The following is a 144,179-nucleotide window of genomic DNA, read 5'->3' as shown; positions in this document are numbered from 1 at the left end:
GTCCTGTCAGCCAGAAGCAGAGCCATGAAACTCTGAGGAAGTTGGTTCTGCTTCTGCCCCCTCAGTCCCACGAAGCAGGGAGTCTGATGCCAGCAGATCTCCCTGAAAATAAAAAACCTAACATAAGTCTTTTCAGAGAAACTCAGTAGAGCTCCTCAGAGTGCATCCAGTCGACCTGGGCACATTTCTAAAACTGAGGTCTGGAGGAGGGGCATAGAGGGAGGAGCCAGTTCACACCCAATGAAAAGTCTTTAGAGTGCCCATGTCTCCTGCGGATCCCGTCTATACCCCATGGTCTTGATGTCGTCCCCAGCATCCTCTAGGACGTATGAGAAATATAGCTTATTCTGGCACCACTAAACTGCTAACAGCTTACTCTGCAAACATTACACTGGAGAACTACGTACAAGTGAAAATGCTTTAGCCCAGAACATCTATGAGGGGGCGACGCACTGAACTTTTTGAGACCGCTGATCACCGCACACAGCTGCAGAGCAGCAGCAAAGATGGCCACCGTGATGATCCTCCCTGGTGTCTCCTTTTATAGATTCATACACACAGGAGGTCTGGGTTTTCTCGGCGGGAGAGGCGACCCCAGTCCTCCTGTCTCCCCAGATCATCAGCAGACCAGCCTATAGTCTGCATACAGAGGAGGGGAAGATAGCTGTCAGTCACCGTGTAGCGCATCTGAAAGCAACAGACGGGGAGTGTCAGTGCAGCTGTCTGCAAAGGCAGTGTGCCTGAGACACAGCGGGCTACGGGGCTGAGTGTCAGCGCAACGCGGCGATAAGTTACAAACAAGCATGGCGCATGTAGCCCGGTAAATAAATAAAGGTTCAGCAGGAAATACCAGATGGTAAATGTTATCTGAGGAATACATTAAATATATATATATGTACCAATCCATACGTGGAAATTTAATGCCTGTGTAAATATATAAAATCTGTGTAAAATCTGTGTAAATATATAATCTATAACCTCGCTGTCTAATGTAATATTTGTATCATATATAGAGTTACTGATGGGAAATGGGTATAGTAAATATTAACTTTGGTTCTGGGTAATGGGGCCCATTGTATGATCTGGGCTAGACAGACTTTTCTAGAAGCCCTCGTGCTGACTAGGGTTTGCCGGGATGGATAGCTCGTGGGGGGGAGCGCGTGGCAGAAGCGGGAGAACTGGAGAGGACTGAGGAGGAGACAATCTGAGAGGAACGAGGCTGAGGCAGTGAATTTGACATGGAGGGACGGACGCACCTGAATTGCTCCTGAGTTGGAGTGAAGGACTCCGGTGTGTCTAGCGATTGCTCCGGTGGAGTGTGGAGCGAGGTCTGAGGGGCCATCACCGTGGTGAGAAGCAGCGGGACTTGGAGCGGCGGTTCCCGCTTGACTGATCGAAGGAGGCGGCTAGTGACGGAAGGAGACGCGGACGGCGTCATCGCTGAGGTGTCAGGAGTATACTCCCTCCCGGCTGGGCGGATCAAAGGCTGCCCTTTACAATATACCATCCCCAAAGCGGGAGGTATGAATGGGTGAGTGACAGTGGAGGACAGAACCAGAGCCCCAGCTCTAATACTCATGATCATGCAGCAGCTGTTAGCCTGTAGTGTTATCTTCAGCAATTCAGCTTAGACTCAGCTCTGTCAGTGACTATAAATCTAAGGCTTATACCTACCTCAGCATTGTCAAGGACAATTAGTACCGTACTCAGTTGTGTCTCAGCCCTCCTCATCATTATCAGTGATAAGCCGTATATTACACATATAATGCCCTCAGTTTATTCAACGCAGTGTTGAGGTCAGAGACTTTTAAAGCCCCTGGTACTGCGGAAATCAACTGTGTGTCTGCCCACTTTTCTCAGCCATAACCTTACCTAGGGTTATAACTGTGGGGTTATAACCTAGGGTTATAACCCCACACTGCACTAGTTTGGTCAGAACTAGTCGGATTAGTCACTCAGTCTGTCATTAGTTTCGCCAGTGTAATAGCACCATTGTAATTCCTTCGCAAGCAGATCATTCTATGGAAATTATTGCTTGATTCGCATCTTAATTAATAATTTACTACAGGGACGCAGATATATGTATAATTAGCATCAACTACTAAAACCCGGATTATATGAGTTCCAGTGCCAAGTACCCTGAAATTCTACACTACCCTAGTTATTTTATTGCATGTTGGGAACTGACGACTAACGGAATATCTCTTTCCAAGACTGTCTCTAACTAAAGTAATTGGGGGAGAACGATCCTAGAGTTGTTCTGTATCACCCCCTATGGATATAGATATATATTGAGACACTCCTCGGCACAAGTTGTGTTGGCCAGTGTGGAAAAAGGATTAGAAGATTTCTGATTAATCACCCTGACTATTATAATAAAGGTGGTAACACCAACATAGCCACATTGCACGGTGATAACGAGGATTATTATAGTAGTACCTAGGTATATACCTATAGAAATGCATGTGACTGTACTATCAACCTGCTAATACCTAATCTTTGGGCTCTCAATAGGCACTTGATACTTCCCGAACTGTATCCTTGTATAACACTGACAAGGACTATCCTGGAAACGTTAAAAAAGTGGGTCATGTATATGGAAATCTCGTATGAAGGTACAATAATCAAAAGTTCAGTTATTGTTTAGTGAAGAATACCTCAGGAGTACAAAAGGCAAAACTGGACCCCAACAGTGCACCAACGATAACCAACTGGTATACCCAACACTTAAGATTGATACTGCAGTGGGACTAATAATATTCGAGTAAGTGTAGTGATAATCTATCTCATAACCCTAGTTAAATTAATTTGTTGTATGGTATAACAGGTAATCTTTCATATATATTAATATATGTTGTTAAATTATATTTTTGTTTGTGAGTAATGATTCCACTTGCACATAAACATGAGTAAGGTAACCGGAACTTAAAGATATGAAGTGTTTATTCTGTGAAGGAAAGAAAATAAGAAAGTATTAAAGTTCTACTAATAAATACTTACCGTTTAAGGGGACTGTTTGTCTCAGTCATCTGAAGATCAGAACCTGAAACACCCAAGAAGATACAAAAGGTAAATAAAACATCTTAACCACCCCACCCGAGACCGTACATATATCACTACTTGTCTCAGCTTTCCCAAGCAAGCCTGGGTTGAGACTATCACTGCTTGGGTGGAGGCACTCTGTCATATGTATTAAGTACCCCCTCGAGGTGAAAAAGGGGTTACATTTGGAGGCACTGCTGAGATCCCAAGATTCAGTGGTTGATACCGAAAATATACATTATGGAAGAAATTACCAACGCCGATATCTATAGGTGGTGTAAAGAAAAGGGCGTGGAACCCTTATGCAGCTTTGGGCTAGTTGGAAAACTTTCATTAGCTAGTGATGATGCAGTCATTCGGGCTGTTGTGCAACTATATGGGATTAGTCAACCATGTACTGTTGATCGATGGAAAGGACAAGAGGGAGAAACTTTCGCCATTTTACTAAGTAATAGACTTCCTTTGGATAACACATTACTACCCCGTATGGTGGTGGTTGAAGATGTCCCTGGGCGAAAAGTTCAACTAGTATGGCCTGAAAGTATGGAAGAAGCAGCCACCCCAGGAGACGAGATGGGAAATGATACCACGGCTGCAGGAGACTGTTTTCATATCAATAGTGGGGAGGATTTGACAGAGAATGTGGACGAATCTACTGGGAAAGGAGTGGAAACAATGATGAATAAAATGGTTAGTCAGATGGAGAGATTACATTATGAAGGGGGATATAGAAGACTCAGGATTTTCTCGGGTATTTCCCCTGTGCCGGCGGGTGAAGAAACTTACGATACTTGGAGAGAGGCAGCCATTCAACACTCTGAAGAGTGGCAATGTCCCGAGCATATCAAAAGACAACGTATAGTGGAAAGTCTCCGGGGACCTGCTATGAGGGTGATTCAAGCCACAAGGAGGAGTAAATCTACAGCTACTCTTAAGGATTATCTAGAGGCTTTGGATTTTTCCTATGGCACCATGGAGGATGTAGGGGATTTGATGTCAAGATTACATCGCACCTATCAGGAACCGGGGGAGACTCTAACTCAATATATTTATAGAGTGGATAGATTGATTTATCAAATTGTAGAGAAAGGGGGGATAGATAAGGAGGCGGTAGATGAAAACAGAATGCGACAGGTTCTGAAAGGAGCTCTCACTCTTAATCCAGTTGCACAAAGACTACGGTGTACCCGGCGGTCAGGATCAGCACCAAGTCTAACCGAACTTGTGAAGGAGGTCAAGTTAGAAGAAGTACAAATCGAGAATTGAGACAAGACTATTAAGAGAGTCAAAGCTATTATACCTGCTATCCCTGCCCCCACCTCCACTGTTATGGAAGATCGATTGATTAAGTTGTTGGAAGATCAAAATAAAAAAATTGACCAATTGATTGCGTTACAGAGTACCGCGTCATCAAGGCCATACTGGTCATCGGACTCAAACAGAGGAAGGACAAGGGGAAGTGGTAGTCGTGGGAATATAATTTGTTATAATTGTGGACAACCAGGGCATAGATCATTTGAATGCCCAGTGAGTGGTATGGAGAGGAATGGAAGAATGCCATTTTACCACCGGTCCAGAGATGAGCAGATGGAAAACACCAACGGGAGTACTGTGAACCCCTCACAGGCTCCCCAACAATAAATGTTCATGCTATGGGGAGTGCCCAGTGGTCAGATGATATTCCAGACAGTCTCATGGGACATGCACCATTAATGAAAGCCTTGATAAATGGACAGGAATGTATGGTGTTGTTGGACAGTGGGTCACAAGTGTCCATTGTATTTGAAACATGGTACCGGGAGAATCTGTCAACTGTTCCCATTCATACTCTCAGCGGTCTTACAGTATGGGGCCTCAGTGAACAGAAGTACCCGTATTTGGGGTACATAGTTACACAAATTACTTTGGAACCTGGATTAATTACCCCTAATGAGTCTATTCCATTGGTTGCCCTGATTTGCCCTGATTCCCCTGGGGATAATGGCCACTTGTCTGCTATAGTGGGTACTAATACCAATATGTTTAGAAATTTAAAGCAATGGTGTGATAAACAAGACCGAGGAAATAATGAAGGGATGAGACCATCGATAGAACCAGAAACAGTTCACTGTAACTTCTTGGAAAGTAATACTAATCGAATGGTTACCCCTTTGTCTATTGTGTCTCCGGGAAATTACAACCAATTGAATCTGGAAGAGTGTTTTCATGGGAGTGATATTGATCAGACCCGAAAAAAACTGCTAATGGAACAACTCCTGTTAAGGGAAGATGTTTTTTCAAAAAGTGATTGGGACCTAGGGACTGCCTCGGGTGTTGAACATCATATCAGATTGACAAATAATACTCCATTCCGAGAGAGATCCAGGAGATTGGCTCCGGCTGATTTCGAAGACGTCAGGAGTCACCTCAGGAATTTGTTGGAAAATAATGTCATCGCCGATTCCGAGAGTCAGTATGCTTCACCTATTGTGGTTGCTCGGAAAAAGACCGGAGAAATTCGTCTATGTATAGACTATCGTACTCTTAACAATAGAACAGTGACTGATCAGTACACTGTACCTAAAGTAGACGAGGCATTGGATTGCCTTCAAGGGAGCCAGTGGTTCTCCGTTCTTGATCTACGATGCGGGTACTATCAAATCCCCATGAGTAAGGAGGATAGGGCCAAAACCGCCTTCATCTGCCCTATTGGGTTCTATGAGTTCTTAAAGATGCCCCAAGGAATCAAGGGAGCACCGGCTACTTTCCAACGAACCATGGAACAAACTGTAGGTGACATGTGTTATCGGGAAGTATTAGTGTACCTAGACGATATCATTGTGTTTGGGAAAGATCTAGATGAACACAATGCCAGGTTACTGAAAGTATTAGATCGTCTACAAGCCCGAGGGTTAAAGTTGTCAGCTGAAAAATGTAAACTGTGTAGATCTTCAGTTAAATATCTGGGACATGTGGTGAGTCGGAACGGGATAGCCACAGACCCTGAGAAAGTGGCCACGGTGAAGAAATGGCCCCGACCCACCAACCTTAAAGAATTGAGGTCTTTTCTGGGTTTCTGTGGATACTACAGGAAATTTGTAGAGCACTATTCTAAAATTTCTAAACCATTGACAGATTTAACAAGAGGATATCCGCCAGTTAATAAAGACCGACGGAAGTCATCTGATGTAGGCTTGTCTTACCATAAGCCCAGAGAAGTGTTTGGAAGCAGGTGGACTGAACAGTGTGAGGAAGCTTTTGTTACTCTGAAAGATCGCCTCACAAACTCGCCTGTGTTGGCATATGCTATACCTGATCTGCCTTACGAAGTACATATAGACGCCTCATTAGATGGGCTGGGAGGGGTGTTGTACCAAAAACAAGCACAACTGTTGAGACCCATTGCCTATGTTAGTAGAGGAATTTCCAGTAGTGAAAGAAATTATCCAGTCCACAAGTTGGAATTTCTCGCGTTAAAATGGGTGGTTAGCGAAAAACTGCACGACTATCTTTATGGAGCTCAATTCATTGTACAGACCGATAACAATCCACTTACTTATGTACAGACCTCCGCTAAACTTGATGCCACTGGACACCGATGGCTTGCAGCCCTTACCAACTATGACTTCACTATCAAATATAAGCCAGGTATTAATAACCAGGATGCAGATGCTCTATCTAGGATGCCTCACCAAGAATCTCCAGGAGGTGACTCTGATTGGATTGAAGTACCTGCAGGGGTTGTGAAAGGACTGTGCCAACATATAAGTATCACCAGAAATCAAGAAGTGGCTGCTGTATATGATATCGGAGCTTCTGAAATAGCTATTCCACCTGCTTATTGTAGGTTAGGACGGGTTGAACTGCAGGGGTTAGGAATAATAAATTCCGACCAACTGGGTCAAGAACAACGAAATGACCCCAATATTCTTCCTATTGTTCGGATTATTGAAGATCCTAATTATCAGTTGCAACGCTCTCACTTACCAAGGAAGGCGGAAGTATTGATGCGACAGTACAGGAAGTTAACTATTCTGAATGGGGTATTATTTCGGAAAGTAATTAAGAAGGACGGAGGTACTAAAATGCAGATAGTATTACCAACCAAGTATAAACAGATGGTGCTAGAAGCATTGCATGATCAACATGGTCACCTTGGATATGAGAAAACACAGGGGTTGGTGTCCGATCGTTTTTTCTGGGCTTATATGAATCAGGATATAGAACGATTCTGTAGAACATGCGGGAATTGTATTCTCCGAAAAACGTTACCTATATCTACCGTTCCTTTAGTTAATATCACCAGCACGGGACCCATGGAGTTAGTATGCATCGATTTTCTCACATTAGATGGCCCTGGCAGATCAGACTGTCATATTCTTGTAGTAACTGATCATTTCACCAGGTATGCTCAAGCCTATTTAACTGTGAACCAGACTGCGATAACTGTTGCAAGAACTTTGTGGGAGAAATTCTTCATACATTATGGATTACCGGCAAGGATTCATTCCGATCAAGGTCGGGAATTTGAGAGTAAAGTAATTCACGAACTGTGTCATTGCTGCGGGATAACTAAATCACGCACTACCCCTTATCACCCTCAAGGAGACTCTCAGCCTGAGCGATTTAACAGGACTTTATTAAACATGTTGGGTACATTGGACTCTAAAAGAAAATCCAATTGGCGGAAGTATATTGCTCCTTTAGTACATGCCTATAATTGCACACGAAACGATGCTACGGGATACACACCGTATTACCTTATGTTCGGTCGAGAGGCAAGATTACCCATAGATATTTGTTTAGGAACCAACCCTAATTCTGGTTCAAAAATATCCCACAGCCAATATGTTAAGCAACTTCGTCAACAATTGCGAGAAGCCTATCAACTAGCTGAGGATGCTGCCAGGAGAATGGGTGACAGAAACAAAGAGTACGTCGATAGGCACATTAAAGAACACCTCTTAGAGCCTGGAGATCGAGTGCTGATTAAAGCTCTGGGGGTACCTCGAAAGCAAAAGATACAGTATAAATGGAAGCCCGCTCCCTACATAGTATTGAGACAGCTACCTAACATTCCGGTATACCAACTTGTACCGGCCAATGGAAAGGGAAGGATGGTAACATACCATAGACAACATTTACTCCCTATTGCACAGGACATTAGGTGGGAGAATACTGTATCTTGTCCTATGGAAAATAATCAACCTAAAAACTCTGGTACACCTGAAAATAAATTTAAAAGCCAAAGAACGGAAGCTGACGAGATTGCGGATGACTCTAATGCGGGATATTATTATTGGGATAGCGAGCCAGCCAGGAGATCAGAAATAAAAGCATTGGAGTCATATTCTGGAAGACAAGATAAACTACCCTCTTAATACAATGGGGAAGAACAGGAGAATGTTAGAAGCCCTGATGGTAATGGAAATGATGTTAACAGTGAAATCACCGATGTTCCTGAACAAGTCTCTATGTGTGATATGGGAGAGTGAGTTATTTTAGAACAAACCCCTTTGTCACCTAGGCCCCAAAGAGTTAGGAGGGCCCCTAGGATACTCACCTACGACCAGTTAGGAACCCCTAAAGAAATTCCTTTGGTAGTGCACCCTAGCATGGTGATGTCATGGCCATATTTTGGATGGAATGAACCCTATAATACTTCAATGGAACCATGGAAAGTACCTGTAGGTGGTGAGATACAATTAACAACCAAATTGTGCAAATGTGCTCACCAGGGGGAGAATGTAGCCCGGTAAATAAATAAAGGTTCAGCAGGAAATACCAGATGGTAAATGTTATCTGAGGAATACATTAAATATATATATATATGTACCAATCCATACGTGGAAATTTAATGCCTGTGTAAATATATAAAATCTGTGTAAAATCTGTGTAAATATATAATCTATAACCTCGCTGTCTAATGTAATATTTGTATCATATATAGAGTTACTGATGGGAAATGGGTATAGTAAATATTAACTTTGGTTCTGGGTAATGGGGCCCATTGTATGATCTGGGCTAGACAGACTTTTCTAGAAGCCCTCGTGCTGACTAGGGTTTGCCGGGATGGATAGCTCGTGGGGGGGAGCGCGTGGCAGAAGCGGGAGAACTGGAGAGGACTGAGGAGGAGACAATCTGAGAGGAACGAGGCTGAGGCAGTGAATTTGACATGGAGGGACGGACGCACCTGAATTGCTCCTGAGTTGGAGTGAAGGACTCCGGTGTGTCTAGCGATTGCTCCGGTGGAGTGTGGAGCGAGGTCTGAGGGGCCATCACCGTGGTGAGAAGCAGCGGGACTTGGAGCGGCGGTTCCCGCTTGACTGATCGAAGGAGGCGGCTAGTGACGGAAGTAGACGCGGACGGCGTCATCGCTGAGGTGTCAGGAGTATACTCCCTCCCGGCTGGGCGGATCAAAGGCTGCCCTTTACAATATACCATCCCCAAAGCGGGAGGTATGAATGGGTGAGTGACAGTGGAGGACAGAACCAGAGCCCCAGCTCTAATACTCATGATCATGCAGCAGCTGTTAGCCTGTAGTGTTATCTTCAGCAATTCAGCTTAGACTCAGCTCTGTCAGTGACTATAAATCTAAGGCTTATACCTACCTCAGCATTGTCAAGGACAATTAGTACCGTACTCAGTTGTGTCTCAGCCCTCCTCATCATTATCAGTGATAAGCCGTATATTACACATATAATGCCCTCAGTTTATTCAACGCAGTGTTGAGGTCAGAGACTTTTAAAGCCCCTGGTACTGCGGAAATCAACTGTGTGTCTGCCCACTTTTCTCAGCCATAACCTTACCTAGGGTTATAAAGGGTTACCCCACACTGCACTAGTTTGGTCAGAACTAGTCGGATTAGTCACTCAGTCTGTCATTAGTTTCGCCAGTGTAATAGCACCATTGTAATTCCTTCGCAAGCAGATCATTCTATGGAAATTATTGCTTGATTCGCATCTTAATTAATAATTTACTACAGGGACGCAGATATATGTATAATTAGCATCAACTACTAAAACCCGGATTATATGAGTTCCAGTGCCAAGTACCCTGAAATTCTACACTACCCTAGTTATTTTATTGCATGTTGGGAACTGACGACTAACGGAATATCTCTTTCCAAGACTGTCTCTAACTAAAGTAATTGGGGGAGAACGATCCTAGAGTTGTTCTGTATCACCCCCTATGGATATAGATATATATTGAGACACTCCTCAGCACAAGTTGTGTTGGCCAGTGTGGAAAAAGGATTAGAAGATTTCCGATTAATCACCCTGACTATTATAATAAAGGTGGTAACACCAACATAGCCACATTGCACGGTGATAACGAGGATTATTATAGTAGTACCTAGGTATATACCTATAGAAACGCATGTGACTGTACTATCAACCTGCTAATACCTAATCTTTGGGCTCTCAATAGGCACTTGATACTTCCCGAACTGTATCCTTGTATAACACTGACAAGGACTATCCTGGAAACGTTAAAAAAGTGGGTCATGTATATGGAAATCTCGTATGAAGGTACAATAATCAAAAGTTCAGTTATTGTTTAGTGAAGAATACCTCAGGAGTACAAAAGGCAAAACTGGGCCCCAACAGTGCACCAACGATAACCAACTGGTATACCCAACACTTAAGATTGATACTGCAGTGGGACTAATAATATTCGAGTAAGTGTAGTGATAATCTATCTCATAACCCTAGTTAAATTAATTTGTTGTATGGTATAACAGGTAATCTTTCATATATATTAATATATGTTGTTAAATTATATTTTTGTTTGTGAGTAATGATTCCACTTGCACATAAACATGAGTAAGGTAACCGGAACTTAAAGATATGAAGTGTTTATTCTGTGAAGGAAAGAAAATAAGAAAGCATTAAAGTTCTACTAATAAATACTTACCGTTTAAGGGGACTGTTTGTCTCAGTCATCTGAAGATCAGAACCTGAAACACCCAAGAAGATACAAAAGGTAAATAAAACATCTTAACCACCCCACCCGAGACCGTACATATATCACTACTTGTCTCAGCTTTCCCAAGCAAGCCTGGGTTGGAACTATCACTGCTTGGGTGGAGGCACTCTGTCATATGTATTAAGTACCCCCTCGAGGTGAAAAAGGGGTTACACGCACACAAACGGGCAGGGCGGAATTCGGATCTTTAAAAAGGGCAGGGCGCAGCGCCCTGTAAAAGACGCCTAGCTTCCTGCTGCACAAAGGCTGCGGGCCGGTGGAAATGTGAGCATGGGCCGGACTTTGGACATGCCTGCTCTAGGGGCAAGGAACGCTAGGATAAATGTGATTCAAATAATCATGCACTTTTTAATGTTCCAAACTGTTATCTTCCTCTTTACACAAACTGGGTAATAGAGATGATAATAATCCGGGTGTGGTATGTCTTGCCAACGGTCATCAGGTCGAGATGGGAATACTCAGCATGTCAACAGTGACTATGTTGACATTCGTCATGTCTACACAGATATGTCAACATGATGAACTGTCGCCAAACTGTCCCTGGTGGTCTGGTGGCCTCTCGCCTATTACCAGAGGGAGCGGTGGCTCCAGCATCTTCTTGTGGGTCCTGGCGGTGCTGCAACTAGGATTTCCTCTGCAGTCCTCTGACGCTGCAGCTTTGCAGTGTGTATATATCCCCTATCTCTAACCCTGCCCCTAGTGAATAACACTAACTCACTCTGTCGCCCTACCCCCCAATCTAACCATCAGCATCCACAGGTTGTCTACATTTCACATGGCGACATTGTGGTGTCATCCTTATGAACGTCGACATGGTTACCGCCGACCACTCAACCAGATACATATTCTTCGCCAGTGCCTATGTTACTGTCACTAAGGGTAGTGGTTTGCAATCATTTAGTACCCTTAAAAAAATACCAGTTACTTTGCAACCGGAAGTTTGACAACATGGGGTTGAATCAAAACTGTGTAGAGCCTAATTTAGACACCTACACTGGAGTATGGATATACCTTATTACCTGCACTATTAGGGGAAGGGGAGGCTCACAAGGATTAGATTTGTGGTACACTGCATCAGGGATGGTTCACAAAGGCAATTTTGTTACTGTGGCAGACAATTTCCAAGGCTGCAGAAAGAGATGTTTTGCATGTTTTGCAAGGCTGATTATGTTGCAATTAAGGGTGATCAAACACACTATGTGACTGCTGTGATTTTACATTACTAAGCAATAAATTGCATGAAGTAAGAAACACACGTGAATAGCAGTTAGTGTTGTGCACAGCCTAGGTAGCCTGAGCCTGCATAATAGCGAAGGTAGTGATCCCCTGTTCAGGAGTGCTTCACAAGGCTCTTGCAGAAACAAAGGGCCGATACACAGTTGAACATACTGTAGATGCTTTGAGGTACACAAAAAAGCCCATCTTATATGTAATTTCCCCATAGACAACAGCCACAAAATTGCAATAAATACACATATTAGGTGAAGCAGTTCTATTTCTTTATACTGGATATTTAAGTTAACCAGTCACTAACAGAATTTTACTGTGAATCAATGTCTTCCAAACTTTCTTGAATCACAGTGACAAAGTATAAGAATTTTTCATGACACCCCTAGGGCAAAAGTTACTTACTGAGAAATAGCAGAGGTTTTTCCTCAATTTTATTTGCTGCTTTATATGAAGGCAGACAATGAGTCAGAGTGGGGTATAGAGCTGGGTGCTGGCTGGCGAATTAGTTATTTTCTGGGGGATGGGACCACTGATACCTGTACAAGAACTCCTGAATGAAAGGAGACCAATGCACACACCATCACCCCCACCTTTTTTTAATATGTACTGCAGTACTAGCCACTTTCGGCTTCTCCCAGATCCACTTAACGCTGACAGTGTCACACGGTCCTTTCCTTGATGATCACGATACTTAGCGGTGCAGTCTATCAGTGAACAGTCCTTTCAGGGACAGAGAGCAGGGCTTTCCAATAATGGTGCCAACCATAAATCTCCATGGCAGGCCAGTCTGACACTCCCGTTACTGCACTAGAAGAAAGATAAAGGAATCATGTAAAGTTAGATATCTTTCAAAATAATAACCATAAAAATAGGATTTTGGTACTTACAAGATAAATCCTTTTCTTTGAATCCACAGGGGGCACTGGAGTACTCTTGGGATATGGACGGGGTGTTAGCAGGGATAGGCACATTTAAATATTTATATTAGTAACTCTCCACCCCCTCCATACTCCCAAAGGTACCTCAGTGTTTTTACTGAGCCGAACAGGAGCGACAGAGAGGAAAAACATAAAACGTTATAGAGAATTACATATAACATTATAACATAACGGACAACAATAAAGTTGACACATAACGTAACTGACAACAAAACAGTTGGCACAATAATAGATATCACCTTAACAAGTTGGTGAGAATGTGTTACCATAAGATCCACTGAACTTACCACAAGACAGGTAGAAACTGCTTTGGGTGGGCGTCCAGTGCCTCCTGTGGATTCAAAGAAAAGGATTTATCTGGAAAGTACCAAAATCCTATTTTCTATTTCATCCACTAGGCGTCACTGTAGTACTCCTGGGACGTACCAAAGTTTCCCCCTTGGGCGGGAGAGTTGTTTGGCACCTGTAACACTAGACGGCCAAAGCTAGATGCTGATGCCGCAAACGTATCAAACTTGTAAAAGCGCACAAACGTGTGCACTGATGACCATGTAGCCGCACGGCAAAGTTGCGTCGTAGAAGCTCCACGATCTGCTCGCCATGACGTTCCCACAGATCGTGTGGAATGAGCTGAAACTGATGTAGGCAGTTGTAGCCTAGCATGAAGGTAAGCCTGACGTATAGTCAGCTTAATCCAGCTGGATAAAGTCTGCTTGGAAGCTGGCCAACCCATTTTGACTTCATCATAGAGAACAAACAATGTATCTGTTTTACATACAGTTGATGTTCGGGCCACATAAACGCGAAGTGCGCGTACCACATCCAAAGTAGCTGGCATTCCTGAACCTTCTGATAACACAGGAACTACGATTGGTTGATTGACGTGAAAAGATGATACTACCTTTGGTAGGAAAGCGGGATTCGTCCGAAGTTCCACTCTATCATCATGAAACACCAAATACGGTGGCTTGCATGACAAAGCACCAGAGCCGGCCCTAACCAATATGATGCCCTAGGCAAGATTTTGGCTGGTGCCCCCTAGCACCACCACTGGTTCGGCCTCTGCCCTTGCACCTCTTTCCCAGCACCATCACCCCTCACCCATAGCAGTCCTTATTTTGGTGTTTGTACCCCCTATATTTTAAATAGGAACAGTTCGCACATTTGGCGCTCAGTCCAAAAAAGGGTGTGTTTTTGCTGGCAAGGGGCATGGCCACACAATAGTAACCACAATTCCAATTACGCCACACAGTACTGCAACTTTATTCACATTTGATCATGCGATAGTGTCCATAATTCATATTACATCCCACAGTAGTATCACTTTACCTTATAAACATTACTCCTCACAGTAGTGCCCCTTATTCACATTACATCTCACTTAATTGCACCTTATTCACATTACACCATACCCTATTGCTCTTTATTCACATTAGACGACACAGTAGTGCCCTTTCTATACGCAATGCCACATAGTAGAGCACCTTATACACATAATGCCACAGAGTAATGCCCCTTACACATATGAGACACATTATTAATGTCCTTATAAACATAATGTGCCTTACACATTATGACAACCTTTATTAATGCCCTTTTACACATAATGTCCCTTACACATATGCCGCACATTATTAATGCCCTTATACACATAATGACACACATAGTGCCCCTTACACATATGTTGCACATTATTAATGCATTTTTACATGACACACATACAGTAATACTCCTTGCACATATTCCAAACACTACTGCACAACCAACCAACTCACATGCACACAGCACTCACACTGCCACTAACACTGTGACCTCTGCCTCTGCTTGGATACAGATGTGTCCTCATAAATCTTGCCTCAATGCTAACGTCGGGCACCTTTTTTTTAATGAAAATGCATCTTATTTGCATTGCTATGTAGCTAGGATGTACAAGCAGCTTCTGCTGATTAAAATGATATGCAGCATGCCTATATACTGTGTGAGACTATGGCTGTATCTGCATATGAAATGCTACACACAGAATATAGGCATGCCGCATATCGTTTTAATCAGCAGAAGCTGCTGATGCCCCTAGGCATATCAAATGCCATAGGCAATTGCATAATTTGCATATGCCTATGGCCGGCTCTGCAAAGCACCCAATTCTGAAACCTGCCTTGCTGAAGCTAAGGCTTTTAGAAAAACTGTTTTCCAAGTGAGAAACTTAACATCCACTTGTTGTAAGGGTTCAAAAAGTGAAGACTGCAAAAAAATCTAAAACCAGATTCAAGTCCCATGGAGCTGTAAGTGGTACAAATGGAGGTTGTACTCTGAGGATACCTTGTAGGAAAGTGTGAACTGTTGGCAAAAGGGGCAAAATGCCTTTGAAAGTAAATTGACAAGACAGAGACCTGCACCTTTAGTGTAGATAAACGTAGTCCTCCATTTAACCCAGTCTGTAAAAATAGCAAAAGACGGGATAACTTGAAAGATGATGTCGGAAACTTCCGAGCTTCACACCACCCTCTATAGGCACGCCAAATCCTGTGATAATGAGCTGCCACATCTGGCTTTCCAGCACGTAACATGGTTGGTATAACCGATTCTGGAATGCCCTCTCGTCTTAAGAGGGCAGTTTCAACAGCCACCCCGTCAAACACAGCCACACTAAATCGGGGTAAAGGAACAGACCCTGTTGCAGCAGGTCCGGACGTAGCGGAAGCGGCCAAGGATCGCCTGCGAGTAGCCCACGGAGATCAAAGAACCACGCTCTCTGAGGCCAATGAGGTGCCACAAGTATGACTGTCGTGGACTCTCTTTTGATCCGCTTTAGCACGAGGAAGCAGTGGAAAAGGTGGAAACAGATACACAAGGCTGTATGGCCACGCGATTGTGAAAGCAACCACTGCCACTGCCTTTGGATCTCTTGTTCTGGACACATACTGGGGTGTTTGATGATTTTGGCGAGATGTCATTAGATCCACCTGTGGGTAACCCCCACCGGTGGACCAACATCTGGAACACTTCTGGATTTAATGCCCATTCTCCTGGATGAAAGTCCTGACGGCTTAGATAATCCGCCTCCCAGTTGTCCACTCCTGGAATGAAGACTGCCGACAATATCACTTGGTGATGCTCGGCCCAATTTAGCATTCAAGCAACTTCCCGCATGGCTATGCAACTTCGAGTTCCTCCTTGTTTGTTGATGTATGCGACTGCCGTTGCATTGTCTGATTGGACCTGGACAGTCTGAGACTGGAGCATGTGCACTGCCTGTCGCAGCACGTTGTAAATCGCCCTGAGTTCCAGGACATTTATTGACAGTAATCTTTCTCGGTCTGACAGAGACCCTGAAGCTGACTACTGCTCCCTAACCTCTGAGACTTCATCAGAATCATCAAATTCCAGACTCCGAACCTTTTTCCTGCGGTGAGATTTTGTACTTGGAGCCACCAGAGTAGTGATACTCTGGCCCTTGGAGACAACCGCACCATCTGATGAATTTGTAGATGAGAGCCTGACCACTGTGCAAGAACATCCAGTTGAAAAGGACGAGAGTGAAATCTTCCGAACTGGAGTGCTTCAAAAGACGCCACCATCTTTCCTAACAGTTGAACGCACAAATGCACCGAGACTGTCCGTGGTTTGAGCACTAACTGTACCAGTTAACGGATACTTTGTGATTTCTGTTCTGGCAGGTAAATTCGTTGATCCATCGTATCGAGAATCATTCCTAAGAATTAGAATTCTTTGAGATGGAATCAGGCTTGATTTTTTGAAGTTGACAATGCAGCCGTGCTGAACGAGTACATTGGGGGTCATTCAGAGCTGTTCGCTCGTTGCCAATTTTCGCAACGGAGCGATTAAGGCAAAAATCCGCATGCGCATGGTACGCAGTGCGCATACGCTAAGTATTTTAGCACAAAACTTGGTAGATTTACTCACGTCTGAACGAAAAATTTTCATCGTTGAAGTGATCGGAGTGTGATTGACAGGAAGTGGGTGTTTCTGGGCTGAAACTGACAGTTTTCAGGGAGTGTGCGGAAAAACGCAGGCGTGTCAGGGAAAAACGCGGGAGTGTCTGGAGAAACGGGGGAGTGGCTGATCGAACCCTGGGCGTGTGTGTGACGTCAAACCAGGAACGAAACAGCCTGAGCTAATCGCAATCTGTGAGTAGGTCTGGAGCTACTCAGAAACTGCTAAGAATTTGCTATTCGCAATTCTGCTAATCTTTCGTTCGCTATTCTGCTAAGCGAAGATACACTCCCAGAGGGTGGCGGCTTAGCGTGTGCAATGCTGCTAAAATCTGCTAGCGAGCGAACAACTCGGAATGACCCCCATTGTACGTTAGTAAGGCATGTTGAAGGAGGGTCTGTTGAGAAGGAGCTTTGATGAGCAGATCGTCTAAGTACGGAACTATTATCACTCCTAGGGATCTGAGATGAGCTGTCATCACAGACATCACTTTTGTGAATACTCGAGGCGCTGACGAGAGGCCAAACGGTAGCGCCTGAAATTGATAATGGTTTTGATGTACTGCAAACCTTAAGTACGCCTGATGTGGTGGCCAAATTGGAATGTGTATGTACGCATCCTTCAGATCCAGCGAAATCATGAATTCCTGTGGCTCTAAACCTGCAATCACTGACTGCATGAATTCCATCTTGAATCTGTAGTATGTGACGTACTGATTGAGCCCCTTTCGGTCTGACAGAGCCATCTGGCTTTGGTACTACAAAAAGACTGGAATAATAACCGTGGCCTTGTTGAACTGGTACCAGAAAACGAGAGACTGAATCGTGGTCTGCAGAACCGACTTTTCTCTTACGTCCTATAGGATGTTGGGGTCCACATTAGTACCATGGGGTATAGACGGGTCCATCAGGAGCCATTGGCACTTTAAGAGTTTGAGAGTGTGGGATGGCTCCTCCCTCTATGCCCCTCCCACCAGACTCCGTTTAGAACATGTGCCCGGAGGAGCCGCTCACAGCTAGGGGAGCTCTTCAGAGTTTTTCTAGTTAAAGTTCTTTTTAGAATTTATTTTTTTACAGGAGGCTGTTGGCAACAGCCTGCCTGCAACGAGGGACTAAGGAGGGGAGCAGTGTCTGCCCTGCGGGGTCTGAGCCACTGTCTCCGCTGACTGGACACTGAGCTCCAGAGGGGTCTGATCGATCTCCGCCACAGGGGACGGTTCGCCCCAGCAGCCTAGCAAGCGGGGGGCCGGTGTGAAGATGGCGGCAACGGGGAGGGACAGCAGTATTAACTGCGCTCCTGTGAAGGTTCAGAGGCACATGGTTCTGCGTTGTGAGGGGCGCCCTGAGCCAGCGCTTACCCCCACACTGGTCCACAAGTCTGTCGGGGTCCGCGGATCTCAGCCAGCAAGTTTTACCTCAGGCCAGTATAATCTATGAAGAGCGGGAAGACAGCACCATTAAGGGGGCGGAGCTTCTCTGCAAAGCGGACTCAGCAGGGTTCCAGCACCATTTTCCTGCCTGCACAGCGCTGGATGGAAGAACAGGTCCCTCCACAGCAGCTCCAACTATCAGTACACGGTACCAGGGGGCTGTAGAAGGGGGAGGGAAGGCTGTAAACTGACTGTGTCTCCTATTAAGGGACACAGCCTGCGCTGACAAGGGGTCTCCGTTTGCTGAAAGCACTGTGTGTGGGTTGGCTCCGATCTCTGTGTCTCTCTTGCCGTTCTTGGGGGGGAAACTCTGTCTGCCCCCGTGTGTGTGTGTGTGTGTGTGTGTGTGTGTGTGTGTGTGTGTGTGTAGTGTTTGATGGTCTCCTTTAGCTATGTCCAGGGACACTGTCGGGTGTGGTTTATCAAATAGACAGTGTCTAGGTCGACAATGTTTAGGTCGACAGTCACTAGGTCGACATGGATGGAAGGTCGACAGGGTTTCTAGGTCGACATGTGCTAGGTCGACAGGTCTAAAGGTCGACATGAGGATTTTTTTTTTTTTTGTCGTTTTCTTCGTAGAGTGACCGGGATCCCAAATTAGTGCACCGCGTCCCCTCGCATGGTGCCTTCGCTCCGCTACCGCTTCGCTCGGCACACTTTACCGTTCCAATCGTAGTCCACGTGGATCGTTAAGTATGAAAAAATTCAAAAAAAGAAAAAAATTGTGAAAAACTCATGTCGACCTTTAGACCTGTCGACCTAGCACATGTCGACCTAAACATTGTCGACCTAGACACTGTCGATCTTCAGACCAGATCCCCACTGTGTCATATGCTGCAGAGGATTTATCCTCCCAGGATGATCCCATTCCATGTAATCAGGATAGCACTGGTTTAGCACAGATACCAGCAAGGGAACCAGAGTGGTTTCAAATCTTGGAATTCTCAGATTTCTGACAGGGTTGCAAGTAATGAATCTGCAACCCAGGTATTTCAGAGCTCTATGGCAGTATGGCCTGGATCTGGTACCTCAGGACGCCCCGTTATATACCCCCACAAACATGCACTTGTGCATATCACACAAGACGACACGGATACCGATTCTGACACTACAGATGGTGATGGGGATGTGTTGCGGGGGTCCGCATCTCTTGCAAAGGGGGTGCAATTGTTGATAGAGGCTATCAGAGATGTGTTAAATGTAGTGATGAGCGGGTTCGGTTCCTCGGAAACCGAACCCCCCCGAACTTCACACATTTTAAACGGGTCCGAGGCATACTCGGATTCTCCTGTATGGATCGGTTAATCCGAGCGCGCCCGAACGTCATCATCCCGCTGTCGGATTCTCGCGAGATTCGGATTCTATATAAGCAGCCGCGCGTCGCCGCCATTTTCACTCGTGCATTGGAAATGTTAGGGAGAGGACGTGGCTGGGGTCCTCTCCGTTTATTAATAATATTTGTGCTGCTTATTGCTTAATTGTGGGGACTGGGGAGCAGCTGTATTATATAGGAGTACAGTGCAGAGTTTTGCTGACAGTGACCACCAGTATACGTTGTCTGCCTGAAAAACACTCCATATCTGTGCTCAGTGTGCTGCATATATCTGTGCTCACACTGCTTTATTGTGGGGACTGGGGTCCACCAGTATATTATATAGGAGGAGTACAGTGCAGAGTTTTGCTGACCAGTGACCACCAGTATACGTTGTCTGCATAAAAAACACTCCATATCTGTGCTCAGTGTGCTGCATATATCTGTGCTCACACTGCTTTATTGTGGGGACTGGGGACCACCAGTATATTATATAGGAGGAGTACAGTGCAGAGTTTTGCTGACCAGTGACCACCAGTATATATAGCAGTACGGTACGGAAGGCCACTGCTCTACCTACCTCTGTGTCGTCAACTATACTATCCATCTAGATTCTATACCTGTGGTGCATTTTAGTTTTGCAGTTTGCTGACAGTGACCACCAGTATATATAGCAGTACGGTACGGAAGGCCACTGCTCTACCTACCTCTGTGTCGTCAAGTATACTATCCATCCATACCTGTGGTGCATTTCAGTTGTGCGCAGTATATATAGTAGTAGGCCATTGCTATTGATACTGGCATATAATTCCACATATTAAAAAATGGAGAACAAAAATGTGGAGGGTAAAATAGGGAAAGATCAAGATCCACTTCCACCTCGTGCTGAAGCTGCTGCCACAAGTCATGGCCGAGACGATGAAACGCCATCAACGTCGTCTGCCAAGGCCGATGCCCAATGTCAAAGTAGAGAGCATGTAAAATCCAAAAAACAAAAGTTCAGTAAAATGACCCAAAAATCAAAATTAAAAGCGTCTGAGGAGAAGCGTAAACTTGCCAATATGCCATTTACGACACGGAGTGGCAAGGAACGGCTGAGGCCCTGGCCTATGTTCATGGCTAGTGGTTCAGCTTCACATGAGGATGGAAGCACTCATCCTCTCGCTAGAAAACTGCAGTGCCACTCCTAGATGGGCCAGGTGTTTGTGTCGGCCACTTGTGTCGCTTAGCTTAGTCACACAGCAACCTTGGTGCGCCTCTTTTTTTCTTTGCATCATGTGCTGTTTGGGGACTATTTTTTTGAAGTGCCATACTGTCTGACACTGCAGTGCCACTCCTAGATGGGCCAGGTGTTTGTGTCGGCCACTTGTGTCGCTTAGCTTAGTCACACAGCGACCTTGGTGCGCCTCTTTTTTTCTTTGCATCATGTGCTGTTTGGGGACTATTTTTTTGAAGTGCCATTCTGCCTGACACTGCAGTGCCACTCCTAGATGGGCCAGGTGTTTGTGTCGGCCACTTGGGTCGCTTAGCTTAGTCACACAGCTACCTCATTGCGCCTCTTTTTTTCTTTGCATCATGTGCTGTTTGGGGACTTTTTTTTTGAAGTGCCATCCTGTCTGACACTGCAGTGCCACTCCTAGATGGGCCAGGTGTTTGTGTCGGCCACTTGGGTCTTTGTGTCTGCCACTTGGGTCGCTTAGCTTAGTCACACAGCTACCTCATTGCGCCTCTTTTTTTCTTTGCATCGTGTGCTGTTTGGGGACTATTTTTTTGAAGTGCCATCCTGTCTGACACTGCAGTGCCACTCCTAGATGGGCCAGGTGTTTGTGTCGGCCACTTGGGTCGCTTAGCTTAGTCATCCAGCGACCTCGGTGCAAATTTTAGGACTAAAAATAATATTGTGAGGTGTTCAGAATAGACTGGAAATGAGTGGAAATTATGGTTATTGAGGTTAATAATACTATGGGATCAAAATGACCCCCAAATTCTATGATTTAAGCTGTTTTTGAGGGGTTATTGTAAAAGAAAACCGAATCCAAAACACACCCGAATCCGACAAAAAATTTTCAGGGAGGTTTTGCCAAAACGCGTCCGAATCCAAAACACGTCCGCGGAACCGAGTCCAAAACCAAAACCCGAAAAATTTCCGGTGCACATCACTAGTTAAATGTTAATGATACCACACCTGAGCAGGTTGAGGAGGCTTTTTTCACTGAAAAAAAGCCTCGCTAACCTTCCCTGCGTCAAAGGAATTGAATGCAATATTTGAAAAAGCATGGGGAAACACTGAGAAAAAATTCCAGATCCTTAAAAGGGTCCAGGTGGCATTTTCTTTCCCTGAGGATAGGAAAAAATGGGAAAACCCGCCGATTGTTGACGCCTCTGTGTCCAGACTCTCAAAGAAGGGTTTTTTGCCTGTTCTAGGATCTACTGCCTTAAAGGAGACAGCTGATATGAAAATTGATAAGCTTAAATCAATGTATACTGCTTCAGGGACCATATTACGTCCCACTCTTGCTACTGCATGGATTGCAAAGGCAATAGTAAAGTGGTCGGCTACCTTACTTGAGGATTTGGATACGATGGATAGGGATGACGTTGCATTGTATTTACGCAACATACATGATTCTGCAGGTTTTACGGTAGAATCCATGAAAGTCCTGGGTTCCATGAATGCGGGAATATCTTCCATGTCTGTTTCAGCTCGTCGGGGACTGTGGCTGCGCCAGTGGTCGGCCGACGCGGAATCCAGGAAAAGTGTGGAGTCCCTACCCTATACAGGTCAGGCTCTCTTTGGGGAAGCTCTAGATGCGTGGATATCCTCCGTTTCATCCCTCAGCAGCACCTGCTCCGAAGAAATCTGTCTCTTCATCTGCAACGCAGTCCTTTAGGCCTAACAAGCCTAGAAAGGCCAGAACTTCCAATACCTTCTTTAGGGGAGGTCAGGTTAAGTCCAAGAAACCTGCCGTTGCAGGTTCCCAGGAACAAAAGCCTGCTTCGGGTACGCCAAAGTCCTCCGCATGACGGTGGACTGCAAGCCCCGGTGGTGGGGCCAGTGGGAGCGAGACTCAGATACTTCAGTCATGTCTGGGTATCGTCCGGCCTGGATCCCTGGGTGGTAGATGTTGTATCTCAGGGATACAGGCTGGAATTTCAAAGTCTCCCTCCTCATCGCTTTTTCAAGTCAGGCTTGCCAACTCTGTTGGAGGACAGCACTGTACTACAAGACGCTGTCCAAAAGCTGGTAGAGGCACAGGTCATTGTGCCAGTACCACCTCACATGCTGAACAATGGTTACTATTCGAACCTTTTTTCGTGGTACCAAAACCGGATGGTTCGGTCAGGCCCATTCTGAACCTAAAATCATTGAACCCCTTTCTAAAGGAGTTCAAATTCAAGATGGAGTCTCTCAGGGCGGTGATATCAGTTCTGGAAGAAGGGGAATTCCTGGTATCCCTGGATATCAAGGACGCGTACCTCCACATTCCGATCTGGCTGCCGCATCAGGCTTATCTCCTCTTTGCATTGCTGTACTGTCATTTCCAGTTCCAGGCATGCCATTCGGCCTCTCCACAGCACCAAGGGTGTTTACCAAGATGATGGCGGAAATGATGATTCTCCTCCGCAAGCAGAGTGTGAACATCATTCCATATCTGGACGACCTGCTGATAAAGGCATCGTCCAAGGAGAGGCTGCGGCAGTCTATTGTTCTCACCGCGCGACTGCTCCAGAGTCATAGTTGGATTCTGAACCTTCCAAAGTCACATTTAGAACCAACCCAGAGGTTGTCATTTCTGGGAATGATCCTGGATATGGAAGTGCAGAGGGTGTTTCTTGCGCAGGAAAAGGCGTTGGTGATACAAGCCATGGTCCGCTATGTCCTGAAGCCACCCCGGGTGTCGGTTCATCAATGCATTCACCTATTGGGAAAGATGGTGGCCTCTTACGAGGCTCTCCAGTACGGGAGGTTCCATGCTCGGACCTTCCAACTGGATCTCCTGGACAAGTGGTCGGGATCTCACCTCCACATGCACCAGATAATTCGTCTGTCGCCAAAGGCCAGGACTTTACTCCTCTGGTGGCTCCAATTGCCTCACCTTCTGGAGGAACGCAGGTTTGGGATTCAGGGCTGGGTCCTTCTAACCACGGATGCGAGCCTTCGGGGCTGGGGAGCAGTCACTCAAGGGGAAACCTTCCAAGGAAGGTGGTCAAGTCTGGAAGCCGGCCTGCCGATAAACATTCTGGAACTAAGAGCCGTCTACAACGGTCTTCTCCAAGCGGCCAATCTTCTGAGAAATCGGGCCATTCAAGTGCAGTCGGACAATGTGACAACAGAGGTGACAAGAATACTCCTCTGGACAGAAAAGCACGCGTTAGCGCTGTCAGCTATCTTCATTCCGGGAAGAGACAACTGGGAAGCAGACTTTCTCAACAGACACAATCTCCATCCAGGAGAGTGGGGACTCCATCCGGAGGTGTTCAAGGAAATAACAGATTTTTGGGGCTTGCCCCAAATAGACATGATGGCCTCTAATCTCAACAAGAAGCTTCAACGTTATTGTTCCAGGTCGAGGGACCCATAGGCAGTGGCAGTGGACGCCCTGGAGTCTGCGTGAGTGTTCCAGTCAGTGTACGTGTTTCCACCACTCCCACTCATCCCAAGAATCCTAAAGCTCATAAGGAGAACAAGGGTTCAAGCGATCCGCATTACCCCAGACTGGACAAGAAGGGCTTGGTACGCAGACTTTCTGAATCCACTGCAAGAAGAGCCGAGGCCTCTTCCTCTTTGGGAGGACCTGCTGCAGCAGGGGCCGTTCGCCTATCAAGACTTACCGCGGCTACGTTTGACGGCATGGAAGTTGAGCGCCTGATTCTTGCTTGGAAGGGCATTCTGAAGAAGGTTATTCCTACCCTCATATAGGCTAGGAAAGGGGTAACATCTAAACATTACCATCGTATTTGGAAGAAATATGTCTCTTGGTGTGAGTCCAAGAAGTTTCCTACGGTGGAGTTTCAACTGGGATGTTTCCTCCTCTTCCTGCAAGCAGGAGTGGATATGGGCTTGAGTTTGGGTTCTGTGAAGGTCCAGATTTCAGCCCTATCCATTTTCTTTCAGAAACAATTGGCTGCCCTCCCTGAGGTTCAGACCTTTTTGAAGGGAGTTCTGCATATCCAACCTCCCTTTGTACTGCCTACGGCACCTTGGGACCTTAACGTGGTGTTGCAGTTCCTCCAGTCGGATTGGTTTGAACCTCTACAGGAGGTAGAGGTCAAATTTCTTACATGGAGGGCGGTCACTTTGTTGGCCTTGGCTGCTGCTAGACGTGTGTCCGAGCTGGGGGCTTTATCCTGTAAAAGCCCTTACTTGATCTTCCACGAAGATAGAGCTGAGCTCCGGACTCGTCAGCAGTTTCTTCCGAAGGTTGTGTCTGCAATTCATATCAACCAACCTATTGTGGTGCCAGTGGCTACTGACTCCTCAATTACATCAAAGTCCTTGGATGTCGTAATGGCTCTGAAGATATATGTGAAGAGAACTTCTCGTCACAGAAAGTCGGACTCTGTTTGTCCTGTATGATCCCAATAAAATTGGGTGTCCTGCTTTTAAGCAGACTATTTCTCGCTGGATTAGGTTCACTATCTAGCACGCTTATTCTACGGCAGGGCTGCCGTGTCCAAAATCTGTTAAGGCCCACTCTACTCGTAAGGTGGGGTCTCCCTGGGCGGCTGCCCGGGGTGTCTCGGCATTACAACTTTGCCGAGCTGCAACTTGGTCTGGGTCGAACACATTTGCAAAGTTTTACAAGTTCGATACTTTGGCCTCTGCAGGAGCCTCAGCGTTCTCCCTCCCGTTCTGGGAGCTTTGGTACATCCCCATGGTACTAATGTGGACCCCAGCATCCTTTAGGACGTAAGAGAAAATAGGATTTTGGTTACCTACCGGTAAATCCTTTTCTCGTAGTCCGTAGAGGATGTTGGGCGCCCGCCCAGCGTTTTGTTCTCCTGCAAATGTTATTTGGTTCAGTACAACTTCGTTTTAGTTGAGTACTGCATTGTTACTTGGTAAGTAATGTTTCAGCTGTTGCTGAGTAGTTCAAGCTAGTTGACTTGACGTGCCTTGTATGTGTGAGCTGGTATGAATCTCACCACTATCTGTGTCTGGTGGGAGGGGCATAGAGGGAGGAGCCAGCCCACACTCTCAAACTCTTAAAGTGCCAATGGCTCCTGGTGGACCGCCTATACCCCATGGTACTAATGTGGACCCCAGCATCCTTTACTGACTACGAGAAAAGGATTTACCGGTAGGTAACCAAAATTCTATTTTTATCATCCGACACCGGCAGACCTGTCTTGAAAAATCGCATTGGTGGAAGACAATCGAACTCTATTTTGTATCTGTTGAACACTAACTTGCGGATCCACCCATCTGTGGATGTCTGAAACCACGCCAAGTGAAACGTCTGAAGGCGTGCTCCCACAACTGAAGATCCTAGATGGGCTGGAAGCCCCTCATGCCACTGGCTTGTCGACGGTCTTAGCGTCCTGACGACGGTCAGTGGTTTGTTGAAAACCACGTCCTCTACCACGTCTACCGTTTGTGGTTGTTCCTCTAGTACGGCCTCGAAAGGACTGAGGTCTAAAGGATTTGAATGCTGGTCCAGAGTATTTACGTTTAGGAACCTGTGTAGGCAATGGTAGGAAAACAGACTTTCCCCTAGTGGCCTGAGAAATCCATTTGTCCAATTCAGGACCAAACAACATCTCGCCAGCGTAAGGCAACGCTTCTATTCCTCATTTGGACTCTGCCTCCACCTGCCAAGAACGCAGCCAAAGTGCACGTCGTGCCGCAACTAGTGAAGCTGAAAGATGAGAACTAACCAGGCCGACAACCATAGAAGCCATACATAGATACTCAGCAGATTCACAGATGTGATCAGCGAGAAGTATAAGATGGTCTTCTTGTAGGGCCGACTTAAGCTGTGTTACCCATGCAATTACAGCCTTATTCACCCAAACTCCCACCAAAGCAGGTCTAAGCAGCACCCCTACTGCTGTATACATTGACTTTAGCATAGCTTCTGGCTTACGCTCTGACGGGTCCTTAAGCGTCGTAGCAGCTGGTACTGGAATGGTTAACTTTTTAGAAAGTTTTGACACCGAAGAATCCACAGCCGGTGGATTTTCCCATTTAGACGTCATAGACTCTGGGAACGGGTAGCTAGACAGAAACCGCCGAGGTATAGAAACTGTTTATCTGGATTCGTCCATGTTTCTGTTAACTGCTTATTAAGAGATTCTAAATAAGGAAAACACACCGGAGTTCTCTGTCGTTTAGCAAATAATATCTCATCATTTCGCAGAGGTTCTTCAGTCTCCATAAACTTTAGAACCTGACGTACTGCGCTGATGAGATTATTCAATGACCGGGCTAACAGTAACCTCACTATCTGACTCCTGGCCCAATTCCCCCTCCTCATGTTCCTCTTGCGATATGAGGTCTGGCATTGAATCGTCAGAATGCAACATAGCTGAAACTGGCAAGTTATAAGATAAATTATAACTATTTTTCGGAATTGAGCTAGACTTGGACCTTCCTTCTGGCACCTCAGGAGGTATTGCACTAGCCTCAGATCTAGCCGCCTCCCGCTCCTTTCGTGCAGCGGCCAATTCCGATTGTAAACTCGTCATTACATCCGCCAGCATTGCCCAAGGAGCATCAGGATAAGAGTTCATATTTGCAAGACATACTGTGCATGTGGTAGTTCCATCAGGTAACACACTCTCACAGACATTGCAGCTAAGCTGCTTTTTTGAGTTTGCATTTGCCTTACTCATTATGTACAGACAGACAAGTAGACAGACAAGTCCCACGACTCAGTAAAAACGTAAGTAAAGTGTGTATAAGTCCGAAGTGCAGTGCACGTGGGACAAACTACAATAGTGAAACCTGTGCTGTACAAAAAAAAACAGATCCTACTAACACCCCTGCTCCACCGGTGGTTGAGTGTTGTAGGACAGCAGCAAATTTCCTGCAAAAAGAACCAGCAAGTAACCTTAAAATGGCATCCAGCCATGTGCTTGTCTATTGCCAGATACTTTACAATATTAGCTTTATATATATATATATATATATATATATATATATATATATATATATATAAATAAAGGGAACACTTAAACAACACAATGTAACTCCAAGTCAATCACACTTCTGTGAAATCAAACTGTCCACTTAGGAAGCAACACTGATTTTACAATCAATTTCACATGCTGTTGTGCAAATGGAATAGACAACAGGTGGAAATTATAGGCAATTAGCAAGACAACCCCAATAAAGGAGTTGTTCTGCAGGTGGTGACCACAGACCACTTCTCAGCTCCTATGCTTTCTGGCTGATGTTTTGGACACTTTTGAAAGTTGGCGGCGCTTTCACTCTAGTGGTAGCATGAGACGGAGTCTACAACCCACACAAGTGGCTCAGGTAGTGCAGCTCAGGATGGCACATCAATACGAGCTGTGGCAAGAAGGTTTGCTGTGTCTGTCAACATAGTGTCCAGAGCATGGAGGCGCTACCAGGAGACAGGCCAGTACATCAGGAGACATGGAGGAGGCCAACAACCCAGCAACAGGACCGCTACCTCCGCCTTTGCGCAAGGAGGAACAGGAGGAGCACTGCCAGAGTCCTGCAAAATGACCTCCAGCAAGCCACAAATGTGCATGTGTCTACTCAAACGATCAAAAAAAGACTCCATGAGGGTGGTATGAGGGCCCGACGTCCACAGGTGGGGGTTGTGCTTACAGCCCAACACCATGCAGGACGTTTGGCATTTGCCAGAGATCACCAAGATTGGCAAATTCGCCACTGGCGCCCTGTGCTCTTCACAGATGAAAGCAGGTTCTCACTGAGCACATGTGACAGACGTGACAGAGTCTGGAGACGCCAAGGTGAATGTTCTGCTGACTGCAACATCCTCCAGCATGACCGGTTTGGCAGTGGGTCAGTAATGGTGTGGGGTGGCATTTCTTTGGGGGGCCGCACAGCCCTCCATGTGGTCGCCAGAGGTACCCTGGCTGCCATTAGGTACTGAGATGAGATCCTCAGACTCCTTGTGAGACCATATGCTGGTGCGGTTGGCCCTGGGTTCCTCCTAATGCAAGACAATGCAAGACCTCATGTGGCTGGAGTGTGTCAGCAGTTCCTGCAAGATGAAGGCATTGGTGCTATGGACTGGCTCGCCCATTCCCCAGACCTGAATCCAATTGAGCACATCTGGGACATCATGTCTCACTTCATCCACCAACGCCACGTTGCACCACAGACTGTCCAGGAGTTGGTGGATGCTTTAGTCCAGGTCTGGGAGGAGATCCCTCAGGAGACCATCCGCCACCTCATCAGGAGCATGCCTAGGCATTGTAGGGAGGTCATACAGGCACGTGGAGGCCACACACACTACTGAGCCTCATTTTGACTTGTTTTAAGGACATTACATCAAAGTTGGATCAGCCTGTAGTGTGTTTTTCCACTTTAATTTTGAGTGTGACTCCAAATCCAGACCTCTATGGGTTAATAAATTTGATTTCCATTGATAATGCTTGTGTGATTTTGTCGTCAGCACATTCAACTATGTAAAGAACAAAGTATTTAATAAGAATATTTCATTCATTCAGATCTAGGATGTGTTATTTTAGTGATCCCTTTATTTTTTTGAGCAGTGTATATTGATAATGTCAATTATTATCTTCAAACATAAAGCTATACACTATTTCCGTGGAGCCGCTATGGCCGCTAGACCACGTGCACGTGCTACGCACTTTGTACGCTATTTGCGTACAGAGTCCCGCACGTGGTACGCACTTGGCGTACACACGCTGCGCTGAGTGTACGGAATACACACAGCGGGCGCATACACAGTTGATAACCCTTAAACCTTGTTAATAAAACACAGTAAGAATATGCTTATACTCTAAACCTTAGTAGTCAAATACTGTAATGATGTAACGCTTAAAAACCTTAACAATGTGTATGCTGTTTGAGCGATTGAGACACTAAGAGAGCCCTTTGCAGGAAAGTGAAAACACAACACCGGGTTTGGTTAAAACCACAGCAGCTCTAGCACTGCCGTGGATTATTCAGAGAAAAAGGGGAAAACAGTACAAGTTATACACTACAAGCTAACACAGAAATCTAACAGAATAACAGAGAATAAGACGAACAATGGCTACAGAGAATATACATACATGGGGAATCTTTCGCAAGCGCGACCTGGATTCCAGTCCTCAGCTATTCAGGTAGAAAGCCTTCAGAGACATCAGGCTGGCCAGGCAACAGTGGTCTTTATATACGCAACATACGTTCACAATACAATGGTACCTGTAATCTCATTGTTCATTGGACACAGGGATGTGTCTCTACATTACAGCAAAGGTCATAGGTGGATTTGAACAGGTGGGCTGTGTCTTTCCCCAACTGCTCTGGTGGGAGGTATCCTCAGGATTCCCGCCGCATGTGTAATTTACAGCAAATACAGTTAATGTTCATAATCTACTTCTGTACATAACTATACGCAGGAGCGAGTGATCCTTTCCTAACTAACACCGGAATGTTACCCTTAAAATACCCTACAGCTGGATACTAGACACCACCTTTCAACCTTTATCTGACCCTTCCTATCATGCAAAGAGGAATCCCTCCGTCCAGGAACTGTTTAAACTAATCATACTCGCTGACATGGTCTAGGGGAATATTATCTACAAAATGCACTATTTGGGTTAAATATGCTACGATCGAGTCGCACGCTACACGCTCACAAACTCCGCCGTAAATACACATCTCATGCGCACGAGACGCTGGAGCGTCTCCTACGCAACTTGCGGGTATGTGTACGCACAGGGGACCAGGTGCACGAGCAGCGTGCATGTGCATGAGGGGTTAGTACAAGAAGTATGCATCATGATATTTTTCAACTTTGACAGTCCACCCTTTGGCAGTCAACAATAACTGCCACTATCCAAACAATTAAGCAGAAAAATATACAATACAATGAAATACCTATAAATGATTGGGTGGAGGGAGGAGAGGAGAAGGTGGGAAATGTATGACCTAGTGGGATAGTAAAAGCATGTATGTATGAAATCCATGTCTGAGGGGTCATGTATCATCGTGCCGTACATGTTCTACATAAGCTTCGAGGTATTGCGAAGTATACATTAAATCCTTCTTATCCCGTATTAAGGGTCTGTAAGTGGGCTATCAAACACTACCGAGCTCTTTTCGGCTTCTTGTTCCAACAAATGGGGTGCACATTAGTTGATGATACATGGAGGGGGAAAATATGTGAGTGCTAATATATGTACCTATATCACCTGTCGACTATGTGTGTCACTGCCTGAAGATCGTAGAGATGAAGATAAGAAACATGTGTTATAAATACATTCATATGATAATGTGTGTAATTGTCCTTGGATGTCTGTTGAAGTCTTGTCCGGATAGGTGTATCTTTGCTGTGGGTGATAAGCAAAGTTTTTCAAGTGTCCATAGAAAGTTAAAGTCTCTAAAGTGTCTCGCAAAGTCTGTGAAATAGTTCATCAAAGGTCTGTAGAAATGTGCATCAAAATCTTCTTCCGAGTGGATGTCTTTTTACCTTAGAGAAAAACAAAGGAGAAACGGGTGAAAGAAACGGACCGTGGAATCACGTCTTATCACAACATTGTCTCGATTGATGGGTCATAAATTAAACCAGTTGTTGTAACAATGCCCTCGCTCCTCAAACTCATCACTTTGGTACTGCGCTTGCAATGCATTAAAATCCGAACACATCTAAATATCAAACCAATCATTATGACAACTCCCAGGATACAAAGGAGAAATTTCCCTACATTCACGATAACATTTTGAGCCCATTCTCCTAAACCTGAGAACCAATTGCGTGGGTTCAACCATGAAACCCAACCGGTCAGTTCATTACTCACAGCAGTCAGGGTAAGGTTGTGTCTCCTTCGGAACTCCCACTTCCATTGTAAGATATCGTCCATCTTTTGATCTATGACCTCGGTTGGGTCATCGGTGCTGTTTGTGATATATGTACAGCACTTCACACCATACTGAGTTGCTAGGGTGACACAATACCCACCTGTCACCGCTGTGATGTAATTGAGAACCATCCTGTGCCGGATCAGTTCCGTTTTGTAAGCTTGCAATTCCCTCCCAGTATACCTGAAGGTGTCATCATACATCTCGGTGATTGTCTATCAGGTTCGCTAGAGCATTAATATACCTAAAATGTATAACTCCTCTGGCGGTATGGGTGATATCTAGCGCGAGTAGGAATTGAATCCCGGTGGATTCGTGGATCAAATCAGAGGCTGCGTGCTCTGTCCTATCTATAAGGTGTCTCTTAACAATGTGTTCGTAGTGAGTGTGATTGTAAGGAGTTTGAGCATTGCAGTGAACGTCTTTCATCTTATCATGGGTAATGGTCATTACTTCTGGCAACACTCTTCCAATGTAACACAATCCCTCTGAGTTTGGGGCAAGCCACTTATACGCCTTACTCCCACATATGAAATATGCATCGGGGAGGACATATGGGACAGAATATGACATCACCATACTGCAAACCTTCCAGGTGAAAAATCCTATCCCTAACTTTCTCATATGTTCAGTACACGTATCAGGCTGTATGATATGCGCACAGTATCCTGGTGATACTTCTCCAACCCGCATGGTCCTACTTCCTAGAGTGTACCTATACTGAAAATATCTCCCACCGTTGGCTATTTGGCGTATAAGTTCTGAGTCAACGGGCATTCTATCGGCTCTGTGTGAAAATGCCATGGTTTGGTTGTTCCATGTCACTTCCCAGTTTCCCGGCTTTCGGGGATTGGAAATGTTAAAACATACTAAGGACCTATCCACATGATATTGGTGGAGCTTCAAACTAGGAGGCCTAGAAATATTAAATTACTTGTCCACCGGTCTCCCACCCCTTAATTCAAGTACCTCATCTATTGTTAAAGAGTATGGTACTAGTCCTGACTTGCTCTGACCTTGAGGTACTTGTGAGCACACCCAGCATTCCGTTTGGTTTAAAACCCTACCCACTAATGAGTGATAGTCACTCAATGGATGACGGTCCATGTTGATATTAAGGCTGGACTGACATCTCTGGATGCACCCGTCCTCAACTATGTTTTCACAATTCCTACAGATACAATTTTCCTCAGCTAACAATCCTTCACAATGTCTCCTAGTGTCATGACTACCAGATCGTTTTCTGATACTCGCCTTTGCTCGGTGACTGTGTTGCTCTTGGAATTCTACTAATCCATCCTTGTCATCAGAACCCATTCCAGATCCTCTCGACCTCTCTGGTACTCTCACCGAAACAGACTGTTCTGGTCAACAACAGGGTCAACAGGAAAACCCGGAACGCAGTCTCTTGGGGTAAGTCCATCTTGCAGGAGGAGAAAGAAAGAGTGGTAATGGGAGGTAAAGAAAATAATTAGAAGGGAAAGAAAACTGGCGCGACAACCGCCTCTGATCCTGTAGTTCTCTGTGCTCAGGTGCCGTGACAACAGTCCTGCCTCTCAACGTTCCCGGAACAGGCACTCCAGTGATATGGTTTTCTCTATACTCTGCTCTTTGTCACGGGCTTTCTCTGGGTCAGCGACCTTAATACAGTGAGACAAGTGGACCCAAGTCTCTCTTTCGGCAACCTTCAATGCTGTCGTGCTGGTCAGTAAGACTTGGTACGGTCCTTCCCACCGGTCAATCAGGCAACCTGAGCGTAGAAAATTCCGAATCATTACATAATCCCCAGGTTCAATGTCATGACAATTACTGTCTGGCAGATCAGGAATCACTAGCTTTAGATTGCTATTTTGATTCCTCAACTGCTTGCTCATCTTAACCAAATACTTTACAGTTACTTCATTGTTGCATTTCAAATAATCCTGGGGGTCAATTATTACATGGGGATGTCGACCAAAAAGAATCTCAAAGGGTGACAGGTTAAGAGGGGACCTGGGAGTGGTTCTGATGCTGTACAATACAAGTGGCAAAGATTCTGGCCACAACAATCCAGTTTCAGCCATCACTTTGCTCAACTTGTTCTTAATAGTGCTGTTTACTCTTTCCACTTTTGCACTCGCCTGTGGGCGGTACGGAGTATGCAGCTTATTATTAATTCCCATTAATTTGCACATTACCTGAAAGACTTCACCTGTAAAATGGGTACCCCTATCACTTTCAATTATCCTAGGGATACCATACCTGCACACAAATTCCTGCACAATTTTCTTTGCAGTGAACGTAGCAGTATTTGTGGCAGCGGGGAACGCTTCTACCCAATTTGAAAACACATCAATACAAACCAATACATACTTTAAGTTTCTACAAGGTGGCAATTGTATGAAATCAATTTGTATCACCTGAAAAGGGACGTCCGTTGGCGGGATATGGGATGGTTCTGTTGGTATTGCCTTTCCAATATTCTTCCTCAAGCAGGTGAGGCATGTCATTGCTCTCTTACCCGCATGAGAAGAGAATCCTGGCGCGCACCAGTAGGCTCTTACCAACTTGCACATACCTTCTTTGCCTAGATGGGTCAGACCATGTGCCGCCTCAGCTAAACTTGGAAGGTATGCTCTGGGTGCCACTGGCTTACCCTGTCCATCTGTCCAGAGTCCTGAGGACTCCTGGCCATATCCTTTTGACCTCCAGACTGCCTTTTCCTGTGGGGAACACAAATTTTGCATTTCACTCAATTTCTGTGTGTTGACGGTATTGAATACCATCAGTTGTGTGATGTCTGTCTGTATGGGGGTGCTGGCTGCTGATTTAGCAGCTTCGTCTGCCCGGCTGTTACCAAGTGACACTGGGTCTTGGCTGTACGTGTGGGCTTTACACTTGATAACAGCCACTCTGTCAGGTTCCTGTATCGCTGCTAGAAGTCTTTTGATGTGGGTCGCATGCACCACGGGTGTGCCAGCTGCAGTCATGAAATTTCTGAGGCGCCATAGGGCCCCGAAATCATGCACTACTCCAAAGGCATACCTAGAATCCGTGTAGATATTGGCTGACTTACCCTTAGCCAATTCACACGCTCTGGTTAGGGCGACCAGCTCAGCAACTTGTGCTGAGTGTGGTGGGCCCAGGGGTTCCGCTTTTATGGTACCTTTGTCATCTACGACTGCGTATCCAGTACACAAGTCTCCCGAGTCCGTCTGTCTGTGGCAACTACCGTCAGTGTAAAAAGTAAAATGTACACCTTCCAGTGGGTTGTCACTGATGTCGGGCCTTGCAGTGAAATTTTGGGTCAAATATTCCATACAATCATGTGTGTCAGTGTTTGTACTAAATCCTACTTCACCATCACTCTCATCCCCCACCCTTTGTGCCTGTCCGGGCACACCTGGGAGATACGTTGCAGGATTTAGTGCGCTGCATCTCCTTATGGTGATGTTTACAGGGGCCATTAGTGCTAATTCCCACCTTGTAACACTACATCTTCGCTTTTACTCACTAGCAATGCTATCGCTGCAACACTTCGCAAGCATGTGGGGAGGGATCGTGCTACGGTGTCTAGCTGAGCGCTGTAGTAGGCTAACGGCCTGCTGGCATCACCATGTCTCTGGGTTAAAACACCTGCCGCACACCCAGCACTCTCCATACCGTACAATTCAAAGGGTTTCCCATAATCTGGCATACCTAATGCTGGTGCCTGTGATAGGCACTGTTTGAGTCTCTCAAATGCCAGTTCGGACTCGTCTGTGTGCGAAATCCGATCTGGTTTGTTTGATGAGACCATCTCTTGCAAAGGTAAGGCTAGCATGGAAAACCCTGGGATCCAGTTGCGGCAGTACCCACACATTCCTAGGAAAGTGCAAATCTGTTGCTGGGTTTGTGGCAGAGTCATGTCGCGAATCGCCTGTATTCTATCAGCGGTGAGGTGTCTCAGTCCTTGTGTCAAGCAATGTCCCAAATATTTTACCTTGGTCTGGCATAACTGCAACTTATCCTTTGAAACCTTGTGTCCCGTATCAGAAAGATGAAACAAAAGCTGTTCGTGTCTTTCAAGGACGATTCGAGTGAATCAGAACACAGCAGTAAGTCATCTACATACTGTATTAATAATACTGATCCGCTCTCAGGTTGAAAGGATTGTAAACAATCATGCAAAGCCTGTGAGAAAATACTTGGGCTGTCAATGAAACCTTGTGGTAAGCGAGTCCAGGTGTACTGTACTCCTCTGTATGTAAATGCAAACAAGTATTGGCTGTCAGGGTGCAGAGGGACCGAAAAGAAAGCGGAGCAGAGGTCAATAACAGTGAAAAATTTTGCAGTAGGAGGGATTTGCATAAGGAAGTTGTGACCATCCCGCAGCGCGTTGGCAGCTACAATATGTGAGGGGGGTAACAGAGAATTTTCAGAGACCTGCCAGTCTCTCCTTGGTGGGTACCTCTTTGTTTCCCCTGCATGTGGCTCATAACTCCTCCTCTGCGGTCCCTGATCCCATTTGCGTGTGCCATAACATGTGTCATGTTCTGGTCTAGGGGGTCGATATACCTTATGTGGGTCTCTAGAGTTGCAGTTCCGTGCGTAATGTCCTTCCCACTGACAGTTATAACGTTTTACCACATACGACTTACCATCAGGGGTCTGGGGTTTAGGCTGAGGTGGCCTTGTTGTAAGGGCCTGTATACTTACTGCCATCAGCTTATTCCCCTGTGACTCCCTGTGTCTAACGATGTTCCGATCATGCCCGACAGCGGACTCTCTTAATGCAGCCACCAAGATACCTCTCCAGTTAGGTTGAGTGGTCTGTACCCTTGTTCTCAACACTTCTTTTAAACCGTCCATTAATACGTACACCGCTACATCCCTATGATGCATATTTTCCTCAATGTCCACGACCCCAGTGTATCCAGCCATTCCCTCCAGTGCTCGATGGAAATAGTCAGAAGCAGTTTCACCTTCTTTTTGTCTAATGGAGAAAATTTTGTTCCACTTGACAACAGTTGGGAAATATACTCCTAACTGCAGATTGATCTGTTTAACATTCTCCTGATTGTATTCATCAGTGAGAGGTACCTCTTCATCTAATTTACAATCAGTAATGAATTTCATATGGTCAATACTAGAGGGCAAACATGCCCGCAGCACTGTCCGCCAATCTTTGTTATTGGGTTCGGCGGCGTTACCTAGTTCTTTAATAAACCTTTGACATGCGGCTAGATCTTTCCTGGGATCGGGAAATTCAGACATAATTGTCCTTAATTCTGTCCGGGACCAAGGGCAATGCATTGCAATGTTCCTGACGGGAGTGACTCCCTGTGCCTCAGTCTTCCCATTGGGGACCGCAATCACCCTGACAGGATTAAGTTAAATTACATCACTCTGGGTTGATTCTACAATGTGAGGTGCAATTGTTTCTGCATGTACAGTACCGTACTTACCCGTGGATACGACCTCACCTGTCCCTCCGCTAGGGGCCTTCGCTACTGCTCTTACTGGTTGGGCCGTGCCCACTGTAGTATCTTGTATGGTGGCTGCTAGAGAGAGTGCCGATATCGTGGTGGGCTCATCTTCCTGGTCGCAGTCCTGAGGGAAGTTTAAGATGGGATACAACTTGCACGGGTTAGCATTAGCATCAATACACTTATCTACTTTACTCTTATCACCATTAATACATTTATTAAGTGCACTTTTATCGTATACCAGTATGCCATTCTCTGTAGCCATTTTCTCTCCTGTTATGTATGGTGGTGGAGGTGGTGCTGTTGCTATCAGTTTCCTGCTAGGGTTGGAACCAGCTGCTTGAGCTAATCCCCGTTGTATCTCACCCTCCTGTTGCCATAACTGTAAATAATCATAATGTCTAATCCTTTGCTTTCCGGATTTTATCAGACATATCCTTCTCCTTAAATTTTGCAACACCTCAGGATTAAAACTGCCTACCCTAGGGAACGGTTCCCTATCATCCACAGTCATTCGTTCCCACTCATTGCATAAGACCTCTGCGTGTGATCCATATTTCTCACACATTATGTACCTCGCCGACCAGTATCAACTTGAACCCTTGTTGATTGTCCCTTACTTGAGCAACTGGCCCCCATTCTTTGCAGGTATTGCCTTCTCAGCTAATCCTTACAAAAACCAAATTACTCAGTGATAAGGCGATGGTGAAAGTTATCCGAGTGCTCTCACCCACCCACGCCCCTGCTGGCCAATACACCGAACACTGTGCCCAGTGCTGGTCGTACCCAACCTCGGGCTCCTGTGTAACCTCTAGAAACAAAGATGTAGGGGGTGGTTCAAACTGGTGCTGTGCAGCTCAGATGTAACAGATTTCGAATTAAATGTCACCACATTTAAATAAACAGACAAAACACAAGAAATTTGAAATACTGTCGTACACCACAAGCGCTAAGGTAAGTAGAATATCACCATAACATCCCTTTTGAGTTGCATGGAAGGTTCTTAGGTCGAAATTGTGTCTCCAGTTCTAATCAATTGTATGTAAGGTCTCCAAACATAGTTGACATGAAAGACAGGATAACAAAAAACAACCAATGTGTGGTAAATGTTATCAACACTTAAGCAATAGAAAAAGAAATCAGACTCCTCTATAAAACTAAGGTAGATCCAAAGCGTACCCCACTCACACTCTAAAGAGGAGGCATTAATCGCATCACGGTTTCTTTATGTGGTTAACCTTTCAATTTCTTATAACACCCAGTGTGATGAATAGGGAATTCAGCCCAACACCTCAATCGTTTGTTGTGGATTCCCAATGGAGGCAGATGATGCGTACCCCAACACTCACACTCAAACGGTTGATGTAAAACACATAAAGGTATCTTTCTCTCCTAGGGGATAAAAGTAGTCTGTAATGGCGTACCACAACTCACAGTTTGGGCTGCTGTACACCTCCTATCAAGGTATCTTTAGGTCCTGGACAGGGATTTCAGTTTGTGGTTTTAGCTTTATTCATGGAAACTCCCAATGTGCATCATATGAAAAAAGAAAACAAGCCAACCAATGTGTAGTAGGTTTTGCTAATCTTAAATGCAATGTGTAAATAAATCTCTGAGGCAGATAGGTTCAATGCGTACCCCACTCACATATAAAGTGGGGGTTCTAAATATATAGCGGTATCTTTGGGGAGGTTCTATTTGATGGTGCAGTATATACTGGACTCAATAAACCACAGATGTATTTCCACTAGAAGGTAATTGTGTGCGTACCCCAACACTCACACTCGGGGAGCAGATAAAAGCCCATAAAGGTATCTTTAACTTCTCAAAGTGGGGGTGATCAATCAATATGGCGTACCCCAACTCACAATTCGATGTGCTGTGTATCTCCCATCAAGGTATCTTTAGGTTCCAGGTGGGAATTATGGCTTGTAGTTCGGACCATGTAGTTATCCGCAAACCCCAAAATTGGAAAAAAATATTGGCACTCACAATGGAGTAAGAAGGAAGGTTTACAAATATTTATTTAACAATACACGGGGGAAAAATTTTTTTGAGGAAAGTGTATGAAAAAGATCATACAGCATTACATGGACCAAACCATAAAAGTGGCAAAGAGAAATAAAATCCTCCTTTTCAAATAAAACCAAAATTAAAAAAAAATAGATAAAATCCAGATGGTATGCTACGCACACTCCTTTTTGTCGACGCGTTTCAGCCCTAAACTGGGCCTTTATCAAGACATGTTGGAGTGTGTTAGTAGCTTGATATTTAAAGGACAAAGCGCCAATAGGAAATGAGCAGGAAGTGACGTCATAATTAAAAATGAGTATCCATTCTCTTTGCCATTTTTGTACAAAGAACATGCTATACGGACATTTAGAATACATCCTATGCTTAGAAGCTAAAACAATCTCGATATTTTAAACGGAGAAAGAGAAAAAACATATTTCTATATTATGCATGGGGACTTCCGGCGGAAGTGACAATTTGTGCCGGGAATTATGGGTCATGTAGTTTTTCTTCCAAACCGCATGGTCATTATTGCCCGGAAGTCACATGGACCGGAAGTGCTCTGTAGTGTTCATGGGAAATGTAGTTCTTTAGACATGCAGCCGGATCATTAACGAAAGTTGTCATTTTACATCATCGCCGCAATGTCTATGGGAAATGAAGTCCCCGTTGTGCTGTTGTTGTAGCGCTTTGACAGACATACAATCTCCTTCCCTTGGTATTATTTATCCTGGAATGTCCGATATTTAAAGTCCACAATAAAGATCGTACTTTGTCAGATGAAATAAGCTAAAAAAAACTGAAAGAACAGAAAGTCTTAATCAGAAGCAGTGTGTAAATTACTAACTTTATAAACTGATTTTTTTCTAGACAAAAAAAAAAATTTAATAGCAAGTGCATGATTTCTATGAGGAGTACTAAATAAAATGCAAGGAAACATCAAATAGAAATGGATTAAGGAATCTATTGGGGTTAAAGTGCATAGGGTTACCCTTAAAGTGAAACCAATAATCGGTAAGTGCTTAAATTGATTAGTTTGAAGCCATATAGTTGTAACATAAACGAGGCTTCCAATTCAATATAGCCTGGTGAGAATAAATACTAAAAAAATAGAGTGACCATTTAGAAACAAAATGTGGACAGAAAAAAATAGTATAGGAGAAAAACTGAACATAGTTCACATAAACCATTTTGTTTCAAAATCATTATTTAAACCTGTGGGGTGTAGCGTGTTATAATTAAAAATCAAGTTCATCTCAGTTTTTGCTAGCAGGGTCGCCGTATTATTGATGCGTTTATTCCCTTTTATGTGCCTCAATCCATAAAACCCAGAGACTTCTGAGATGCGGCAACCATGTTTTAATTTAAAATGTGCTGACAAAGAATGTGTTTCAAGACCTTTTTTAATGTTCCGGACATGCTCTCCCAATCTAGTTTTCAAGGGTCGGGAAGTACGTCCTATATATGTCAAGTTGCATTTGCAACTAATAGCATAGACGACATTACTTGTATCACAAGTAATGAAGTCATTTATTTCAACAGTTTTATCATTAATAGATATCTTCTCAATTTTGCTGCAACCTCCGCTTTTAATACTGCGGCAACCCATACAGTTGCCGCACCTAAAGAAACCTTTAGACTTTATCCTTGATATGTTTGATTTAGTGTGTAAGGTACTGGAGACTAATTTAGACCTCAAATTTGGGGCCCTGCGGTAAATGTGTACCGGTCTATCTGGCACCAATGATCCAATAATTGGGTCATTTTTTATGAGGTTCCAATGTTTCCTCATAATCTTTTCGATAGATTTATGTTGTGAGGTGTATTCAGTGACAAAAGCCCATTCATACTTCTTATCTCTTTCTTTTTTCGCATTATTGGTAGTAAGAAGTTCTTGTCGACCTACTGCATTAATGTCGGTCAGAGCTTTATTTATGTTCTCACTTTTATAGCCACATGCCTCAAACTTCTGTGTTAGAGTTGCGGCTTGCTGTTGGAAGATGACATCGTCACTACAGTTTCTCTTTAATCTTTTAAGTTGGCCCACTGGGATAGAGTTGAGCCAACTTTCATGATGGCAGCTGTTAATAGAAATGTAGGTCCCAGAGTCCGTGGGTTTTGAGAAAGTCTTGGTGTTAATAACACCATCTTTAATATAGACTGTTATGTCAAGAAAATTGACCGTTTCTTGATCAATTTGAAAAGTTAAGTTTATATTTTTGTTGTTAGAATTCAACATTTGACAAAAAACATTAAGACTATCTATATTGCCACGCCAGACAAAGAAGACATCATCGATATAGCGAACGTAGGACACCAGGTTCGACCCGAGTATATTGGAGGACCAGATGGTTTCGGCCTCCCACAGCCCCAAAAAGAGGTTGGCATAACTCGGGGCGAACCTGGTGCCCATAGCTGTTCCTGTCTTTTGGAGATAAAATTGATCTTTAAAGAGGAAAAAAATATTATCCAGGATAAACTGAACTCCCTCTACAATTAATTCTTTAGTGTCATCAGAAAGATCAGATAAATTAAGAAAGTAGTTGACTGCTTCTATACCATATTCGTGTTTTATAATGGTATAGAGTGAGGTAACATCAGCTGTAACTAGGAAGTCTCCTTCCTCCCAGTTAATGGCTGCTAGTGTTGTTAAAAAGTCTTTAGTGTCCTTTAGGTGGGATTTATTGGATAAGACTAACGGTTGAAGAACATAATCTATCACCTGTGATAAATTCGCAGTTAAAGATTCAACTCCCGAAATTATAGGTCTTCCTGGAGGGTCCACAAGACTTTTGTGGACCTTTGGGAGGATGTACAATACAGGGGTGATGGGGTTTTCTACCAAGATAAAACAAACCTCTTTATTACTCAGAGTCCCCTTTTTCTCATATTTTTCGACCATAAGTTTTAGTTTTGCATTAACCTGATCTGTGGGGTTATTCCTTAGTTTTTTGTAGACAGATGGATCATTGAGTTGTCTATACACTTCATTTTCATATTTCTCAATGTCCATAAGGACAATGCCCCCCCCCCCCCCTTATCTGCTGGCTTAATAATGAACGATTCTGCCTTTCTTAGATCCCCCAGTGCTTTCCTTTCTTTTGCTGTTAAGTTGAAGGATTTTTTGGGGTGATCTTTTGGTTTGGCAAAATCGTCCAGGATAAGTTTGGAGAAGGATTCCAAAAATGGTCCTTGAATATGTTTGGGGGAAAAAATAGATTTAGGTTTGTAAGGGGTAAGAGATGGAGGATTGATTTGCTCACTACATAACTCCTGACTAGCAAAGAATTTTTTTACTGTTAATTTTCTGATATATTTTTGGACATCTACATATAAGTCAAACGAATTAATGAAATTGCTGGGGGCATATTTAAGGCCCTTTTCAAGTACCGAGGTTTCACTCACAGAAAGGTTATGGGAACTTAAATTGAATATTTTAACCTTTTTTAAGAGGTTATCAGATTCTACAGTCTGTATATTAGACTCTTGAGTCCATGTCCCATTAGGGATTGAGTTACCTATACAGTCTTTTTTATTACCTGTTTTTCTTCTTTTTTTATTTTTTCGTTTCCTAGGTCTGTTCTTCAACCGTTAGTCTTATCCAATAAATCCCACCTAAAGGACACTAAAGACTTTTTAACAACACTAGCAGCCATTAACTGGGAGGAAGGAGACTTCCTAGTTACAGCTGATGTTACCTCACTCTATACCATTATAAAACATGAATATGGTATAGAAGCAGTCAACTACTTTCTTAATTTATCTGATCTTTCTGATGACACTAAAGAATTAATTGTAGAGGGAGTTCAGTTTATCCTGGAGAATAATTTTTTCCTCTTTAAAGATCAATTTTATCTCCAAAAGACAGGAACAGCTATGGGCACCAGGTTCGCCCCGAGTTATGCCAACCTCTTTTTGGGGCTGTGGGAGGCCGAAACCATCTGGTCCTCCAATATACTCGGGTCGAACCTGGTGTCCTACGTTCGCTATATCGATGATGTCTTCTTTGTCTGGCGTGGCAATATAGATAGTCTTAATGTTTTTTGTCAAATGTTGAATTCTAACAACAAAAATATAAACTTAACTTTTCAAATTGATCAAGAAACGGTCAATTTTCTTGACATAACAGTCTATATTAAAGACGGTGTTATTAACACCAAGACTTTCTCAAAACCCACGGACTCTGGGACCTACATTTCTATTAACAGCTGCCATCATGAAAGTTGGCTCAACTCTATCCCAGTGGGCCAACTTAAAAGATTAAAGAGAAACTGTAGTGACGATGTCATCTTCCAACAGCAAGCCGCAACTCTAACACAGAAGTTTGAGGCATGTGGCTATAAAAGTGAGAACATAAATAAAGCTCTGACCGACATTAATGCAGTAGGTCGACAAGAACTTCTTACTACCAATAATGCGAAAAAAGAAAGAGATAAGAAGTATGAATGGGCTTTTGTCACTGAATACACCTCACAACATAAATCTATCGAAAAGATTATGAGGAAACATTGGAACCTCATAAAAAATGACCCAATTATTGGATCATTGGTGCCAGATAGACCGGTACACATTTACCGCAGGGCCCCAAATTTGAGGTCTAAATTAGTCTCCAGTACCTTACACACTAAATCAAACATATCAAGGATAAAGTCAAAAGGTTTCTTTAGGTGCGGCAACTGTATGGGTTGCCGCAGTATTAAAAGCGGAGGTTGCAGCAAAATTGAGAAGATATCTATTAATGATAAAACTGTTGAAATAAATGACTTCATTACTTGTGATACAAGTAATGTCGTCTATGCTATTAGTTGTAAATGCAACTTGACATATATAGGACGTACTTCCCGACCCTTGAAAACTAGATTGGGAGAGCATGTCCGGAACATTAAAAAAGGTCTTGAAACACATTCTTTGTCAGCACATTTTAAATTAAAACATGGTTGCCGCATCTCAGAAGTCTCTGGGTTTTATGGATTGAGGCACATAAAAGGGAATAAACGCATCAATAATACGGCGACCCTGCTAGCAAAAACTGAGATGAACTTGATTTTTAATTATAACACGCTACACCCCACAGGTTTAAATAATGATTTTGAAACAAAATGGTTTATGTGAACTATGTTCAGTTTTTCTCCTATACTATTTTTTTCTGTCCACATTTTGTTTCTAAATGGTCACTCTATTTTTTTAGTATTTATTCTCACCAGGCTATATTGAATTGGAAGCCTCGTTTATGTTACAACTATATGGCTTCAAACTAATCAATTTAAGCACTTACCGATTATTGGTTTCACTTTAAGGGTAACCCTATGCACTTTAACCCCAATAGATTCCCTAATCCATTTCTATTTGATGTTTCCTTGCATTTTATTTAGTACTCCTCATAGAAATCATGCACTTGCTATTAAAAATTTTTTTTTTATTTTGTCTAGAAAAAAATCAGTTTATAAAGTTAGTAATTTACACACTGCTTCTGATTAAGACTTTGTGTTCTTTCAGTTTTTTTTAGCTTATTTCATCTGACAAAGTACGATCTTTATTGTGGACTTTAAATATCGGACATTCCAGGATAAATAATACCAAGGGAAGGAGATTGTATGTCTGTCAAAGCGCTACAACAACAGCACAACGGGGACTTCATTTCCCATAGACATTGCGGCGATGATGTAAAATGACAACTTCCGGTAATGATCCGGCCGCATGCCTAAAGAACTACATTTCCCATGAACACTACAGAGCACTTCCGGTCCATGTGACTTCCGGGCAATAATGACCATGCGGTTTGGAAGAAAAACTACATGACCCATAATTCCCGGCACAAATTGTCACTTCCGCCGGAAGTCACCATGCATAATATAGAAATATGTTTTTTCTCTTTCTCCGTTTAAAATATCGAGATTGTTTTAGCTTCTAAGCATAGGATGTATTCTACATGTCCGTATAGCATGTTCTTTGTACAAAAATGGCAAAGAGAATGGATACTCATTTTTAATTATGACGTCACTTCCTGCTCATTTCCTATTGGCGCTTTGTCCTTTAAATATCAAGCTACTAACACACTCCAACATGTCTTGATAAAGGCCCAGTTTAGGGCTGAAACGCGTCGACAAAAAGGAGTGTGCGTAGCATACCATCTGGATTTTATCTATTTTTTTTTTATTTTGGTTTTATTTGAAAAGGAGGATTTTATTTCTCTTTGCCACTTTTATGGTTTGGTTCATGTAATGCTGTATGATCTTTTTCATACACTTTCCTCAAAATTTTTTTTACCCCGTGTATTGTTAAATAAATATTTGTAAACCTTCCTTCTTACTCCATTGTGAGTGCCAATATTTTTTTTCAATTTTGGGGTTTGCGGATAACTACATGGTCCGAACTACAAGCCATAATTCCCACCTGGAACCTAAAGATACCTTGATGGGAGATACACAGCACATCGAATTGTGAGTTGGGGTACGCCATATTGATTGATCACCCCCACTTTGAGAAGTTAAAGATACCTTTATGGGCTTTTTATCTGCTCCCCGAGTGTGAGTGTTGGGGTACGCACACAATTACCTTCTAGTGGAAATACATCTGTGGTTTATTGAGTCCAGTATATACTGCACCATCAAATAGAACCTCCCCAAAGATACCGCTATATATTTAGAACCCCCACTTTATATGTGAGTGGGGTACGCATTGAACCTATCTGCCTCAGAGATTTATTTACACATTGCATTTAAGATTAGCAAAACCTACTACACATTGGTTTGCTTGTTTTCTTTTTTCATATGATGCACATTGGGAGTTTCCATGAATAAAGCTAAAACCACAAACTGAAATCCCTGTCCAGGACCTAAAGATACCTTGATAGGAGGTGTACAGCAGCCCAAACTGTGAGTTGTGGTACGCCATTACAGACTACTTTTATCCCCTAGGAGAGAAAGATACCTTTATGTGTTTTACATCAACCGTTTGAGTGTGAGTGTTGGGGTACGCATCTTCTGCCTCCATTGGGAATCCACAACAAACGATTGAGGTGTTGGGCTGAATTCCCTATTCATCACACTGGGTGTTATAAGAAATTGAAAGGTTAACCACATAAAGAAACCGTGATGCGATTAATGCCTCCTCTTTAGAGTGTGAGTGGGGTACGCTTTGGATCCACCTTAGTTTTATAGAGGAGTCTGATTTCTTTTTCTATTGCTTAAGTGTTGATAACATTTACCACACATTGGTTGTTTTTTGTTATCCTGTCTTTCATGTCAACTATGTTTGGAGACCTTACATACAATTGATTAGAACTGGAGACACAATTTCGACCTAAGAACCTCCCATGCAACTCAAAAGGGATGTTATGGTGATATTCTACTTACCTTAGCGCTTGTGGTGTACGACAGTATTTCAAATTTCTTGTGTCCTGTGTAACCTCTATTTACTGAGAGCGTGTGGGAGTATGCTACCACTCCCAGTAAATATCAGTTGTTGGAGATTTCCTGAGTGACCAGCGAAACTCCCTTAAAATAAAAATAAAAACTGTCACACAAATCACGTTACGTGTACAATTAGCGTCTATGACCCCGCAAATTGAGTGGGTATCAAGGTGAACTAACTAATGCACACAGTAATGTGCGGTACAGTCGCAAGGCGTATAAGTAACTATTACTTATCCGCCGAACGACCAATGGAATCGGTTGTTTAGGCTGCGAAACCTCAGCCGGAGCGTATTCTCAAAACGGGCCTATATGGGTACTACGCAAACCCCCGGGGCTGCGCTCTCTACCTCTGACCTTTCTCAGGCCAGGGTTTTCAGAGCTTCGCTTGACCTAGTCAGCGGATTTCTGACTTCGCTGACCTTTTGGTCTGCTGTAATACTAATTGCTCCTTTATACCTTATACAATGTTAACGTGAGAAAGCCACTCCCACGCCACCAAGTGTCCACTCACCTGATGTGGTCTCCTACGGGATCCCGAATTCTGGGTTCACAAAACCTTTATTTGCACACTCACTCTTGTTCACTCATATATACTTTGATTTTTCTGTACAGAAAATTACTTTCATTCAGGTGGAACAGGCTAATCCCAGAAGTGTCACAATAAGAGAAGGTTCTTTTAAACTAAAATATTGGAAACTGAACAAATTTGTGCTATTATCGCGTGGCTACCGTATCGCCTAAACTAAAACAATGCTATTGTGTGATTTGTATTTAGTGGGCGTATCTGTACGCACGTTGTGTAATATACGCCACGTGTGTTGGCCTTTGCGTTGCGTACGCAGTCTCGCACGCTATTCGAGACACGTGTACAAAGGCCGGATACACCCGCAGTAACACAAATAACACGCTTCTATAAATGTAAACGATATTTAACTATAATCGCTTACTAACACCACACAGTATCTCCTGTATAAACCTTTATAACTGGGTCAGGCTGCGTGTGTGTTTTACAATTACTCCCTTAAATATTACTCTTTACTTTTAAAGAAGTAGCAACAAATTTCTCAGCACGTGATCAATGCTAATGGCAAACAAAAGGGTAGATATGCAAAAATACACAAATAAATACAGGTGTGCGTGTTACGTGTGTTGCGTGCGCAGTTGGCACCAAACAGAAATTTAACAGATTAAAAAAAAAAAAAAAATAGCTTTACGTTCTTACCTTTCGGAACCCACCAGCATCCCTTCAAACCAAGCGGAGCAGACGCTTATCTAATCAGCACCAGTGTATCTCCGACCAAGAAAAGTTAACAGGAGATACCTTCCCGCCCTTTGCTGATGGATAAAGTCTGCCTTGTCCTGCTAGGCTGCGGATATGAGAACCGGACGATGCCCCCAATTGATAATGTCAATTATTATCTCCAAACATAAAGCTATACACTATTTCCGTGGAGCCACTATGGCCGCTAGACCACGTGCACGTGCTACGCACTTTGTACGCTATTTGCGTACAGAGTCCCACACGTGGTACGCACTTGGCGTACACACGCTGCGCTGAGTGTACGGAATACACAGCGGGCGCACACACAGTTGATAACCCTTAAACCTTGTTAATAAAACACAGTTTGAATATGCTTATACTCTAAACCTTAGTAGTCAAATACTGTAATGATGTAACGCTTAAAAACCTTAACAAGGTGTATGCTGTTTGAGCGATTGAGACGCTAAGAGAGCCCTTTGCAGGAAAGTGAAAACACAACACCGGGTTTGGTTAAAACCACAGCAGCTCTAACACTGCCGTGAATTATTCAGAGAAAAAGGGGAAAACAGTACAAGTTATACACTACAAGCTAACACAGAAATCTAACAGAATAACAGAGAATAAGACAAACAATGGCTACAGAGAATATACATACGTGGGGAATCTTTCGCAAGCGCGACCTGGAATCCAGTCCTCAGCTATTCAGGTAGAAAGCCTTCAGAGACATCAGGCTGGCCAGGCAACAGTGGTCTTTATATACACAACATACGTTCACAATATAATGGTACCTGTAATCTCATTGTTCATTGGACACAGGGATGTGTCTCTACATTACAGCAAAGGTCATAGGTGGATTTGAACAGGTGGGCTGTGTCTTTCTCCAACTGCTCTGGTGGGAGGTATCCTCAGGATTCCCGCCGCATGTGTAATTTACAGCAAATACAGTTAATGTTCATAATCTACTTCTGTACATAACTATACGCAGGAGCGAGCGAGCGATCCTTTCCTAACTAACACCGGAATGTTACCCTTAAAATACCCTAGAGCTGGATACTAGACACCACCTTTCAACCTTTATCTGACCCTTCCTATCATGCAAAGAGGAATCCCTCCATCCAGGAACTATTTAAACTAATCATACTCGCTGACATGGTCTAGGGGAATATTATCTAAAAAATGCACTATTTGGGTTAAATATGCTACGATCGAGTCGCACGCTACACGCTCACAAACTCCGCCGTAAATACACATCTCATGCGCACGAGACGCTGTATGTGTACGCACGAGGGACCAGGTGCACGAGCAGCGTGCATGTGCATGAGGGGTTAGTACAAGTATGCATCATGATATTTTTCGACTTTGACAATATATATATATATATATATATATATATATATACACACACACATACATACACATATAATGTACATACACACACACACACACACACATATATATATATATATATATATATATATATATATACACACATACATACATACATACCTGTAACATAGGCCTAAGGGCCTTATAGTGCCCAGCAGACATTAAAGTAATTGAGACCCCCTTACACAGGCTTAATAGCCTGAGAGCTGCTTGCTGCATTAAAATGCAGCTTAGTTATGGGGCCTCTCGCTGTGTCTATGCGGGCATTCCTTCCCCCTCTCCCCGCGATCTCCCCCTTCAGTGACGGCACGTGGCAGCAGTGAGCTGTCCACGGTCAGCCTTCTCCCTCTCCCTTCTGACAACATAGCCGCGGGAGCCACCATCCGCGGCTGCGGAGCTCTGGAGGGTAGCGGTTAGCAGAAGCTAACTGCGGGAGGGAGGGGGGAAGCAGCGGCGGTATGTGGAGCCGGAGACTGAGGAGCGGCGGCTTGGCACCCAGTGGCAGCTGCTGGGCAGGCCGCGGCTGGGACTAGCAGCAGGGAGACACATACATTATAATAAATAAAAGATACAGTCCCCAGCTAACCGCCCGTCCCCCCCAGCAATATACATAAGTGATCGGCGGCAGTGTGAGCTGCGTCACCGCTCATTACCTGGTAGTAGAGGAGGCTATGACGGTGCTTCTCTTCTAAGCTCTGTCCAGCTCCCTTGTGCAGCTTCAGGCTGCAATCAGCTCTGCTGATTGTGGTCTATGGCGGGGCCCCTCTCAGCAGCACCAACAATCCCGGACCCAAGCTTCTTGATAAGCTGGGAAGGGATTGAGTAGAAAAATTAAAAATCTGTTAAAAATAGAAAAAAAAACTGTGGAACATTGTCCACTTGTACCTTCCCGACTGAAGCACAGAAAAACACTGAGGTACCTTTGGGAGTATGGAGGGGGTGGAGAATTACTAATTTAAATATTTAAATGTGCCTATCCCTGCTAACGCCCCGTCCATATCCCAAGAGTACTCCAGTGACCCCTAGTGGATGAAAAAGTAATTTGCTTTTCCATCCTGATTGCACAGTAATAGTGTATACGTCTGTCCAGCAAATTGCAGGAACTGGGGTCATTCTGGCAATATGACTTAATGCAACAATAATTTTAAACCTAAAACCAGCCTGGTTATGCCTTTTAAATTAGTGCTCTTTTAAATAGCAGCAATACGGCAGGCTATTACATAAGGGCCAAAGTATCTGTCTGTTGTGCCTCACTACGTTTTAGGGGAGCAGAGGTGCCGACTAGAACAGCAGAAATAAAATAAGGGCATTCCACGACTTATGTAGTTGAGTACAAGGAGGCACAAATATGCCTCTTCGACCCTAGTACAAAGTAAGTGCAGAAGATGTTGATCAACAGCGCAGAAAATGGAAGAAAATAATAGCGAGGCCTGTTAGCATGTGCCTGTGTTCCCCAGGGGGATAGGGCCTGCAAAAAAGTAAAAAATATACAGGCCCCTCTCCTGTATGCTGAAAGTACTAGAACTATTCCTACTCCTTTGGTGCAGAGGCTGTGGATTCATTTTTAAATTGAAAGATAAATTATAGCATTTTCCCATTTTGAAAAACTGATGCAAATATGCTCCAACAGTCCTACGATATCTGGGAACACTGGCATTGACCATTCTATAAGTGCCAGCAAGACACTGAACCCCCCCCCCCCCCTTACTGCACAGTCACAAATAATAGTTATGGTAGACGTACCGTTGATAACTCTATTTCTCCTAAGTCCACTGTATCCACAGGATAAACATTGGGATATGAGGTAGCAACAGCGGATGGGCACCAGCGATCAAAGCTGTCAGCCTCCCAAAGTGCAACAGGCCAGTCCCCTATATCCCCACCTCCTGGCTCAGGCAATTCAGTTGTTTTCCAAAGCTCAAGGCAAGAGCATCACAGAAAGCTATAATCAGGTGAGAACACCACACATGCACACCCTTCCGTACAAAAGCAAGAGGTTAGTAGGTGAAAGGATCCTCAAATCAGGTGCATCACGGTGGGATCCCTGTGGATACTGTGGACTTAGGAGAAATACAGTTATCAACGGTAAGTCTACCATAACTATTATTTCTCCTGCAGTGTCCACAGGTTATCCACAGGATAAACATTGTGATGTCCCAAAGCAAATTTAGTGGTGGGGACGCTCCAGGATAATCCTACGCCCAAATTCAGCATCATGAGAGGCAAAGGTATCAAAAGCATAATGTCTAATGAATGTGTTAATGGAAGACCATGTGGCTGCCTTACATATCTGTTCAGCTGAAGCACCACGTTTTGCTGCCCATGATGGACATATCTTACGAGTAGAGTGAGCAGAGATATTAGCTGGAATAGGGAGATCAGATTGAGAATATGCTTCTAAAATTGTCATCCGAAGCCACCTCGCCAGTGTCTGCTTGTCAGCAGGCCATCATCTCTTGTGAAATCTGTAGAGAACAAAGAGTGTCTGTCTTTCTGATGGCACTGGTGCGATCCACGTAGATCCTTAAAGCACGAACTACATCCAATGACGCATCTCCCACAGAAAGGTTCGGCCCTTGGAAGGCCGGGACAACAATTTCTTTGTTAAGGTGGAATTTAGACACCACCTTAGGAAGATAACCAGATTTCGTTCTAAGAACCCCTCTATCTGGATGAAAAGCAGAAAAAGGAAGGTAACATAATAATACCCCTAAATCTGAAATTCTTCTAGCTAAAACCATAGCCGGTAGAAAGAGAGCTTTAGATGTTAACCATTTAAGATCCACTTACTTTAGTGGTTCAAATGGAGCAACTTGAAGCACCTTTAGGACTAAACTTAAATCCCAAGGCACTGCAGGAGGAACAAAGGGAGGTTGGATGTGAAGAAAGTGCGAACATCCTGTAGGTTAGCAATTTTCTTTTGGAACCATACAGTAAATGCCGACACCTGCACTTTCAAGGAAGCCACCCGTAACTCTATGCACATTCCTGTCTGAAGGAATACTAGGACTCTGGAAACTATGAAAGACCTAGGGTCAAATTTCCAGTCACTGCACCATTGATTATAGGCTTGCCATATTCGGTGATAAATGCGAGCTGAGGATGGTTTCCTTGCTCTGAACATTGTTTGAATTACCTGTTGTGAGAATCCTCTTGTTTTCAGAATGGAAGTCTCAAGAGCCATGCCGTCAAAGTCAGTAGATCCAGGTGCTTGTAATAGCAAGGACCCTGTGACAGTAGATCTGGACGTTGAGGGAGTAGAGATGGAGCATCCATCAAGAGTAACTGCAGATCTATGTACCAATGCCTTCGGTGCCAAGCCGGAGCTATTAGTATCATGGCGCCCTTTCCCTGTTGTACCTTTCACATCACCATGGGCAACAGGGCGATCGATGGAAACACACATAGGCCAGACAAAATTCCCATCTCACTGACAGGGCACCACAAAGGTTGCTCTGGGATCCTTTGTTTTTGACCCGTACGCAGGAACTTTGTTGTTCTGGCGGGACGCCATGAGATCTATCTCCGGTAACTCCCACTTGTCTAGTCTGGCAGACTTCAGATGTAAAGCCCATTCATTTGCATGAATTGCGTGTCGACCGAGAAAATCCACTTCCCAGTTTAGGACTCCCGAAATCAACACTGCGGACAAGTCTGGATAATGAAGTTCTGCCCACCTTAACGTGCGGCTTACCTCCTTCATTACTTTTTGGCTGCGAGTTCCTCCTTGATGATTGAGGTACGCTACTGCCGTAGCATTGTCAGAGCGAAATTGAACTTGTTTTCTCCTGAAGACTGTCCTTTGCCTGAATAAGTGCCATATAAATGGCCCAAAGTTCAAATATATTTATTAGCAGGCAACTTTCTACCTTGGTCCACTGTCCTTGGAAACAAATTCTTCCTGACACTGCTCCCCAGCCCTGAAGACTGGCATCTGTTGTCAGAATTTCCCAATCTGATATCCAAAAGGGGCTTCCTTTGTCCAGATGAGATGTCTGTAGCCACCAGGCTAATGACCTCCTTACTCCCAGAGGAAGGACCATAGTCTGCGTTTTTATTACCTGATGAAAACCATTCCATATGGAAAGGATCAGACGTTGCAAAGGCCTCAAGTGGAACTGAGCATACTCCACCATGTCGAATGTCAACACCATCAGTTCCATCACGCACATTGCTGCATGAATGGATACCCTTTGACTGTGTAGCAGCTCCTGAATCCTTGACTGAATTTTGGATATTCTGTTCAGAGGTTAAATTACTCTCTGAAGCCCCGAATCCAACACAGCCCCCAAATGAGTCATCCGTTGTGACGGAATTAGGGACGACTTTGCCCAATTTATGAGCCAACCGTGTCTCTGCAAACAAGCTATTGTCTATTGCAGATGACACTGAAGCAATTCCTGAGATTGTGCCAAGATTAAAAAGTCGTTGAGGTATGGAAAAATCCTTATCCCCTGCTGATGGAGATAAGCTGCCATTACCACTATAATTTTGGTGAATACTCTGGGAGCTGCGGCCAGTCCAAATGGTAGGGTCTGAATCTGAAAATGTTGCTGGAGGATAGCAAACCTGAGATAGCGCTGATGGGACAGTGCTATAGGAACATGTAGGTAAGCATCCTGGATATCCAGGGATACCATAAACTCTAACGACTCCATGGCCAAAATAATGGAACGTAAAGTCTCCATATGAAACCAATGCACCCAAATGTACTTGTTCAGCACTTTGAGACTGAGTATGGGCCAGAACGACCCATTTGGTTTCTGGACTAGAAACAAGTTGGAATAAAAACCTTGTCCTCGTTATGCAGGTAGAACTGGAATTATCACTCCTGACTGAAGAAACTTCTGAACTGCTTCTTGCAAAGCCCTGGCCTTCATTTCCACTGAATACGGGCTGGTACAAAAAAACCTATGTGGAGGGTGTTTCTTGAAAGCAAACGCATAACCATGAGATACCGCTTCTTGCATCCAGGCATCTGTGGTAGACTGCTGCCAGATCTGTGCAAACTGAAGAAGTCGGCCTCCAACCCTGGGATCCCCCAGGTGGAGGCCCGCACCATCAGGCTGACTGCTTATCTTCTGACTTGGAAGCCGGCCCTCTGCTCACCCAATGCTTTTTAGTCTTACCAGACCTGTCAGATTGAGACTGTTTGCCATAACCCTTTACTTTTGCTTTTCCGTGAGTCCGAAAGGGCCAAAAATCTGGAAATCTAGGCTTGGATTTGTGTGTGGAAGGAAACTTCACTTTCTTGGAGTCTGCTTCTGACTCCAAAATACTGTTTACTTCTTTACCGAAAAGAATTATCTGCAGTAAAAGGCAAAGACTCCAGAACCTTCTAGGATTTTGAGTCAGCTTTCCATGTACATAGCCAAACCACTCTGCGAGCTGCAACTACTGAGGCTGATGCCTGAGAGGCAATTGTACCCATATCCAAGGCTGATTCTTCTATAAAAATAGCTGCCAGTTTGATATGTGCAATATTGGATTTTTGCTCTCTAGATGCCAGAGAAAGACCATCCTCCAATGAATCCGCCCAGGCTGCCACTGCTTTTACAATCCAGTCGGTTGCCATGGCTGGTCTTATGATTCCCCCAGACACGAAGAAAATGTTTTTTAGAAAACCATCTATTTTCCTATCCTTGACTTCATTTAATGATGTTGAAGGCAGAGGTAATGTAGATTTCCGCACCAATCGAATGACATGCATATCTACTTTGGGAGCCACCTCCCTTTTTAAACAGTTCCCAGCCAGAAGAGGATAAAAGGAATACCATTTCTTTGGGATTCTAAACTTCTTACTGGGTGTTACCCAAGCCTCTTGCATAATTTCGTTCAGCTGTTCTGACCCAGGAAATTGAGTCCTAACTGTTTTGGGACGTTTAAACACAGGTGCCTTAGATTTTTAGAACAATGGCTCCACAGAGCTAAGACCTTCATCCTTATCTCTGTATGCAGACTCGGAGTGCGATGAGTCCTGATCCTCCGACGAGTCCCCATCTGAAACGTGTAGACTGTGAAGATGTTGTTTCATGTCTTTGTGATTTACTTTCCATCGCCTGTTTTTGTTGAAAGGCTGTACTGGATCTGATAAACCCCAGGTGGAATGTTGCATGTAAGAGTTAAAAGGGTAACCTATCCCTGGTATAGGAGCTGGCATTATCCGTTCGGCTATACTGGATAATGTCTGTGCAAACGTAGCCCATGGGGGTTCCATTTGAACCTGTGCCTGCCTTGAATTATTGAGGAGGCTTTGGTGAAAACTACAACAGTTTGCACATAATCCATTTTGAACCAGATCCTGAGAGGTTAACCCAGCTTTAAAAGACAAACATGAAATGAGTGTTTGTGCTGCGGTGGAGAGTGTATCCTCCTCACCCTTGCATCTCTTAGACATGATTAAGAAATCACACACCTTTACAGTGTTAACTACACAATTTGTGACTGAAATCACTTTAAAATTTTACAAAGCGACATACAATCCGATCCCTCCCTGCTTTGCACCAGCATTGATGATCAGAATACATAGAAACTGACAGAAAACAGTAAAGTCAGCAATCACACTAGCAATCAGTCACAGGTTATACATTAGTATGATAAGCAATATGAGCACATATTCAACTACAGATACTTTCAAGTACAGAAAAATATTACTGCATTACCTTATATAGGACTTTAAACGTATTCAGTCGCACAGCGAAAGAAACAGCAGCAATAGTTTACAGACATACATGCATCAGGCACTTATCAAACTATTCGTACTCAATGGTAGATAGAGACTTAGTGCTGTATCACCCAGCTCAAGAAAGCGGGATACACGGAGACTTCACCCCGCCTCCAGGATCGATGAAAACGTTAGTGAACGCTGAGTGGATCCAGATGCTATTAGTGTACACAACCGCCCCGTGAACCTACAGTGAACATAGACGCTCAAGTGAACACAGACGCACCAGTCATACAGCTGCCTATGCTGCGACTGGGTCCTTTTAGATACACAGTCTCACAGACGGAAGCTGGAACTCCATCCATGGTGGGAAACTCGGAGGAAACTGGTCATGAACCGGGGGGTAGGGCATCTTACTCCCCCTGCTGATATCAACCCCAGGGATCGCGGCCTCATACTACCCCTGGAGCCTAGCGCTGGTGCACCCGAAGTGGCAGCCGCGTCAGCGACTGTTTGGTAGTCTCCATCCCAAAATAGTGCGGCTGTGTCTCGCATTTACCCTCTAAGCGGAACCGATGCCTTACCTTCTCTCCGTGCTCCGGCCACAGCCTGATAACATCTGCTGCACTTGCTAGTACATCCTACACAGATGCCCGCCGAAACAGCACTGTACACATGGGTAAGCGTTGTCGGAGCGACTATTTCTAAGGCACGCATTTTAGAAAGATCGTTCAAAAAAAAAAAAAAAAAGAAGTCTATAAAAATAAAATAAAAAGCTTATGGCTGCTAAAACCAGCAGCCCGCTGACCATGGTCCGGCTCCTGCAGCACCAAACAACTGAATTGCCTGAGCCAGGAGGCAGGGATATAGGGGACTGGCCTGTTGCAATCTGGGAGGCCGAAAGCTTTGATCGTTGGTGCCAATCCGCTATCGCTACCTCATATCCCAATGTTTATCCTGTGGATAACCTGTGGACCCTGCAGGAGAAATCTTCAGATATCTGAAACTCTGCATAATGCATATTTTTTTAAAGGGACCATTTAGGACTGCATTTTAGATGTACAGTAGATTGTGTCACACACCACATACTGTGCAATCATACAAACCAGAGCCTATTGCTCTACCTTTACACTAGAATGCCAGCCAGTGCATGAAGCTGTCACCGTCTGGAACTAGGTTATGCACACCTCTGTACACGAGGCCTCTGCATGCTCTATAATTAGTATCCTGGAATATATTTTCCCGGTCTGCACTTAGCTGTAGAACTTTTATAGTCACCCAACCCTTCTAAATCTGATCCAACATACTACTGATGAGGAAATTTCCATGTAGGTCATATAATGTCATATGCATGATTAAGTGTGAGTGCTGCATGGTGACCAGTTACCAATAATAGCAGATTAGTATCATTTTATACAGGCCTCATTGGAGGATATTACTTTGCCTTTAGTAATTACAAAACACACACAATCGCTATAGATATATATATATAAATATTTGCTTTAATATTGCTTAAGTCAGTTCATTGATAATCATCACAAGTACAGTACATAACAGGAGGCACTTTTCCTGTCTAAAACACCAGGAGTTATTTAATTCTTAGAATTGTTCTGCTTAACATATACAAGATTGTCATTTTCTAATCTCACAACAAAACATCTGCAGATATGGAGTGCCAGAATTCCACCATGGAGGTGTGCGAGGTATTTATATACCTCTATCAGCTGCTTTCCTCTGTGTCTGGTTATCACATCACAGAATACCTGGGATTACTATACAGAAGAGGCTGCATAGCAAATATCAGTGGTCACGATTCATGGTTAGGATCTCCTGCCATTCTGTGTACTCACTCCGCAGGTATAATCATAATAACAAATGTGTGTATTATAAAGGGATTATAATTGTTATTATAGGGGAGTCACCTCAGATTTCCGGTACTTGTATATAAGCACTCAGTGTGCAGCCTTGCGTCTTTACACAGTCACAGGACATTTTGGCCACAGCCAACATAATTTAAATAAAAGGAATACATTACTTCATATCTATTTCTCTATACATAACTGTTTCACACTCAGTTACAGCTAGCAGTGTACATACAAACTGTACCACTATGCGACAAGTAACATTGTTCAAATGAAAGGGAAAACATACTATAGCTAGGAATAATTGGCACTTCCATGTAAAAGAAACCTAAAACTCACTCTCAGTATAAATATATACACATACATATGGCTATACGTACACATATAGATATACATACACTATATATATGCAATGGAATAACTCCTTTGATGCTGTATATACTTAAACCAGTTTCCAGACAGTGAGAAAATTCTCTGAAACATTGGAACCATTGTGTGTGGTTTACATATAAGTGACACATTTTCCCTGCACTGCTCACTTCCTGAATATTTTGCAGACCTGGAAAAAAAATTTAAAAGTGAGGAAAGCAAAGGAAAAAGCCTATTTTGTACCATCACATTCATCTACTTAGAACAGTGATGGGGAACCTTTGGCACTCCAGCTGTTGTTAAACTACACATCCCAGCATGCCCTGCTACAGTTTTGCTATTTGGCCATGCTAAAACTGTAGCAGGGCATGCTGGGACGTGTAGTTCAACAACAGCTATAGTGCCAAAGGTTCCCCATCACTGACTTAGAATGTTATAAAAGGTTTATAACTGATTTGCATTTTACCCACTGTTCTTTATGAAATAAAACAAATCCAAATTGACAAATAGTTATGCAACTGGTAAAGTGATTATACTTTCTTTTAAGCACTCTCTTGAAAAGGTTGCAGTAGTCTCACATGCATGCAGATTTGGTTAACTAATTTCATGAGATCATATTTGATCCAGAAACTTTGGGTGGATTATGACCAGAATCATTGTATGTGTGTGTATTAATCAATCATATTCCCAGTACAGGGTGGGCAGTGCAGAACGGTCACATGCCTATTTTGATTAAGCTGCCTCTTAAGGGTCTTCAAAAACAATATTTTAATGAGTTATTACTAGTATGCAAATAAGAAAACGTGTACCATAATAAACACCATTAACTAGACGAAAAATACACTAAGATCAATTCATTGCCTGTCTGAAATAAAATTGCATAGATCTGGCCTTTCAACCAGTTGACTACATTGAACATGGCTTTATCCCAAATATGAAGAATTATCTTGGTGACCCAAGGATCATCTGTGGCATATAGCATTCATTGATAATCTTATGTAAATGAAAAATATTATAATATTAATAATAGTATTTTTAATTTACATTGAGAGCGCCTATATAAGATTATGCACTTGTTTGGCTTTTATGTTTAAGTGTTGATTGACACTTCGGATATTCTGTGTAAGCTGCCAACCAAGTGAAACTAAGGGGTACTATAATGAGCCCCATTGCATACCGAAAGAACAGAATGAGACTTAAGTCATCGTATTCACAGAAGGGTCAATGATGTACTGTAAATGTAGAACAGGGGTTCCCACGGTGCACATCATTAAATAATTCTGTATGTGGAATACTGAATAGATAACGACAGAAGTCTAATCTCAGCGTACAACACTACCTGAACGCTGTGTACATTTTGCAGCTTCATTACATATTGCTCACTGAAACTCCACTCACACTGCAAACTCTTAACCAACTATTTTGTCTATGTTTCCGCAGGCCTTAAGCCAGTGAAAAAGGCAGCCATCCTGTGCATGATAAAGTCTAAGAAGGAAGGTGCACAGGAAACTTGCTGAGCCACGGAATGGGCAGATGGCAGGTACAGCAGCAGGATCAGGTGCTGGGTAGATGCGCAGACCACTTTTGGCTGTCTTGTGTTCCTGTTGTGGAGCCATAGCCAGATGCAGATCCCTCAGACACAGCATTTTCCCTGAAGTCCGCCGACTTACAGCAGCAACAACGCAATGCTGTCAGCAAACGCGATCTGATGACCCGTGTGCACAGGACAAACATAATGCAGTTCGCTCCTCCCTGGAAACTATTTCCAATACCCTGCAATACAGAATGAATAAAATCATTTATTGAAGAATGTTGTACAATTCTGAATTAGAGATACTCCCGCACCAGATTATTTGATGATCAATATCATACAGGGAATATTAATAGCGTGATAATTTATGTTGACAAAAAACAAATGTTTCAACATAAAACACATATAAATGGTGCTGCTTATTGATTCAGTATACATGTACAAACTTAAAGGAGAAAAAAGGGAAACAACTTTTCAGTAGCAGCACTCTTTCCCTTCCACAAGAAAATTAATTCTTCTTCCTTAAAAATAACATTATTTATACTTTATTGATAACCTTATAAAATCAAGAAGAAGTTTCAATACCCATATGTGATGTAAGTTTCTTTATTGTTATCACATATGATGTATTATATGTCACCGTATTTTAAGGAGGTCATGTAGAGTGAAGTATAAAATTGATAGAGACAGAATAACGTGTAGAAAACAAAATACATTTGTTGTGAATAAATGTGGTTTAAAAGAAAGTGCTAGTACGCTGTCTTTATTCTGTAAATTTATCAAGTACCTGTGATATTACAAATTATTTTATAATTCTTCAAATGACCACTAACTGTTTTTCCAATGATATGTCTAGAGGGTTACAAATATAGCAATACTTGCATAATATTTGCAAATTCTTCATTCAGTGATCAAAATGTAACATTTGTTGCTCTATAGTGGTATGATAAGAATATTTAGAACAACACTGCAATGTGAGATATATTCCTGTTTTCAATGGCTGGATAATAATAAATCTTCCTACTTTCTAGATGCTGGGTAATTCCAGCTGTTATGTAAATTACTGTTCTATATTGCTGAATTATTCCAGCTATATTTGTCCAGAACTGGTGCCAGTATACAAATCTATATTCCTTACAAACTTTAACTATGGAGCAGACTAAAATTGCTGCCATGTTGTTTCGTCCTCATATATCCAGATAACAATTTTGCTCTATATAGCACGGGTATGCATTCCCATGCTTATAAATGGCTTGTTCTTACAAACTGGATTTTATATGAGTTACCACTGTTTAGATGTTTTCATATTATTTAACAATAAACAGCTTCTGTTCACTGTGTGCTATGCATTAATAGTGAATGAGCGTGCCTTACTGTACCTCAGGGTTAAGAATAGGTAAGGCTGTGCTTCTGCAGTTATGGTGATTGACCAGAATGCCCTGTTGAATCAGCGCAGGGGGTCCTTTAGATTATCACACAAGATGAGAGCGCCCAGTTATATAGGAAAGTACGATTTAGGGGAGATTAAGATTAAAGCACACCACCAGTTCATCTAAGTACATGCTTCTTCCCTGCACACGTATATGCATTAGTGCAGGGTGAGCGTTACACCATGCCTATCCAACGGTGTGTGAATTAAAAGAAGATAGGGGATATGTGTTTGTTTCCCTAATGGTGGGGAGACCCTGATGCCAAATGGTATTGCAGGGTTGCACCACCTACCATGCAGTCCCGCATACAGGCACAGAGCAGAGAACAAGGCAATATCTGTGTAGTGTGTTCTGTGACTGCTGATTCAGTCTGGCTGCAGTGGTGGTGCAGTGTCCCGCTAGCGCAATCAAAGGCGCCTGCTCTCAGACAGCTGTTTCACAAACGCTTCTTCAGTGAGACTTCTTTTATGTCACATATTACAATTGTATATTGGAATTTATTTATAGGATGCCAATCATATTAAGCAGCACATTCAAATTGGTTCCTGTGCCCCACGTGAGCAGGGCTGTTTCTATGGCCGCGGGCGAGCTGTGCAATCACTCGGGGCGCCTGCAGCCAGTGTCTGCAGCAGTATTCCATATGGTCTGGCTGCCTGCATGGAATACTGTTGAGAATGTCCCCCCCCCAAAATGGGAGCTGCCTCAGAGGAGACAGATGCTAGAGGACCAGTAGAACCTCTAGGCGTGAACAGCGGTACTCGGAAATGTCGGTACTGCTGAACCGCCTGGGGAGATGCTGGCATGCTGCAGTGATCCAAGTAACCGCAGGTACCAAATAGGAAACATGAAGAAAACCCTGACAACGAGCAGGAAGTCTAAAAGTAAGTAGCCTTACTGTGGGGCATAATTTGTAAGGGGCATTACTGTGTGGGGTATAATATGGTGCAAGGGCATTACTGTGAGGGGCATAATATGGTGCAAGGGACATTACTATACAGTGCAAGGGGAATTATGGTGTGTTGCCTATTGTGTAATGGGCATTGCGGTGTGTGGTATAATGTGTAAACGGCATTACTATAAAGAGGAAAAAGACAATGTAATGGCCATGAATTAGGATTTTTATTTTCCTGTGGTGACCAATACAAGGCCACACTGCTTTTAAGCAAAGGCAAGTGCAAATTTTTCATTTTTAAAATGACCATGGGGGGGAGGGGCGCATTTTTTTTTACTGATCTCAATGGGGCTAAATTGTCTAGTAACGACCCTGCACAAGCGCTTACAATCTAAATTCTTTCCATAAACGTGTAATATATCAGTCTTAGGGCGGTATTCAAATGATTTATCACATCCAAATTCCTTTCTAAAGTGATCCCCGTTAAAGTACATATCGCGCCCATAGTAATCAGGTTTAGCTGCGTAATGTGTTGGGTACCCTCGCTATCGCAGGGGTAGCAAGCTGAAATTATTATGCCACACCCATCAGCAGAAACCGAACGGGTGTGGAAGGGGGTGAAAAGAATTTAATACCGCGCTTCAAGTTTGATCAACATTTGTAAATTCACCCATTAAATACTTTTCTTAAATTTAGACAAATATGCTCTGAACCTAACTGAATTTATTTTATATTCTTTACTGTTAAACAGATTGGTGGTGGCACTAGGCCTGGATTTGTGACCTGAGTGAAGGCAACATAATTAAATGCATGCAAGACTGAAGCTCGGCTTATCGCAATGATGTGAGTGGCACAACTAACACATCCTAGGAAAGGTAGAAGTGTGATGCTGCCCATCAATGGTCATGTAGATTTGTGTGCCGTTCCTGAAAATATGCCATGCAGAGTTAGACAGATATTTAGTGCAGAGATGCTAGACATAGAACCAGTTATTGTCATAGAACCAGTTACAAGTAATCTTGATTGTTTATTGCCTGTCAAAATTGAACAATGGACAGGTGATTATATCTAAGGATCCTATATAATAAAAGGCTAACACTGCTCCTCACCTTTATGGGGGGAATTCAAGTGTTTTGCATGCCGGTGGCCACTAGATGGTGCCCAACAGAGCAATTCATGTATTGATCCATTCGGGCGCGCACACATTACTATTATGCTGTTCTGTCATTTTGACAGGCTGGTAACTAGTAATTATCCTCTCTCTAAATAGGGCTCAAAGTGCTTTACAATACTGCAGAAGGTTAGGCAGCCATCTTGGCGAAAGCTTAGTTGCTATTCAAAGTAAACATTCCTTATCCCACTGTATCTTAAAGATTATGGGGGGAAGGGCAGGTTTCTAGCCTCGGAGAGCGTTAAGTACCAACCAATCAGCTCCTGTCAGGAGATGCTGTAAAGGTTAATATAATGTCTACAAACCTGCTATAGTCCTTTTAAGGATGAAGTACAGAATCTCACTTACATGCAAGACGACAAGGATGGGGTTGTGAACTGCTGGGGAGTCGCATAAAGTCAGAATGAAGCGTATGGTGCTCCAGATACGGAGGAAGATGAAGATGATGGGGATGAAGACAAGCTTCTTGTCTGCTATAGTTCTGGGCTGGTACACGGGAGCAGCAGCAGCTGACAGGATTGGACGGTATTCAGACAGAGCCCGATGCTGTGGGGATAAGGCAGAAGTCACATCATGGGTGCTGCAAGCACATAAACACCCCATTTACATACTCATAATAATCATTTTATTTATATATCGCTCTTTCTCCAATAGGACTCAAAGCGCTTAACAGATAGATAGCATAATATAGTACAGAAACAATGAAGTACAGAACAGCTTTTCATAAAATACAGTAGCATGTACAGTAGATACTAAAGGGACATTGTGGAAATACTTGAGTAAACAGGAAAGTCTTGAGTCTATTTTTGAAGGATTCTATAGTTGGGGCGTCTCGCACTGCACGGGGAAGCGAGTTCCATAGAGTCGGAGCCACACGATTAAAGCTCGACCCCCAGATGAATTATGGGAGATTCTAAGTTCTGCTTAAAGTCCTCCATCTACAGATCGCAGTAATCGAGTGGGGCAGTATGGAATCAGAAGCTGCTTCAGGTACCTTGGGCCCTGGTCATGTAGTGCTTTGAAACTCAGTAAGCTAATCTTGAAGATGATTCGCCATCGTACAGGCAGCCAGTGAAGGGAGTAGTGGATTGGTGTTATATGGCTAGAATGGGGCTGGTTGGCTAACAGTCTGGCAGCTGTGTTTTGCACCAGCTATAAGCGGTGCAATTCTTTTGCTGGGAGACCAAGGTAGATGGCATTACAGTAGTCTAATAGAGATGATACAAATGCATGTATGACTTTTGGCAGATCATCTGAGGGAATTAAGTACCTGATTCAGGTGAAAGAATGAGGATTTGATTGTGGCTGATATCTAATGTTTAAGTGTCAAGCCACCATCCAAGTTGGTTAAATTTGTGTTTAACCAATTTGTATGAACAACAGGTTTTGTTTGTTATCCAGTGATTGGGAACAAATGATAGATTGTAATTTGCTCTTATCCATTACCAGATTTTCCTTCCAACCAGCTAGATCTGGCAATTATCTTCCAGATAATTGTATAGTGTGTACCTATCTTAAGTTTCTAGTTACATAAAACAAATGTTCATGTTAGAATGATAATTGAATGAAATTAATTGAATTGAAATTAAATAAATAAATAAAATTGTATTTTAAACAATAACGTGAACTGTAAAGGAACGGAGTGCACCCATTTAGTCCAATTCTTTTCTCTTTGTATAATGTTAGTGCTTAATAATTGGAAGGTAGCACCGGTGGCTAAGAAATATTAAGACACATTTGTCCTGAAAAAAGACCACCATTCCCTGAGATAATACTGTAAGCATCTGGTGCATCTGTTGCGGATAAAAATGTCTTCTTTCTCTGCTTTCAGTTTTCTTTATGTTAAGTGCAGGAGCTCTGGGTATGGGAGTCACAAAGCGAGAATTGACAGTTCCGTTCTTCCCAGCACAAGGCCATCTTTTGGGTATCACTTCTATTTGATTGTTCTTTGAAGCTGGGGTGAGCAGGCGGGCAAAGGACTTAGGTGGTTACCAGGGAAAATAAATTTCCGGCCTGCTTCCTTCCCACGATTGCGCCGGTGTTTTTTTTTTTAAATGCCAAGCGATTGGAGAATATAAACCTGTGACGGTGTAATAGGAACTGCAGTATGCGGTGGGCGGAGTGAAAGAATGAAGCTGGAGGAATACGTATACATTGTGTCATCAATGACAGATTACTGTAAGTATGAGTTGCATATGATGAAGAGAGAGGGAGAGAAAGCAGTATTCCCCCCCCCCCCCCCCCCCAAAATTCGGTATGTGATCCAAAAATTATAATGGGTTCATGAACAGAGTTATTGCTATAACCTATTGCTGCTCTTTAATCCAATGGGTATATTTGAAACAAGTGATAAATGAAATAACTTTGCTTTTTCTGTTGCTGATTTAGTCAATTATTCCAGGACAAAGCAGTCTTGTGGAAAGGTGTTAGAATCCAATTCCTATTGTGTAGGTGTGAAAAATCTCAGTGTGAGAGGCCTTTGAAGTAGATCTCTTGTGTCCTGGAAAATGGCTGGGGTCCTGCAATTTGAAATGAACAGTGACCCTACAGCAATTCAGAGCCTGAATATACTGTATATTGGTTGATTAAAGCAAGAAATCAGAGTTATTTTTGCTCAGAGAACAGAGGTGTATGATGTCTAAGTGAGGGGCAAGATTGAGCCAAAGATAGGTTGTACTCCCCAGTACCTTGTCTGGGATGTCCACTGCAGAGTAGAGTAGATGCCAAACTGAAGGACTTCTCAGTGGAGAGATGCAGAGGATTCAATCCAGTGTGTATCTCAGCGCAGGAATGCAATCCGTTGGTTTTGATGAGACGTCCGCGTAGAGTAGTGCAAGTTAAAGGTAAGTCCTTGGATATTTATGATGAGTCATAGGTCATTTGTGGTGAATTTAAGCTGTTTTATGGAGATGATCAGGAGCATGCAAAAGGTGTGCAGCTATTTTGGGCGCCAGCAGCAAAAGATCAGGTTTAGTGAACAGTAATTAGCTAACCAAGCCTGGGAACTCCTATCATACAGATACTATTTTTCCATCCACAGGTCTGACATGTGCCAATTACATGCTATGAAAATTGATTTGTTATGTAACTGCATTATACCTGACATTAAAATGTTCTATCTTAACAGAACCGACAAGCACAAATGTGTAAATACCTACTGTAATTGCAGTCATAGTTTAAAAAAAAACAAAAAACACAAAACCTAAAAATCTTCAGGCCCTCATCAAGCCGGGGTAGTGTATGGCAGGGCATAGGGGAAGCTAGGATAATGCATGGCTGGGAGTGAGGTGGGGATACATTTATGAAAACTTATAATACAAATTAAAATAGGATTTTAATTACCTACCGGTAAATCCTTTTCTCGTAGTCCATATAGGATACTGGGGTCCACATTAGTACCATGGGGTATAGACAGGTCCACAAGGAGCCATGGGCACTTTAAGAAATCAATTATGTGGGGACCCCAGTATCCTCTAGGACGTAAGAGAAATAACATTTCACCACACAGAGCTCCATAGCTAAAAATAGGACTTTTAATTATAGGACTTTTAATTACCTACCGGTAAATCCTTTTCTCGTAGTCCGTAGAGGATGCTGGGTCCATTTTAGTACCATGGGGTATAGTCTGTTCCGCAGGAGCCTTCGGCACTTTACGACTTTTCAACAGTGCGAACTGGCTCCTCTCTCTATGCCCCTCCTTCAGACCTCAGTATAGGAACTGTGCCCGAGGAGACGGACAACTTCAAGAGAAGAATTTACATTAAACTAGTGGCGAGATTCACACCAGCTCACACCATACAAAACATGTCACCTAACATGGCTTTCAACATAACCCATGCTAACGTGCATGCATAACGCAACAGCAACAGCTGTGAACATCTTAACACATGAGAACATGTGTAAAAAGATAAAACGTAATTCTGCAGGAAAAATAAGCACTGGGCAGGCGCCCAGAATCCTCTACGGACTACGAGAAAAGGATTTACCGGTAGGTAATTAAAATCCTATTTTCTCTTACGTCCTAGAGGATGCTGGGGTCCATTTTAGTACCATGGGGATGTACCAAAGCTCCCAGTACGGGCGGGAAAGTGCTAATGTTCCTGTAGAACTGACTGACCAAACTGAAGGTCGTCAGCAGCCAAGGTCTCAAACCTGTAAAACTTAGCAAACGTGTTTGCCCCTGACCAAGTAGCTGCTTAGCAAATTTGCAACGCCGAGACACCCCGGGCAGCTGCCCAGGAAAACCCACTTTCCTTGTAGAGTGGGCCTTTACCAAACTCTGTAACGGCAATCCTGCCGTGGAATAAGCGCGCTGCATGGTACCTCTGATCCAGCGCGCAATAGTCTGCTTAGAAGCAGGACCCCCAATCTTGTTGGGGTCATAGAGGACAAACAAAGATTCTGTTTTCCTTATCCGAGCCGTTCTTGCAACATAAGTCCTCAATGCTCTGACAACATCCAAGGACTTTTGAAATGGCTGAGGTGTCAGAAGCCACTGGCACCACCACAGGTTGGTTGATATGGAAATAAGACACAACCTTTGGAAGAAAAATGCTGATGTTTCCGCAGTTCAGCTCTATCTTCATGAAAAATAAAATAAGGAATCTTGTGTGACAGAGCCCCTAATTCAGACACTCGTCTGCCTGAGGCCAAGGCCAACAGCATGACCACTTTTCAAGTGAGAAACTTCAACTCTACCTCTTGTAGAGGCTCAAACCAGTCCGATTTAAGGAACTGCAACACCACATTAAGATCCCATGGCGCCGCAGGAGGCACAAAGGGAGGTTGGATGCGCAGAACACCCTTCACGAACGTCTGGACCTCAGGAAGGGAAGCCAACTGTTTCTGAAAGAAAATGAACAAGGCCGAAATTTGGACCTTGATAGACCCTAATCTCAAGCCAGCATCCACATCCGCCTGTAGAAATAGGAGAAGACGTCTTAATTTAAACTCCGCAGCAGGAAACTTCTTGGATTCACACCAAGATACATTTCTCTAACGTCCTAGAGGATGCTGGGGACTCCGTAAGGACCATGGGGAATAGACGGGCTCCGCAGGAGATAGGGCACTTTAAGAAAGCTTTGGATTCTGGGTGTGCACTGGCTCCTCCCTCTATGTCCCTCCTCCAGACCTCAGTTTTACACTGTGCCCAGAGGATGAAGGGCGCACTGCAGGGAGCTCTCTTGAGTTCTTTGCTACAGAAAGCATTTTTGTTTGGATTTTTACTTTTTTCACAGGGAGCACTGCTGGCAACAGGCTCCCTGCATCAAGGGACTGAGGAGAGAGGGGCAGACCTACTTAACTGATAGGATCTGCTTCCTCGGCTACTGGACACCATTAACTTCAGAGGGGGTGAACACAGGTTCGTCCTGGGCGTCCACCCCCGGAGCCACGCCACCGTTCTCCTCACAGAGCCAGAAGAACAGAAGCAAGAAGACGTCTCAGGCGGCAGAAGCCTTCAGCTTCACAGAGGTAACGCACAGCACTGCAGCTGTGCGTCATTGCTCCACATCACCTCACACACTCCGGTCACTGTATGGGTGCAGGGCTCAGGGTAGGCCGCCCTGGGCAGCAATAATAACACCTCTTAGATGGCAAATAGGTATATACATGTACAGCTGGGCACTGTACATGTATATAATTGAGCCCCCACCATTTTACACGATTTTGAGCAGGACAGAAGCCCGCCGCTGAGGGGGCGGGGCTTCTCCCTCAGCACTCACCAGCGCCATTTCTCTCTCCACAGAACGCTGAGAGGAAGCTCCCCGGACTCTCCCCTGCTTACACACGGTGAAGGGAGTTTAAAAAGAGAGGGGGGGGGGGGCACATAATTGGCGGATAAAGTATAATACAGCGCTGCTGGGGGAAATCATTCTGTGTTGGTCTCCAGGTTGTTGCGCTGGGGTGTGTGCTGGCATACTCTCTCTCTGTCTCTCCAAAGGGCCTTTCAGGGGATACTGTCTTCAGAAAAAGTTTCCCTGGGTGTGTGCAGTGTGTCGGTACGTGTGTGTCGACATGTTTGATGAGGAAGGCTCGCTTAATGTGGAGGGTAGTGCTTGAATGCCAGGTCGCCGGCGGCAACGCCGACACCGGACTGGGTGGATATGCTGAATGTCTTGAATGCAAATGTAAATCTCCTGCATAAAAGATTAGACAAGGCTGAAGCTAGGGATCAGTCAGGTAGCCAGTCCGTGCCTGTCCCTGTGGTGCCAGGACCTTCAGGGTCTCAAAAGCGCCCCATATCCCAGGTCGCTGACACAGATACCGACACAGATACTGACTCTAGTGTCGACTATGAGGATGCAAAATTACAGCCGAAGGTGGCAAAAGGTATTAGGTACATGATTATTGCCATTAAAGAGGTTTTGCATATCACGGAGGAACCCCCTGTCCCTGACATGAGGGTTCACATGTAGAAAGGGAAAAAGCCTGAGGTCACGTTTCCGTCCTCATTTGAGCTAAGCGAATTATGCGAAAAGGCTTGGGAATCTCCGGATAGGAGACTCCATGTTCCCAAAAGGATTCTCATGGCGTATCCTTTTCCACAGAAGGATCGGATACGATGGGAATCTGCGCCTAAAGTAGACAAGGCGCTGACACGCTTATCCAAGAAGGTGGCACTGCCTTCTCCGGATACTGCTTCCCTCAAGGATCCTGCTGATCGCAAGCAGGAAATTACCATGAAGCACATTTACACACATTCAGGAACTATAGTTAGGCCGGCCATGGCGTCGGCCTGGGTTTGTAGTGCTGTCGTGGCATGGGCAGACTCCTTATCTACGGAGATGGACACCTTAGATAGGGATACCATTCTAATGACCATGGAGCATATCAGAGATGCTGCCTTGTATATGAGGGATGCTCAGAGAGACATTTGTTTACTAAGCTCTAGAATAAACGCTATGTCTATTTCTGCTAGGCGGCTCTTGTGGACCCGGCAGTGGACGGGAGACGCAGACTCAAAGCGGCATATGGAGTCATTGCCTTACAAGGGGGAGAAGTTGTTTGGAGAAGGCCTCTCGGACCTAGTCTCTACTGCTACGGGCGGTAAATCGAATTTTTTACCTTATGTTCCCCGCAGCATTCTAAGACGATACCACATTATCAAATGCAGTCCTTTCGTTCCAATAAAAACAAGAAGGTACGAGGATCGTCCTTCGTTGCCAGAGGTAAAGGCAAGGGAAAAAAGCTGCACCCAGCTAGTTCCCAGCTCCCCTACTTCCGCAAAGTCCATAGCATGACGCTGGGGCTTTCCGGGGGGGGGGGGGGGGGGGGGTCAGATCAAGTGGGGGCACGTCTTCATCTATTCAGCCACGTCTGGGTTCAATCACAGGTGGATCCCTGGGCAATAGAGATTGTTTCCCAGGGATACAGACTGGAATTCGAAGACATGCCCCCTCGCCGGTTTTTCAAATCGGCTCTGCCGGCTTCCCCGTCAGAGAGGAAGCTAGTGTTAGCGGCAATTCACAAATTGTACATTCAACAGGTGATAATCAAAGTTCCTCATTTCCAGCAAGGAGAGGGTTATTATTCATCCCTGTTTGTGGTGCCGAAACCGGACGGTTCGGTCAGACCCATTCTAAATCTAAAATCCCTGAACCTGTACTTAAAGAGGTTCAAGTTCAAAATGGAATCGCTCAGAATGGTCATCGCCAGCCTGGAGGGAGGGGATTGGATGGTGTCCCTGGACATAAAGGATGCGTACCTTCATGTTCCGATTTTCCCCCTTCACCAGGCGTTTCTGAGATTTGCAGTACAGGATTGTCACTACCAATTTCAGACGTTGCCGTTTGGTCTTTCCACGGCCCCGAGAATTTTCACCAAGGTAATGGCGGAAATGATGGTGCTCCTGCGCAAGCAGGGAGTCACAATTATCCCGTACTTGGACGATCTCCTTATAAAGGCGAGATCTCGGGAGAAGTTTCTGGACAGCGTGTCTCTGTCCGTGAAGACGTTGCAGATGCACGGCTGGATTTTCAATTTACCGAAATCCCAGCTAGTACCTGCAACGCGTCTGACCTTTTAGGGCCTGATTCTAGACACAGACCAAAAAAGAGTTTTTCTTCCGGTGGAGAAGGCTCAGGAGCTCATAGCCCTGGTCAGGAACCTTTTAAAGCCAAAAAAGGTTTCGGTGCATCATTGCACAAAGGTTCTGGGGAAGATGGTGGCTTCATACGAGGCCATCCCCTTCGGCAGGTTCCATGCGAGGACTTTCCAATGGGACCTATTGGACAAATGGTCCGGGTCCCATCTACATATGCAGAAACGGATCACCCTGTCTCCCAGGGCCAGGGTATCTCTCCTGTGGTGGCTGCACAGTGCTCACCTCCTAGTGGGTCGCAGGTTCGGCATTCAGGACTGGATCCTGGTGACCACGGACGCGAGCCTCCGAGGTTGGGGGGCTGTCGCACTGGGAAGAAATTTCCAAGGTCTCTGGTCAAGCCTAGAGACTTGTCTCCACATCAATGTCCTGGAGTTAAGGGCCATTTACAATGCCCTATGCCAGGCGGAGGAGTGGCTTCAGAACAAACCGGTTCTGATTCAGTCGGACAATATCACGGCAGTGGCTCATGTAAACCGCCAAGGCGGCACAAGGAGCAGAGTGGCCATGGCAGAGGCGACCAGGATTCTGCGCTGGGCGGAAGGCCATGTAAGCGCACTATCAGCAGTGTTCATCCCGGGGGTGGACAACTGGGAGGCGGACTTCCTCAGCAGGAACGACCTGCATCCGGGAGAGTGGGGACTTTATCAAGAAGTCTTCACACAGATCGTGGATCGGTGGGGACTGCCTCAAATAGACATGATGGCGTCCCGTCTCAACAAAAAGCTAAAGAGGTATTGCGCCAGGTCAAGAGACCCTCAGGCGGTAGTGGTAGACGCTCTGGTGACACCATGGGTGTTCAGATCGGTCTATGTGTTTCCTCCTCTGCCTCTCATACCCAAGGTGTTAAGATTAATAAGACTAAGAAGGGTCAGAACAATTCTCATTGTTCCAGATTGGCCAAGGAGGACTTGGTATCCGGATCTGCAAGAGTTGCTCACAGAAGATCCGTGCTGCAGCAGGGGCCCTGTCTGTTCCAAGACTTACCGCGGCTGCGTTTGACGGCATGGCGGTTGAACACCGGATCCTAGCTGAAAAAGGGATTCCAGAGGAGGTCATTCCTACCCTGATCAAGGCTAGGAAGGATGTGACATCGAAACATTATCACCGTATATGGCGGAAATATGTTTCTTGGTGTGAGGCCAGAGCTGCTCCTACGGAGGAGTTCCATTTGGGCCGTCTGCTTCACTTCCTTCAAACGGGAGTGAATTTGGGCCTAAAATTAGGGTCCATAAAGGTCCAAATTTCGGCCTTATCCATTTTCTTTCAAAAAGAATTGGCTTCTCTTCCTGAAGTACAGACTTTTGTGAAGGGAGTGCTGCATATTCAGCCTCCCTTTGTACCTCCGGTGGCGCCTTGGGATCTTAACGTGGTATTAAGTTTCCTCAAGTCACCTTGGTTTGAACCACTCAAAACAGTGGAGTTGAAATACCTCACTTGGAAAGTGGTCATGTTGTTGGCCTTAGCTTCTGCAAGGCGTGTTTCGGAATTAGCGGCTTTATCATATAAAAGCCCATACCTGATTTTTCACGTGGATAGGGCAGAGTTGAGGACTCGTCCTAAATTTCTGCCCAAGGTGGTCTCATCTTTTCATATGAACCAACCTATTGTCGTGCCTGTGGCTACACGGGACTTGGAGGACTCCGAGTCCCTGGATGTGGTCAGGGCTTTGAAGATTTACGTGACCAGAACAGCTAGGATCAGGAATACTGAAGCTCTGTTTGTTCTGTATGAGACCAACAAGGTTGGCGCTCCTGCTTCAAAGCAGGCAATTGCTAGCTGGATCTGTAACATGATTCAGCAGGCGCATTCTACGGCAGGATTGCCATTGCCTAAATCGGTTAAGGCCCATTCCACTAGGAAGGTGGGCTCTTCTTGGGCGGCTGCCCGAGGGGTCTCGGCACTACAACTGTGCCGAGCGGCTACTTGGTCGGGGTCAAACACCTTTGCAAAGTTCTATAAGTTTGATACCCTGGCTGAGGAGGACCTCCTGTTTGCTCAATCGGTGCTGCAGAGTCATCCGCACTCTCCCGCCCGTTTGGGAGCTTTGGTATAATCCCCATGGTCCTTACGGAGTCCCCAGCATCCTCTAGGACGTTAGAGAAAATAGGATTTTACTTACCGGTAAATCTATTTCTCGTAGTCCGTAGAGGATGCTGGGCGCCCGTCCCAAGTGCAGACTTCTTCTGCAAGACTTGTATATAGTTATTGCTTACATAAGGTTTATGTTATAGTTGGTCGGTCTTGAACCGAGGCTATGTTACTTGTTCATACTGTTAACTGGGTAGTTTATCACAAGTTATACGGTGTGATTGGTGTGGCTGGTATGAATCTCGCCCTTAGGTTACATAAATCCTTTCCTTGTACTGTTCATATCCTCTGGGCACAGTTTCTCTAACTGCGGTCTGGAGGAGGGACATAGAGGGAGGAGCCAGTGCACACCCAGAATCCAAAGCTTTCTTAAAGTGCCCTATCTCCTGCAGAGCCCGTCTATTCCCCATGGTCCTTACGGAGTCCCCAGCATCCTCTACGGACTACGAGAAATAGATTTACCGGTAAGTAAAATCCTATTATTTTCTCCAAATACGATGGTAATGTTTGGACGTTACCCCTTTCCTGGCCAGAATAAGTGTGGGAATGACTTCATTGGGAATACCCTTACGGGCTAGGATCTGGCGCTCAACAGCCATGCCGTCAAACGCAGCCGCGGTAAGTCTTGATAAACAAACGGCCCCTGCTGAAGCAGGTCCTCGCGAAGAGGAAGAGGCTGAGGATCTTCCAGTAATAACTCCTGAAGATCTGGATACCAAGCCCTCCTTGGCCAGTCTGGAGCAATGAGAATTGCTCTAACCCTTGTTCTTCTGATGATCTTGAGAACTTTTGGTATTAGTGGAAGTGGAGGGAACAGATACACCGACTGAAACACCCACTGGGTCACCAGTGCATCCACTGCTATTGCTTGTGGGTCTCTTGACCTGGAACAGTATTTCTGAAGCTTCTTGTTCAGACGTGATGCCATCATATTTACTTGAGGAATGCCCCAACGATCTGCTACCTCTGCAAAGACTTCTGGGTGGAGGCCCCATTCTCCTGGATGGAGATCGTGTCTGCTGAGGAAGTCTGCTTCCCAGTTGTCCACTCCCGGAATAAAATTGCCGACAGAGCTTTTGCATGTCTTTCTGCCCAGAGGAGTATCTTTGCCACCTCTGCCATTGCCGCTCTGTTTTTTTGTTCCGCCCTGGCGGTTTATGTAAGCTACTGCCATTACATTGTCTGACTGGATCTATATGGGACGACCTTGAAGAAGGTGTGCGCTTGATGAAGGCTGTTGTACACAGCTCTCAGTTCCAGAATGTTTATGTGAAGGAGTACTTATTGACTTGACCATCGTCCTTGGAAGCTTTCCCCTTGCGTGACTGCTCCCCAACCTCGGAGGCTTGCATCTGTGGTCACCAAGATCCAAATCTGAATCCCGAACCTGCGTCCCTCCAGGAGGTGAGAAATTTGAAGCCACCACAAGAGTGAAATTCTGGCTTTTGTTGACAGGATTATCCTCTGGTGCATGTGTAGGTGCGATCCGGACCACATGTCCAGTAGGTCCCATTGAAACACCCTGGCGTGAAATCGTCCAAATTGTAGAGCCTCGTAGGCCGCTACTATCTTCCCCAGCAGGCGGATGCACTGATGAATCGATACGCGTGCTGGTTTTAAAACTTGTTTGACCATCCTCTGGATCTCCAGAGCCTTTTCCACCGGTAGGAATACTTTCTGTGCTTCCGTGTCCAATATAATTCCCAGAAATGATAACCTCATTGTGGGTTCCAATTGTGATTTTGGAAGGTTTATGATCCAACCGTTCTGTTGAAGCACCGTCAGGGAAAGTGCAATGTTCTGCACTAGTTTCTCCCTAGATCTCGCTTTTATGAGGAGATCGTCCAAGTATGGGATGACTTTGACTCCTTTCTTGCGAAGAAGAACCATCATCTCCGCCATAACCTTGGTGAATATTCTCGGAGCCGTGGAGAGCCCGAAAGGCAATGTTTGGAACTGGTAGTGGCAGTCCTGCACTGCAAACCTCAGGTATGCCTGATGCGGCGGGTAGATGGGAACATGTAAATAAGCATCTTTGATGTCCATCGATACCAGAAATTCCTTTTCCTCCAAGCTGGAGATCACCGCTCTCAGGGATTCCATCTTGAATTTGAACCTTTTCAAATAAAGGTTCAGAGTCTTTAGGTTTAAAATCGGTCTGACCGAGCCATCCGGTTTCGGCACTACAAACAGGCTTGAATAAAACCCTTTTTCCTGTTGTGACACAGGAACTATGGAAATTACATTGTCTTGACATAATTTCTGTATTGCGTTCAGCACTTTTGCTCTGTCCTGAACAGAAGCTGGAAAGACTGATTTGAAAAATCGGCATGGGGGGAAGGTCCTGACATTCCAATTTGTACCCTTGGGATACTATCTGCAATACCCAAGGATCCAGATCTGAGTGAACCCAGACCTGGCTGAAAGACAGTAGACGTGCCCCCACCCGATCGTACTCCCGCAAGGGAGCCCCAGCATCATGCTAAGGTTTTAGCAGAAGTAGCTGTTGACTTCTGCTCCTGCAAGCCTGATGGTGTTGTAGATTTTTTTTACCCCTTCCTCACCCTCTGCCTGCGAAGAAGGGGGTACCCTTTGCCTTTTTGGACTTGTTGGGCCGAAAGGATTGCATCGTATGAGAATGAAATCCTTTCCTAGGTGGAGCAGCTGCGAAAGGCAGAAATGCTGACTTGCCTGATGTAGTTGTTGAAATCATGGCATCCAGCTTGTCTCCAAAGAGGGCTTCTCCATTGTAAGGAAGCGCCTCAATGTTCTTTTTTGATTCTGCATCAGCATTCCATTGGCGGATCCACAGCGCCCTGCGGGCTGAAATAGCCATAGCGGAGGATCTTGAACTCAGCAACCCAATATCCTTCATAGCTTCAACTAAGTAACCTGCAGCATCTTTGATATGGCCGAGAGTTAGGACTATTTCATCCATGTCAACTGTGTCTATGTTAACAAGTAAGTTGTCAGACCATTTTTCCACAGCGTTACCCACCCACACACACGCAATGGTGGGCCTGAGCACCGTTCCGTTAGCCGTATATATGGATTTCAGGGTTTTTCTAATTTACGGTCAGCTGGATCTGTTACAGAGGCTGAACCAGGGGCAGGCAAAATAATTTTCTTAGACAGCCGAGAAATTGAGGTGTCTATCATTGGGGGAGTCTCCCATTTGTGCCTGTCTTCCCCCGAGAAAGGGTACACTACACGTATCCTTCTGGGAAGGGTAAATTTGTTCTCTGGGTTAGCCCGGGATTCTTCAAAGAATGCATTCAAATCCTTTGAAGGAGGAAAAGTCACAACCTGCTTTTTATTTTAATTTAAAATAATCCTTTTCCTCAGGGACCAGTGTTGTTTCAGGAAACTCCAACACTTCCTTCATAGCAACTATCATACATTGTGTGCTTTTGCCTAATTTGGGGTTTACCCCTCTCTCAAATCCCTAGTGTCGACGTCAGAGTTGGAATCTGTGTCCCCTTGCATTATCTGGGCCAGAGACCTTTTCTGGGAACTGGATGGGACCCGAGTGGATGATATGGAGGGGTCAGTAAACAGTGCATCCTCCACAGACTGCCTCCAATATTTAGTCTGTTGTTCAGACTCAGAGAATTTCTTTGCCAGCATTGACATATTCTTTTGCAACATTCTCACCCACTCTGGCTCCTTCTGAGAGGGAAGGGCCACCACATTACCCTCTTGTGTATCTAAAATGGGTTCTTCCTGGGAAGAACCCTCCCAAATGTCTGACATGTTACACACTTGTACACACACACACACACACACACACACCTATCACACAGGGGAGCTATTGGGGACAGACCCACACTAAAGTCTGTCAGAGAAACACGGAGGGATCTTACAGTCCACACATTGCGCCTTATTGTGAATTGTAGAAATATTACCCACTTACAGCGCATATACCAATAATAGGCCCACAGATCTAATTATAATGAACACTCTCTGCCCCTTCTATAACACCCTGTACTTGTATCAGCGTTGTCATGAGGAGAAACAGCGTTCAGGAGCTTCACACTGGAGTTTCTGCAGGAGAAAATGGCACCCAGTGAGTGTTCTGGTAAGTCTAAAGAAGCCCCGCCCTTCTGCCTCAGCAATGTAATATTTATACTGGCTGGGGATGGCACATCAGCGGCTGTACATGTATGTACCCTTTTGCCAGTGAGAGTAAGGTTTTAAAACATGCACTCAGAGCGCCCCTCCCCGCACTCTGCACCCTTGTGCCGAGAGACATGGCGCGCAGCGTCCCTCCGCTGCGCGTGTGCCTGTATGCCGCCAACGATGGCCGGAGGATTCCCTCTCTTCAGGACTCCGATAATATACTCACCAGCCTTCTGACTTCTGGCTCTGTCAGGGGGTGGCGGCAGTGCTGTGGGAGTGAACGCTGGCCAGGCTTGGGCTGTGTTCAGTACCCTTCAGGAGCTAATGGTGTCCTGTCAGCGGAAGCAGAACCATTAACTAATTGAGAAGTTGGTTCCTACTTCCCACCCTTAGTCCCACGAAGCAGGGAAGCTGTTGCCAGCAGCTTCCCTGTAAAATAAAGAACCTAAGAAAGTCTTTTTCCAGCAAAGCTCTGTAGAACTCCACTAGTGTGCATCCAGTCTCCTGGGCACATTTTCTAAACTGAGGTCTGGAGGAGGGGCATAGAGGGAGGAGCCAGTTCACACTGTCGAAAAGTCTTAAAGTGCCGAAGGCTCCTGCGGAACCGTCTATACCCCATGGTACTAAAAGGGATCCCAGCATCCTCTAAGACGTAAGAGAAAGTGGAAGTTCCATCAAACACTTCATTACAGTTTGGAAATGCCCTATTTTGTGACAAAAGACTGCGCTTCTTAGAGGAGATCCCCACAGGCCAAAATGCACTGCTAGAAATCCTTTGCTGCTCAATCCTAAATTATCTAGCACCCTCTAGTGCCACTACTGGATATAGTTAAGTGGATTTTGGAAAACCTGTCCAGAAAATAAAGTTCTTATACAGTACATGCCAAGTATAAATCATCTTCAATTTCCTTAGACATGCAGGACTTTTGTAGAAAGGGAGCATGGATACAAAAACTAAATTATTTCATTGTATGAACAGTTGATGTTCCCATCAATACAGAGACACATACACTTGTTTTAAGTCTTCAGGCAACTTACCAATAGTTGACTGACATTCTCTACCCCTATGTAGCAGGGTGCTGGCATCAAGTGTCCAATAGAATCATTTTGTTAAACAGGCTAATTCAACATTGTTTTTAATTTGCAGGCATCACCAAATAGCACAAGGAAAAGTTTTTCGGCAGCTGAAAGTTTTCTAGCAGGATCTTATTCTGCATGTGCATACCTCTCAACATTTGTTCCAGGCATAGAAGGGAAGCCGCGCCCAATTTTGAAAAGGGAGCATGGCCTGCAAAAAAGGGGCGTGGCTGCGCGGGAGTGCCGCGATCGCGAACCACGCCACCCCGATTCCGTCACTGAGGGGCATGCCCAGCTCTTTGTGAGCTGCTGGCATGCCCCCTCTCCCTCTGTCTTCAGTGAATAGACGCTGGCGTCTATTCACTGCTGCTGCAGCAGTGACAGGAGCCTCCCAACTGCCCCCCCTTCACCGCGGGACACTGCGGCCCGCGGGTGGGACAGTCCCCAAAAAACAGGACTGTCCCGCCAAATTGGGACAGTTGGGAGGTATGCATGTGTGATATCACAAACTATATACATATGAAATTACTATCTATATAATGTATCTGATTAATTGATTAATTAATGTTCATTTCAAATGTGGACAAACTTTGCCTATCCACAGTCAGCCGCTGGCTTGTAACAAATACCATTCATTGACAATGAGAAATTCAGAAAAATAAAATAAAAATACAAACAGAAAAAACACACTAATAAAATTGTATGGTTTTATACCGCTCTGCCGATGTGCTTCCTTATTCTGATGTACAGCACGGGTAAAACAAGATAAGCCAGGATCTCCCAGGCCTTCCCAGCCAGAAGCATCCATGTAAGCCTATCCTCGGCCTGTATGTTAATCCAGCACCAACCGACCGAAACATAGGATGCATCATAGCCAATCTTCTGCAGACACACTGCAGCTACAGTAATCAGCAGCGGAACACCCCAGCTGTGGGCAAAGAACAGTGTTAGTCAAAATGGTCAAGACGGATTGAAAGATATTCCTTTTATAGCTTAGAAGAAAGAGGCAATACGCAGGACGCAACAGACCATTTACAGCACCAAATATATAATAGAAATTTTAGTCCGTCATTACTTACAGCTATATTTCTCTGACGTCCTAGTGGATGCTGGGAACTCCGTAAGGACCATGGGGAATAGCGGCTCCGCAGGAGACTGGGCACAAAAGTAAAGCTTTAGGACTACCTGGTGTGCACTGGCTCCTCCCCCTATGACCCTCCTCCAAGCCTCAGTTAGATTTTTGTGCCCGGCCGAGAAGGGTGCACACTAGGGGCTCTCCTGAGCTTCTTAGTGAAAGTTTAGTTTTAGGTTTTTTATTTTCAGTGAGACCTGCTGGCAACAGGCTCACTGCATCGAGGGACTAAGGGGAGAAGAAGCGAACCTGCCTGCTTGCAGCCAGCTTGGGCTTCTTAGGCTACTGGACACCATTAGCTCCAGAGGGACCGAACACAGGCCCAGCCTCGGAGCTCGGTCCCAGAGCCGCGCCGCCGGCCCCCTTACAGAGCCAGAAGCAAGAAGAGGTCCGGAAAAATCGGCGGCAGAAGACATCAGTCTTCAACAAGGTAGCGCACAGCACTGCAGCTGTGCGCCATTGTTACTCAGGCACACTTCACACTTCGGTCACTGAGGGTGCAGGGCGCTAGGGGGGGGGCGCCCTGAGCAGCAATGTAAACACCTTGGCTGGCATAAATACACCACATATAACCCCCAGGGCTATATGGATGCATTTTAACCCCTGCCAGAACTCACCAAAAAGCGGGAGAAAAGGCCGCCGAGAAGGGGGCGGAGCCTATCTCCTCAGCACACGGGCACCATTTTCCATCACAGCTCCGCTGGAAGGACGTCTCCCTGACTCTCCCCTGCAGTCCTGCACTACAGAAAAGGATAAAAAAAGAGAGGGGGGGCACTAATTTGGCGCAGTTTTAATACTAACAGCAGCTATAAAGGGAAAAGCACATTTTATAGTGGTATTCCTGTCTATATATAGCGCTCTGGTGTGTGCTGGCATACTCTCCCTCTGTCTCCCCAAAGGGCTAGTGGGGTCCTGTCCTCTATCAGAGCATTCCCTGTGTGTGTGCGGTGTGTCGGTACGATTGTGTCGACATGTTTGAGGAGGAAAATGAGATGGAGGCGGAGCAATTGCCTATTATAGAGTTGTCACCCCCTAGGGAGTCGACACCTGAGTGGATGAGCTTATGGAAGGAATTGCGTGACAGTGTCAGCTCTTTACGACAGACAGTTGACGACATGAGACAGCCGGCTACTCAGCTTGTGCCTGTCCAGGGGTCTCAAACGCCATCAGGGGCTTTAAAACGCCCGTTACCTCAAATGGCAGACACAGACACGGATACTGACTCCAGTGTCGATGATGAGGAGACAAACGTGACTTCCACTAGGGCCACACGTTACATGATTGAAGCAATGAAAAATGTATTGCATATCTCTGATAATACAAGTACCACTAAAAAGGGTATTATGTTTGGTGAGAAAAAACTGCCTGTAGTTTTTCCTGTATCCGAGGAATTAAATGAAGTGTGTGATGAGGCGTGGGTTTCCCCCGATAAAAAACTGATAATTCCTAAAAGGTTATTGGCATCGTACCCTTTCCCGCCAGAGGATAGGGCACGTTGGGAAACACCCCCTAGGGTGAATAAAGCGCTCACACGCTTGTCTAAACAGGTAGCACTACCCTCTCCTGATACGGCCGCCCTAAAGGAACCTGCCGATAGAAAGCTGGAGAATATCCTAAAATGTATATACACTCACACGGGTGTTATACTGCGTCCAGCAATCGCCTCAGCCTGGATGTGCAGATGCACAGAGGGATATTTGCCGACTGGCATCAAGAGTTAGCGCGCTGTCCATTTCTGCAATAAGAGGTTTATGGACGCGGCAGTGGTCAGGTGATGCGGATTCTAAAAGGCACATGGAAGTATTGCCTTAGAAGGGGGAGGAGTTATTTGGGGTAGGTCTATCAGACCTGGTAGCCACAGCAACTGCTGGAAAATCCACATTTTTACCCCAGGTAGCTTCTCAACCTAAGAAGACGCCGTATTATCAGGCGCAGTCCTTTCGGCCCCATAAGGGCAAGCGGGCAAAAGGCGCCTCATTTCTGCCCCGTGGCAGAGGGAGAGGAAAAAGGCTGCAACAAACAGCCAGTTCCCAGGAACAAAAGCCCTCTCCCGCCTCCGCAAAGTCCTCAGCATGACGCTGGGGCTTTACAAGCGGACTCAGGCACGGTGGGGGCCCGTCTCAAGAAGTTCAGTGCGCAGTGGGCCCACTCGCAAGTGGACCCCTGGATCCTTCAGGTGGTATCTCAGGGGTACAAATTGGAATTCGAGACGTCTCCCCCTCGCCGTTTTCTAAAGTCTGCTTTACCGACGTCTCCCTCAGACAGGGAGGCAGTATTGGAAGCCATTCACAAGCTATATTCCCAGCAGGTGATAATCAAGGTACCCCTCCTACAACAGGGAAAGGGGTACTATTCCACACTATTTGTGGTACCGAAGCCGGACGGCTCGGTGAGACCAATTTTAAACCTAAAATCCTTGAACACTTACATACAAAGGTTCAAATTCAAGATGGAGTCACTCAGAGCAGTGATTGCAAACCTGGAAGAAGGGGACTATATGGTGTCTCTGGACATCAAAGATGCTTACCTACATGTCCCAATTTACCCTTCTCACCAAGGGTACCTCAGGTTTGTGGTACAGAACTGTCACTATCAGTTTCAGACGCTGCCGTTTGGATTGTCCACGGCACCCCGGGTCTTTACCAAGGTAATGGCCGAAATGATGATACTCCTTCGAAGGAAGGGAGTTTTAGTTATCCCTTACTTGGACGATCTCCTGATAAGGGCAAGATCTAGGGAACAGTTGGAAGTCGGAGTAGCACTATCTCAGATAGTGCTGCGCCAGCACGGTTGGATTCTCAATATTCCAAAATCGCAGCTGATCCCGACGACACGACTTCTATTCCTAGGGATGATCCTGGACAGAGTCCAGAAAAAGGTGTTTCTCCCGGAGGAGAAAGCCAGGGAGTTATCCGAACTAGTCAGAAATCTCCTAAAACCAGGCCAAGTCTCAGTGCATCAATGCACAAGGGTCCTGGGAAAGATGGTGGCTTCTTACGAAGCAATCCCATTCGGCAGATTCCACGCAAGAACCTTCCAGTGGGATCTGCTAGACAAATGGTCCGGGTCGCATCTTCAGATGCATCAGCGGATAATCTTGTCACCAAGGACAAGGGTGTCTCTCCTGTGGTGGTTGCAGAGTGCTCATCTTCTAGAGGGCCACAGATTCGGCATTCAGGACTGGGTCCTGGTGACCACGGATGCCAGCCTGAGAGGCTGGGGAGCAGTCACACAGGGAAGAAATTTCCAGGGCTTGTGGTCAAGCCTGGAGACATCACTTCACATAAATATCCTGGAGCTAAGGGCCATCTACAATGCTCTAAGCCTAGCAAGACCTCTGCTTCAAGGTCAGCCGGTGCTGATCCAGTCAGACAACATCACGGCAGTCGCCCACGTAAACAGACAGGGCGGCACAAGAAGCAGGAGGGCAATGGCAGAAGTTGCAAGGATTCTTCGCTGGGCGGAAAATCATGTGATAGCACTGTCAGCAGTGTTCATTCCGGGAGTGGACAACTGGGAAGCAGACTTCCTCAGCAGACACGACCTCCACCCGGGAGAGTGGGGACTTCACCCAGAAGTCTTCCACATGATTGTGAACCGTTGGGAAAAACCAAAAGGTGGACATGATGGCGTCCCGCCTCAACAAAAAACTAGACAGGTATTGCGCCAGGTCAAGGGACCCTCAGGCAATAGCTGTGGACGCTCTGGTAACACCGTGGGTGTACCAGTCAGTGTATGTGTTCCCTCCTCTGCCTCTCATACCCAAGGTACTGAGAATCATAAGAAGGAGAGGAGTAAGGACTATACTCGTGGCTCCGGATTGGCCAAGAAGGACTTGGTACCCGGAACTTCAAGAGATGCTCACAGAGGACCCGTGGCCTCTACCTCTAAGAAGGGACCTGCTCCAGCAGGGACCCTGTCTGTTCCAAGACTTACCGCGGCTGCGTTTGACGGCATGGCGGTTGAACGCCGGATCCTGAAGGAAAAAGGCATTCCGGATGAAGTCATCCCTACCCTGATCAAAGCCAGGAAGGATGTAACCGTACAGCATTATCACCGTATTTGGCGTAAATATGTTGCGTGGTGCGAGGCCAGGAAGGCCCCTACAGAGGAATTTCAACTGGGTCGTTTCCTGCATTTCCTGCAAACAGGACTGTCTATGGGCCTAAAATTAGGGTCCATTAAGGTTCAAATTTCGGCCCTGACGATTTTCTTCCAGAAAGAACTGGCTTCAGTTCCTGAAGTTCAGACGTTTGTCAAGGGGGTACTGCATATACAGCCTCCTTTTGTGCCTCCAGTGGCACCTTGGGATCTCAATGTAGTTTTGGGGTTCCTAAAATCACATTGGTTTGAACCACTCACCACTGTGGACTTAAAATATCTCACATGGAAAGTGGTAATGCTGTTGGCCCTGGCTTCAGCCAGGCGTGTCTCAAAATTGGCGGCTTTATCCTATAAAAGCCCTTACCTAATTTTTCATACGGACAGGGCAGAATTGAGGACTCTCCCTAAGGTGGTTTCAGCGTTTCACTTGAACCAGCCTATTGTGGTACCTGCGGCTACTAGGGACTTGGAGGACTCCAAGTTGCTGGACGTAGTCAGGGCCCTGAAAATATATGTTTCCAGGACGGCTGGAGTCAGAAAATCTGACTCGCTGTTTATCCTGTATGCACCCAACAAGCTGGGTGCTCCTGCTTCTAAGCAGACTATTGCTCGTTGGATTTGTAGTACAATTCAGCTTGCACATTCTGTGGCAGGCCTGCCACAGCCAAAATCTGTAAAAGCCTATTCCACAAGGAAGGTGGGCTCATCTTGGGCGGCTGCCCGAGGGGTCTCGGCTTTACAACTTTGCCGAGCAGCTACTTGGTCAGGGGCAAACACGTTTGCTAAATTCTACAAATTTGATACCCTGGCTGAGGAAGACCTGGAGTTCTCTCATTCGGTGCTGCAGAGTCATCCGCACTCTCCCGCCCGTTTGGGAGCTTTGGTATAATCCCCATGGTCCTTACGGAGTTCCCAGCATCCACTAGGACGTCAGAGAAAATAAGAATTTACTTACCGATAATTCTATTTCTCGTAGTCCGTAGTGGATGCTGGGCGCCCATCCCAAGTGCGGATTGTCTGCAATACTTGTACATAGTTATTGTTACAAAAATCGGGTTATTATTGTTGTGAGCCATCTTTTCAGAGGCTCCTCTGTTATCATGCTGTTAACTGGGTTTAGATCACAGGTTGTACGGTGTGATTGGTGTGGCTGGTATGAGTCTTACCCGGGATTCAAAATCCTTCCTTATTGTGTACGCTCGTCCGGGCACAGTATCCTAACTGAGGCTTGGAGGAGGGTCATAGGGGGAGGAGCCAGTGCACACCAGGTAGTCCTAAAGCTTTACTTTTGTGCCCAGTCTCCTGCGGAGCCGCTATTCCCCATGGTCCTTACGGAGTTCCCAGCATCCACTACGGACTACGAGAAATAGAATTATCGGTAAGTAAATTCTTATTTTTTTTATATGAGGAACTGTTGTAGGATATAATGTACCTTTTTAATATAGATTATTTTACACCGCAATGTAGTATAATTATCATTGTTTATTTATACAACACAACCATTATACACAGCACTGTGCAGGGAAACTGCCTTGGAAAGAGAGAGAGAGAGAGAGAAAGTACCAACCAACCAGCAGGAGTGGCTCTTGCCACGGGCAAGCAGGATTCTTGCCCGGGGCGCTGCATCCTGAAGGGCGCTACCGCCGCTGCGCCACCTGACATCGGCCCCTGGGGCAGCCTCTGAGCAGCTCTGGCCGGGCCACTCCTCCCCCAGTCACACAGCGATGGAGGCCGGGGAAGGAGGACAGGAGCGTCTGGGGACTCCCCGTCAGGACTGCAGCTCCCCGCACCCACTCCCCGCACTCTACTGGGGGTACAGCTACAGGGGGCACAACTCTACTGTGGCTACAGGGGGCACAACTCTACTGGGGATACAGCTACAGGGGGCACCACTCTACTGGGGGTACAGCTACAGGAGGCACCACTCTACTGGGGGTACAGCTACAGGTGGCAAAACTCTACTGGGGGTACAGCTACAGGGGGCACAACTACAGGGGGCACCACTCTACTGGGGGTACAGCTACAGGGGGCACCACTCTACTGGGGGTACAGCTACAGGGGGCAACTCTACAGGGGGGTATAGCTACTGGGGGCACAACTCTACAGGGGGCACTACTCTACTATATATAGCTACAGGGGGCACCACTCTACTGGGGGTACAGCTACAGGGGGCAACTCTACAGGGGGCACTACTGCCCCCTGCACCACTCTACTGGGGGTACAGCTACAGGGGGCACCACTCTACTGGGGGTACAGCTACAGGGGGCACCACTCTACTGGGGGTACAGCTACAGGGGGCACCACTCTACTGGGGGTACAGCTACAGGGGGCACCACTCTGCTGGGGGTACAGCTACAGGGGGCACCACTCTGCTGGGGGTACAGCTACAGGGGGCACCACTCTACAGGGGGCAAATCTACTGGGAGCACAACTCTACTAGGGGTACAGCTACAGGGGGCACAACTCTACTGGGGGTACAGCTCTACAGGGGGGTATAGCTACTGGGGGCACAACTCTACAGGGGGCACTACTAAAAGGGGTCATAACTTGGCCACGCCCTTTCCCTATGAAGCCACGGCCCTATTTTTGCCGCGCGCCTACGACGCGCACTAACCCTGTTTTGACTGTCGGGGGGGGGGGGGGTATTGCGCCAAAGGGAACTTTCGCCCTGGGCGCCACAAGGTCTAGAACCGGCCCTGCCAACCAGCTCCTGTCTGTCATTTTTCAAACACAGCCTGTAACATGTGCATAGACGCCTCTTTGTGTTAACACCCATTATCCCAGATTAAGGCCCGTTAACATGTTATGTTAACAGGCGTTAACAAGGTGATCGGAAGAAAGAGGGAGGTACAGCTAAAGAGAGCAACACTCTACAGGGGGCAAATCTACTGGGGGCACAAATCTACTGGGGGTACAGCTACAGGGGGCAACTCTACAGGGGGCACAACTCTACTGGGGGGTACAGCTACAGGGGGCACCACTCTACTGGGGGTACAGCTACAGGGGGCACCACTCGACTGGGGGTACAGCTACAGGGGGCACCACTCGACTGGGGGTACAGCTACAGGGGGCACCACTCGACTGGGGGTACAGCTACAGGGGGCACCACTCTACTGGGGGTACAGCTACAGGGGGCACCACTCTACTGGGGGTACAGCTACAGGGGGCACCACTCTACTGGGGGTACAGCTACAGGGGGCACCACTCTACTGGGGGCACAGCTACAGGGGGCACAACTCTACTAGGGGTACAGCTAGAGGGGGCACAACTACTGGGGGTACAGCTACAGGGGGGCAACTCTACAGGGGGGTATAGCTACAGGGGGCACAACTCTAAAGGGGGCACAACTAAAAGGGGTCATAACTTGGCCACGCCCTTTCCCTATGAAGCCACGGCCCTTTTTTTGCCGTTCGCCTACGATGCGCACTAACCCTGTTTTGATGGTCGGGGGGGGGGTATTGTGCCAAAGGGAACTTTCGCCCTGGGCGCCACAAGGTCTAGAACCGGCCCTGCCAACCAGCTCCTGTCTGTCATTTTTCAAACACAGCCTGTAACATGTACATAGACGCCTCTTTGTGTTAACACCCATTATCCCAGATTAAGGCCCGTTAACATGTTATGTTAACAGGCGTTAACAAGGTGATCGGGAGAAAGAGGAAGCACAACTGAACAGCCCCGGGTGTCAAAGCCCAAAGCTCCTCCCTTTTTTATCCACAGTAATTTACCATGGGTAATTAAATCCCAGCCTAAATTTGCTAACACACGTCCAAACTGTACTTCATTTTTGTCAGAACTCAATTAACATACCAGTATATTTTTATTGTGGGAGGAAATCAGAGCACTCAGAGGAAACCAACACAAACAACAGACCGTACAAACCCTACACAGATAGGGCCCTGTTTGGTATTGTACTCATGACCCCGGGCAGTGAGGCATCAATGCTAACCACTGTGCCACCATAATGCCTATACAAATCTTGCAACAGGGCCTTGCAATTTATTGCCAGTGAGGAGAAGCCTGAATAGCAAATTTATAGTTGCCAACTATGCCTAATTACATGGGATAGTACAAAAAAGTATATTAATGTCAAGATCAGTGTACAGTACGTAACAGGGAGTGTTCTCCAAGACAGTACCCACCAATGGTGGGCCACCATACTTATCTACCTCACTACTGGGAGATAACAGACGGGGTAACAATAGACACGATAGATGGGATTTGAAGTCACCCCTATTCTAGGTGCTATTCCTCCCATCTCCCCCTACTTTCCCTCTTCTCCTATCCTATGCCTTATCTTTCTCTACCCCTAGTCCACCCACAACACCTTTAGCCTACTTCTCATACACCTCCAGCAATTTTGGGGGTTGATGCATGAAGCAGTGAAAAGAGCAGAGCTGTGGCCCAGTGGAGAAGTTGGCGATTAGCAACCAATAAGCTTTGGAGGTAGAACGTATCATGTAGAGGTTATAAAATGACAGGCAGAAGCTGGTTGGTTGTGATAGGCAACTTCTCCATTGGTCTGCTTCTCCACTCTTTTCTCTGACTGATACCTCAACCACTTTGTTATGATTCTGCCAGCAGTCAGTAGGAGAATCGGTGTCTCTGCAGGCATTGGGGTATATGCAATTGCGGTCGAATTGCCGCAAATGTCGAAAAACGGGGCATTTTCGACACAAAAAAAAAATTCGACAATGCAATACAGTACTTTTCGACAAAAAAAAACGGACGTTTCAGATTCGACTTTTTGAAATTCGACAGTTGTCAAATTCGACATGTCTGCAATGGTAAAAATGCGGCTTTTCGACAAAAGTATATTCAATTGAAGAATGTCGATTCGACAACAGTGCTTTTCGACAGTAATTTCATCAATTTTATTCCGCCTCACTTTGCTGGTGGAATCTAATAAAAAAAATTAAAAACATGTTTTTTTGTGTGTGTTTTTTATTGCTAATAGCATATCTATTTATATTAGAAGGGATTATGTACTTGGTTTGTCTATTAGGAGACACAAGTATTATTTATATATTTTTTAAAAGAATATATATTTTTTTCAACTGACTAAAATAATATGGAGAGATCAGAGTATGGTTTTCAGTGGGAATGGGTTAAAATCAAGAAAAAAAATGCGCGGGGTCCCCCCTCCTAAGCATAACCAGCCTCGGGCTCTTTGAGCTGGTCCTGGTTGTAAAAATACGGGGGGGGGGGGAAATGGCAGGGGATCCCCCGTATTTTCACAACCAGCACCGGGCTCTGCATCCGGTCCTGGTGCAAAAAATACGGGGGACAAAAAGCGTAGGGGTCCCCCGTATTTTTAACACCAGCACCGGGCTCCACTAGTCAGAGATAATGCTACAGCCGGGGGACACTTTTATATGGGTCCCCTTTCAGTGCGTGGTCCGGGTAAATGCGGTTTGTTTTTTTGCCAAGTACGTGGATTACAAAAAAGAAGAGGACAGATGCTACACTGGATTTTGGTGAGTATAATTTTATTTTCAAGTACACCGTGGATTCTACTTGAAGAAGTGGACAGAGTCGGCGTGTGAACATAGGTAAGTATGTGTGTGTCGGCATGTATGTAATAAAGTTTTACTTTCACGGTGTGCGTGTACTGTTTTTATTTGGGTATTTTTTTGTAGTTGAACTACAGGTACCAGCGGGACCGTTTCCCCCCTGCATGCTGGTACTTGTGGTTCTCCAAGTACCAGCTTGCGGGGAGGCTTGCTGGGACTTGTAGTTCTGCTACAAAAAACAATACTCTTTATTTTGTCACTTGGCTATCAGCCCCCCATCCGCAGCCCATGGATGGGGGGACAGCCTCGGGCTTCACCCCTGGACCTTGGGTGGCTGGAGGGGGGGGGGGGGGACCCCTTGATTTAAGGAGTCCCCACTCCTCCAGGGTACCCCGGCCAGGGGTGACTAGTTAGTGATTTAATGCCACGGCCGCAGGGACCGATATAAAAGTGTCCCCCGGCTGTGGCATTCGCTCTCTGAAGTGGAGCCCGGTGCTGGTGTTAAAAATACGGGGGACCCCTACACTTTTTGTCCCCCGTATTTTTTGCACCAGGACCGGACGCAGAGCCCGGTGCTGGTTGTGAAAATACGGGGGATCCACTGTCAATTTCCCCCCCGTATTTTTACAACCAGGACCGGCTCAAAGAGCCCGAGGCTGGTTATGCTTAGGAGGGGGGCCCCCACGCAATTTTTTTCTGGGTTTTTTAAACATTTTTGTGCCGTCCAAAAAGTCGAATCCAGGACGCACATAACCGTCAATTGGTCCGTTTTTCGACAGCGGGACTGTCAAATCCGTTTTTTATTGAATATGTCGAATTCGGGTCCCGGCGGGAGGGTCTGTGACTGTCGAATTTTGTCGAATTTAAAAACTGTCGAATTCCAGACGGAATTCGACCGCAATTGCATATACCCTCTATTTGTCTCAGTCTGTTGTCACAGATCAACTACGCTGTGGCAACGGCAGTGAAAGATTAAGGTATGTCGGGGATTGGGGATCCTTCCAATAAAATTGCCGGTATGATTTACTGGCAATATTATTGAAATGTATCATGTATAAATACTCCCAGCACCACAAGGGTGCTGAACATACTGTAGTGCTCCCAGTTCACTTTATGTCACACAGACATCCCAGTTTACATTATATTACAGTCCCCCCACACGTCATGTAGTCATGTGTGGGCATGCCCCAGTGTGTGGGAGTCCCTGGGAACCACCCCGGCTGCCTTGCTGATAATCTGACTCTGGGCAATGTCACCAATAGACATCTTTAAACAATGCACCCCTTGAAATGCAGTGATGTGAGGTTGCCTGATGCACCGGCCAACGGGCCACCTCTCCCCCACCCTCCGTCTGTCTGAGGAATTGGAACAGATCCCTTTGTGATGAACTGCAGGCCGGAATGCAGGCCACCCCAGCACCACCCACCTCCCTACTCATCGGAAGCATTTCAGTATAAGGGGAGCTGCCCATATCCCTGATTGGCGGAGGGTGGGTTTGAGGTGACAGAGGCAGATGGGACAGGCAAAATGCATCTCTGCAGCTGCCATCAAGAGTTCTCATGGGGTGTGCAACTGTTCAGACAGAATTTAAGGGCAATATATAATAGCTCATACTGGACATTATGCTATACACAGGCTTAGTAACTATGGCTAAATGCACCTAGGCTAGAACCATTTTAAAACATTGGCAACTATGCAAATATGTAATAAGCATAAGATCATATTAGATGTCGGTCAATAGTCTCTAACTTTGGGCAACTGATCAGACTTGATTTAGGCAGATCTTGGCTTGCCCACAACAGGGAGTGACCAATTGTGTCCAGAATTTCAGGTCTGTAGGCAGTTACAGTGGTATCCGGACTTCAGGTCGACAACAAAAAGGTAGACACACCTTAGGTCGACTCCAATTGGTCGACACACCTTAGGCCGGCATGGACAAAAGGTCGACAAGGACAAGGTCGACAGGGACAAGGTCGACATGGAAAAAGGTCGACATGGAAAAAGGTCGACATGGAAAAAGGTCGACATGAATTTTCACAATTTTTTTTCTTTTTTGGAACCTTTTCATACTTAATGATCCACGTGGACTACGATTGGAACGGTAATCTGTGCCGAGCGAAGCGGTAGCGGAGCGAAGGCACCATGCCCGAAGCATGGCGAGCGAAGTGAGCCATGCGAGGGGACACGGTGCACTAATTGGGGTTCCCGGTCACTCTACGAAGAAAACGACACCAAAAAAACATAAAAACTCATGTCGACCTTTTGTCCATGTCGACCTTTTGTCCATGTCGACCTATGGTGTGTCGACCTTTTTGTTGTCGACCCGGAGTCCCAGATCCGTTACAGTATATGGCATTATATACAAATTCTTCAGGTTTTTCTGAATTTGTATTCAGTGAGATTTATACCTTACTTGCTGTCAGCTTAGCTAACTGTTTACAGACAGCTCAAAGACAAAAATCCCAAAAGATAAAATAATCCAACACAGTAACAAAGAACAAGCAGCAAGATGTAGATTTCTGTCTGTTCTCTAGTTGGCTATAAATACTCCTCTTTCTGGAGCCAGAGGTTCTCAGATTGCGGCTTGTGAGGAGTATGACACAATCTGTTTACGTTCTGTCTGCACTTAAACCATGTGATGTCAGAGACACAGTGTCAGCGGTGACCCCAAACTTGCACGCAAAACACTGGGAACGAAGAGGGATCAAACTAATTAGACATTTTCCACCCTTTTCCTCGATGAATTCCATTGTTACAATGTCTCTGACAGTTCTACAAAGTGCAGATAAATAGGCACCACTGTGTGGCAAATCTATAAACATCATAGCATAAAATGTATCTGACCGAGCTGCATTTTTCCCAGTAGTACAAAATAGTTTGTCTACAACAAACTTAAATTTCATGGCTTCTCTTTTGCTGGGAACTCTCACTGATGTAATGAATCTAAGTATCCTGCAGTCTCTGAACTAGAAAGCAGGCTATACATGGGCAGGCGCATATATATCCACTAGAAGTCATGTTTGACAATGAATGTAGTTTTGCCCACTGTACCCCCAATCTCCAGCTACAATCCTAGGTTTAAAGATTTGTCCAAGAAAAACTTTTGTAAATAATTCCTCCTTAATACACTGTAATATGTACAGAGACAAAAATATTTCTGTTCAATATTTTTTTTTTTAAATACTTTTTACTAGGAAGATCACAGTATATTACAATAACCATGATTTACATAGTTTACAAATGCACAATTAAAATACATGGCTGATGTCAAGTCTGAGAGAATAAAAGCTGTTGAGTGATTACATTTTAGGAACAATAGAAGGTGAGAAAGGTTTTCTCACTTGCAGCGGCGTAGCAATCCGTTAAGGAACAGAAAGGAGACAGAAAAAGAAGGAAAAAAAAAAGAGGGAAAAAGAACCCATGGGGTGGAACCTCAGGCCGGAAATTTATAAAAAAGTGATTGAAACGAGCCATTACCGAAGAAAATGGGATGAGGCATTTTGGGAAGCTAGCCAGGGACTCCATACCTTAACCAGTAGCGGATCTTGCCACGGGCAAGCAGGACTTTTGCCCGGGGCGCCGCCTTCCGGAGGGCGCGGGCGACATCCGGAGGGCGCCGCATCATGGCAAGATCCGCTGCTGCTGTGCCCCCCGCTGCCGCTGCCCGCTGTGAATGGAAACTAGACGCGTAGCGTCTAGTTTCCCTTCGCCGGCTGCCCGTTGTGAAGGGAAACTAGACGCTAGGCGTCTAGTTTCCCTTCGTGGAGAGGACCTTTACTGTAATGATGTGCGGTGCGCGTTGACGTCATCGCGCACCGCACAGCAAAGGTCCTCTCTACGAATGGAACTAGACGCTTAGCGTCTAGTTTTCCTTTGTGGAGAGGACCTTTGCTGTGTGGTGCGCGATGATGTCATCACGCACGGCACATCCTACTACAGTACAGGGGGCGTAACTGACCACGCCCCCTTATGAAGCCACGCCCCCTAATGCCGCCCGGGGCGCAAGAAGCCCCGGAACCGGCCCTGACCTTAACAAATGACTTGGTAGAGTGATTCATTATGCTAGTCATGTATTCCATCTTATGGATATACCAGATTCGGGAAAGAACAGATTGCAAAGACGGAGGGGAGGGCACCTTCCAGTCTGCGGCTATTTGGCATGTTGTGGCAGAGATAATATGGCGTGTCAGCTTATTTTGGTGTCTGGACATCTTAGGGAACCCCAGGGGAAGAAGAAAATACTTAGGGTCATAAGTGACAGAAACATTAAACACTTGCAAAATGAGAGTTATGACTTATCTCCAGAGTGTAGTTAACTTTGGGCAAAACCACCAGATGTGGATAAAAGTGCTCTCCTCAGAACAGTCCTGCCAACATCTGTCTAAGGTACCAGGGTACATTGCTTTCAACTGGGAGGAAACATAATACCACCTATACAGTCATTTGTATACATTCTCCTTCATTTTTACACATATTGAGCTAGAGGCAGCATTATACAAAATGTCCGACCACTCCTCAGAGTCCAGACTAGTTCCTAAATCTTTCTCCCAAGTGAGTTCATGAGAGTCCTGAATGAGGCTTCTGCTTAATTATTAAGACTTCACAAAAAAACATTTTGGAGCTTTAGCTTCATCCCTAGTGGCAGCTCTTTAATCTTACAAGTCAGCCCCAACTCTGCAGGTCCTGTCGACATGGTATGGACAATGTTAAATATAGGGAAAGTTAACTCGTATAAGCACTACTAATACACTGAAATGGTACACATTCCTTATGCGTTGTGGGGTTATATCCTTGTTCTCTGTGCCCTTATTTTGTTCCTGTCGACATGGTGACTGCATCCCCTTTTCTCTGTATGATTAGTTTTCATATAGATATGTATTTGTGCACCACTAGTAAGTACTGTACGTTCCTTTGTGCACAGTTACTATTTATTACCAGTTATTTATATAGCACACACGTATTCCGCAGCGCTTTACAGAGAATATTTGCTCATTCACATCAGTCCCTGCCCCAGTGGAGCTTACAATAGATATTCCCTATCACATGTACACACATTCACGCTAGGTTAATTGGCTCCCAACAAAATTAACCCTATCAGTATATTTTTGGATTGTGGGAGGAAACCGGAGTACCCGGAGAAAACCCATACAAGTACGGGGAGAATATACAAACTCTGCACAGTTAGGGCCATGGTGGGAATCTAACCCATGACCTCAGTGCTGTGTGGCAGTAATTCTAACCATTACACCTTCCGTACTGCCCATACTGCTATAAGCTACATACTGCAGTAGTGGAGCATAATTTGCCTTTGTTTCTTCAATTACAGATAAAACAATGTGCACATCATATTTACAGCCAGATTGTAGGTAGTAGTTTAACACCTTGAGGAACTCTTTCTCTGTTTCATTGTATTGGTGATTTTCCGAGAAGTCAAATGAGTAAGTACAAAGTCACATGCTGTAATTTAGAAAACGAAACCAGTTATTACATTGCTTGGAGTTTACTGACCTGTCCATCCATTGTAGTAGTATATTTTTACCAATCTTCATGGGGACAGTTATGAACACTGGTGCAAATGTAACTGAAAATGTTGCGGTAACCCATAGCAACCGAATGTTTACTTATTAACTGTATTAGAAAACAAAAACAGAATTTGATTGGTTCCTTTCCTTGAATTCAGCACTTTTTTTTGCAAAACTTTCAGAAATGTCTCATTGGGGCAGATGTACTAAACCTTGAAGAGATAAACTACCAATCAACCAGCTCCTCTCATTTTTCAAACACAGAACCTGTAACATGGCAGTTAGGAGCTAATTGGCTGATACTTCCGCTTTATCACTCTCCAAGGCTTAGTACATCTGCCAAATTATGAGAATGCCTGAAAGATGGTTTATGCAGACTATTTTTACATGCCTTCAGTGAGCCATACATCTGACCTGCAATTCCCTGTTCTACCAATTGGCATACATCGATGATCAGTGATCCGTCAGGGATTCAGTAATAAACAGAATGTTAAAAATCTCTCAGTTGCCGAACTCATCACATATTGGTTGGAATCGGTGAATTGAGGATTTGCAACATGTTGGATTTCCCCTACTCATCGACCGAGTCATTAGCAAAATGGTGAATTACCCTAATACTTGCCAGATAATAGGATTTTAATTACCTACCGGTAAATCCTTTTCTCGTAGTCCGTAGAGGATGCTGGTGTCCACATTAGTACCATGGGGTATAGACGGGTCCACTAGGAGCCACTGGCACTTTAAGAGTTTGAGAGTGTGGGCTGGCTCCTCCCTCTATGCCCCTCCTACCAGACTCAGTCTAGAAACTGTACCCGAGGAGACAGACAACTTCGAGAGAAGGATTTTACACAGATAGTGGCGAGATTCACACCAGCTCACACATACAAGGCAACACAAGCTAACTAGCTTGAAACATCAGCAACGGCTGAACAAGATTACTTAACCAAGGTGGTCATTCGGAGTTGTTCGCAACGCAGCGATTAGGTGGAAAATGCGCATGTGCATGGTACGCAGCGCGCATGCGCTAAGTTATTTAACACAAAACTTAGTAGATTTGCTGGTGTTCGAGGTACGCTTTTCAGACGCACTGCTAATCGGTGTGTGATTGACAGGAAAGGGGCGTTTCTGGGAGGTAACTGAGCGTTTTCCGGGAGTGTGCTAAAAAACGCAGGCATGCCAGGTAAAAACGCAGGAGTGGCTGGAGAAACGGGGGAGTGGCTGGCCAAACGCAAGGCATGTTTGTGACGTCAAACCAGGAACTAAACGGACTGAGGTGATAGCAATCTAGGAGTAGGTCTGGAGCTACTCAGAAACTGCAAATAATTATTTAGTAGCAGTTCTGCTAATCTTTCATTCGCAATTCTGCTAAGCTAAGATACACTCCCAAACGGTGGCGGCCTAGCATGTGCAATGCTGCTAAAAGCAGCTAGCAGGCGAACAACTGGGAATGACCACCCAAGTAGCAAAACAGTACTAAACCAAGAACTAAGCGGTACTAAACAAAGTAACCACTGCAGGATCACGAAGCGCTGGGCGGGTGTCCAGCATCCTCTACGGACTACGAGAAAAGGATTTACCGGTAGGTAATTAAAGTCCTACTTTCTCTTACGTCCTAGAGGATGTTGGGGTCCACATTAGTACCATGAGGATGTACCAAAGCTCCCAGAATGGGAGGGAGAGCGCAGAGGCTCCTGCAGAACTGACTGACTAAACTTCAGGTTCTCAGCGGCCAAAGTATTGAACTTGTAGAACTTTGCAAATGTGTTCGACCCCAACCAAGTAGCCGCTCGGCAAAGCTGTAAAGCCAAGACACCCTGGGCAGCCGCCCAGGAAGAACCCACCTTACGAGTATAGTGGGCCTTAACAGACGTGGGACACGGCAATCTTGCCGTAGAATATGCATACTGGATAGTGAACCTAATCCAGCGAGAGATCGTCTGCTTAGATGCAGGACACCCAAGTTTCTTGGGATTATACAGGACAAACAGTCCGATTTTCTGTGACGAGTAGTCCTCTTCACATAGATTTTCAGAGCCCTTACAACATCCAAGGACTTTGATGAAATTGAGGAGACAGTAGCAACTGGCACCACAATAGGTTGGTTGATATAAAATGCAGACACAACCTTCAGAAAGAACTGCTGATGTGTCCAAAGCTCAGCTCTATCGTTATGGAAGATCAAGTAGGGGCTCTTACAAGACAAAGCCCCCAGCTACGACACACATCTTGCAGAAGCTAAGGCCAACAAAGTAACAGCCTTCCATGTGAGAAACTTGACCTCAACCTCCTGTAGAGGCTCGAACCAATCCGATTGGAGAAAAAGCAGCACAACGTTAAGATCCCATGGTGCCGTAGCCGGCACAAGGGGAGGCTGGATGTGCAGAACCCCTTTCAAAAAGGTCTGAACCTCCGGGAGGGAAGCCAACTGTTTCTGGAAGAAAATGGATAGGGCCGAAATCTGGACCTTTACGGATCCCAACCTCAGGCCCATATCCACACCTGCATGCAAAAAGAGGAGAAACCGTCCCAGTTGAAACGTCACCGTAGGAAACTACTTGGACTCACACCAAGATACATATTTTTTCCAAATACGATGGTAATGTTTAGACGTTACTCCTTTCCTAGCCTGTATCAGGGTAGGAATAACCTTGTTCGGAATGCCCTTCCGAGCTAAAATCTGTTGGTCAATCTCTATTGCGTCAAACGTAGCCGTGGTAAGTCCTGATAAGCGAACGGCCCCTGCTGCAGCAGGTCCTCCCAAAGAAGAAGAGGCCTCGGCTCTTCTAGCAGTAGATCAAGAAGATCCGTGTACCAAGCCCTGCTTGGCCAGTCCAGAGCAATGAGGATCGCCTGAACTCTTGTTCTCCTTATGAGTTTTAGAACTCTTGGAATGAGTGGAAGTGGAGGAAACATGTACACCGACTGGAACACCCACGGAGTCACTAGGGCATCCACCGCCACTGCTTGCGGGTCCCTCGACATGGAACAATACCGCCGAAGCTTCTTGTTGAGATGAGAGGCCATCATGTCTATTTGAGGTACACCCCAAAGATCTGTTACCTCCATGAACACCTCCGGATGGAGTCCCCACTCTCCTGGATGAGATTGTGTCTGCTGAGGAAGTCCATTCCGGGAGTAGACAACTGGGAAGCGAAGATTGCTGACAGCGCCAACGCATGTTTTTCTGCCCAGAGTATGATTCTCGTTAACTCTGACATTGCAGCTCTGCTCTTCGTCCCACCCTGTTGGTTTATGTAAGCCACTGTCGTTACATTGTCCGACTGCACTTGAATGGCTTGCAGAAGATGAGCTGCTTGGAGAAGACCGCTGTAGACGGCTCTTAGTTCCAGAATGTTTATTGGTAGGCTGGATTCCAGCCTTGACCACCTTCCTTGGAAGGTTTCCCCCTGAGTGACTGCGCCCCAGCCCTGGAGACTTGCATCCATGGTTAGAAGGATCCAGACTTGAATCCCGAACCTGCGGCCCTCCAGAAGGTGAGGTAGTTGTAGCCACCAGAGGAGTGAAATCCTGGCTTTTGGCGACAGACGTATTCTCAAGCGCATGTGTAGATGAGATCCCGACCACTTGTCCAGGAGATCTAGTTGGAAGGGCCGAGCATGAAACCTTCCGTACTGTAGAGCCTCGTCAGAGGCCACCATCTTCCCCGGAAGGCGAATGCACTGATGAACCGAAACCCGGGCTAGCTTCAGGACATCCCGGACCATTATTTGTATCACCAACGCTTTTTCCCCCGGAAGACACACCCTCTGCACCGAGGATCATTCCCAGAAAAGACAATCTCCTGGTCGGCTCCAAATGTGATTTTGGAAAAATCAAGATCCAACTGTGTTCCCTGAGCATATGACTCGTGACAACAATGGACTGCAACAACCTCTCTCTGGACGCTGCTTTTATCAGCAGATCGTCCAGATATGGGATTATGTTCACCCCCTGTTTGCGGAGGAGAACAATCATCTCTTCCATCATCTTGGTGAACACCCTCGGTGCTGTGGAGAGGCCGAATGGTAGTGCCTGGAATTGATAGTGACTGTCCAACAGTGCAAATCTAAGATAAGTCTGGTGAGGCGGCCAAATCGGAATGTGGAGGTATGCATCCTTGATATCCAGAGATACCAGATACTCCCCCTCCTCCAGACATGAAATCACTGCGCTGAGAGACACCATTTTGAATTTGAACACCCTCATGTGAGGGATCAACGATTTCAAGTTCAAAACTGGTCTGACCGAACCATCCGGTTTCGGTACCACGAAAAGGTTTGAATAATAACCATTGTTTTGCATATGAGGTGGAACTGGGACAATGACCTGTGATTTTCCCAATTTTAGGATGGCTTCCTCTAGGATTTGAAGAATCGGTGAGGCGGGGGTTCTTGAAACTCCAGTCTGTACCCCTGGGACACAATATCCTGTAACCAGGCCGGATGACACCCAGACGTGTCTGAAACGTCTGAGTCTCGCACCCACAAGCCCGTCCTCCAGGCTTTGAGGTCCACCGTCATGCTGAGGATTTTGAGAAACTAGAAGCAGGTCTCTGGTCCTGGCAGCCTGCGGGTGCAGGCTTTTTGGATTTTGCCCGACCACCTCTAAAGAAAGTGGTACAAGGCTTGGGCTTTTTTGTCTTAGCGGTCCGAAAGGACTGCTGCACAGCTGAAGAAACGGTTTCTTCGTAGAAGGAGTAGCAGAGAGAAGGAAAGGTGACTTACCCGCGGTTGCCGTGGAAATCCACTTATCCCACGCTTCCCCAAATAGAGCCTGACCTGTGTAGGGTAGGTTCTCCACGCTTCTCCTGGATTCCGCATCTGCAGACCATTGGCGTAGCCAGAGTCCCCTGTGAGCTGATCCAGACATGGAGGATATCAGTGCAGTCAGTGTACCCAGGTCTTTCATGGATTCCACCATGAACCCCTCAGAATCCTGTATGTTACGTAAAAACAATTTAATGTCACTTCTATCCATTGCATCCAAATCCTCTAGTAATGTGCCTGACCACTATACTATGGCTTTAGAAATCCCTGCACAGGCAATAGTGGGCCTTAAGGCCACTCCTGAAGCAGTGTATATGGATTTGAGCGTAGTGTCAATCTTACGAACAGCCAGTTCTTTCAACGCGGTAGAACCAGGGACAGGTAAAACCAAATTTTTAGACAGTCTGGAGACAGATGCATCAACAATTTGTGGGTTTTCCCATTTTTTCCTATCTTCCTCAGGGAAGGGAAAACACAACCAGAACTCTTTTTGGGATCTGGAATTTTTTCTCCGGGTTTTCCCAGGATTTTTCAAATATAGTGTTTAATTTGTTAGCCCCGCTGACCTTTCCCACATCTTTCTTATTATCAGTGAATACTGGCTGTGTACAAGCTAGATATCTTTAAAAACTGGACTGTTAGTATGCCTTGAGGACTGAGTTTGGAGATATACGGATATAAAGCATATATGCCAGTGGTTCCAAAGCGTGGTCCTCAAGACACCCCAAACAGAGCCGGATTAAGGGCGGGGGGGGGGGGGGGGGGTTGCGGCCTCTGCCACACCACAGATCGGATCTCGCTTCTGATCTGTGGTGCTGCGCTCCCGGCCCCACTACAGCGGTGGCCGGCTGAGTGTAGCAGAAACACAGAGGGGACAGCTGAGCGACGGCTCAGCTGTCCAATCTATGAATGAAGCAGCCTGCCGCTCAGTCATTGGCTGGGCGTGCAGGCTTGGCTGGGCGTGCAGGGAAGGAGGGATCCCCAGCAGTGTGGATTGTGGAGACAGTGCCCAGCGGAGCTTGGGTGGCGTATGGTGTGCTGCTTTGGGAGGATGTGTCGCCAGCAGAGTAAGGCTGGCCCTGCTCGCAGCAGCGGCCCGGTAGGTGCTGTTGAGGCTGTTGGTATAGATTGTTTAGCGTATGGACAGCCTAGTAACCATCTCTCGGCACGGTGCTCAGGTGTGCTCCCGAGTCCCTGGGTCAAGCTGACAGAGTTAGTGGCGGACACCTCATTACAGCATGCCGTGTGTTGCCGCATGGTGTATGTGCGCGGCTGCCATGTTGGGACCTGGTCTAGTTCCAGTTCTCTCGCTCTCTGTCAGCATTCTGCTGTATCCTGCCCCTGTGTCCGTGTCCCCGGCATGTCTACTGCGCTTTCTTTTATAGACTACCTACACAGGGCTTTATTGTTACACTCCTGATTTAAATGTCCCCGATAGTTTTCATTTTGATCTGCGGTGTTTCTGCATCAAATGTAATTGTGCTGTGACTTTCAGCAGCTTATAATAATATGGAGCAAAGTAGTATGTATTGCTTGGTGGAGGACTGTCTACTGATCCTTAAACTTTCACAGCTAGTTGGCATTGGTAAAAGTATCCACTGCGGCAGTCCAATGGTTCAGGCTGGCTTTATTTGTTTAATAAAATCCTTAATCCGGCTCTACCCTCACTATCTCTCCCTTCTGTGTCACCCCTGTATGTTTCCACCACCCCAAAAAATTGGAAGTCCTCCCGTGCATTTCCCTCCCTCACTAATAATATTGCCTATTGCCAACAGCAGAGTGTGTGTGTGTGTGTGTGTGTGTGTGTGTGTGTGTGTGTGTGTGTGTGTATATATATATATATTTATATATATATATATACACACACACATATTATATTAAATATATATATATCACACAAATGTACCCTAATCTGCGCTTATAGGGGGGCTGCGCCTCTAGAATAACCCTTTTGCTAGCTGAGGGTTCACAATAGACATACAAAACAAGATTCAGAGTGCGCACAGTAATTCTAAAATTAGTATAAATCAATTGTCATTAGCAAACAACCATTTAAAATTTACAAATATTTATTAAAAACAGTCATGAATTGGACAAGTGAAACCTCTATGATATTATTAATGAAGGCTTGTTTGTCCTTGATCAGAACTCTTTTTCAAGGACAAACAAGCCTTCATTAATAATATCATAGAGGTTTCACTTGTCCAATTCATGACTGTTTTTAATAAATATTTGTAAATTTTTAATGGTTGTTTGCGAATGACAATTGATTTATACTAATTTTAGAATTACTGTGCGCGCTCAATCTTGTTTTGTGTATATATATATATATATATATATATATATATATATATATATATATATATATATATATTTTTTTTTTTATTTTTTTTTTCCATCTGCCTGCTCTTTATTAGGGGCCCCACTGTCTTATGTGCCCCGTCTCCCCGTGGCCTTAATACGGCTCTGACCCCAACAGTCCAGGTTTTTTCAGAGGTGACTTAACCAGTACCTCAGCCAGTTTGATCATACCATCTGTGCACAGGCAGTCCTAAAACCTGGACTATTGGGGTGCCTTAAGCACCACGTTTGTAAACACTGATGTATGCAATCTATGTAGATCTCCTAAATTAAATGTGCTTGTCACAATCAGATGCTGCTTGCTCTTTTAACAAATACTTTACATCTGCACAAAAAGTTTATGGTGAAAAGGGCCTTCTTTTTTGCCAGTGCTTTTAGGGGGTTATCGCATTGCTAAGCAATGTGACCGCAATAACTCCATTCCCGGCACCAATACACTGACTGCGAACACATCTGCCTGACTGACAGGCAGAGGCGTTCGTGGAGCGGCGACAGAGCATTGCGGGGGCAGCGTATGCAAAATAGAGGCGGGTCAGAGGCGTTTTCATGGCAGCTGCGTGACGTTTCACGCAGCTGCTCCGATCAAGAAATTAACGGCGGACCCCCTGCATATGCAGCCTGGCTGCAGGGGGTTGTCCACAGTTACTGTGACCGCAATTAAACTGTGGTCGCAGCAGCTGGGCAGCCTTGCCCTGCTATAGGCAGCCCTCGGCATGCGATAGAAAAAAAGCAGAATCTGCAATTCTATCAGAATCTGCAAGCCTTACTGAATAACTCCCTTTGACCACTGGCAGCGCACAACTAAACGTTAATCATGTGGGATCCAATGTGAAATGTGCAGAGACCAATTTTATTTTGTGTTGCATACCAGAACATATTGGATATATGTAACTTTGATTCTTTTAGGAGGCTCATTTGACTATCCTCTTCCCAAATCGGTTTGACAATACTCTGTGATGTTCCCTCTACTATCAAACGGTTATTCTATGGTTAGTTACTTGCTTGCCTGTATACACCACCTAGCATCACAACACCATACCTGACAAATGTCCCGTCTCCATATAAGTTCCTGATCACCATCAGAGCATTCCCTGCCAAGTGTGCACACCAATTGTAGGTTTTTGGTTTAAAGGTGTTTATGGGGTGGGGAGGTGGTTTTAGGGGGCTTAACACTTCAGAAGATCTAAACATGCCTCCTTGGTCACACTTCTAACACAGTATGACCACCACACACTTTTTTTCTGCGTATGCAGCTGCAAAGTCGCCCTGAGTGTGTCACAAATTGAACGCGGATTTCCAAACACTACATTTTGGCAGCGTGTGTGCAGGAGATTGTGCAATTACTCTTATCTGGTAAGTTACATGTACTTATCGCTGTGTATATACAAAGGATATACAGCTAAGGGTTATCCTATCAACTTCAGTTTGTAGATCACAGCACTACAAGTTTGAATTATATATTGTTGAGGAGAAATAACAAGGAAGGATGTAGCACCTTCCCAAATGTGGGGAATTTCTTTCAGGTCTGTATTCAGTCTAGGATTAACCCTTTTTCTCTATGTAAAACAGTGTGTATACATTAATTTGATTCTAAAATAAAATGTTACTGGATGGTCATTAAAAAAAAACATGAAACTTTGCTTTAGCAAAATATTTTCCCTGTTGAACAGACATAGGTGTTGCTGATGACTTTGTAAACTTGTGTGTCCGAAGTGTGAGCATCTTTGTTGAATGAATGAATGAATGAATGAATGAATGAATGAATGAATGAATTCATTAATAGAATTATCAGCAGATATGTTATTTTATAAACATATTTTTTAGGGGTCAATCTATTGTTCTACTTCTGTATCGTATGTTTCAACAAAGAAATACACTAAAAAACAATGTATAACCGGATATATCTGAAGACGTCCTCTGTAAAATCACAGACGTACTATGGGGGTCATTGCAAGTTGATCGCTCGCTAGCTACTTTCTGCAGCCGTGCAAACGCATAGTCGCCGCCCACTGGGGAGTGTATATTTGCTGTGCAAGGGTGCGATCGCATATGCAGCCGAGCGGTACAAAAATAGTTTGTGTAGTTTCTGAGTAGCTCAGAACTTACTCAGCCCTTGTGATCACTTCAGCCTGTCCGGTCCCGGAATTGACATAGACACCCGCCCTGCAAATGCTTGGACATGCCTGCATTTTTCCAAACAGAAAACGGTCAGTTGACACCCATAAACGCCCTCTTCCTGTCAATCTCTTTGCGATCGGCAGTGCGAATGGATTCTTTGTTAAATCCATCACACAGCAACGATCCGCTTTGTACCCGTATGACGAGCCTGTGCATTGCGATGCATACGCATGCGCAGTAGTGACCTGATCGCTGCGCTGCGAAAAACTTCAGCGTGCAATCAGGTCGGAAAGACACCCTATGTTTTATTCTGTACTTTTATGAATACATTTTATTCTATGTAATTGAAAATTGTTTTGTTTTGTTTTAAACGGATATACTAATATTGTCGAAACAGTACCATACATGTAAGCGCCCTCAGATTTGTTTGTATTATAGTATTTAACATGTCTAATTAACTTTGTATAACAACAAGAGTGGGTATTAAAATAAAATAATACACATTATAGATAAATCCTTGGTCTACTGCAATGTTATTTAGACATATCGGCTAAACTTGGTATGAAAGACTCATTTTACTTCAGATGTGTTTGTTGATAATTTTGCCCAATGACATGTTGATAAGGTCATCCAATTAGGGCACTTTTTTTTACCAAACTGGCAAATCAAATCACTATACGAGGCACACCAACAAAACATTCAACTTATTTCTGACTGAAACTGGCTGCGTTGGAAAGCAGGTGGGTCGATAAACTCCCTTGAGTGAGTACGCCATCTGAAAGTGTCTGGGACACGTGTATTGCACCCAAGTGGAACAATGTTTCCTCCCACCACTGTTTCCTGTTGTACATCTATTTACTACAACGTATGCACCAAAACTCAAGTTAATAACTCTCCGGTATTTTGTTATTCCAAATTTTTTGTGTGTAGACAATAAAATACCAACATTATGTAACAAAGGGTTTTTTATTATCATCTCTGCTACATGCTCTGGAGAGAAAAAAAAAGAAAATGCTAGTGTGCCTCTGTCCACAGACCTTTCATTGAATTATAAATCAGGCAATCGTTTCACCGAAGTGATTAATCCTGAACACACATACTGTACATACAAACAAAGCTGCAAAACGGCCAGTGTGCCTTGAAAGCACTGATTAAAATTATATCAAAGTCTGTAGCTATGACTTAAAGTATATAACTCAAGATTTAGCTTTTTCAACTTCATTGATAGGCCAGAACAATGATGCCCCCACCTTACTACAAAGTTCTATATGTGATACTACAAATACAGTACTGTGTCACCACATAATACAGTGCAGTATAATCGGCAACACATTTTTATCCTGGGCCCCCTACCTTTGACAGAGTAGTTGGAAAAATGTTTCTGACAATCTAATTGTACACAGATATTCACTGAATAATATGTGGCATTTAAATTTAATAATTACATTTTAATTGCAGCCCCCCCCCCCCCCATGAGCAGTATAAGAATGGTCATTTATATTTTGATTTTACTATATAATAAAACATTCCTAAAACCCTGTTCTTTTAAATATGTACTCTGTGTGTGCAAATAGGTTTTCGACCAGGCTCTTTATACAACAAAGTTGAGAAAACTATTTTGTATCCCACTAATTAGTTTACATGCATTAAGTTGTTGTTGCAATTTTTACATATACAGAGCCAGTAAACAGTTCGTCACATGAAAATGTTGAGAATCAAAACAAAATTAAATAACTTGAGTGCTCCCAAAGAATTCTATGCCCACACTGTGAAGAACTGTAACTAATCCGTGACATTACCAATGTCAACAAAATCCACAGTAGCCAAATTATATGATTAAGTTTGCATGCAGAGCAGTACTGTTCTAGACTATGGCTGGTAAACGTACTCTAGTGACAAACATAGAAGCCTTGTGTACAACACACGCTAAGAGCACCTATTATGCAGATCAGAAGCAAACATTTAGCGGGTTTACCAATATTTAAGATAACAAGCCTTTTAACTCACTAGTGAAATATTATTATACACAACTCGACTTAGGTGGCATTGCGTGTGACGATGCAGGACAGCTACAGCACACGTGCAGTCCTCCCGCCATCGGTATTGTGCATAAACCATCGTGTTTGCATACAACACTGACAAAACTGAATCTGGCCTATTGAATGCAGCCTGTATTATGATCTCCTTAATGTACAGCATTGCATAGTACATAGGCCCTTCAAAAAATAATCAATTTATATCATATATATATATATGAAAAAAATATATATAAGCAATATACATGGACTGGCACTCTCACATATAACTATAATTATGCTCCGATGCCCTCTGGAGTAAATGGATACAATGCGCACAAGCAAGCAGCGGCACTCGGAGTCTTGAAGAACATACGTCTATTTCAACACGTCACTTAAAACAGTCCCAACGTTTCGGGGCTACAGCGCCCTTTTGTCAAGGTGAGTGTCAAGGTTACTCACCTTGACAAAGGGGCGCTTTAGCTCCGAAATGTTGGGACTGTTTTAAGTGACGTGTTGAAATACACGTTTGTTCTTCAAGACTCCGAGTGCCGCTGCTTGCTCGTGCACATTGTAAAGAAAATAAGTAATATTTGCACACACACACACCCCCCACCCTTGCAGTGCACATGGTTTTGCCCAACTGCCAACCAATTTGCTGCTACGATCAGGTCTCAATTACCCCCTATATTACATAATATGGTGCCTTTCATGGATGCAGGGTGTGCAATAAGATCCCCTTTAATCCAGGGACCTATCTACATCCATTATAAATGCTGTGTCATAACGATAACAAACAAGCAATAGGTCGGTATTTCTAAACTGCACTAGGAGGAGGCAGAATCTAACTGGTTCCTATGGGTTATGACACAGGGCTTATGATACGGGACATTTATGTATATTGTACAACTTTATTAAATAAACCCCAAACACTGCAACTTTTGAAGAGTAGCTCGTTTCTCTGGCAGTCTTGCATTGTGGAAACAAAAGGAGAACAGATAACAGCTGCAGGCAGCGTGACACTACGGTTCCTAAAGTCTTACGACACGCTTTTGTGAACAGAAAAAAAAAGAAAGAAGAGAGCTTCACTTTTTCAGATAAAAACGTCACAGCATATTTTGCCAGCTGCTGCCACTATAATGCATTTGTCATCCTAAAGTAAAATGCAACTTTAGGTGAATTTGCTGAAATATATCTAATAAGATGCGCTTAGTATCACCTGATGATTGCCAATGCATACCTGGAAAAAGATAATAAAATCCTGCCAATTATTCACTTCCTCCTTTCAGACAGACAGCTATCCTTGGGAAGATCAGTGTACCATGCAGATTAGTGACTGCAAGCATAACCACAGATATATTATCTAATGCTCATTCCATAGACATTTTGTTAAAGTCTAATTTTGTTGCGCTTTATAACTACCTCTGACTGCATAGTGCCTGCTTTGTAAAAGCATGTAATACATAACAAGTATCGGTAACACCTATTAATAAAATGAACCAGAACCAAGAGTTGGAAAAAAAAGTAGGGGAAACACACAGTTGTTTAATATGCTCTCCTGTAGAAAAGGCTTAGATAAGCAATGCATGGTGTTAATGACCCTTGAAACATACGTCACCTAAACATGATGGTGGTGGTAGTAGTTTGTGGACTGAATTAATATTTAGGAAAAAATAGCATATCCATTTACTAGGGAGTGAAATCACTTTCACTTTGCTCCTTCTGACTGGCTCTAGCAATCCACATTTCATACTGGCACAAATATTAAAGTACAAACAACAAACCAAATACACATTTTCACAAAGTTTCAGCACAGAAACATCTTAAGGCATTAGTTCCAAAACTGGGTGCCATGGCCAGTAGCGGATCTTGTCACGGGCAAGCAGGACTATTGCCCGGGGCGCCGCCTTCCGGAGGGCACCGGCGCCATCCGGAGGGCGCCGCACCATGGCAAGTTCCGCTCCTGCCCCAGCTGCCCGCTGTGTCCCGCTGCCCGCTGCGAAGGGAACTAGACGTGTAGCGTCTAGTTTCCCTTCATGGAGAGGACCTTTACTGTGTGCGGTGCGCGATGACGTCATCACGCACCGCACAGCAAAGGTCCTCTCCACGAAGGGAACTAGATGCTACGCGTCTAGTTTCCCTTCCTGGAGAGGACCTTTGCTGTGCGGTGCGCGATGACGTCAGCGCGCACCGCACAGCGTTGCAGCTGCGCTACTCTGAACAGGGGGCATAACTGACCACGCCCACTGCATGAAGCCACGCCCCATTTCCCGTCCGGGGCGCAAAAAGCCCTGGAACCGGCCCTGGCCATGGCAGTTGTGCCCGATTGGTGGTTACAGGACCAAATCAAATTATTTATGGCCAATGTAATAGGAAATACCAATGCTGGTGGCTGACAAACATAAAAGATTTGGACAAGCATAAGTACAACCCTGTGCACCTCCACGTAGGTGACTGTCATTATCTGATCCCAAAAAATAGTATTATTCGAATTTCATGTTGTATCAAGGTATATTCTATATGGGAAATGTAATTTGTAAAACTCTGTAATTAACTCCAGGTAATGAACTGAGTCTGTGGACATTAGAATTGTTAACAGACATGTATGTGTACCCTAACCAGCAGGGGGGCCTGTGTAACTGGTACTGCCTCCTGGCCATCCACAGGGGTTAGGTATGTGTAACTGGCGGTCAGGAGACCACCGGTCACAATATCGACGTCGGGATCCCGGCTGTTAGATTGCCGGTGTGGGGGGGAGCGAGTGCAACGAGCTGCGAGTGCCACAGATTCTATTCCCACTCTATGGGTGTTATGGACACATAACTACATCCCGTCCACAGAGGTGCCGAATTCTTTTGAAGTAAGGCAACAGAAAATTTCTGAAGAAGGGCATTTGGTCAGTCCTTCCTGATTAAGGGCCTAATTCAGACCTGATCGCAAAAGCAAAATCTTTCTCTAATGGGCAAAACCATGTGTACTGCAGGTTGGGCAGATAATTTTTTAAATTCTGATAGTTTTTCAAATTCTGCATTGCCATTGTGTAGAAGTGAGTGGTGAGAATGCCTGATCCAGGTAAGACTGCTCCAGCGCCCAAGAAAGGCTCCAAGAAAACCATAACCAAGACTCAGAAGAAAGATGGGAAGAAGCGTAGGAAGAGCAGGAAGGAGAGTTACGCCATTTACGTGTACAAGGTGTTGAAGCAGGTGCACCCTGACACCGGCATCTCCTCCAAGGCTATGGGCATCATGAACTCTTTTGTGAATTACATCTTTGAGAGCAATGCGGGGGAAGCTTCCCACCTGGCTCACTACAACAAGCGCTCCACCATCACCTCCCGGGAGATCCAGACCGCCGTACGCCTGCTGCTGCTGGGAGAGCTGGCCAAGCACGCCGTGTCTGAGGGCACCAAAGCAGTCACCAAGTACACCAGCGCCAAGTAAATCTCCCCTTCCTCTCCCACACGAACACGTGACGCTACAGGTCCATTCCCGCAAAGTCGACCAGATCCATTAAAAGCTTCTTCCCACTAGCTGTCCACCAGCTGAACAATAAATAAAAAGTCTAACATGTATAATATGTCGAGTCTGTCGTACAGTTGCAATGTGCAGTATGAACTCATGTGTAATGTAAGCCAGGTTTTTCCCCCTTCATGTTACTGCTTGGCGATGCACTGTACCGCAAAAACTTCCTAGTGTACGTGAGTACACCTGGCCAATAAAGCCAATTCTGATTACATGCGCAGAGAGAGTTTGATTTGGGTGGGTTATTTTGTTTCTGTGCAGGGTAAATACTGGCTGATTTTCACACTGAAATTTAGATTTCACTTTGAACACACCCCACCCAAATCTAACTCTCTCTGCACATGTTATATCTGCCCCACCTGCACTGCACATGGTTTTGGCCATTAGAGAAAAAGATCGCTCTTGCGATCAGGTCTGAATTATGCCCTAAGACCATAAAACCTGCCTAGTACTGTATATTGCTAAATTCTAGATCTTATGCTTCAAACAGAATGAAGTAAGTAATTAAATACCCCTGCTGGTCTAGCAGGGATACCCCAGGGATTATGGGGACACAAAATGACCTTCAGATACCCAAGTACAAACAATCAAATCTGGATTTTAAAGTGTCAATGAGCTGTTTTGGTGGATAAAACTGTACGTCTTTAGCGGTTTCAAAATCATTTGCCTAAGGAAGTCACACTGGCTAGGATGCCCAACTCTTATCAGGGGAGACCTTACCCCCAGGACTTTGCTCATTCAAAGGTGAACCCTGAATTCTGTTTTCATCTTTTTATTATCTGAAATCTGAAGTCTCTAACCTCTGTGTATTTTCTTTTTTATAATTATATATATTTTTAAACTTTTTTGTAACTGTAAACTCTGAAGTTATTCTTCAAATTGAATCCTAATTTCTAGTCCTGATTTTCTGGGTTCTTAGACCTATACCCTATGAGGCTCATGTAACCTGGTTCGTGAAATATTAATAATTGTGTATGCAGATGGAAGCAAAGGCTACCTAAGGTCAGAACAATTAATTCTCTTGCTGGTGGCACTTACCATGTTGGAAGTAACCCATAAATCACTGACAGTGATTTTCAGATTGACGTATCTGGAGAATCAGACAGCCAATCACCAAGGATCAGGGCCGTATTATCTACTAGGCCAGTGATGGCTAACCTTGACACTCCAGCTGTTGTTGAACTACACATCCCAGCATGCCCTGCATCAGTTTTAGCATGGCCAAATAACAAAACTGTAGCAGGGCATGCTGGGATATGTAGTTCAAGAACAGCTGGAGTGTCAAGGTTAGCCATCACTGTACTAAGCTGACAAGGCAGAAGCCTAGGGGTCCCGCAGGGACTAGGAGCCAATTAATTTTGTTTGTTAAGGCACTGTTACCTCTGCCAAGGCTCCAGTGGTTAAAGGCACATTCATAGTCAGCGGAGCTTTGTTTTGAGACCATGGGAGGTTTGTATTGAGACAAATAGTGCACTAGCGCTATTTCAAAAAAAGAAAAGCAAGAACGATTGTGCTGTAAAAAGAGGTCAGCAGACTTTGGCCCAAATGTATTAAGCCTTGACAAGCGATAAAGTGGTGATGGCTAGAGTGATAAATGACCAGCCTATCAGCTTCCGAACTGCCATGTAACAGGCTGTGTTTGAAAAATGACAGTTAGAAGCTTACTGGCTGGCCATTTAACATTCTTTGTGGGGTATTCAATCAGCTCCAACAATTTTGGAGCTATGGAATTTAGCCCCCTGCATATTCAATAGCGGGCCATTTTCGCCAATGCCTTTTCACCTTTTTTCTTTAAATTGAAAAGGCATTGGTGAAAAATGCTTCAAAATCGTCGAAGGCGGCCTGCATTTTCGCCAGCGCAGGTGTGAAAACACGTGGATTTGCCAATCCACATGTTTTTCGCTCCTGCTGAACTTTTCGCCAAGGTGAAAAAATGGCCCTGCTATTGAATAGGGTGAATCCACATTCGCCATACAAAATAGCGAAAAAAGAGGGTTATGGTAGACTTACCATGGTTAACACTCTGTGAGATACATTGGTTCCACACGAAAACATTGGGGTGTAGAGTGGATTTTAATCCAGAGGCACCAACAGGCTAAAGCTTTAGGCTGTCCCAGGATGCATTTGGGACTCCCCTCTAAACCCCGCCTTCAAGCACTGAGAGCTCAGCTTTGTTAACCAGCCCAATACAGGAGCAAGCAAGAGAGAAGATAGATGTTAGTCACATAGAACACAATCTCACGACATGAGAAGGTACCAGCGGTTAATGCCATACAAACCAAAAGAAGCAAGGTGCATCAGGGTGGGCACCCTGTGGAACCAATGTACCTCACAGAAAGAGGGTTAACCATGGTAAGTCTACCATAACACTACTTTCCTGCAGCAACATACATTGGTTTTCACAGGAAAAGATCGGGGATATCCTAAAGCAGTTCCTCAAGGGAAGGGACGCGCCTTAGCGGGTATGAGAACCCGGCGTCCAAAGGATGCATCCTGGGAGGCAGAAGCATCAAAGGCATAGAACCTAATAAACGTGTTCACTGAGGACCATGTAGCCGCCTTGCACAACTGTTCTGCAGATGCGCCACAGCGGGCCACCCAAGAATGTCCAACAGTCTGAGTAGAATGGGCTTTAATAGCAGCAGGAGCTGGGAGTCCAGCCTGCGCATAAGCTTATGCAATCACCATTCTAATCCATCTGGCCAAGGTTTGCTTATTCGCAGGCCAGCCACGTTTGTGGAAACCAAACAGTACAAAAAGGGAATCTGACCTCCTGATAGAGGCAGTCCTCTGCACATAAATACGGAAAGCCCTTACCACAGCCAAAGAACGCTCTTTGGAAGACAAGTCTGAAGAGATAAAGGCCGGAAACCACAATCTCCTGGTTAAGGTGAAAATATGACACCACCTAAGGCAAATAACCCAGTCGAGTTCGTAGAACTGCCCAGTCACGGTGAAAAATCAAATAAGGGTGGACGACAGGACAAAGCACCTAAGTCCGACACCCGTCTTGCAGAGGCAATAGCCAGCAAGAACAGGACCTTGGCCGTAAGCCATTTAAAGGTCCGCCGATTCAAGAGGTTCACATGGAGACTCTTGCAGGGCTTTTAGTACAACAGTCAAATCCCATGGAGCCACAGGAGGGACATAGGGAGGCTGAATCTTAAGTACGCCCTGTGTGAAAGTATGAACACCAGGTATAGACGCAATTTTTCACTGAAACCATACCAACAAGGCAGATATGTGAACCTTGAGGGAGGCCACACAGAAACCTAAGTCAAGGTCTCGTTGCAGAAAAGCCAGAATTCTGGAAGTTCTGAATCTGTATGCATCATAATTCTTATCAGCACACCACGTGAAGTAAGAATTCCAAACCCTGTAATAAATCCGGGCAGAGGCTGGTTTGTGGGCTTTCAACATAGTCTGGATAACCACCTCAGAGAAACCTTTAGCCCTCAGGAGTGATGCTTCAAGAGACACGCTGTCAAAGCCAGTCTGGCCAGGTCTGGGTAGACACAAGGACCCTGTATGAGGAGGTCCGGGCGCTGAGGAAGTAGAAGGGAATTCTCTGTCTACAGACCCTGCAGGACTGATAACCATTGCTTTCGAGGCCATGCTGGAGCGACTAGAATTAGTATTCCTCCTTCTTGTTTGAACTTCCGTAGTAGCCTGGGCAGTAGTGACACTGGAGGGAACACATAGGGAACCACCAGTGCGTCCACGAATGCTGCTTGAGGATCCCTGGTCCTTAATCCAAAGACCGGAACTTTGTGATTGTGTCGAGACGCCACTAGGTCTACGTCCACTAGGCCCCATCGGTCCACTAGGAGTTGAAAGACTTCCGGATGAAGACTCCACTCTCTGGTGTGCACGTCCTGGCGACTGAGGAAGGCCTAAAAGAGAAAAAATTTGCTCTTAAATATGTATAGAAATATATATTGTGGCACCTGTAAAAATAAAAATGGTTAGTACATTATTTTTATAATGTTTAAGCTCCTTTTGGAAAAGATAGAGGATTGGAGGTGGAAATGTTGCTCTGGTCTCCCCCGATGGTACCTAAACTGACCCTACCTCTACTGCAGTCTGGGGTCCGGATGGTGTTATATTCTTCCCGTCAACACGGGGCGTGTCTCCCTTCCCATTGCGGCTGCAACTTAAGGACAGCAGGCTTCAGATGGTAAAGTCCCGCTGGAGGTGAGGTAAGCTCCTGTGGTGACAAAGCTGTGAACACTATAGATGTTCTACTACCGATTCCCAGTTTAGGACGCCTGGAATGAACACTGCCGATATGGCTGATGGTGTTCTGATGTCAGATGGTGTTCCGCCCAACAAAGGATTTTTGACACTTCCATCACTGCCATGCGGCTTCGAGTGCCGCCCTGATGGTTTATGTATGCCACCATTGTGGTGTTGTCTGATAGTACTTGAACAGGCCTGTTCTGTACCAGAGGCAGGGCAAGAGATAATGCCTTTAACCTCAACTCCAGAATGTTTATTGGGAGGAATGATTCCTCCTTGGTCCAATGGCCCTGAAACGAGTGTTGCTCCAACACCGCTCCCCATCCCCTCAGACTTGCATCCGTTGTCAACAGGACTCAGTCGGGGATCCAGAAGAGACGGCCCTTGCTTAATCGTTGGTCCTGTAGCCACCAGGTCAGCGACAGACGAAACTCTGATCCGATGAGGTAAACTATCCCATTTGGAAAGGATTAACCTCTGTAATAGGCGGGAATGAAATAGAACATACTCTACCATGTCAAATGCCGACACCATCAGGCCAAAAACTTGCATCGCCAAGTGTATCGACACTCTGGGATGACAAAGGAAGCATCCTGTCCTGAAGCTTTGGGACCATTTCTGGAGACATAAACTGCCGTTGACTGTGTGTGTGTGACAGAAACAGCCGTTGAGTGTGTGTGTGTGTGTGTGTGTGTGTGTGTGTGTGTGACAGAAACAGCCGTTGACTGTGTGTGTGACAGAAACAGCCGTTGACTGTGTGTGTGACAGAAACAGCCGTTGACTGTGTGTGTGACAGAAACAGCCGTTGACTATGTGTGTGACAGAAACAGCCGTTGACTGTGTGTGTCCTTTTCTGGAGACAGAAACAGCCGTTGACTGTGTGTGTGTCCAGACAGAAACAGCCGTTGACTGTGTGCGCGCCCAGGTGCACCATGCTCTGAGCTGGCACCAGAGAGGACTTCTTCCAATTGACAAGCCACCCGTGGGCTTGCAGGAAGTTTACAGTCAGTTGCAGATGACTGAGGAAAACATTGTGGGAATTTGCCAGAATCAGCAGGTCGTCAAGATACGACAGAATTCTGATCCCCTGGCGATGGAGATGTGCCGGCATCACGACCATGACCTCTGTGAAGATCCGTGGAGCCGTAGCCAGTCCAAATGGTAGAGCCTGGAATTGAAAGTATAGGTTGCCAATAGTAAACTGCAGAAACTGCTGGTGTGACATGGCAATAGGTATATGCAGGTATGCATCCTGTATATCCAGGGATACCATATAGCCTCCGGGTTCCATAGCCAGTACAATTAAGCGCAGTGTTTCCATACGAAACCTGGACACTATCAAACTGGTTCAGGGATTTTAGGATGAGTATAGGCCGGAATGACCCATTTGGTTTCGGGACAAAAAACAGCGTCGAGTAATAACCTCTGCCTCTCTGGGACTGAGGTACCGGCACAACCACTCCTGTACTCAGGAGAGAACTGACACTCGTTTGCAAAGCTTGCACCTTTGATGGATCCAAAGGTAGAACCGTGGTTAAAAAACTGGCAAGGGGGACGTCTCATGAAGTGGTCTTTAACCAGACCTGGGCGAACTGTAGAAGTCGGCTTCCCACCCTGGGTTCCCCCAGGGGGAGGCCCGTCCCGTCATGCAGCTGGCTTATCTTGTCTAGAAGCAAGCCGACAGGCTGCCCAGGATTGTTTGTCCTTGGGCTTTTGTGGTTCTGGGAGCACGAGATTGTCTTGGGTTTGCCTGACCTTTTGCTTTCCCTTGAGGCCAAAAGGAACGAAAGGTGGTACCTTTTGCCTTCTGTGCAGAAGGATTAGTATTTAGGAGGAAAGCAGTCGAGGCAGATGCGAACTCAGACACAATTTTATTCAGGTCTTCACCAAACAAAATGTCCCCAGTGAAGGGGAGTACTTCCAAGGTCTTTTTGGAGCCTAGGTCCACCTTTCATGACCTCAAGCACAGAATAAGTCGAGTCAGGACAGACGTAGTCGATGCCTTGGCCACCAGCACACCTGCCTCAGAGGACGACTCCTGAATGTAATAGGCAACGGTGGTAATGTGAGACAGGTATTGTCTGGCATTGTCAGATATATCCTCGGGCAGCTCTTCCTCTAAAACCTGAACCCACGCTTCAATACCTTTGGCAGCCCAGGAGGAAACAATAGTGGGTCAATGCAAAGCTCCTGTAAATAGATTTCAGGCATCCCTCCTCACGCTTATCTGTCTGTTCCTTCAGTGAGGTGACAGGCAGAGTTGATGACACCACGAGTCGGGTGATGCGAGAATCCACCGGCGGTGAATTTTCTCACTTGCTACATAACTCTGCAGGGAGAGGATAGCGAGCCAAGGCCCATTTATGTAGAGGGAATTTCTTCCCTGGAGTAGGGTTCCTTTCTGATGTCCACTAAATGGTCAGAATGGGGCAAAAGAGTTTTAACCACCTTCTGCCGTTTAAACATATCAGTTTTCTTTGCCACTGTAGTAGAATCCTCAGAGATTTGTAGGATCTGTTTAATACCAAACACTAATGCAGGGACATCAATCTGCAAGGGAGAATCCTCATCAGTAACACCAGATTCAGTGTCTGACAGGACCATATGCTCCCCCTCCTCTTCAGATAAAACATCAGAGAGGTATGTGGACTGTGGGGAGGAAGTAGCGCGCTTAAATGACCCAGAGACACGAGTGTGACCTGGAGTGGATTTCTGTAACCAAAGACTGATTTAATTGTTGCAGCTGGTTAGATAAACAGGTGGTCCCATAGGGGGCGTAAGGTATTCTACCAGAGTACCCAACAGGTTTGTAAACACAGCCCAGGGTGGCTCCTGAGTAGACCCAGGAGCTGCGAACTGGCAAGGAGGTGTATGACACAGTACACAAGACAATCATACAAAACTTCCTTACCCCTCTTGTAAATCCTTGGAGCATGCTCTGCATTATGCAGCAGCTTCCACTGATTTACTGCCCTTTCTGTTAGACATTATGATATGAATGCAACAACAGAGCGACTTAGTACGATAAAACCAGATAAAAGTACAATACCTGCAAATAAATCCGGTATTATGGGACTGAATACACAGTATAATATATATATATATTATACACACACATATACATACACACACACCCCTAGTCCCTCAGGGTACATAATATAGTGACAGATATATCTGGGAAAACTGAAAATGAAACCACGCAGCAGATGCAGATACAGACTCACACAGTCATAGGCAATGAAGAAATGATTACAACAATAAGGTTGCACTGGATTAGAATATATATATATATATATATATATATATATATATATATATCCATCCATCACAGCGTGGTCCTAGACCAGAGATATATTAGAATACTCATACAATATATTCTATAACACGTATACTCTTTCTTAACTGACACTGTCTATATAAAGACATGTAGAATACTTAAGTGTTTGTAAAGTCACAGCACTGTATACAGGCGGCTTTACAAGGGAGACCTTGCCCTGCAGTCCCGGAGACCAGCCGCAGCTATGCTCAGAAGATGGCGCCCAGTGTCTCAGTCAGGGAGTGAGGGAGAGTGTGAGGCAGCTCCAGGTCCTGAAAATCTACTCAGAGATGTTGCTTGGGTCCTAGGGAGGGGCTACATGGACTGTCTTATTAAACGGGGTGTTATGCACCCGACCTTTACTGAGCCTGGGGAACCCTCTTTCCTCCTTCCCGTAGCAGCCACGCGAACCAGGAGAGTGTCAGCGACCGTGTACCTAAGACAGAGCATCTCCGCCGCAAGTACCTGGGAACTGAGCCGCAGGAGTATGCGACGCCGCTTGGGAGGTGGTGAAGCTGCAGCGCTAGAAAGCTTTTTCAGGGCTGCCCAGCGCAGCCCTCCTGTTAGGTGACCTGCTACTGCCGGCACCAACTCGAAACTGAGCTCTCAGTGCCTGGAGGTGGAGTTTATAGGGGAGGCCCCAAGGCAACCTAGGACAGCCTAAAGCTTTAGCCTATTGGTGCCTCTGGATCAAGATCCACTCTACACCCAGATGTTTTCCCGAGGAAATCAATGTATCCTGCTGCAGAAGTGCAGTTTTTTTTTAGCTAGGTGAAAAAACGTCCCTAATTGAATACTCCCCTTTATCAGTCTACACTTTATCACTTTTTTTTAAGGCTTAATACATACCTGAAAGCATAGTGGCCCGGCCATGGGTTAATACAACCCTGCTAAGAATTGCAGGTAGGCACAACTGACAACTTAATTTTTGCTGAATTTCTTAACAAGAAACTTCTGTCCCAGGGCGGACGTGAAAACAAATGATGAGACTGTAGAACGCAGTCATTGAAGAAATTTGAGAAGGCAATGCTTTTGTTTGCAAAACACTGGGTGTTTTGCAATCAGAAGAATTGCCCTTTTAAGTAATGGTTTTCAATGACAAGAAATTGAAGCTTTTACAAGCTGCTGCTCGGTAAATAAACCCTTCAGACTTACCTGCCTACGTGACAGCACAACAAACTGCTAGAGAACAATAAAACTGATGCCATACACTGCCTTTTATGGTGGTCAGGTATATTTCCCTACTGAAGTAGCAGCAAATTATTGTGTGTGCATAATGTTAACACTTAACAGTTATTTCTGGAACCCTCAAGTCCCAATTTAGACAAACATCCTCTTCCTTTTAACTGGTTTCTACCCAGAATACATGAGGCTATTTGGTCACAAATCCCATCACCACCTGCTTGCAGATAGGGCAAATCCAGGAATATACCACTTTAAAATTACTGAGGTATGACCTAGAGCTCTTCAACATTCTGGTACCATAAAAGAACAGAGACCATTTTCTCTAGATCAAAAGAAGAGAATGAGTTTTCATGTCCCCAGTTCCCCCAAGTTTGTCCACTTGTCTCAGGCCAGAGATTTTGTCTTTTCTCCCAAGGTGGGGAACCTTAAGTTCTTATATGAAATGTTGTGTGACTTCAAATTAAAGTTTGCTGTGCCATGTTTTCAGATCCAGCAACAGGAATTACCTGAAATGCTTCCATATGCTATTAGTGTGGATTTTTGGCTAGCAAAGCATTTTTAAAGTGTGACACAAACTTGCACTGGTTTCAGTAAATGTTTTTTTGTTTTGTTTTTTAATACCAGAAAGGGGAAAGAATTGCAGACTTATACAGTACAGACAAAAAGAAAGGTAACTATAGAACAGCTATAGTACATGGGAAAAATATATGCTGTAATACATGTATAATCAGAGAGAAACAACTTCACAGTTCGTTTTACGCTGCTCCCTTGGATCAGTATATAAATAAGATGTGCCAATTCAGGAGGAATAGGTTCTGGGAACATGCCAGGTTTTAAGGATATCCATGCTTGAGTTAAGACGGTTAAATCAAAATGTTAGAGGTACTAATTAAGTCACCTGTGCTCAAGCATGAATATCCTAAAAATCTGTACTACAAGGCGGAGTTTGGGAACCTCTACCTTAGTGAGTAAATTGCGTTACTTAGCAACCACATTAGGATTAGGATTTTAATTATTGAACCAGTTTTCAAAAATGCCCCCATTCCTGAAATGCAAATTATATATCCCAGAATGCTGATTTCTGAGCATGCAAAGGATGCATTATAATATTATCAGCTGTAAGTTAAAAGGTTATCTGAACTTGCTTGCAAAACTAAATTTTTTTCTAGTCTAAGGACTCTTTGGTGACATCTAATAATCTTATAATCTACAATAAAAGATGCAAATAAAGAGCATGATGTTCCCTTTAACACAGCAGATAAGCATTGGTGTCAGCCACCCTATACAACTGTTGGGTACCAAAGCCAACATAACGTCACATGTAAAGTGACATTTAGAAACCTGAGAAATCACAGGGGAAACTTAACATTCAAATGATAGATTCTTTTTTGTGTGATCATAGCAACAATCATCCACGTATTCCCAATTTCTGACTAAGGGGAAGATGTACTAAGCGGTGAAAAGAGTGGAGAAGTGAGCCAGCGGAGAAGTTGCCCATGACAACCAATCAGCATTGAAGTAACAATTATAATTTGCATACTATAAAATTATACAGAGCAGTTGATTGGCTGCCGTGGGCAACTTCTCCACTGGCCCACTTCTCCACTCTTTTCACTACTTAGTACATCTCCCCCAAACTGCTTGTGAGGCTGACAACACTGTCTATATTAAAAATAAACAAATTGCATGACCTTTTCCCAACCATCAAAGGTAAAGGGGGAATTCAATTGTTTTTGCGTGCCCAATTGCACTTTATCCTCGTCTAAATTGACGCGCCAATATTCAATCTGGGTTTTTTTCTTGCATTCACAACCAAAAAGACCAAGTTTAGCTGTGTAACCCACCTAAAATAAAACCCAGGCTTTTTGCAATTTCTGCTAGCCACTTCAGGAGGCCGCAAGCAGAAATCCTGCTATCGCACCTATGGCAAAAACAATTGAATAGCTGTCGTAGTTTTATATTCTCAGAATTTATATAGCACCAACAATGTGTATCTGGAGGAGTAGACATGTCCGAAGTTGTACTTACCTGATTAGATGGAACCAGTAAATCATGTGTTCCGCGAGACTCTGCTGGGAGTGCACAATAGTGATATACAGATAAAGGGCAACGGCCATTGTCCAGAAGAAAGAGCTGGTGTTGGAGAAGGTGGAGAGTGCACCCTGGGCCACGCAATCCCAGCTTGTGGTCTGGAAGTCTCGCAGGACTCCATAGAAGTAGGAAGCAGCAGAGAACAAGTCAACCACCGATAGGAAGAGAAGCAGCTGGCGTGGGCGACTCCTGAGCTCTGGCCAGTGGACGTAGGTGAAGATTATAAGTACAGAGCCAAGAAAAGAAAGTCCACAGGATACCAGAACGATCACCTGCTCGGACAAGTAGAGATTTTCTCGGGGGATCTCCAGCCAAGCCATAGGAGTTCAGATCAAAATCTACAAACAGGCACAAATGAAAAATATATCTTATGGTTCATAAATGTCCTTGAAAATAAAAATGTTGGTATTTCCTTATGCAAAGGACCAAAGAGATTACATATAATTTTTCCATTTCATGATTGTCAGTACAGTACAGTACAGTACAGGGGCATACAAAACATACAAAAAGCACATACAAGCCAAATAACATGCATAGCATAGTAATGTCAAATAAGCAAAATAAAGTGAAAAGATTTTTCACTCAACCTTAAAGAAAACGAAATATAGAATATGCAATATTCAAAAACTGTTTAATTGTTACTACACCATATGGGCACACTTTATCCTGCAGAGATCTTTTTTTAAATTTTTTTATCAGCTATGTGCTATCTTGCATTTCTAGACTGTGAAACATAATAAGATTTTAAACCTACTGGTAAATCTTTTTCTCGTAGTCCGTAGAGGATGCTGGGACTCCGTAAGGACCATGGGGAGAGACGGGCTCCGCAGGAGACATGGGCACTTTAAGAAAGACTTTGACTCTGGGTGTGCACTGGCTCCTCCCTCTATGCCCCTCCTCCAGACCTCAGTTAGAGAAACTGTGCCAAGAGGAGACGGACAGCACAAGGAAAGGATTTTTGTAATCCAAGGGCAAGATTCATACCAGCCACACCAATCACACCGTATAACTTGTGATATACTACCCAGTTAACAGTATGAAAAACAACATAGCATCAGTCCAAGACCGATGAAACTATAACATAACCCTTATGTAAGCAATAACTATATACAAGTCTTGCAGAAGTAGTCCGCACTTGGGACGGGCGCCCAGCATCCTCTACAGACTACGAGAAAAAGATTTACCGGTAGGTTTAAAATCTTATTTTCTCTAACGTCCTAGAGGATGCTGGGACTCCGTAAGGACCATGGGGATTATACCAAAGCTCCCAAACGGGCGGGAAAGTGCGGATGACTCTGCAGCACCGATTGAGCAAACAGGAGGTCCTCCTGTCAAAGTCGAAAAATATTGAAGCACACACACCAAGTACAAACCACACACACATGGCCCCTGCGCGCGCACTCGTTCTGCTGTGTGTGCACATATCCGCAATTTGCGTAAGGTCGCTCCCCGCGGTCATGCGCCTTAGCGCGTGGTATGCGTATTTACGGTAGGGTTTGTGTGCGCATGGAGGGCTATCTAAACATTACATATTTAATCCAAATAGTGCACAATGTACACATAGCCTCCCTGCACCACATCAGAAAGAAATAGCTGTTTAAAATGATAACAGAACAAAGGGATTCACCTTTACAGGATAGGAGGGGACAGAACAAGGTTACAAGGTGGTGTTTGGTATCCAGCTGTAGGGTATTTTAAGGGAAACATTCTGGTGTTAGTTTGAGAAAGATCGCTTGTTCCTGCGTATAGTTATGTGCAAAAGTAGAATATGAACATTAACTGTGTTTACTGTATATTATGTATGCGGGGGGAATCCAGAGGAGACCACCCACAAGAGCAGTTGGGGAAAGACATCGCCCACCTATTTAAATCCACCTATGACCTCTCCTGTAATGTAAATGACCATCCCTGTGTCCAATGGACAAAGAGATTACAGTATCCATTGTGTTATGTTTTGGATGAAGTGAATAAAGAGAGCCTACAGCAGGCTTAGTCAGACAGAAGGCTCACAACGCTATCTATCAGATGGCGGAGGACCGGACCGGGTTGCGCTAGCGAACATTCTCACGTATGTACATTCTCTGTAGCCATTATTCTGTTTAGATTTACTTGTTAGCCTGTAGTGTATGATTTGTATTGTTTTACCTTTTGGAATTAATCCACTGAGGCCTTAGAACCCTGTGGTTGCAACTACAAATCAGTGTTGTGTTTTCACTTTCCTGCATGGGCTTTATAGTGTATTCATCTGTATAAGGTGTATAAGCATTGATAAGGTGTACGCACTGCGTGTACTTTATACCGTCAGCGCTACTTAAGGTTTAAGGTATAACATCATTACAGTACTTTGCTGTTAAGGGTTTAAAGTGTAAGCATATCATTGCATTGTATCATTAACAAGATTTAAAGGTTATCAATTGTGTGTGCGCTCGCTGTGTGTACTCTGTATACTCAGCGCGGTGTGTGTACGCCAAGTGCGTACCACGTGCAGGACTCTGTACACAAATAGCGTACAAAGTGCGTAGCACGTGTATCCAGTCTAGCGGCCATAGCGGCTCAACGGTAAAAGTGTATCAAGAGGTATAGCTTTGTGTTTTAAGATAATATTGACATTATCACTCCTCAGCCAGGGTATCAAACTTATAGAACTTTGCAAAGGTGTTTGACCCCGACCAAGTAGCAGCTCGGCACAGCTGTAGTGCCGAGACCCCTCGGGCAGCCGCCCAAGAAGAGCCCACCTTCCTAGTGGAATGGGCCTTAACCGATTTTGGTAACGGCAATCCTGCCGTAGAATGCACCTGCTGAATCGTGTTACAGATCCAGCGAGCAATAGTCTGCTTTGAAGCAGGGCCGCCAACTTTGTTGGCTGCATACAGGACAAACAGTGCTTCTGTTTTTCTGATCCTAGCCGTTCTGGCAGCGTAAATTTTCAAAGCCCTGACCACATCAAGGGACTCGGAATCCTCCAAGTCACGTGTAGCCACAGGCACGACAATAGGTTGGTTCATATGAAAGGATGAGACCACCTTAGGCAGGAATTGAGGACGGGTCCGCAACTCCGCTCTATCCATATGGAAAACCACATAGGGGCTTTTATGTGATAAAGCCGCCAATTCCGGAACTCGCCTAGCCGAAGCCAAGGCTAACAACATGACCACCTTCCAGGTGAGATATTTCCACTCCACTGTCTTAAGTGGTTCAAACCAATGTGACTTAAGGAAATTTAACACCACGTTAAGGTCCCAAGGCGCCACCGGAGGTACAAAAGGAGGCTGAATATGCAGTACTCCCTTCACAAAAGTCTGTACTTCAGGTAATGAGGTCAATTCCTTTTGAAAGAAAATGGATAAGGCCGAAATCTGAACTTTTAATGGAGCCTAATTTTAGGCCCAAATTCACTCCAGTTTGTAGGAAGTAAAGAAAACGGCCCAGGTGGAATTCTTCCGTAGGAGCATTCCTGGCCTCACACCAAGAAACATATTTTCTCCATATTCGGTGATAATGTTTAGATGTCACGTCCTTCCTAGCCTTTATTAGCGTAGGAATGACCTCATCCGGAATACCTTTTTCCGCTAGGATCTGGCGTTCAACCGCCATGCCGTCAAACGCAGCCGCGGTAAGTCTTGGAACAGACAGGGACCTTGTTGTAACAAGTTCTGCCTTAGAGGAAGAGGCCACGGATCTTCTGTGAGCATTTCTTGCAGATCCGGATACCAGGTCCTTCGTGGCCAATCTGGAACAATGAGAATTGTTCTCACTCCTCTTTTTCTTATTATCCTCAACACCTTGGGTATGAGAGGAAGAGGAGGAAACACATATACCGACTGGAACACCCACAGTGTCACTAGGGCGTCCACAGCTACCGCCTGAGGGTCTCTTGACCTGGCGCAATACCTTTGTAGCTTTTTGTTGAGACGGGATGCCATCATGTCTATTTGGGGTAGCCCCCACCGACGTGCAATCTGCGCGAAGACTTCCTGACAAAGTCCCCACTCTCCCGGATGCAGATCGTGTCTGATGAGGAAGTCTGCTTCCCAGTTGTCCACTCCCAGAATGAACACTGCTGACAGATCGCTTACATGATTCTCCGCCCAGCGAAGAACTCTGGTGGCTTCCGCCATTGCCACTCTGCTCCTTGTGCCGCCTTGGCGGTTTACATGAGCTACTGCGGTGATGTTGTCTGACTGGATCAGAACTGGTCGATTGCGAAGTAAGATCTCCGCTTGACGTAGGGCGTTGTATATGGCCCTTAGTTCCAGGATGTTAATGTGAAGACAAGTCTCTTGACTTGACCAAAGTCCTTGGAAATTTCTTCCCTGTGTGACCGCTCCCCAACCTCGCATCCGTGGTCACCAGGATCCAGTCCTGAATGCCGAACCTGCAGCCCTCTAGAAGGTGAGCACTGTTTAGCCACCACAGGAGAGATACTCTGGCCCTGGGGGACAGGGTGATCCGCTGATGCAATTGCAGATACGACCCGGACCATTTGGCCAATAGGTCCCATTGGAAGGCCCTTGCATGGAATCTGCCATATGGAATGGCTTCGTATGCTGCCACCATCTTTCCCAGAACTTGAGTGCAATGATGTACTGACACTTGTTTTGGTTTCAACAAGTTCATGACTAGAGTCATGAGTTCCTGCGCTTTTTCCTTCGGAAGAAAAACCCTTTTCTGGTCTGTGTCCAGAATCATGCCCAAGAAGGGCAGACGAGTTGTAGGATTCAGCTGCGACTTTGGAATATCGAGAATCCAGCCGTGTCGCTGTAACACATTCAGTGAAAGTGATACGCTGCTCAGCAACGTCACCCGTGATCTCGCTTTTATGAGGAGATCGTCCAAGTACGGGATAATTGTGACACCCTGCTTGCGCAGGAGCACCATCATTTCCGCCATTACTTTGGTGAAAATTCTCGGGGCCGTGGAAAGCCCAAACGGCAACGTCTGAAATTGGTAATGACAATCCTGTACCGCCAATCTCAGGTACGCCTGATTAGGAGGATATATGGGGACATGCAGGTATGCATCCTTTATGTCCAGAGATACAAAAAAATCTCCCCCTTCTAGGCTGGCGATGACCGCCCTGAGTGATGCCATCTTGAACTTGAACCGTTTTAAGTAAAGGTTCAGGGATTTTAAATTTAAAATGGGTCTGACCGAACCATTCGGTTTCGGAACCACAAACAGAGTTGAGTAGTACCCCTGCCCTCTTTGAAGCAGGGGAACCTCTACCACCACTTGTTGCATACACAATTTGTGAATCGCATGTAACACTATCTCCCTTTCCAGGGGTTGTTTCGGTAGGGCCGATTTGAAAAACCGGGGTGGAGGCACTTCTTCGAATTCCAGCTTGTAACCCTGGGAAACAATTTCTATTGCCCATGGATCCACCTGTGAGTGGACCCAGATGTGGCTGAACAGTCGAAGACGTGCCCCCACAGGAGCTGACTCCCTCAGGGGAGCCCCAGCGTCATGCGGTGGATTTAGCCGAGGCCGGGGAGGACTTCTGTTCCTGGGAACTAGCTGTGTTGTGCAGCTTTTTCCCTCTGCCCATACCTCTGGCAAGAAAGGACAATCCACGTGCTCTCTTGCTTTTATTGGAACGAAAGGACTGCATTCGATAATGAGGCGCTTTCTTAGATTGTGAGGGAATACATGGCAAAAAATTTTATTTACCTGCCGTAGCCGTGGAGACGAGATCCGAGAGGCCTCTCCGAACAATTCCTCACCCTTGTAAGGCAACAACTCCATATGCCTCTTTTAGTCGGCATCACCTGTCCATTGCATGTTCCACAGGACACGTCTATCAGAAATCGACATAGCGTTGACTCTACAACCCAGTAGACTAACGTCTCTTGGGCAAGAAAAAGACAACATCTTTTACATATAAATATATATATATATATATATATACACACACACACACACACTAGGGACAATAACATGGTATCCTTATCTAGGGTTTCAATCTCCACTGATAAGGTATCTGTCTACGCTGCTACAGCGCTATAAACCCATGCCGACACAATCGCCGGTCTGAGTAGTGTACCAGAATGTGTGTAAATGGACTTCAAAGTACTTTTACTGCATGCTATCTGCAGGATCCCTGAGGATCAGACATGTCGACACACACGTACCGACACACCACACACTCAGGGAATGCTCTTCTGAAGACAGTTCCCCCACAAGGCCCTTTGGAGAGACAGAGAGAGAGTATGCCAGCACACACCCCAGCGCAATGTGACCCAGGAAAAACACAGCAATTTAATGTTTACCCCGTAGCGCTGTTATTATTATCTGCGCCGAATTATGTGCCCCCCCCCTTCTTTAAAACCCTCTCTTCTACCGTGGTATAAGCAGGGGAGAGTCCGGGGAGCTTCCTCTCAGCGGTGCTGTGGAGAAAAAATGGCGCTGGTGAGTGCCGAGGGAGAAGCCCCTCCCCCTCGGCGGCGGGCTTCAGTCCCGCTAAAAGTGTAAAATTGGCGGGGGCTCATGCATATATACAGTGTCCAGCTGTATATATGCTCTCTTTTGCCAAATAAGAGGTTTATATTGCTGCCCAGGGCGCCCCCCCCCCCCCCCCCCTGCGCCCTGCACCCGTACAGTGACCGGAGTATGTGAGGTGTATGGGAGCAATGACGCACAGCTGCGGTGCTGTGCGTTACCTCAGTGAAGCACCGAATGCTTCTGCCGCCTGAGACGTCTTCTGTCTTCGTTTCTTCTGGCTCTGTGAGGAGAACGGCGGCGCGGCTCTGGGGTGAACGCCCAGGACGAACCTGTGTTCACTCCCTCTGGAGCTAATGGTGTCCAGTAGCCGAGGAAGCAGAGCCTATCATTTAAGTAGGTCTGCTCATCTCTCCTCAGTCCCTCGATGCAGGGAGCCTGTTGCCAGCAGTGCTCCCTGAAAAAGAGAAAAAATCCTAACAAAAATGCTTTCTAAGCAGGAAACTCAGGAGAGCTCCCTGCAGTGCACCCATTCTCCTCTGGGCACAGTCTAAAACTGAGGTCTGGAGGAGGGGCATAGAGGGAGGAGCCAGTGCACACCCAGAGTCAAAGTCTTTCTTAAAGTGCCCATGTTTCCTGCGGAGCCCGTCTATCCCCATTGTCCTTACGGAGTCCCAGCATCCTCTAGGACGTTAGAGAAATAAAACATATATACACGGTCGAGTCACACGGTATGACCACCAGCTAATAACCATGTGCAGCACAGACAGCAGCTAGACGGAGCGGGAGTGACTCAATAAGATGCTTGTAGGTTGACACAGGTACATTTTGACGGTGAGTGCTCGATCCTCTGCCGTTGGAATGGTGACCGCCAGTCATGCATACCCAACCCGTTATTAACCATCATTTCAGTATAAAAAAAGGCACTATTAATAATGTGACAACTTTTTTCATTCGTGTGAAAAACCCTCCTAAAAGGTTACACAGAGATAATAAACTTCCTACTGTAAGTTGTAATATATGGTTCATCCCTTGTTTATTATAAGCACTCAATAAATCCCACAATATTTAATAAAACATCAGTATGAGTTTGTCCATTATACTTTCATTATTTCCATACTGGACTATAAAATATAACAACCAGTTTATTTTATGTATGGGACTTATTTTGCTAAGCAGTAGATTTTCAAAAATCTCGATTCTTATAGATTTTGCCTTTCAGATTTTCAAGGGCAATAATATTTCATGCAAAATATGCCTGATTTTAATTCACTATTAATGCCCTATTAAATCTGTCAGGTCAGTCTGTACAAATCTAGGGTTTTCAAAATCTACTGTGTAGTAAATGTGCCCCTATATCCCAGAAATGGTTATGGATTATAGGATAGAACAGAGTAAGGTCTACATGGCAAAAAGGTTAACATGAGGTTTTTTTTAAATGTTTTAGAAGGAAGGGGGGGATTTGCACAAGATGATACCTGTAAGCCAGGCATGTCCAAACTGCGGCCCTCCAGCTGTTGAGAAACTACACATCCCAGCATGCCCTGACACAGCTTTAGCATTCACTGACAGCAAAACTGTGTTAGGGCATGCTGGGATATGTAGTTTCACAACAGCTGGAGGGCCGCAGTTTGGATATGCCTGCTGTAAGCTATTATCCAAATGCAGTCTTGTTTCACTTATACCCCTTTCAGACTGACAAAAATTTCCCGGGTTATTGCACATGAACACGCATCAACCCGGGAATTTGCTCAGTGTCGGCCCGCAAGTCTGAAGGGGTCTCAAGCCGGGTCGCACCTGGGAAGCATCCGTGTACACATTCCCAGCTATTGTCAGTCTGAAAGGGGTATTAATGGCACATTATACCGTAGTTACTGGCAAAAAAAAAAAAAAGGAAGGAATAGACTACATGGACTTTAGGCCAGTGGTTCCCAAACTGTGGGGCAGATGTATTAAGCCTGGAGAAGGCATAAAGAAGTGATAAAGTGGTGATAAGTGCAAGGTGATAACGCACCAGCCAATCAGCTCCAATATGTAAATTAACAGGAGCTGATTGGCTGGTGCGTTATCTCCTTGCACTTATCGCCGCTTTATCACTTCTTTAACCCTTCTAATACATCTGCCCGTGTGCCGTGGCACCCTGGGGTGCCTCGGGACACTTGCAGGGGTGCCTTGGATTGGTGATCCAGGACCAGAGAAAATTATTTCTGGCAAATGTAATAGGCAAAACCAGTGCTGGTGGCTGCGAATCATAAAATAAGTGAACAAACAGAAGCAAATCTTGTCCCTCACCACATAATTTAACTTATGACACATAAACACAATTTACTTTATTTAATATTTCTTTGTGCTGGAGGTGCCGTGAAAAAAAAATTCTTATGCTCTAGGATGCCGGGATTCCAAAATGTTTTGGAACCACAGCTTTAGGCACTTATATGGGAAAGTGCTAACGCTGTCAGTATATAAATCTGCAAAGTAAGACAACTGTGGGTTCATTAATCCCACCCAGTTCTGCTAGACATGCACATCAGGTGTGTATTGTGTTTACTGAACTATTTACAACGCAAGAGATAAATGTAACATTATGCAGCAACACACTAACAAAATGTTACACGTTGTTATGTGAATTGGGAATTTACATGTAACATATCGTGTCAATAGATGATGAGGTTTTGTAAACATTACAGACACCAATCGTCCTACAGCCCTGTTCCCACGCATCTGGTAATTGGCATAAGAGAGTCTGTAAGCAGAAATTCCAGTAAGACAAGGTGGTAATTACATGCACCCTAGTTTAACTCTTCCACTACAGGGAGTTATTAGGTGTGACATTATCCAGTAAAGCAGGTTGTGGGTCTGCGCTGATTCTGTACTAGCCGCACGTAGCGCAGCGTAGAAGGTTGGGGAATAGGAAAGTAACGAACCCGTTACACGTCCCCCATAAGCTGCCTATCTGTAGCTACAGCGGAGGAGGCAGCCAGCAGCGCCGTGCGCACGGGGAGCGGGGACAGCCAGGAACTGACCTGTCCCAGGACGGCTCAGCCACACTCACCTCCCGCAGGACCTCTCGCTCTCTGTAGCTCCCGTCTACTTGTGTACAAGGTGGAGCCTTAGCCCGGGACATCCGGAAGGGGCAGGAAGCCGGCTAAGCCAGGGAGGAATGAGAGGACAGGCCCGTGCTATAGGTAGAGGAACTGCTTCTCCGCATCATCTAGTCCTCAGAGTGGATAGAGACCTCCCTCCGGGTGATCACAGCGGGCACAGGGCTATTCCACACGGCGTAAGGAGGCGCAGGCATCCGGTGCTAGCTGGGTGAACTACAAGCACCAGCAAGTCTAGTCACAGTTACAAACTAGATGTTGACCGTAAAAGAGGGGTGGTTCTCGTCGGGCAGCCCTCCCCAGTGGTATGGTGACTGGGTGGTGGGGAGAAGAAGAAAATCTCCAGCATTGACAAAATGTTTCACTGACAGGACCCCGACCCTCTGTGACAGGAGCTGGCATCCGGGCATTGCTGCCAGACAGGCTGAGGGAAGTAGCATGCAAGCTCTTGATTTTTCTTCATTAAAATACAAAAAAGTGTTACCATATATTAGTTATTTTTAACGGCAGACATTAGAGCAATACATGGTACACAGAACTTAACATTACAGTAACTCAGTGGTTCTCAAACTCGGTCCTCAGGACGGTATCCGTTTGGATGGTCGACCACTATTGGTCGACATGGTCAACACGCTGAAATGGTCGACTCATGAAATGTCGACACATGCAAAGGTCGACATTAGTTTTTCAAAAAAAATTCTTTTGTGAAACTTTTACAAACTTTACGATCCACGTGGACTACGATTGGGAACGGTAACCTTGCCCGAAGCTCGCGAGCCATGCGAGGGGACACGGTGCACTAATTGAGGTTCCAGCTCCTTGGGCGGTGCACTAATTGAGGTTCCGCACACAGCAGCGTCCACCCGGCTCCAGCAAGCAAGACCTCGCTTGCTGGAGCCAGGTGGACGTTCCCGTGAGCGGCGGCTGTGATGCGGGGACGGGGAGCGGAGGGACGTGGAGACTGTGAGGCAGAGAGATGGGGGGGGGGGGGAGCAGCGCTCCTGCATAGCCGCTGCTGTAGCGCTGCTTTCCCCAGTCTGCCCACGGCTCTCCCCCGTCTAGCTCCTGCATCTCAATTCGACTTTTTTAAAAGTCGAATTGAGATGTGAGATGACATTGAATAGCCCAAGTCAGATCATTCCGAAAAAATAAATGTCGGAATGGATCCGACTTCAATTGAATATACCCATATATGTAGACACAGGCCCTCATTCCGAGTTGTTCACTCGCTAGCTGCTTTTAGCAGCATTGCACACTCTAAGCCGCTGCCCTCTGGGAGTGTATCTTAGCTTAGCAGAATTGCGAACGAAAGATTCGCAGAATTGCGAATAGAAATTACTTAGCAGTTTCTGAGTAGCTCCAGACTTACTCAGCCATTCAGTTCAGTCAGTTTCGTTCCTGGTTTGACGTCACAAACACACCCAGCGTTCGCCCAGACACTCCCCCCGTTTCTTCAGACACTCCTGCGTTTTTCCCAGAAATGCCAGCGTTTTTTCACACACGCCCAGAAAACGTCCAGTTTCCGCCCAGAAACACCCACTTCCTGTCAATCACAGTACGATCACCAGAACGATGAAAAATCCTCATTATGCCGTGAGTAAAATACCTAACTTTTGTGTAAAATAACTAACCGCATGCGCTCTGCAAACCTTGCGCATGTGCAGTAAGCGACTAATCGCAATATAGCAAAAATCGGCAATGAGCGAACAACTCGGAATGACCACCACTGTTTGCATACTTACTCATTTCAAGAATAAAATCAATGGGTACCTACTCCTTCAGTTTAAAACCAGACGTTGAGAAACTACTGTAGTATAATTTTATCAACTTTATCCATCACATTAAAAATGTTCAATATGTCAAGTACACTATTTTAATAAAATTGTTTTCTCTGACGTCCTAGTGGATGCTGGGAACTCCGTAAGGACCATGGGGGATAGACGGGCTCCGCAGGAGACTGGGCACTCTAAAAGAAAGATTAGGTACTATCTGGTGTGCACTGGCTCCTCCCTCTATGCCCCTCCTCCAGACCTCAGTTAGATTTCTGTGCCCGGCCGAGCTGGATGCACACTAGGGGCTCTCCTGAGCTCCTAGAAAGAAAGTATATGTTAGGTTTTTTATTTTACAGTGAGACCTGCTGGCAACAGGCTCACTGCAACGAGGGACTAAGGGGAGAAGAAGCGAACCTACCTGCTTGCAGCTAGCTTGGGTTTCTTAGGCTACTGGACACCATTAGCTCCAGAGGGATCGACCGCAGGACCCGTCCTTGGTGTTCGTTCCCGGAGCCGCGCCGCCGTCCCCCTTACAGAGCCAGAAGCATGAAGATGGTCCGGAAAATCGGCGGCAGAAGACTTCAGTCTTCACCAAGGTAGCGCACAGCACTGCAGCTGTGCGCCATTGCTCCTCATACACACTTCACACTCCGGTCACTGAGGGTGCAGGGCGCTGGGGGGGGCGCCCTGAGCAGCAATAAAAACACCTTGGCTGGCAAAATAATCACAATATATAGCCCCAGAGGCTATATATGTGATAATTACCCCTGCCAGAATCCATAAAAAAGCGGGAGAAAAGTCCGTGAAAAAGGGGCGGAGCTATCTCCCTCGGCACACTGGCGCCATTTTCTCTTCACAGTGTAGCTGGAAGACAGCTCCCCAGGCTCTCCCCTGTAGTTTTCAGGCTCAAAGGGTTAAAAAGAGAGGGGGGGCACTAAATTTAGGCGCAATATTGTTTATACAAGCAGCTATTGGGGAAAATTCACTCAGTGATAGTGTTTATCCCTACATTATATAGCGCTCTGGTGTGTGCTGGCATACTCTCTCTCTGTCTCCCCAAAGGGCTGTGTGGGGTCCTGTCCTCAGTCAGAGCATTCCCTGTGTGTGTGCGGTGTGTCGGTACGGCTGTGTCGACATGTTTGATGAGGAGGCTTATGTGGAGGCGGAGCAGATGCCGATAAATGGGATGTCGCCCCCTGTGGGCCGACACCAGAGTGGATGGATAGGTGGAAGGTATTAACCGACAGTGTCAACTCCTTACATAAAAGGCTGGATGACGTAACAGCTTTGGGACAGCCGGCTTCTCAGCCCGCGCCTGCCCAGGCATCTCAAAGGCCATCAGGGGCTCAAAAACGCCCGCTCCCTCAGATGGCAGACACAGATGTCGACACGGAGTCTGACTCCAGTGTCGACGAGGTTGAGACATATACACAATCCACTAGGAACATCTGTTACATGATCCCGGCAATAAAAAATGTGTTACACATTTCTGACATTAACCCAAGTACCACTAAAAAAGGGTTTTATGTTTGGGGAGAAAAAGCAAGCAGTGTTTTGTTCCCCCATCAAATGAGTGAATGCAGTGTGAAAAAGCGTGGGTTCCCCCGATAAGAAACTGATAATTTCTAAAAAGTTACTGATGGCGTACCTTTTCCCGCCAGAGGATAAGTTACGCTGGGAGATATCCCCTAGGGTGGATAAGGCGCTCACACGTTTGTCAAAAAAGGTGGCACTGCCGTCTTAGGATACGGCCACTTTGAAGGTACCTGCTGATAAAAAGCAGGAGGCTATCCTGAAGTCTGTATTTACACACTCAGGTACTAGACTGAGACCTGCAGATAGTGCTGCTGCAGCGTGGTCTGTAACCCTGTCAAACAGGGATACTATTTTGCGAACATAAGACGTCGTCTTATATATGAGGGATGCACAGAGGGATATTTTGCCGGCTGGCATCCAGAATTATTGCAATGTCCATTCTGTCAGGAGGGTATTAGAGACCCGACACTGGACAGGTGATGCTGACTTTAAAAGGCACATAGAGCCTTATAAGGGTGAGGAATTGTTTGGGGATGGTCTCTGGGACCTCGTATCCACAGCAACAGCTGGGAAGAAATTTTTTTACCTCAGGTTTCCTCACAGCCTAAGAAAGCACTGTATTATCAGGTACAGTCCTTTCGGCTTCAGAAAAGCAAGCGGGTCAAAGGCGCTTCCTTTCTGCACAGAGACGAGGGAAGAGGGAAAAAGCAGCACCAGTCAGCCAATTCCCAGAATCAAAATTCTTCCCCCGCTTCCTCTGAGTCCACCGCATGACGCGGGGGCTCCACAGGCGTAGCCAGGTACGGTGGGGGGCCGCCTCAAAAATTTCAGCGATCAGTGGGCTCGCTCACAGGTGGATCCCTGGATCCTTCAAGTAGTATCTCAGGGGTACAGGCTGGAATTCGAGGCGTCTCCCCCCCCCCGCCGTTTCCTCAAATCTGCCTTGCCGACAACTCCCTCAGGCAGGGAGGCTGTGCTAGAGGCAATTCACAAGCTGTATTCCCAGCAGGTGATAGTCAAGATGCCCCTACTTCAACAAGGACGGGGTTACTATTCCACACTGTTTGTGGTACCGAAACCGGACGGTTCGGTGAGACCCATTTTAAATTTGAAGTCCTTGAACACATACATAAAAAAATTAAAGTTCAAGATGAAATCGCTCAGGGCGGTTATTGCAAGCCTGGAGGAGGGGGATTACATGGTATCCCTGGACATCAAGGGTGCTTACCTACATGTCCCCATTTACCATCCTCACCAGGAGTACCTCAGATTTGTGGTACAGGATTGCCATTACCAATTCCAAACACTGCCGTTTGGACTGTCCACGGCACCGAGGGTCTTTACCAAGGTGATGGCAGAAATGATGATACTCCTTCGAAAAAAGGGAGTTTTTAATTATCCAGTACTTGGACGATCTCCTTATAAAGGCTAGGTCCATGGAGCAGTTGTTGGTCGGAGTAGCACTATCTCGGGAAGTGCTACAACAGCACGAATGGATTCTATACATTCCAAAGTCACAGCTGGTTCCTACCACACGCCTGCTGTTCCTGGGGATGGTTCTGGACACAGAACAGAAAAAAGTGTTTTTCCCGCAGGAGAAAGCCAAGGAGCTGTCATCTCTAGTCAGAGACCTCCTGAAACCAAAACAGGTATCGGTGCATCACTGCACACGAGTCCTGGGAAAAATGGTAGCTTCTTACGAAGCAAAATTCCATTCGGCAGGTTCCATGCAAGAACCTTTCAGTGGGACCTCTTGGACAAGTGGTCGGAATCGCATCTTCAGATGCATCGGCTGATAACCCTGTCTCCAAGGACCAGGGTATCTCTACTGTGGTGGCTGCAGAGTGCTCATCTTCAAGAGGGCCGCAGATTCGGCATACAGGACTGGGTCCTGGTAACCACGGATGCCAGCCTTCGAGGCTGGGGGGCAGTCACACAGGGAAGAAATTTCCAAGGACTTTGGTCAAGTCAGGAGTCGTCCCTACACATAAATATTCTGGAACTGAGGGCCATTTACAATGCCCTAAGTCTGGCAAGGCCTCTGCTTTAAAACCAGCCGGTACTGATCCAATCAGACAACATCACGGCAGTCGCCCATGTAAACCGACAGGGCGGCACAAGAAGCAGGATGGCAATGGCAGAAGCCACAAGGATTCTCCGATGGGCGGAAAATCACGTCTTAGCACTGTCAGCAGTGTTCATTCCGGGAGTGGACAACTGGGAAGCAGACTTCCTCAGCAGACACGACCGACACCCGGGAGAGTGGGGACTTCATCCAGAAGTCTTCCAACTGTTGGTAAACCGTTGGGAAAGGCCACAGGTGGACATGATGGCGTCCCGCCTAAACTAAAAAACTAGATATTGCGCTAGGTCAAGGGACCCTCAGGCAATAGCTGTGGACGCTCTAGTGACACCGTGGGTGTACCAGTCGGTTTATGTATTCCCTCCTCTGCCTCTCATACCAAAGGTACTGAGAATAATAAGAAAACGAGGAGTAAGAACGATACTCGTGGTTCCGGATGGGCCAAGAAGAGCTTGGTACCCAGAACTTCAAGAAATAATATCAGAGGACCCATGGCCTCTACCGCTCAGACAGGATCTGCTACAGCAGGGGCCCTGTCTGTTCCAAGACTTACCGCGGCTGCGTTGGACGGCATGGCGGTTGAATTCCGGATCCTAAAGCAAAAGGGCATTCCGGAGGAAGTCATTCCTACGCTGATAAAAGCCAGGAAAGAAGTAACCGCAAACCATTATCACCGTATTTGGCGAAAATATGTTGCGTGGTGTGAGGCCAGGAAGGCCCCAACAGAGGAATTTCAGCTGGGTCGTTTTCTGCACTTCCTACAGTCAGGAGTGACTATGGGCCTAAATTTGGGTTCCATTAAGGTCCAGATTTCGGCTCTGTCGATTTTCTTCCAGAAAGAACTGGCTTCACTGCCTGGAGTTCAGACATTTGTAAAGGGAGTGCTACATATTCAGCCCCTTTTTTGTGCCTTCTGTGGCACCTTGGGATCTCAACGTGGTGTTGAGTTTCTTAAAATCACATTGGTTTGAGCCACTTAAAACTGTGGATTTGAAATATCTCACGTGGAAAGTGGTCATGTTATTGGCCTTGGCTTCGGCCAGGCGTGTGTCAGAATTGGCGGCTTTGTCATGTAAAAGCCCTTATCTGATTTTCCATATGGATAGGGCAGAATTGAGGACTCGTCCCCAGTTTCTCCCTAAGGTGGTATCAGCTTTTCACTTGAACCAACCTATTGTAGTGCCTGCGGCTACTAGGGACTTGGAAGATTCCAAGTTACTGGACGTAGTCAGGGCCTTAAAAATTTATATTTCCAGGACGGCTGGAGTCAGGAAAACTGACTCGTTTTCTTTTTATCCTGTAGGCACCCAACAAAATAGGTGCTCCTGCTTCTAAGCAGACTATTGCTCGCTGAATTTGTAGCACAATTCAGCTGGAGCATTCTGCGGCTGGATTGCCGCATCCTAAATCAGTAACAGCCCATTCCACGAGGAAAGTGGGCTCATCTTGGGCGGCTGCCCGAGGGGTCTCGGCTTTACAACTTTGCCGAGCTGCAACTTGGTCAGGGGCAAACACGTTTGCTAAATTCTACAAATTTGATACCCTGGCTGAGGAGGACCTTGAGTTCTCTCATTCGGTGCTGCAGAGTCATCCGCACTCTCCCGCCCGTTTGGGAGCTTTGGTATAATCCCCATGGTCCTTACGGAGTTCCCAGCATCCACTAGGACGTCAGAGAAAATAAGATTTTACTCACCGGTAAATCTATTTCTCGTAGTCCGTAGTGGATGCTGGGCGCCCATCCCAAGTGCGGATTGTCTGCAATACTTGTATATAGTTATTGCCTAACTAAAGGGTTATTGTTGAGCCATCTGTTGAGAGGCTCAGTTATATTTCATACTGTTAACTGGGTATAGTATCACGAGTTATACGGTGTGATTGGTGTGGCTGGTATGAGTCTTACCCGGGATTCAAAATCCTTCCTTATTGTGTCAGCTCTTCCGGGCACAGTATCCTAACTGAGGTCTGGAGGAGGGGCATAGAGGGAGGAGCCAGTGCACACCAGATAGTACCTAATCTTTCTTTTAGAGTGCCCAGTCTCCTGCGGAGCCCGTCTATCCCCCATGGTCCTTACGGAGTTCCCAGCATCCACTACGGACTACGAGAAATAGATTTACCGGTGAGTAAAATTTTATTTATTTTTTGTTTGTTTTTTAAATGTGAATTGCTTTTTGGTAATATCATTAATTCATTGTTTTATGTTGTTAATTAAATCAAAACTGAAATCCAAAATTTTGATTGATTTGAGTAACACCTTAATGGGTTTGGGGTGTTGGAGTAACTTATAGTAACAAAGGGCCCCAAAAAGTCTGGGAATCACTACTTTAGAGGCTTGTCTGGTTGCAAGGCATTGTATACACAATTAAAGTACACCTACCTGTGTGTTAATATGTATGTGCTGAACAGGATCTGTGTTAGAGCTATAACATAATTAATACTATTAAAAATTGATACTATTCAATCTAAAAATAAAATTCATATAGACAACAATATTATCATAAAAATACCAAGTACAGTACAAAAGACTACGTTAAAATCATAAGAATGCAACTTGAATTAAAAAAAACAACAACAAACAGAACAAGATCAAATAAGATCAACAAAGAGGTGCCGCCATTGGGGGTAATTCCAAGTTGATTGCAGCAGGAATTTTGTTAGCAGTTGGGCAAAACCATGTGCACTGCAGGGGAGGCAGATATAACATGTGCAGAAAGAGTTAGATTTGGGTGGGTTATTTTGTTTCTCATACGTCCTAGAGGATACTGGGGACTCCAAAAGGACCATGGGGGTATAGACGGATCCGCAGGAGCTTGGGCACACTATAAAGACTTAAACTGGGTGTGAACTGGCTTCTCCCTCTATGCCCCTCCTCCAGACCTCAGTAAAGGTGTGTACACACGGTGAGATTTTTTCTTGAGATTTTGACTATATAGTCAAAATCGCAAGAAAAGTTAGTGCAAATCGCAAGGTGAAAGTCACCTTGCGATCCCGATGCGCGGCCCCGCCAGGTCGGCATCGCAAGAAAAGATAGACTGTGCAGGCAAGTCAATCCTTGCTAGATCGGTGTACTATCTAGTTCATCTCACATGTCAATGACATCTCACATAAGGCAAAATCTCACATAAGCCAAAATCGTAAGCACACATAGTCCATATCTCAAGAAAAGTTAGTCAAAATCTGTCCTATCTGGGCTCCGGGGAGTTCAAGGGAAATCGCAAGTAAAAATCGAACATAGCAAGGATCTCTTAGACTTAGACTTTGTGCCCAGGAGTGATGGGTCACACACTAGGGAAGCTCTCCTGAGTTTCTCTGAAAGACTTTATGTTAGGTTTTTTATTTTCAGGGAGCCCTGCTGGCTACAGTCTCCCTGCATCGTGGGAGTGAGGGGAGGGAAGCAGGACCTACTTCTGTGAGTTTCAAGGCTCTGCTTCTCGGCTACTGGACACCATTAACTCCAGAGGGTTCGATCACTTGGTGCGCCTAGCTGCTTGTTCCCGGAGCCACGCCGTCACCCCCCTCACAGAAGCCAGAAGAAAGAAGTCGAGTGAGTATTGGAAGAAAAGAAGACTTCAGACGGCAGAAGACTTCAGTAACAGAGGTACAGTGGTAGTGCTGCGCTCCATGCTCCCACACACCAACGGCACTCACAGGGTGCAGGGCGCTGGGGGGGGGGGAGCGCCCTGGGCAGCGAGTTAGTTATTAACAGGTTTCTTACTCGCGCTGCCGGGGGCTCCGTATACAGACCCCCGCAGGCGCGTTATACCGTGGTTCCCCGTCGGCCGCCAGGGTGCAGGGCGCCGGGGGGTGGTGGCGCCCTGCACCCATAGATAGATAGTTGAGTTTAGAGCTCCCGGGCGCTGCACACAAGGACCCGCCATGAGAGCGACGGGTGCGCGACGCGCCGGGGCTCCCGCATGCCGATCGTTTGCCTGGGGTGCAGGGCGGGCAGGGGGGCGCCCTGAGCAGCATGGTGCTGGTTGAATATAGAGTCTTTACCCTATATTTAGTGCTCGGCCTGATTGTTTTTAGATTATTATTGTTTTTGCCCGCTTTCTATTCCGTGCTGTCGACATTTACTCAGTTTCTGTCGGCCGTAAAATTCCTGGTAGATCCACATCGGGGGCACGTCAGTACATGGTCATACACATTCACAACACATTACTGTCACTAGGGACCTGACAGGTCTGGACAATCCACTTGCGTATAGGTTATGTCTATATGTATATATGTGTAGATATAACTTTATATATGCATGATTACGATATGGGTGTTTTATTGTGTATTACATTATGTATATACATGAATGCTGAAATAATGGTATTCTTCTCATGTGCTGGTCGCTCTGTTGATTAAGCTCTAGATTGGCCGGGACGAGTTGGTTTCGATCCTCTCAAGGAGTCTGAATATTAGTCTCTTCACAACGCGGAGAGAAAATTATGACAATCAACTCCTGGTCGACGCTGAGCCCGGTCGCAAAGGATCATACAAAGGGCAGCTAAGTGAAATTTTATTTCTATACTTTGACCTTATTTGCAATGTATGCACTAGAGGGAGTGTGGTAGTCGGGTAAGCATCCGGTAGAATTATCCTACCCAGAGTGGGTAGGCTTGCCTATGTTTATTTTTCCTTATAACATTACAGCAGGCTGCCACGTGACAGTAGGTGGTGTGACCGGAAAAATGCGGAGGAGGTCTCCGGGAGATGCTGGTGGGAGGTATACAGCTGTTTGGTGTGGCCTCTCTTCAGTCAATCTCGGCGGTATCCGCTGGTAAGCCTAAATTCGTGAGTTAACCTCCTCCACAACGGTTGATGACGCATTCTTTTGTGGGATGCAGTCGTTTAACCGGTTCGATACCGTTCTTTTTTTTCCTTTTCTGTGTAGACAGTGGAAGGTGAAAAGGTGTTCTGCAGCCTTGTAAGGTTCGCAGAAGTGGACGTAGTTTCTGTTTCCACTACATACACCACTTGTCGCTGAGTCTATCTGGCTGGTCCCCACTCCGGTGACCACTTGTCTACTAATTTTCAGTTAGTCCAGGAATAGACTAGGACCTGTGAGTTATTTATAGAAGCCAAAGGGGAACATTCTGAGTTACGGTTGTTTCCCCTTACTATTTTTTCTAACAGATCTTGCCTCTCCCCTATGGAAGGGGAGGTAACACGCGACGCCATACAGAGGTGCGTCACGTTCAGGACATTGTCTGGTTGTCCCTGTAAAAGGGTGCATATCGTTGTTTATCTCTGACTGTTCTTCGGCGCAGGAATTGGCCTGTCGTTCCCAACGACGCAGATGTCAGAAGTGGGTTTCAGAGTAGATTCTGACCGGTTAAGGTTCGGTGTTTTTCCTGTGGAAAGAGGTCTGAGGATCCAGAGTTGGATCGGCTTTGAGGTGACACCTCATCAATAGGTTCCATTAATGAGACAGGTGGATGCGGCATAAGTGGCCTTTTTCGGTGAGCAGGTCTAATACCAGAGTGGTTTTCATGGGACCAGTTGGAAATGTGGTCCGGGTCTCACCTGCGCATGCACCGGAATATAATCAAAACGGCCAGGACACCGCTCCTGTGGTGTCTGCTGGGTTCTTTCCTTCTAGAGGAATGAAGGTTAGGGATCCAGGTTTAGATCCTGGTGTCCGTGCGTATAGATCTCCGAAGCTGGGGAACAGTCCTTTGCAAGAGACGTATTTCCAGAGGATGAGGTCAAGTTGGGAAACTTGTCTGCGGTAAGCTTTCTTGAATTAGGAGCTATTTAGACGAACGTATTCTTCGTGTTCTGCCCGTGTTAATTCTGCCAGAAGACTTGTCAGCAATGGCGTAAGTAAGCCGCTAGGGCGCAACAAGGAAAAAGCGGAAATGGCAGAAGATGCACAGTTTGCAGTTGAGTGGGAAGTCTGGTAAACGCTATGTTAGCATTCTTCGTTCCGGAGGTAAACGACGGAGAAATAGATTTCCTTTGCGGACACGAAATCCAGCCGGGAAAAATACTGTCATCAGCAAGAAGTTTTCCCAGACCTGACAAGTCTTTGTGGAGTGTCGCAATTGGACATGTTGGCGTCTCACCTCAACGAGAGGCCTCGAGGAGATTGTTCCAGGTTAAGGGACACTCAGGATATAGCAGGGGACATCCTAGTGACACCGTGGGTGTTTTTAGTCGGTCTAGGTGGCCTCTCCGCTTTCACCTTTCTGACAGTGGTAAGCGTAAGATGATTGATGGTTCCGATGATCCTTTGAAATCCGGTCTAACCAGCGAGGGTTGGATATCCAGTTTTTCATGGTTTACTCATAGAAAATTACTGCCCTCTTCCTTTACGTGAGGTAATGTTACAACATGATCGGGGCGTGTATCAGGACTTACCGCGGCTGCGTCTAGCGGCGGGGCGGTTGAATGTCATATCCTCAACCGAATGGGTGTTCCTGGTGAAGTCGTTTCTTCAATTCTTCAGGCTAGGAAAGAACTGACGACACAGCGTTACCACCGTTGTTGGAGTAATTATGTGTCTCGGTGTGTATCCAGGAAGGCTCCTATGGAGGACTTTCAGCTAGGTCGTGCTTATCCATACTTTACAAGCCGATGTGGAGGCAAGCCTAATAAGTTTCTTTACAAAATTCCTCTTTTGGAAAGTGGTCAGGCTATTGACTTTGACGTCCGCTAGGCGGGTGTCGGAAGTGGTGGTTTTGTCTCACAAGAGCCTTGTTTGATCTTTCAGGTGGATAGAGAGGAATTGAGTACTCGTTGGTAGTTCTACCAAGAGTGTTTTCTGGGTTTCGCAGGAATCGGCCTATTTTGATGCCGGGGGTTACTTAGGCATTGGCTGGTTCAAATTCCCTTGATCTAGCCAGGGATTTGAGTATGTAGGTCATCAATTTGGCTCAGTTTGGAGAAACAGAGGCCCTGTTTGTCTGGTATGTTCCCAGCTTACTTTGGGGGACTGCGTTATGCAGTTTTGTTACATGCTGAATCTGTAATGCGGTTTGGCATGTTCGTTCTAAGGCTGCTTTGCCATCACCGAAGTCGTGGAGGTTCCTTCTTTTGGGAAGATGGGTTTTTCTTGGGCGAATGCCCGAGGAGTCTCGGCGATTCAACTTTGCAGAGCGGATTCTTGGTCCGGGTCAAATGCTTTTGCGATGCTCTACAAGTTTGATACCCTGATTTTTGGGGACCTTATGTTTGCTCGTTCGGTGCTGCAGAGTCGTCCGCACTCTCCCGCCCGTTTTGGAGCTTTGGTATAAACCCCATGGTCCTTTTGGAGTCCCCAGCATCCTCTAGGACGTATGAGAAAATAGGATTTTAGTACCTACCGGTAAATCCTTTTCTCTTAGTCCGTAGAGGATGCTGGGCACCCGTCCCAGTGCGTACGGTGTCTGCAGTTATTGCTTTTGGTTACACCCTGGTGGTGTGTCTTCTCTGTCTGGCGGTTGCTACCGTAGTTCATGACATAGCATGCGGGGTCGTATTTTTGCTTCTGTGGACACACGGGTTGTGTTACATATTCTCTCAGCATGTGGCTGTGTTTTGTTCATGCCGTTGGCTGGTATTCTACTGAATGCCACGTTCTACGGTGTGTTTGAGGTGTGAGCTGGTATGACACTCACCGTGTTTATAACAATAAATTCTTTCCTCGAAATTGTCCATCTCTCCTGGGCACAGTTTTCTAACTGAGGTCTGGAGGAGGGGCATAGAGGGAGGAGCCAGTTCACACCCAGTTTAAGTCTTTATAGTGTGCCCAAGCTCCTGCGGATCCGTCTATACCCCCATGGTCCTTTCGGAGTCCCCAGCATCCTCTACGGACTAAGAGAAAAGGATTTACCGGTAGGTACCAAAATCCTATTTTCTGTGCAGGGTAAATACTGGCTGCTTTATTTTTACACTGCAAATTAAATTGCAGATTGAACACACCCCACCCAAATCTAACTCTCTCTGCACATGTTATATCTGCCTCCCCTGCAGTGTACATGGTTTTGCCCAACTGCTAAAAAAATTCCTGCTGCGATCAACTTGGAATTACCCCATAATACGATAGCGAGAGAACATGCAGAGAAAGCAGGGGGGTAGGCTAGGCCAAAGTGAAGAGCTACGTTTTGTGAGAGTGCTTGACATAATATCGGGGAACAGCTGGTAATTTTTCGAAGGTGGAGGTGTCAAGGGTGCAAAGTGAAGTGTAGAGGGTTGAGAAGAAAGTGAGTGGAGAAAAAGTGGGTCAGTCAGTTGTAGACAAGCCATCCAAGTAGTTTGGAAGCCCCCACCCTCTCCCCGTCTCCACACACAGGGCGGGATGTATTAACATACATCGCCACCCATCGCAGCGATGTTGATTGCATATATATTATGCGATGCAGTGACAGAGGCCCGCTGCGATACCTGTGAGGTGGTGTGCGGGGTGTCTTCGTCACCCACCTGGGCTCTTCACCTGCTCCCCTGCTGGGAAGCAGGCGGCAGTCTGTCCCCGGCGCCTCAACCTCCCCCCTGCAGCCGGAAGGACCTCCGGCTGCGCTGCTAGGGGGAGGAGGAGATTACCTTCCGGGTCCAGGCTTCCTGGAGGCAGGTATGCCGGGGGGGAGGGGGGTCGGTGTCTGAGGCGGCGGGTTGCGGTGACCAGCAATTAGAAGCCCATAGGCTTCTATAGGGTATCGTCATCCAAAGAT

At 45.4% G+C, this 144,179-nt stretch overlaps 1 protein-coding gene across 2 annotated transcripts; it reads right to left on the bottom strand.

The window, feature by feature from the left end:
* Nucleotides 1-57,572: 57,572 nt before the first annotated feature.
* Nucleotides 57,573-130,398, bottom strand: GPR157 (G protein-coupled receptor 157). 2 transcript variants are annotated; one of them, XM_063943101.1, is made up of 5 exons: nt 130,075-130,398; nt 120,551-120,951; nt 79,448-79,661; nt 63,694-63,891; nt 57,573-60,094 (listed from the first exon to the last, which is right to left on the bottom strand). In XM_063943101.1, the coding sequence occupies exons 2-5, from the start codon at nt 120,931-120,933 to the stop codon at nt 59,876-59,878; spliced, it is 1,014 nt and encodes a 337-aa protein (XP_063799171.1). In that variant the 5' UTR covers nt 120,934-120,951; nt 130,075-130,398; the 3' UTR covers nt 57,573-59,875. The 2 variants fall into 2 exon arrangements, with proteins under 2 accessions (XP_063799171.1, XP_063799170.1); XM_063943100.1 differs by having other exon boundaries at nt 130,104-130,397.
* Nucleotides 130,399-144,179: the final 13,781 nt, after the last annotated feature.

The sequence above is a fragment of the Pseudophryne corroboree genome, chromosome 10 (genome assembly GCF_028390025.1).
Source record: "Pseudophryne corroboree isolate aPseCor3 chromosome 10, aPseCor3.hap2, whole genome shotgun sequence".
Taxonomy (NCBI): Eukaryota; Metazoa; Chordata; class Amphibia; order Anura; family Myobatrachidae; genus Pseudophryne; species Pseudophryne corroboree.
The sequence above is the reverse complement of the archived record's forward strand: the minus strand, read 5'-3'. Positions and strand labels throughout refer to the sequence as shown.

Bases quoted from the DNA above. Each gene is read 5' to 3' on its own strand.
- GPR157 (XM_063943101.1), bottom strand. From the start codon at position 120,933: ATGGCTTGGCTGGAGATCCCCCGAGAAAATCTCTACTTGTCCGAGCAG. The intron at 79,662-120,550 runs GTAAGTACAACT...CTTTGCCCACAG, and splicing joins TACTGGTTCCATCTAATCAG to CTGGGGTGTTCCGCTGCTGA. The intron at 60,095-63,693 runs GTAAGTGAGATT...TCTGTATTGCAG, and splicing joins CCATCCTTGTCGTCTTGCAT to GGTATTGGAAATAGTTTCCA.